The sequence below is a fragment of the Xyrauchen texanus genome, chromosome 34 (genome assembly GCF_025860055.1).
Source record: "Xyrauchen texanus isolate HMW12.3.18 chromosome 34, RBS_HiC_50CHRs, whole genome shotgun sequence".
In the NCBI taxonomy this organism is placed as follows: domain Eukaryota; kingdom Metazoa; phylum Chordata; class Actinopteri; order Cypriniformes; family Catostomidae; genus Xyrauchen; species Xyrauchen texanus.
Genome location: NC_068309.1, coordinates 27202501 through 27346679, shown reverse-complemented (window position 1 = coordinate 27346679; position 144179 = coordinate 27202501). Strand labels below are relative to the sequence as shown.

At 39.1% G+C, this 144179-nt stretch overlaps 7 protein-coding genes across 7 annotated transcripts in view; 2 read left to right on the top strand and 5 right to left on the bottom strand.

Annotated features, from left to right (window-relative positions):
• Nucleotides 1-9632, bottom strand: part of LOC127627569 (clustered mitochondria protein homolog) — a 24324-nt gene extending 14692 nt beyond the window's left edge. The window contains exons 1-10 of the mRNA XM_052104012.1: nucleotides 8916-9632; nucleotides 8558-8861; nucleotides 5409-5596; nucleotides 4859-5030; nucleotides 3678-3821; nucleotides 3444-3571; nucleotides 3150-3304; nucleotides 2943-3068; nucleotides 1318-1457; nucleotides 1136-1233 (exon numbers count right to left, since the gene is read on the bottom strand). Coding sequence (XP_051959972.1) covers nucleotides 1136-1233; nucleotides 1318-1457; nucleotides 2943-3068; nucleotides 3150-3304; nucleotides 3444-3571; nucleotides 3678-3821; nucleotides 4859-5030; nucleotides 5409-5596; nucleotides 8558-8861; nucleotides 8916-9632 — 2172 coding nt within the window. The remainder of the gene's footprint in view (nucleotides 1-1135; nucleotides 1234-1317; nucleotides 1458-2942; nucleotides 3069-3149; nucleotides 3305-3443; nucleotides 3572-3677; nucleotides 3822-4858; nucleotides 5031-5408; nucleotides 5597-8557; nucleotides 8862-8915) is intronic.
• Nucleotides 9633-13392: 3760 nt separating this feature from the next.
• LOC127627311 (coiled-coil domain-containing protein 92-like) lies at nucleotides 13393-18348 on the bottom strand. The gene is made up of 5 exons (XM_052103657.1): nucleotides 18102-18348; nucleotides 15319-15481; nucleotides 14670-14717; nucleotides 14233-14579; nucleotides 13393-13977 (listed from the first exon to the last, which is right to left on the bottom strand). The coding sequence occupies exons 2-5, from the start codon at nucleotides 15446-15448 to the stop codon at nucleotides 13657-13659; spliced, it is 846 nt and encodes a 281-aa protein (XP_051959617.1). The 5' UTR covers nucleotides 15449-15481; nucleotides 18102-18348; the 3' UTR covers nucleotides 13393-13656.
• A 16795-nt stretch (nucleotides 18349-35143) lies between these two features.
• c34h17orf97 (chromosome 34 C17orf97 homolog) lies at nucleotides 35144-42951 on the bottom strand. Its single transcript, XM_052103661.1, has 3 exons — nucleotides 42930-42951; nucleotides 38970-39142; nucleotides 35144-35977 (listed from the first exon to the last, which is right to left on the bottom strand). Exons 1-3 carry the CDS (start codon nucleotides 42932-42934, stop codon nucleotides 35652-35654), a joined length of 504 nt encoding a protein of 167 aa, XP_051959621.1. The 5' UTR covers nucleotides 42935-42951; the 3' UTR covers nucleotides 35144-35651.
• An 8389-nt stretch (nucleotides 42952-51340) lies between these two features.
• On the top strand, nucleotides 51341-53130 carry trarg1b (trafficking regulator of GLUT4 (SLC2A4) 1b). Its single transcript, XM_052103662.1, has 3 exons — nucleotides 51341-51694; nucleotides 51954-52077; nucleotides 52963-53130. Exons 1-3 carry the CDS (start codon nucleotides 51341-51343, stop codon nucleotides 52980-52982), a joined length of 498 nt encoding a protein of 165 aa, XP_051959622.1. The 3' UTR covers nucleotides 52983-53130.
• A 26656-nt stretch (nucleotides 53131-79786) lies between these two features.
• LOC127627314 (beta-crystallin A3-like) lies at nucleotides 79787-83837 on the bottom strand. The gene is made up of 6 exons (XM_052103660.1): nucleotides 83751-83837; nucleotides 83118-83190; nucleotides 81612-81730; nucleotides 81384-81525; nucleotides 80856-80998; nucleotides 79787-80355 (listed from the first exon to the last, which is right to left on the bottom strand). Exons 2-6 carry the CDS (start codon nucleotides 83160-83162, stop codon nucleotides 80208-80210), a joined length of 597 nt encoding a protein of 198 aa, XP_051959620.1. The 5' UTR covers nucleotides 83163-83190; nucleotides 83751-83837; the 3' UTR covers nucleotides 79787-80207.
• A 2044-nt stretch (nucleotides 83838-85881) lies between these two features.
• Nucleotides 85882-116263, top strand: LOC127627312 (protein unc-119 homolog A-like). Its single transcript, XM_052103658.1, has 5 exons — nucleotides 85882-87104; nucleotides 106349-106462; nucleotides 106984-107083; nucleotides 108110-108282; nucleotides 114345-116263. The coding sequence occupies exons 1-5, from the start codon at nucleotides 86813-86815 to the stop codon at nucleotides 114455-114457; spliced, it is 792 nt and encodes a 263-aa protein (XP_051959618.1). The 5' UTR covers nucleotides 85882-86812; the 3' UTR covers nucleotides 114458-116263.
• Nucleotides 116264-117054: 791 nt separating this feature from the next.
• LOC127627290 (solute carrier family 13 member 2-like) lies at nucleotides 117055-134491 on the bottom strand. Its single transcript, XM_052103627.1, has 12 exons — nucleotides 134334-134491; nucleotides 132356-132484; nucleotides 128457-128593; nucleotides 128012-128250; nucleotides 127391-127574; nucleotides 126527-126649; nucleotides 125497-125706; nucleotides 125237-125367; nucleotides 124965-125125; nucleotides 119393-119554; nucleotides 119078-119215; nucleotides 117055-117863 (listed from the first exon to the last, which is right to left on the bottom strand). The coding sequence occupies exons 1-12, from the start codon at nucleotides 134433-134435 to the stop codon at nucleotides 117732-117734; spliced, it is 1848 nt and encodes a 615-aa protein (XP_051959587.1). The 5' UTR covers nucleotides 134436-134491; the 3' UTR covers nucleotides 117055-117731.
• Between the last annotated feature and the right edge of the window lie 9688 nt (nucleotides 134492-144179).

The following is a 144179-nucleotide window of genomic DNA, read 5'->3' as shown; positions in this document are numbered from 1 at the left end:
CAGCAACAAGACAAAGATAATAATACATAAATAGAATAAAAATAAAAAGTGAATAGAAAATATAGTATGTATAGAAATATATATATATATATATATATATATATACATACGAAACTGTCTGGCACCAACAAATCAGACAATAAAAACTTTCAAAGTTCAGCCCTTTTATACCACAGAACAATCATTCAATATACATCACATGTTGTGATGCCTCAACGTGCAAAAAGAGAATAAACAATCAAACTTCGTACCTATATTATACCTATTGGTACTTTGGGTTTTGTTGGCTTTATATATGTACACAACTGTTCAAACGTTTGAGGTCACTTGCCTGAAATGTTTCTCATGATCTTAATAACCTTTTGATCTAAAGGCGTGTGCTGATCTGAAGTTTTTGAAATGGATGACTTGGACCGAATAATTAAGAAAAGCAGCCAATAAGTGCCCAACATAGATGGGAACTCCTTCAATACTGTTTAAAAAGCATCCCAGGATGATAACTCAAGATGTAGGTGGCCACTTTGAAGATGCTAAAATATAACATAGTTTTGATTTATTTTGGATTTATTTATTCACAAACTAATTCCCATATTTCCATTTGTATTATTGCATAGTTTTTACTATTTTTCTAAACTTTTACTATTATACTAAAATGTAAAAAAAATAAATAAATAAATTATGAGTAAGTGACCCTAAACTTTTGAATGGTTGTCTATGTGTCTGGGGTATAAAAGAGATGATCTTAGAATGTTTTTATTGTCTGATAAAGACGGTGGGCTCGAAAAGTCACCTTAGGTGAGAACACTATAATACATTTTTCTATTTATGGAGCTGTGGGGTGCTGACTTTTTTCTCTTTTTGTCTGACGCCTATTTGGTCGGGCACCCACACTGAGCTTTTTTGCCATTGGATGTACATGCTTGGCTGATTAGATAATCACTAATAAGTAAGTGTACAGGTGTTCCTAATAAAGTGCTACCTAAGTGTAATTCAAATATGTATCTCACATATATTAATATATACTGTATCAGATTTTTGTTTGGATTGGTGAAAGAGATGATACAATACAACAAGACAAGAATGATAAATGGAAACAAAACAGAGCGAGAAAGATGAGAGAGCACAAATTGTATACCTTAAACATGGCTCTGTCTCGCATCAGACGATCAGTCAGGTTGTTCCTAGGAAGCTCCCTTGTGGTTTGAAGCTCTTCATTCCAGTCACGGGCCTGTGCTTAACACAGAATATTAATCAAAATATGTTCACATAACTGGTTTGTGACTAGGGTTATGGCTAACCCCAACATGTTTACCTGACCAGGAATGTGCTCTTCATAACCCAGGCTGGAGCTGGCATCTTCTGCTCTAACACAGTCCATTGAATGGTCAAGTGCTGGAGCTGTCCAGCTGAACACCTGGAAAGGTGTGGCAATCCTTTCAAAAGGGTGTGTAGATTCTCTAAATATAAGAGTTAAGAGATACAGTAAATAAATGGTAGAAGTTACATTGTCTACCAGGGCTATACAGTATTCACTATAGATTATCCATCCACTCTCAAATATTCAGATTAGTGGGCAATCAATTAGGACTGATTCTCAAGATTTTACATTTGGTCCCCACCAATATTGTAAATTTGGTTACTCTCTTGGTTTTAAGTAAAAACTGCAACTAAACTGCAAATTACTGACTTTGAATTGTTTTCCTCAAAACAAAACAACCACTAGATATAGGCAAACTACACTGGCGGCCTACAGTTTGGAATAATGTACAGATTTTACTCATATGGAAGGAAATTTGTACTTTTATTCACCAAAGTGACATTCAACTGCTCACAATGTATAGTCAGAATATTAATAACGTGAAAAATTACTATAACAACTCGATAAATATATGTTCAGAACTTCTTAAACTACTTCAAAGAGTTCTCATCAAAACATCCTCCATGTACAGCAATGACAGCTTTGCAGATCCTTGGCATACCAGCTGTCAGTTTGTCCAGACACTCAAGTGACAGTTCATCCCACACTTCCTGTAGCACTTGCAATAGATGTGACTGTATTGCCTGGTACTTCTCACACATCTTATAGTCTAGCTGATCCCATAAAAGCTCAATGGGGTTAAGATCCATAACACTCCAATTATCTGTTGTCCAATGTTTGTGTTTCTTTGCCCACTCTAACCTTTTCTTTTGTTTTTCTTTGCAATTCTTCCCATAAGGCCTGCACCCCTGAGTCTTCTCTTTACTGTTGCACATGAAACTGGTGTTGAGCAGGTAGAATTCAATGAAGCTGTCAGCTGAGGACATGTGAGGTGTCTATTTCTCAAACTAGAGACTCTGATGTACTTATTCTCTTGTTTAGTTGTACATCTGGCCTTCCACATCTCTTTCTGTCCTTGTTAGAGCCAGTTGTCCTTTGTCTTTGATGACTGTAGTGTACAGCTTAGTATGAAATCTTCAGTTTTTGGCCATTTCAAGCATTGTGTAGCCTTCATTACTCAAAACAATGATTGACTGATGAGTTTCTAGAGAAAACTGTTTCTTTTTTGTGTGCCATTTTTGACCAAATATTGACCTTAAGACATGCCAGTCATACTGTGGCAACTCAAAAACACAAACACAACGTTAAGCTTCATTTAATGAACCAAATAGCTTTCAACTGTGTTTGATATAATAACAAGTGATTTTCTAGTACCAAATGATCAATTTAGCATGATTACTCAAGGATAATGAGTTGGAGTGATGGCTGCTGTCTAGATTTGATCAAAAATACTTTTTTCAAATAGTGATGCAGTTTTTTTACATCAGTAATGTTCTGACTGTACTTTGTGATCAGCTGAATGCCACTTTGGTGAATTAAAGTACCAATTTCCTTCCGAAACAGCAAAATCTGTACATTATTCCAAACTTTTGGCCACCAGTGAATCTAAATCTAAATGGATTACCTTCTTTTCAGCAAGGCACTAAAGTTCTTCTTAAAAATGGGACTGATCTGACTCAGGAGATCCAGCAGAGCATGACTGAGGGCACTGGGATTGGCTGGTTTTGGATTGAAGCTGTATGCTGTAGACCTAAGAAAAAAATATTTTTACCAATTGAATTTCTCTGTATTTGTCTGTCTAGTAGGGCTAGTTTTTAGAAACATAACATACTGATTTACGTAGAACCCACGAGTTGACGCTGTTATGCTGAAGTGTCTGTCTTCCATGGTGACCACATTAAGATACATGAGGTCTCCGTGCATCTTTCTGTTTCCAGGAGGTGGATTCCAGCTACTCATGCTCAGAACCTTCAAGCACTCTGTTAGCTGTTTGCAAAATGAAGAAGTATATATTATCCCCCTAAACTCAACACCAATACATTTTGGTTCAGTAGTACATTTTGAATGTAATTATTATTTTAACCCCATCATTTTCAAAATCTTTGCACATACCCTAAAGCCCTACCTTCCCAAAGTTAGTCTGAGGATGCAGGGGTACCAGTAGGTGCACCTTACAACCAGGAAGAATGTGATCTGGAGGGCTGCAGACAGCATGCTTCATCCCATCACCTCTTCTTTTAGGCTTGTAGTTCTCTGGAATATAATTCAGGATTATAAATAACACAATATCTAATTTTATCCAAACACAAACATAGGTATTTCTGTTTATGAAATTCATGATCTGTAAGTTGTTTGTTACCGTCCGTATGTTCTTCTGTGAAATAGCTGAGAAATGACAGTGAGCAGCCCTCCACTCCATTATAGCCATCAGTAAGGTCCAGGCTCTTTAAAAGATCTCTGACATGGCGTAGATGGATGCGCACTTCTCGAACTGTGTATGGGTCTGAGTTTTAGTTAAAAAGGATCGAGAAGACAAATTTATTAAAGATAACATCTTTTAGAATTTTGACAGTTTGATACTTGCATAAAATTTGGGTTTAAAATTTGAAATGTGATTTTAGAAAAAAAATTATATCAAAAGGTTTACCATTTGATTAAGTTTTAAAGGGATATTTCATTCAAAAATGATAATTGTGACATAATTTAATCAGTCTAACGTTCTTCCAAACCTATATTAAACCTGTCCAGTGGTTTAATCCATGTCTTCTGAAGTAATCTAATTGATTTTGGGTGATAACAGTCCAAAATGAAACTCCTTTTTAAATATAAATCTTAAAATCACCAGTCTCCTTGGCGATCATTATTTCAGGTTCAAATACACTTCCTGGCACCATCTTGTGCTCTGCGCATGTCAATCTCTAAGAGGTGTATTCATCAGGATTTTGCCCAGAAACTACAATACCAAGATGTTAGAAAAGAGACCCAGAGCATTGTACAGTTAAGGGGCCCAGATTACCTTGCTATGGCCCTGTCTATGAGTATCTTCCAAATGGACTACAGAACCCAACTTCTCTTTTTATAATGTCTGGTTAGTATAACACAAGGTACAGTGATATACTGTCTAAAATATTGCATGTAAGGAATATTTTTTGGGACATTTTTCTACAAGCTAGTGCAAACGAATTGCTGAAGCTCTGTGCTATTTTTAATCCCATGAGAATATACAGGGACATTGATCTACATATTAAATGATGTACATTAAAACAAAACACCATATGCAGACTTTCAAAAACAGAACGGGTTTATGTTTTCAGTACTCATGAACTGCAACAATTTATTTTTAAGTAAATAATTTTTGGGTGTGTATCAGCTTGGTATGAACAGCATCGGAATCCATTGTTACTGTACAAAAGCTCGTTCGGAACGAACATTCCTACCGAAAAAAAGGGTTTGGTGTGAACAGGCCTTTGCTTGATGAGGTCCATATTCCCTGACCAACTAATTTTGAATGAGATTTATCCTAGTAAATCTTGGGCTTACCCTCCACAACCCTCAGAACTGAGCCCTCTTGAAGGCCTGGAATGGATCTAAGGTGGGTAAAGTTGTCAAGCGTGACACCATTCAGCTGCATGGAGAAACAGGTACGCTGACAGGTCTCCTCCCGGTCCATCATTACTTGCTTGATCTCCTGTACCATCGCTAAAGGTGATACCTGAAAGGGATAATTCACCCAAAAATGAAATAATTTGATCATTTACTCACACTTACGCCATTACAAACAAGTTTAACTTACTTTTTTCCATGGAACACAAAAAGTGAAATGTAAAAAAGCTATTTTTTTCCATACAGCGAAAGTGAATGTGGACTGAGGCTGTAGTACCTAACTTTCTGCCCAATATCTAATTTTGTGTTCCACAGAATAAAATGAAAGTCATACAGTTTTGGAAAAGCATGAGGGTGAGTAAGTAATGACAGAATTATCTCTTTAAGTCCAGGATGAATCTAGAGTCCACCATATTGGCATGATTATTTATAAGCAGACATATAGAAAGCAGCTTATTTTGAGTTTCAACAAGTGACAAGCCCTTGCCTGGAAGTCAGTGGGTTCTGTGCCTGGAGCCTGGATCTTGATGGTGAACCCTGCATCGTCAGATGGGTCCATGTCAGGAACAGCAGCATGTAGCTCTTGTTGTTCGATGCCACAGTCGACCTGTTCTGTCATATTATTTGCTTGAGTGTCCAGCACATTGCCACTGAGAATGGTGTCAGGGTCAGGTTCTTGTATTTTGGAAACAAAAGAATACAAATCATAAGTGCTTTAATAAGAGGATACAAAAATGGCTTAAAAATAATATTTTAATAATTTCTTTTGACTTTAGTACAATAATGATATAAAAGCCAATTATTCAGTTTTGCAAACAATACTCTACATGCTTACTATTTTTCTCATAGAGTATAATTGGCTTTTTATACATGAAAATGTATATTTGCCTTAAAATTTAATGAAGGGCTCCATCGAAAGGGGCTCAACCAAACTGATCTTATACAATCGTGTTACCTATATTTTTGCAAAATTATTATTATGTGGCTCGTGGAACATATCACGTTAGCTTTCTGGTGAAATGAACACTAGGGGCACAAAAACAACAATGACTTTTATTCTTCTTTCACACAAATCAAGAGTTAGGATGCAACGATATAAATATTTTTTGACCGATACCGATTTTAACAACAACAACAACCAAAAAACAATATGCCAATTTTTTGCCACCAGATTTTACTTTTGAATTATGCTTTTAAAAATGTACAAAGAGGTGCAAAACCATTTTTATAATGCATTGAATATTGGATCTGTTGTATACATGAGACACAATGAAAGATAAATAGAAGATAAAAAATATATTCAAAAACTTTTGCACTTCTGTTGTTGCAGTTTAATTCAACAGGATATTACAACAGAAATAGAACATTACAAATTCATACTATGCATATGTTGGGTAATTCCACTGAAATTTCAAACACATGGAAAAATAAAAGTTTAAACCAAAGAAAAAAAACCCCTCTTAATGGACAATAGATAATGCCATCCAGACCGCTAGAGGGCGCCACTTGCACACGCTGCACTGACTGAAGCGCTGAATGCAGAAATGCAGTCTTTTGTAGTAATCTTGCAATTGTCCTTGCATCGCCCATATTGCGTTTTCAATCTTAATTCAATCAATCATGCAGCATCATACAGATGTCTCAAAGGTCAGTCTTCTGCATATTGTGGCTATTATTATTTTTGGATGGTGTATTTGAATTCACAGAGTTTATACACTTGTGTTGCTTATTAATTATAAATAAAGCATTTAACCACTAAACAATGCTGATGGTTTTATTTCACGAGTAAAACTGCAGATTTTCAGTTTAGAAACACTTTTTTCTCTACACACATCTACACATTTTACTGTAGTGCATGACTACATAACGAAGCTTGTTCAAGTGCAATTAAATTTTACTGCAGTTCAAGTTTGCAGATGCAAACTTGTTGCATTTGCAACACCAAGGAGTCCTGATGAGCACAAAAGTCAACGTTTGAGCCAAAAGCATCATAGAAACACCACAAAATGACAAGGTTGCTTCTTCAATTGCATATTCCATGTCACATTAGCGTTTTATGACACTATCGGTTTAGATTGTTTTATGTTTAGGCTGAAGGATCAAATTGGGAAGGTACACTGGCTGTTTCAGAAGGAAATTGGTACTTTAATTCACCAAAGTGGCATTTAACTGATCACAATGTACAGTCAGGACATTACTGATGCAAAAAAAAACAGCACCATCACTATTTGAAAAAAGTCATTTTTGATTAAATCTAGACAGGCCCCATTTCCATCAACCATCACTCCAACTCCTTATCCTTGAGTAATCATGCTAAATTGTTAATTTGGTACTAGAAAATCACTTGTCATTATATCAAACACAGTTGAAAGCTATTTGGTTCATTAAATGAAGCTTAACATTGTCTTTGTGTTTTTGAGTTCCCACAATATGCAATAGACTGGCATGTCTTAAGGTCAATATCAGGTCAAAAATTGCAAAAATGAAACGCTTTTTCTAGAAACTCATCAGTCAATCATTGTTTTGAGTAAGGAAGGCTACACGATGCTTGAAAAAAAAAACAATACAAAGGTGTACACTACAGTCTTCAAAGACAAAGGACAACTGGCTCTAACAAGGACAGAAAGAGATGTGGAAGGCCAGATGTACAACTAAACAAGAGAATAAGTACATCAGAGTCTCTAGTTTGAGAAATAGACACCTCACATGTCCTCAGCTGACAGCTTAATTGAATTCTACCTGCTAAACACCAGTTTCAGGTACAACAGTAAAGAGAAGACTCAGGGGTGCAGGTCTTAAAAGGAAGAATTGCAAAGAAAAACAAAAGAAAAGGTTAGAGTGGGCAAAGAAACACAAACATTGGACAACAGATAATTGGAGTGTTATGGATCTTAACCCCATTGAGCTTTTGTGGGATCAGCTAGACTATAAGATGTGTGAGAAGTACCAAACAATACAGTCACATCTATGGGAAGTGTTACAGGAAGTGTGGGGTGAAATGTCACCTGAGATTCTGAACAAACTGACAGCTAAAATGCCAAGGATCTGCAAAGCTGTTATTGGTGCACATGGAGGATTTTTCTAAGTAGTTTAAGAAGTTCTGAACATTCTTTTTTTCCAAATTGTAATAGTTATTTTTAATTTTATAAAATGTCCTGACTATAGATTGTGATCAGTTGAATGACACCTTGATGAATAAAAGTACCAATTTCTTCCCATAAGAGAAAAATCTGTCCATTATTCCAAACTTTAGGTTTTGTTGATTTTAAACTCGATTTAAAACTTCATCTGTTTAGGAGAAAATGTAACTTGCTTTTAGCTCCACAGTGGACATTTCACCTCGGAAATGCTACGATATGTGTAAGGAACCACATAATGCCATTTTGCTAAAATGTCGCCACAGTCACATACTTTTTTGAGATCATGCTGGGATCATCCTATTTGAGGGTCCTTGGCATCAAAAAGATTGAAAACCCCTGGTTTAGGATGAAGATAGTCCTTCAAATTGTACCCAAAAGGTATTTCTAAATCTGTATAAGCATATTCAGTATCTACAATAAGAAGCCTAATTTTATGTTAATGAACAAACAGGACTCTCAACACTGCAAAGGCACAAACACCTGACATAATACACACCTGTAAAGTTTGGAGTGGCCAGGAACTGCTTATCAACCATGCAAAGGGTCAAGCATTCTGTCTGGTCTGGTCTCTGTGCTAATTGGGTTAGTCCAGAATCCTGCAGTGATGGTCTTTGGCTCTGGTTTAGGGCATCCAGGTCCCACTGCTTCTGTTCTACATCCTTCTTTGTCCATATCGGATCTTGGTCCATCTGTGTTAGACTTTGCTCCAACTCCCCAAATTCATGCTCCACCATCCCACAGCTAGTGTCTGTCAGGTGTTCTTCCATTTCCATTGGCTGTTGCACCACATCAGATGTTTTCTTCTCAATACAATCCAAGTGAGTGGAAATGTTCTCTTCTGCATTAGTCACAGCTTGCTCATTAACATGCTCGGTCTTTATCATATTCATTTCTAGTCTCACGACAGACTGTGCATTATGCTGCTGCTCAGCCTGGTCCTCGGCGTCACCTGGTTGTGCTAATAATTCCCAGTTTTGTGCTTGTCTTTGCTTCTTGGGAAGTAAAGGACGTTCAGGACGTTGCCCAAGAAACGTTTTACAGCTGTCTATTCCCTGTACATGAGTGCATATTCGGTTTTGTTGCAGAACATCATTAGCAGCAGTTGTTTTTATAGGTACCAGGTATAGGGAAGTCAGCAAGGGCCATTCGTCCTCTGTGGAATATGATTGATTTGTGCCTGTATGTAAGAGCTCCTTATAACTGATTTTTGTGCTTGGCTGCCCCACCACCCCTCCTTCTCGCTCTCCTCCATTCCATAGATTGCTTTCACCCACTCTATCTTCTTTCCTGACATCTTGTGCTTGTTCCCTTTTTGCCAACAGGAGCTCGAATGGCTGAATTGAGTCCTCTCTGACCAGAGTTGTCCCAAGGTTGCTGCTTAGCACAATATCTGGGAAAAGGAGGTGATCTTGGTCCAAAACAGGAGAAGCAGAGGTCCTTGAAGAAGGGAGGCTTTCTATATCACTATTCTCTCTGTATAGAAGAGCAGAACACTCCTCGGTCTGGTCACCAAATTTCTTACCTTGAATAAAATCAGACACCTTGCGGCAGCAGTGAAATATGTTTCCCATGTTGCAAGTGCTACCATTTCATTCCAGTTCAACCACAGAGCAAAAGAACTGTAAGGAGTCCAAGAAAGTAAGACCTCTTGGAGCCAGTTGGTAAGAGCTGATTTGGGTTTAAAATGAGCAGACTTACACTAAATGACCTTGATGTTTAAGCAAGCCTTGCTTTATTGGTCGAAGCTCTGAGACAAGTCTAACAGATAGCTGACATACCTAATTACCAAGTCTGGCACAAGGCCTGTTGTGTACCCAAACATATTTTATGCATGTTAAGTTTGAATGACTGATAGATTGAATTGATGATAATATCCTCTATATACACTTTATATTATAAAGTCAAAAAGAAAAGTGAAAAGCAGAAAACCAGAAACATTGCATAGATTATAAAGATTGTTTTAAAAAATATATATTTTTCCACTCTTTCTATAGTTCTAACTAATGCAGCAATATTTTAAACATGCAAGTATCTCCTCACATTTCACTTTTCATAAATGTGCCTCTTGTCCATAATTGTCTGTAAGAAAGAGCTCGTCCCAAGCAGAGATCTCCCTTTCTCCGTCCAAACGCTTTACAGGTCTATAGTGTCTTCTCCTCTGCCCTTAATTCTGTGTCTCTTATGAACCCCTCCAGCTACCCCCACACAAATGCATTACCCGGGGGAGGATGCTCAGAGGAGCCTCCTTATTCTCTGCATCCCATTCTGAGAAATTCCAACTCATTTCTTCAGCTTAACAAAAAAAAAAAAAAAAAAAGCATAAGCACGTGGATTTAGTTCTTGAATAGATCTTATGCGTTCATGTAAATCAGCTTACATTCAGGAGTCTTATATATTAATAGCGTTGGCAAAAGCGTTTAAAGTGCAATTTGTTTTTCGGGTAGGAAAAAGGCAATGTGTCAGGCACTATATGTGCTGTCCCCTTTGATTCAGCTGCTGGCTCAGGCTCCACGCTGGTTGCAATAGGATGCTATAGGACCGGCAGAATGCAAACACGCTGCTCTGAAAAGCTCCTGCGTCTGAGTAGAATGGCGGAAGCGTTAAAGTTTATCGCTCACTATGTCTATTTACCTTATTCCATGAAGGCTGAAAGGGGGCGTTCACAACGAAGTGGTTTTTGCGTCCGTCCGCGCGGTTTTTCAATGGTTTTTCTATATAAGCACTCTCTTGATGGACGTCTTTACTCACTGTCTCACTGTTTAGACGCCTTGCCAAATAATTTCAACTGTTAAAACGCGCCTCGAGACACTTTCGTTCTGCTCGGTTCGTGGCGCTGCGTCTTCCTGTTTATCGCAATCACATTTCGGTGTGAACGGCCCCTTATTTGCGGGTAGAAACGAACCTTTGCGCATGCGCGCACGATAATAAATTTCACAGCCTTTTTAAGGACTTTTGTGGTCGCGTATGTTGTTATCATATCGTCTATGAAAAAATAGCCTATTATTATAATTAGGAAGAATCAATCTACATCAATTAAACAACATAAAGATTTTGAAGAATGTTGTTCGCACACTTCTAGCACTGGTTGCTTAGAGACAGACGAACGCTGAATCCAGAATATCCGTCCTGATTTTGATGAACCTCTCTGCAACATTTCACACAGTCAACCTTCAGATATTACTCTCCACCCTCTCTTCGCTGTCCATCACAGGAACTGTGTTTGACTGGTTCAAGTACTATCTCTCAGGTAGGTCCTCAAGGTAACCTGGAAAGGTGAGGAGACCAAACCACATCAGCTACATACTGGGGGACCTCAGGGTTCAGTGCTTGGGCCACTTCTCTTCTCTACATACACAACATCACTGAGGACCATCATTCAGGACACGGTTTCTCTTACCAGTGCTACACCGAAGACAAGCAACTCTACTTGTCTTTCCAACCCAACAACACCACAGTGACTTCTCAAATCCCTGCTTGTTTGGCAGATATCTCGGACTGGATGAAGGAACACCACCTGCAACTTAACTCAGCCAAAACTGAATTCTTTGTCTTTCCAGCTATCCCTGCTGTTGAACACATCATGCAGCTGGGTGCAACTACAGTAACACCTTCCAAAACATTCAAGGATGTAACCATCGATAACAAACAAACTTTTACAGACCACTTCTCAAAGACCGCAAGATCATGTAGCTTTACACTCTACAATATCAGGAATATAATACTCTTCCTCTCTGAACATGCCACACAACTGCTTGTTCAGTCACTTGTCATAGTTAGACTGGACTACTGTAATGCTCTCATTGCAGGGCTCCATACATGTCCAATTAGACCCCTGCAAATGATCCAGAATGCAGCAGCAGGTCTGATCTTTAATGAACCAAAGAGAGCACCACTCCTTGTCTCTCTTCACTGGCTGCCGGTTGATGCACGTATCAAATTCAAGACTCTGATGCTGGCATATAGAACATATTAGGTATACTGGAGCTGGGTCTGCTCCAGTATACCTAAAATCATTTCTGCAGAATCATTTCTATGCGCCCACTAGCGGTCGGCTAAGGAACGTCGCCTTGTTGTACAACACAATGAGGCACCAAAACACTTTCCCAGACTTTCGACTTTACCTTACCACGTTGGTGGAATGACCTTCCCCACTCCATCACTGAAGCTGACTCGCTCTGTGTCTTAAAAAAACAGCTTCTTTTTCAAGAAAAAAATATTTTCCTTGAGCACTTAACCAGTAAAAAAAAAGAAATAAATTCTTGTTGCACTTTTGAATACTATTCTGATGCTAGTGAAACTTTGTAGTATTGCACTTTTCATACCACTGTCTCCTCTTTTGTGAGTCGCTTTGGATAAAAGCATCTGCCAAATGAATGAATGTAAATGACAATATGTAACTGTAAGCTCAATAATACAGATAAACATAATCATACAGTGTTTATGCTAATATGACAATAATATAGATTTTTACAATATAATTTTAAAGGAATATTCCAGGTTCAATAGAAGTTAAGCTCAATTGACAACATTTGTGGCATAATGTTGATTACCCCATGCACACACACAAAAATTTTAGAATCGTCCCTCCTTTTCTTCATAAACAAAAGTTAGCAGGTTAAAGTGAGGCACTTACAATGAAAGTGAATGGGCCAAATCTTTGGAGGGTTTAAAGGTATAAATGCAAAGCTTATAATTTTAGAAAAGCACTTACATTAATTCTTCCATAAAATATATGTATAATAAATGTATTAATTCAGCTGTAAAGTTGTTTAAATCATCTTTTTTACAGTCGGTTTAGGGTTTTATGGTTTGTTACCATTACATCATCATTGCAAAGAAGTTGTAAAATTAGCTGTAACTTAAACAGGTTAGTAAGTGGTTTTACTACACTAAAATAATGTTAATACATATGGTGTATGTCGATACTTTTGAAACAGTGAGCATTTTAACATTTAATATGGATTGGCCCCATTTACTTCCATTGTAAGTGCCTCACTGTAACCCTGATTTTTGCTTCTTTTTTTTTTAAGAATAGGAAGTAGAAATAATTTTTTGTGGTAATAAATAATATGCCACAAATGCTGTCGATTGAGCTTAAATTGTATTAAATCCGGAATATTCCTTTAAGGATGTTTTAGGTTCTAAATGTGAGGAATAATTTCAAAAACAACTTTCAAGATATATTAGACCTCACTAAAAACTAATTTTGTCTATTACACTTAAAGGTGAATGACAAATACAGAAATACATAATGGACAAAATAACACAAATTTGGAGAATTTTTATGATATTTAATAAATAAACCTTAATTCATGATATATCATACACCTCATCGGTTAAAAATAAAGCGTTTTACAGTCAGACAGAGAAAGAGAAAACAAAAAAGAACTAAATGATACACCTGTTTACATCACACACCCTCCCTTGTCATTCAGAGTGTTGAATATGATCAAAATAATTTACTTTATTGACACAAATAATTACTCAATGGCAAGTGAAAACTTTTCTTTATATAGCATTATGGATTCAACAACATATTTGGCTGATCAGTATTTGTCAGCAAAATCTTCCAAAATAGCCAGCCTTGACATTAGCTTATAATTCTGTAGTTTCTGCTCCAATATCCTCTCTCAGTGGTCGGTCCCTGAATCTACCTATCTGAGTCTCCGAAAGGCCACCTTCCCGCCAGCGGCCTCCAAGTGACCTGTGCAAAGGGAGGAGCCTATGTCGGAAAGGGTAAAGGAAGAGAGCGGGGTCAGGCATGGGGCGAGGCTCCTCGGGTCCAAGCACCCTTTCACGGGGAATGCATTCTCTCACTTTCTCCGATCGCCTCATCCTTCCTGAAGCACGGCTTTGTCGTGAGCTTTCCGCTGCTACTGGAGATGCCCAAGGGGAGCTTGCAGTCCAATCTGATTCCTGTGAAAAGGTAAAAAGAGGAAACTCATTTATGTGTCAAATTATGAAGGTATAATATGAGAAAAGTGCTGCTCTTGAGAAGATATGGCAATCTATTCCATTTTCCCTGTCAGATGTTCATTAAAATTTAGAATGTCCTGTAGGTGAATCTGCTCTTTTTAACATGTTAATAATATTTTTGTACACTATATTTAGAACATGATGAATTCCAGATAGTATGCCCTTGGCCATGTATGTGTCCTTAATGGATCCTACCTGTATGGCTCCTCCTTCATCCTCCTCTTCTTCCTCCTCTTCTTCATTGTTCTCTGTCTGGTGGTAGAGACGAAATTGTGCAGAATGCAGTTGGAAGGAGAGTTGAGCGGCCACATCAGTCTGCTTGCGGAGGTCACGACTCAGTGTCATAATCTTATGACTGCGCCGCTTCAGCTCCTCCAGGAATCGCCGCTCCTCATCTCTAAGTCGAACCTGAAGTGCGCTCGCTAGAGCCCCCTTTTTCCGTAGCTCTCCCCGCAGCTCCACCAGTGCACTCTCTTGCTCAGCCAGATGCTGCTCTGTCTCCAATAATCGTTCCTGCAGCAACTCTTCCTCTAGCGCAATATCTGTAATAACATGTAGATGGAAAGCTTAACGTTTATATGTAACTAATATATTTTTTTTTTAAATGGACACTTCTGGAATTTGAAACTCACCTTCTCGGCTTCTTACAGGTGACCTTTCACTCAGATAACAACTCAGGTCTGTAGAGACATACAAACAGATTGCAACTTGTTACTGGGTATCGTTTGTTTTGCTTTTTCATGTGCTATCTGTTCTCTGTCTTGTATTTCTTTGATTTTGAAGTGCATCTACAGTAATGTCTTTCCTCATTGTGCCTCCCTTGATTGTTCCCAGGAGTTCCTGGTTCAATACAAATTAAGTTCAATCAACATTTGTGGAATTATTTTGATTACCACAAAAATTATTTGGACTCGCCCCTCATTCATTTAAAGAAACAAAAATTATGATTACATTAAGGCATTTACAATGGAAGTGAATGGGGCCAGTTCATAGGCACCAAAATACACACTGTTTCAAAGTATAGCCACAAGACGTAAACATTATAACACACTAAAATCACGTGTTAACATGATTTTAGTGTGAAATAATTGCTTACTAGCCTTATCTGAGTAAACCTATATCCAATACCGGGATTACTGGTACTACAGTTTTGATGAAATAACTACACATTCAGAGTGGTTGGCAAAGATAATATTGTATGAGTTGTATGATTATAATATATCATTGATTAACCATTCAATGAGATTGAGTGAGATTTGTAATATCTAAGCATCAACAGACCATTGCATCTTTTCTTCAAGCTGCGTATCTCAAGGCATAGACCGGTTAGAAGGATCCTGTGTTCCTGCTGCAAGAAAGATACGTTACGCTCCACATTCTCCACCTGTTCGGCTACTGTGGATCTATCCATGGAAAGATCTCAGATGTTTGCAGGTTACAGAACCTGTTTCAATTAGAGTGAAACTGGAATGTCAATACAAGGTAAACACACTTTCTTAAAGTTGCACTCAGTAACTTTGTCTTTGTGTCATTTTGGATTTACAGTGACATCTAGCAGCTTGGATGCAGCATCATTTAAAATAAATAGTTTTCAGTTTCAGATGCTATTGTTAATTTTCACAGTCAGCCATGATTACTTTAATCATTGAGTAAAAGTGTCCAACAACAGGATGGCTACTGAGATTAAGCGAGTTGTATTCGGCTGGTCATGTGATTCTAACATGGCAGCCCCCATGTGCAGACCCCCTCCATTTAGAATAAAAGAGCTGTAATAAGATCATTGATTTGACTGGAGTCTTCATTTCAATGTGAGTGCTTATGATTTCCTACATATATTGCAAAATTGCAATTCATGTCTTTAGGAGTTTAACTTTTTTTCATGAGGAAAAAATGACTGAGTGCAGCTTTAACTTAGGGCTAATCATTCATTTAAAATCTATGGCATATTAATTTCCATTAAAGCAGGCTTAAACAATATTGAAAATATTTAGAAGCTAAGTAAAAATAAAAATACAGATTGACTATTTGCACCCAGGTGTAAATAACACCTGCAACATAGCGTGCCTATTTGCTCTCCAATTGTCTATTAGAAACAGAAATTTACGATAAACTGCATTGTAAGTGTCACTTCAGTGGTGTGGGGCGTAACGCTGGTGACTGTAGAAGCACACTTCTGCACTATTCTACGCAACTTTGTAGTGTAAGTAGTGCGGTTACACTGAAAATGCAGCAAAAAGAATTGTACTACAAGTACCCAGATGATGCACTTAATTCTTCAAGTGGCAAAACGGAGTGTGGAATGTTGGACACTTCGTGCGCTCTGAGCTTTTTTGACCCAGGTTCGATTCGCCGTTTGTCCCCATTTTGTTTCCTGTCTCCTCTCTAAATAATTTCTTTAATACTACTTATAATAAAACATAGAAATGAATATAATGGTAGCTTTACTATAGTAATATTGAAGTAACCATGTTTTTTGGCAGAATCCATAGATTTGATGCAATTAACAATGTGTTACTTCTACAGAAATATGTTTTTTTTATATAGCAACCATGTTTATATTTTGGTTACTATGATTTTAAAACAAAGTACCATAGTGATACTATGGTTACTGTAGTAAAACCATGGTTAATTTTTGTAAAGGAAGATTAGGGTTAGGTTTAGTGTAATGTGTCTGTGGGACTCTGAATAAACACAATAAAACACGCTGCATTGATGCGATACTGTTTGTATTTAATCAAGGGTGCAGGGGCCTGGGTAGCTCGGCGAGTAAAGACACTGACTACCACATCTGGAGTCGTGAGTTCGACTACAGGGCTAGCTGAGTGACTCCAGCCAGGTCTCCTAAGCAACCAAATTGGACCGGTTGCTAGAGGGGGTAGAGTCACATGGGGTAACCTGCTCGTGGTCACCATAATGTGGTTCTCACTCTTGGTAGGGTGTATGGTGAGTTGTGCGTGGATGTTTCGGAGAATAGCATGAATCTCCACACGCGCTAGGTCTCCTCGTATCGCGCTCAACAAGCCACGTGATAAGATGCACGGACTGACTGCCTCAGACGCAGAGGCAACTGAGGTCACTATATCACCAGGAGGCAGGGGCGAAAATGTCATCAAAATGTTGGGGGGGACAATAAACATAACAATTCTCAAGAGCAATGTTTGAAGGGGACACCAGGGTTTTTTTTGTTGTTGCCCCGTTTGCATTTGTATTATTTTATTTCTTAAACAATTATTTTAAGAATATATCATTATATTATTTACAATACACATATTTTAATGATATTTTAGGGAGGGACAACCCTCACGATTTCCGCCTTTGCCACGAGGAGAGAAAATACAAATTGTTTTTAAATCAGGCATGCAAATTTGTACCAGGTTTGAGGTGCAAATAATATTTGCCACTATTTGCACTGGTGTGTAAATAGCATCTTCCTTTATTTGCACCAGGGTGCAAAAAGCATTTGCCATTAAAATATTGGATACCCAAATGTGACCACCACGTTATAACAGGCTGTAGTCAACATTAATGATTCCCTTTGTTCATACTTCAGCACGTTAAGGTAAAAGTGAGCATTATGTCATTGGTGCAGCCGGGACATTCTGACCAGGAACTGCGTAACAACGGCAGTCACTTGTAAACACCGCAATCTATCGTCTTTGAGGCGAACAGATATTCGCAATCTATAAAGTGTTTGTTTACATGATCACACAATTGTCATGACAATGTCAGTTGCTGTTTAACATCACCCCGATTTCAACATTAGCACACCTGAATCAACCGTCAGGTATTAGAATATGTAAACAAACGATGAATAAATGAATGTGATGCACTTTGCACGCATTGCCAACTGAACACGCTTCAACTTCCTATTGTAATGATTATTTTGTCTTCAGTATGTTCTTACTTTGGTGACATGCTTCTCTGAGGAAAAAAACTACACCTCCTTCCGATGTATTGAAATCAGTGCGCCGCTTAAGATTTAAGGGGGTTTAGTTTTCCAAGGTCAATATCTCAATGACATGCAATTTGCCGATGTCACAGCATGCACGGTCTATGTTACTTACGATTCGACTGAACAGACGAATGATGCAGGACACCTCCAGTGCGTCAGGACAGGAAAGGGTTAGCCATCTGCCATGCCGCCCGAATCTGATTCACTGAGCCAATGAAGTGGACTAAAGTGACGATGAAGCCCTTCTGATTTTATCTTCTGACGTTTAACAAATGGGACAGATTTTATTTGGTAAACTGTATCCTATATTTTAAACGTGTAGAGACTTCTATTGTTTGCAATCCTGCAAGGTTATACTCTACAACATTCTCCGCACTTTGTAATTTCATCTCGCAAAAGTTTCCATTTCAGCACCTTGGATAGCGACGTCATGACTTAGGTTTCTATTTTTAGCTATGGAAGAACCTCACCTTATTATCTCGAAATGTAAACGTAGCATATGCACATAAGCTCTTCTGACATCTATATACCGCGTGTGTGATCAAGTGTTTTTGCAGAAGAGGACACTGTAAATGAATAATAGTGTGGTCAATTTGGATTAGTGTCTGCTCAATATACACCCTGACTATATTTCAGAGTGAGCTCCAGCCTTCCTGGTCTGTCATAAAACATGAACTGATTCTGTTAAAAGTTTTCCTGATTTTAAAAGGTAAACACCCTGATTAAACTACAAGAAGGAAGAGTGGAGGACAAAAGCCATTTCCAAAACCAAAGGCCTGTTGATTCATCATAAATCACCAGAATTGATGTGAGCTAATGACGATTAGTGTTAGTTGACTTATTCAGATGTCAGTTAGATTATTTATATTATACTTTGATTGCCATTATTCATTGTTTATTAAGGATGTTATTCATTATTTTATTAACAAATTATTGACATTTGATTTTGTTTGTATTGTTTTGATTTACTTGGATTGTAGTGTAATTATTATTTAATCTCTGTTTTGTACAGACCATACACACCCCCAAACCCTTATATCCATCATATCTGTACATCCAAGACGTCTATGAGTCAGTAAAGTCACTAAAGTCATTAAAAGTTTGTTATTGGGCTCTGACCGGCCTGCCAGGGTGAGTACTCCCTATTGAACGGTCCTTAATGAGCTAAAGCTAGAATTTGATATTCCATCCCAACAATATCCTGTGACAAATTTCCATATATAGATTACATTTTTGGGGGGTAATCTAATTTGATTACTATTAGATTATTTTGGATTACTTTAAACATAATTTCATTTTATTTGATGTCACATGCATTTTATTAGGATAATAATTTTAACGAAAGTACAAAGAGGAAAAGAATTTGCTCCATTCTTTATTACTAACAAAAGAGCCTCATAAAAATAACTTTTTATGACATTTTTAAAAAGTGTTTTAAACATTACATTAATGAAATAAACATTAAATCAAACAGCAATGACAGTGCATGGCCAAAGTTTATCATTTAAAACACTGAGACATCAAGTTCATTTTAAGAGCATAAAACAATAGCAGCATTACAAACATTAATTACCATAAAATTAACATAAAACATTACGTGAAGAAACAGTAATTAACCTGAAATTAACAGCAATTACGTTGCTAGGTCAAAGCTAACAGCTCAAAACTCTGACACGCTTAATTTTAACCCTTACTACTTAGTAATAGTCCATCACCTATTCCTTAGCTGAGGTGCATATCTTACTGTTGTAACATAAAAGGACCACATGCTCAAAAAGTTAATCTGTGAGGCTATTGTTCAGTGTGAGAATATGATGAGATATATATAAACAGTACATACTGTATATGAAAGTTATCTTTGCAAGTGTATATATTGCTTGATTATGTACAGGAATTTCGTTTAAACTCTCCTATTGTGTTTGGGACATTTGAATTTTTAAATACCACATAGGTTCAGCAGATCATGCAAGTAAATAGAATAGATTTAGCTTTAAAACATTGTGAAGAAGTATTAGTGTTGTATTATTAAGTTGTGCAATTGTTTTGTTGATTTTAGTTGAAAAATAACAGGTTTCACAATTTTTGACCATCAAGTTGTAATGAGCAATTATTTGTAATAGGTCATTAATTCAAATTACTAGTAATTCTCACATTAGATGTTAATAAACATTTATATTATTTTACATTGGATGTTGAAAAACTTCACATGTATCACTCTGGTTTTGCTGTAGTTAATGTATATTTAAAAATGTCAAATATTGTTATACATTTTAGTATTTCTAAAATAAATGGCATATTAATTAAAAACTTTAAGATTTGTTAGTTATCATGCCAAAAATATCAATCTTTTTATATGTATGAATAGTTAAGAACCAATTAATGACTTACAATATAGATTTAGATGAAAACATTTGGGTTATTAATGATTTAAAAGCTTGAATTTTAAGCTCGGGTCAAAATTGACCATCAAATGCAAAACGTGTATGCAGATTCTGAACCCAGTAGGAGGGTTAAATGACCCAAAATATCTGACCTCATTAAATGATTTATTACTATGTGACAGGGCGGAGGGCGGGGCCGGGTTGTGATTATACACACGGTCCCTTATCAGGATAATTAAACCTCCAAGAGGGATAAAGGCCAATCCGTGTGTATAATCACAACCCTGCCCCGCCCTCCGCCCTGTCACATTCTAAAAAAAAAAACTATTATATTGCTATTGTAACAGTGCATAACTACTTTTCCCATTATACATGTTGAATAAAAACATGTGGAAGCAGATGTGATATTTGAGACAAGTCTATCGACTTTGACCCCATTACTGCAGCTTAAGAACTTTAAAAATATCTTCTTTTTTTTTAACTTATTATCAGTCAAATACTGTAAAGGCTCCCTGAAAATGTACTGTTTCCCCCTAGTGGGCGGGACTCTAAGCCACAGCTTGTCAAAGAATTGTCTTTTTACTTACAGCAGTTCCAACCAGGACAACCTATAAGCATACAGTGAATCATAAATGCAAAAGGATGATCAGAGTCTAAACAAACAAACATTAACATGTTAAAACCCCCTGTCAAGTGTTAAAAGGCTTTCTCACAATATTAATAAGGTCCATTCAGGCCAACAAAGGGTTTGACCTCTGAAGAGAAAAGTTGATGATGCGGCATGTAGAAAAAGCACAGATAGAAAACGGTCTATAAAACAGATGGATTCTCATGAATCATCAACAGAACTGTAAGAAAGTGCTTGTTTACTGATTACACATACAGAACTGAATATTTTTAGCATCCAAAATGACCCAATTTGAGCTGATTGGGCAACATCAAACTGGCAACATTTGTACCTGTTATATGACAGGTTAATTTTTATACATTTTATTACATTTTCTTACATCTGCTATTATGCAGTGGATTAAGACCCATTAAGCAAGGCAAAACACAAACAAACAAACTACAAGACAAATAAAATGTTTTTTTCAACTGCATTTTAATATGTGCTTGGCATTTAGGCTTTTACATTTAGTCATTTAGCAGAAGATTTCTGGACGGGAAAAGTTCTTGAGAGAGTTCTGTAATGTACTGATAAGTGATCCATTTTTAATGATCACTTTTAAGTTTAATAGTACAGTATTTGTTATCCAATTAAGACCTGTATCAAAGGTATGTTAAGTGAATGAAACATACTGTAAATACAGCAAGAATTTGAAAGTTTTTACATACAAGTTTCATTCTTAATGCAGAGAAATTAATATAAAAATGTGGTGATGAACACAAAGGTTGATATTAGTCCCGCTGGAAGGTGTTGTCTGCCATCTGAGGAAGGTGCCGAGGTCCTGTTAAAAACATGACACAACTCTTTCTCAGGAAATTTCCTGGCAGAAGGTATGGGCCTATTTGTACCTTCATTGATTAATCATCAGTCTAGGCTGAAGTCGATTAAAAATACAGAGACTTTTGCTGATGCTGACCACTCAAGTTTTATAAGTAGAAACTCAGCCTCAAAAGATCAGCCTGTTTGGTTTTGCTGATCTTTTATTAGTCGATGTGGCATCTTTGTCTGTTTAAGTGTCAGTTGACTTATTAGTTATTTGACCAGTCAGCAATACAAATTCAGGTGCCAAATCTTTGATATTGCTTACTGCCTCCCCTGTTCTTTCACTCAATGCTCTGTCTCCATCAATGGTTCTGCTCCCTCATCAGAACAGTGCAGGCTTCACATTTGTGCCACTGCCAAAAAGATTCAGAAATCAGTCACTCTGAAGTCTGTCAGGCAACTTCCAATCTGAAGGTAGGTACTGTTGTGTGTGACTAGTCCTGTTAACACAAATGCCAGTCCATATTAGGGCTTCTCTGGCAGCATTCCAGGTACATCGGCACTTCTGGATAAAGGCGTGGGTGGACGGAACGTGTACACCAGGTTCATGTGCAGGGAACAGAGGAGGCTGATAACTGAGGCTGCACTGGAAGGGTGATAACCCCGTAGATGACGACTGCAAGCAGCTGTTGGTGTACCTGACCCAGACAAAATGATCACTCCAAGAAGACGGATTACAGGAGGCCACACAGTGCAGGGCCTTTTCCAGCTCCTGATTTGCGCACTCCACTTGCCCATTCGTCTGAGGAAAAATTCACTTTAGCCCCCAGCTGTCGACAGAATTCTGCCCAAAAATGTGAAACAAATTGGGGGCCATGAATGCGGAAGATGTGGTTAATGACTGCTACCGCTGTCTCCCTCGCTGAAGGTAATTTGGGGAGTGGAATGAAATGAGCCGCCTTCGAGAACAATCCACTACAGCCAAAATGACTGTGTTGCCAAGGGAGGGGGGAGACCAGTTACGAAATCCATGGCTATGAACAACCAGGTTCTCGAAGGGACAGGCAGCAGTTGAAGGAGCCCAGCTGGGGGTTCACATGATGTCTTATTAGTCACACAAAGTGGCTATGAATCGACGTACATCCTTGGAAAGGGATAAAAGGGAAAGGAGAAGGCGAGAACCGGCTTGACAATATAAATAATTTTTTCATGAAAAACTTAAACAAAAGACACAAACACACACATGATTGACACCTGCCCGTAAACGATCTGTCTCTCTATTGCACCACCATCCGCAGTCATCCTTTATCCCTCTAGGATGCTTAATTAGCCTGATAAGGAACCAGGCGTGTAAAACCCGGCCCAGCCCTCCACCCTGTCACAGTCCTGCTCTAGTGATGGCCACCAGAATCGCTGTCTAATCAACATCTGGGTGCGAGTCGCCCCTGGATGACAAGTGATGTTGGGTGAGTGACCCCACTGTAGGACGTGCATCTGAACAGATCACGGAAAAAATAACCGGCCTGCTGGTCACGGGGTGTGGTGTTTTGTACCGCAGCACAGACTTAAGCCTCCACCTCCCAGGACACCATGCGAGTGGCAGGTAGATTGGTATCCGGTGGGGGTCTCAACCTCAAAACATCTAGACAGGGAGTTGGACTTTATATATTTAGAGCCTGGATGATAAGACAGGATGAAATTAAATTGTGTGAAAAATAGTGCTCAGCGAGCCTGTGTAGAGTTGAGGCATTTGGCACTACAAATATAATCTAGGTTCTTATGATCTGTCCAGACAACAAAAGTACCCCCGAGCCATCTAACCAATGACGCCACTCGCCCAAGGCCAACGGGACAGCCAATAATTCTTGGTTTCCGACATCGTAATTCCATTCAGCTTGTGCTAAGCTGTGCGAAAAAAAAGGCACGTGGATGCATCTTTTCTTCCGAGGAACAGTGCTATGACAGAACCACTCCTACACCAACCTCAGATGCATTCACCTCAACTATGAACTGACTTGCAGGGCCTGGAGTTACAAGAATGGGTGCAGTAGAAAACCGCTCCTTTAATTTAGAAAAAGAGGCCTCAGCTTTTGGAGACCAATAAAAGTCATTGCGCATGGAGATGAGATCCATCAGAGGTGCAACGAGTTGGCTGTAGTTCCTAATAAACCTCTGATAAAAATGAGCGAACCCCAGAAACCTCTGCAATGCTTTGCAAATCTGGGGTTGGCCAATCGGAAACAGCTCTAATCTTAGATGGGTTGTAAATTGACTGCAGGTGTGAGGTCAATTTTGTCAAAGTTTGTCTGCACCACCAACACCGTGATCTTAATGATAAGCGGGTATAGGAAAATAGATGTGTAGCCTGAATACATTAGGCCATGCCAAAGAAAATAATTTTTTTAATCAAGTAGAAATAGATCTTCAATTGCATGTTACCACTTTCTTTCAGAGAAGGTGAAATTGTTTTTAAACAGTTACAATGATGACCTTCAATATGCATTGTTGACAAATCCTTGGTTGTTAAATTTAGTGGCTGCTTAGGGTCAAGACGAAGAGGTGACAGATGTCATCTGTGTGGAATCACACCTCAAAGATGGAGAGTAGGTTACTCTTTTTGTGTACTCCAAAATGCCTGAGAGTGTTATCTAGAATGATGGAGGTGGAAGTGGGTGACCACAATGTTTTGCTGGTATGCAGTGATGGGTCTAGAGTGCCATCAGCAACCAAAGCACTCACAATGGTGCTCCACTGAGTAAAGGCAACACTTGGAGACATTATGAAATGATTGTATCAGTCTCAATATAGCTTACTGTATTGAGAAAGCAATACCAAAATCAGGTTGGACAATTCTAACAGTAGTTCTGTCTTTAAATTGGGCCAGTCAATAAAAGTATATAACCTCCTGCTGAACGCAGATTTAAAGTCAGCCTAAGCAAATAAAGTGGATGGGAGCCAAAGATCAAGGAATGTATCACACTGTGATGCTCTTAGGAGTAGGTGAGAGAGAAACATGTTACTTTATTTAATTTAGAAAGTGTTAATGTTGTTTGTAATATTAATGCTGTGTTTTGTTGCATTATTACAGAATTATTATGGTATCTAGAGATGACCTTATTCCATATGACAAAACCAGACTCAGTTAAGTAAGGTGTGTGTATTTTAAACGTCACTCTTGCGGCATATTTTAACGTCACTCTGGCGGCATATTTTAAACGTCACTCTGGTGGCATATTTTAAACGTCACTCTGGCGGCATATTTGAAACGGCACTCTGGCGGCATATTTTAAACAGCACTCTGGTGGCGTATTTTAAATGTCATCTGGTGGCGTATTTTAAATGTCATCTGGCGGCATTTTTTAAATGTCATCTGGCGGCGTATTTTAAATGTCATCTGGCGGCGTATTTTAAATGTCACTCTGGTGGCGTATTTTAAACGGCACTCTGGTGGCGTATTTTAAATGTCATCTGGCGGCGTATTTTAAATGTCATCTGGCGGCGTATTTTAAATGTCACTCTGGCGGCATATTTTAAACGTCACTCTGGCGGCATATTTGAAACGGCACTCTGGCGGCATATTTTAAACGTCGCTCTGGTGCGTATTTTAAATGTCACTCTGGCGGCATATTTTAAATGTCACTCTGGCGGCCTATTTTAAACGTCATCTGGCAGCATATTTTATATGTCATCTGGCCGCATATTTTAAACGTCACTCTGGTGCGTATTTTAAATGTCACTCTGGCAGCATAATTTAAACGTCACTCTGGCGGCATATTTTAAATGTCACTCTGGCGGTATATTTTAAACGTCACTCTGGCGGCCTATTTTAAACGTCATCTGGCAGCATATTTTATATGTCATCTGGCGGCATATTTTAAACGTCACTCTGGCAGCATATTTTAAATGTCATTCTGGCGGCATATTTTAAACGTCACTCTGGCGACCTATTTCAAACGTCATCTGGCGGCATATTTTAAATGTCATCTGGCTGCATAATTTAAATGTCACTCTGGCGGCGTATTTTAAACGTCACTCTGGCCGGATATTTTAAACGTCACTCTGGCAGCGTATTTTAAACGTCACTCTGGCAGCACATTTTAAACGTCACTCTGGCGACCTATTTCAAACGTCATCTGGCAGAATATTTTAAATGTCACTCTGGCGGCGTATATTAAATGTCATCTGGCTGCATATTTTAAATGTCACTCTGGCGGCGTATATTAAATGTCATCTGGCTGCATATTTTAAATGTCACTCTGGCGGCATATTTTATCCGTCACTCTGGTGGTGTATTTTAAACGTCACTCTGATGGCGTATTTTATCCGTCATTCTGGTGGTGTATTTTAAACGTCACTCTGATGGCGTATTTTATCCGTCATTCTGGTGGTGTATTTTAAACGTCACTCTGATGGCGTATTTTATCCGTCATTCTGGTGGTGTATTTTAAACGTCACTCTGATGGCGTATTTGAAACATCATCCTGGCATGTATTTTAAACATCACTGTGGCACATATTTTAAACATCATCCAAGCAAGTATTTTAATGGCATGTATTTTAAACATCACTGCTGTGAGAGATCAGCCAAGCTTGGTTCCACTCTCCACTCAACGATCACTCTCCCCGGATGACTAATCACACACACCTGTTCACTATTAGCAACCTCATCAACACGCACTATAAATCACTCACCATAACCCCAGTTCAGGGTCAAGCCTCCAACAGGAACAGACCTCTCTTCTTCGTCTTCTGAGCCCCTGAAACATCCCGATTGCTGAAAAATGTAACGTTTACTCACCTGAAAACCTCTAACCCCTGTGTCCTCATTCTGTTGTTCTCCAGGACTCCTGTTCGTACCCCCTACCTTCTGCTCTCCAGTATCCCTCCAATTCGCCAGTTAGTCTTCCGAACCTGTTTGCTAAGACTGCTTCTGAAAGAGAGGATTGATATCACTAAGCTGTTACTACCCGATGCCCATATTCCCGAAGTGTTTGTGCTTACCTGTTGCCTGCCCTGCACCGAGTGATCTTCACAGTATCTGCACCTGAGCTTACTATATACTCACCTAACACTTTTGCCACTGAAAATAAAGCTGTGTTTGGATTCACTTACCTCTGCCTCCGTGCTTATATCCTGACAACTGCCATATTTTAAATGTCCAGCAGGTAGTAGTGGAACATGAGGAAGGCCTACTTAATCGCCAGACAATCCTTCTCAAAGGTACTGTACTTAGTTTCACGAAGTACAAGAGTTTACGACTAATGTACAGCACCGGCCACTCCACACAATTATTTCTCGGGAGATTGGAGTTAAGAGGATCTGCCAATTACCCTTTGTTAAATCCAGTGTTGAATAAAATACAGCCGCACCCAACCGATCCAGCAATTTGTCAATCCGGGGCATTATGTATGCGTTAAATTTGGACACCGCGTTCACTTTCACTGGCCCAAACGCTGTGCAACTCCTCTATTATGCCCATCTCGAGCATGGCCACTAATTCTTCCTGAACTACCTTTTTTTGTGCTCAGGATTGCGATAGGGGCGGCTATGAACCACCATCAGGTTTGTACTACCGGGGAGAGGCAAGAGAGGCTTTCAACTTGACCACATCTGTGAGCTGCGATGGAGAGAGTTGGTCTCCAGACTGGACCGGGGTGAATGGATTAGGTTTGAGAATCATCTCTGGCCTGAACTCTACCCTCTCTGGAACTACCGTCGCCAAGGCCACAGGGACCGCCTCCCAAGATTTTAGGGGGTTGGGGTAGTAAATTTGATGAGCTCCGCCTCTTTCCATTTGCTTAACCTCATAATCGAGATCTCCGACCCACCGTTTAACCTCAAAGGGCCCTTGCCACTTGGCTAGTAATTTAGAGCTTGAGGTGGGCAGTAAAAAATGTACTTTATCTCCCGGTGCAAATTCTTGTAATTGGGTTCCACTATTACATTGTCGGCTTTGCCGTTTTTGAGCTTCAAAATTATTTTGTGTCAACTGCACCAGTGTGTGTAGTTTTGCTCTAAGATCAAGAACATACTGAATTTAGTTTTTGCTCTGTGAAGGCCCCTCCTCCCAGGTCTCCCATATGATGTCAAGTAGGCCACGTGGCCTACGCCCATACAGGAGCTTGAAGGGGGGAACCCAAATAATTGGGATTCCAACCACTTATCCCAATCCCTTGAAAAACGAAACTGAAAAAATTCATCCTGTTTGCGGTTAATCAATATAATGCCCAATAATTCATACAGCTCCAGGAGTGTACATGACATAAAGGTAGTGCCTTGATTGGTGAGGATTTCTTTTCGGAATCCTCACCTGGGAGATGATTTTGAAGAGAGCCTCCACAACACTATGTGCTGAGATGTTGCGCAGGGACACTGCTTCTGGACATCATGTTGCATAATCCACCAGGACTAATATGAAGCGATATCCGCAAACCGACTTTTCTAAAGACCCGACGAGGTCCATACCAATTCTCTTCAAGGGGACCTCGATTAGCGGTAGAGGGCGCAATGGAACTTTTGGGGTGGCCGGTGGATTCTCCAACTGACATTCACTGCATGCCGCACACCACCTGCAAACGTCTCCATGAATTCCCGGCCCAAAAAAATGGGGCATCTTTTTTTTTCTTGTCCTAAGTGGCCAGCCATCAGATTATGGTGAGCCAACTGGAATAGCATTTCCCGATGGCTCTTCGGTACTAATAACTGGGTTGTATTTTCTTTTGTTTGAGTGTCATGCGTCACTCAATACAACCGACCTTTAATAACTGAAAAATATGGGTATGCGAGCGCAATGTTAGGATGGAGATTAATCTCACTGTTTGAGGGACTCATTACATGACTGCTCTAGAGTGAAATCCCCCTGAGGGCGGGGCCTTCCTCCCTTGCATCGTCTTGATGCAGACCAGAAGTATATGGCTCTGGCACTGCCTCTCTTGTGACATTATTTTACAGGACCAATCCACACATATTTCCCTTAATATATCCTTAAAATCAGGCCAATTTGTCCCCAGAATCAGTGAATGGGTGTGGTGGGAATTATCCGTGGCCTCTACGCTATGCTTTCTCCCCCTGAATAGTGTTTAGAGACAACTTTCTTGCCAAGCATGAAGCACTAGGTATGACAGGTGAAGCTGAACATGGCAAAAGTGAGGAGCTAGTGTAGACTAGCAAATAAACTGCAGATAGCTAGCTTAACCTTTAAATAACGTTAGCACGTTCACTTAACTAGATAAGATATCAATATAATTGATAGATATAAATGCCCTTATATGTAGGGATGGGTACCAAAACCTGATTAAACAGGCCCCGGTGCTAAATTATTAAAGACCATAGTATTGATAAGCGCCGACATTACGATTCTTTTTAACAGTTTGGTGTAATTTATAATCCCGCTGCTGCAGCCTCTCTACTCTGGGAGCAGCGACACATGCACATGCACACACACACACACACTAAGGGTGACCAGATCCCAACAAATCAAATGTGGTACAAAGAGTAGCTATGTTAATGTGGGACATGTTACCAATGCTGAGAAGCATCTATCTAGAGTATGACGTCTATATAAAAATTAAAAAATAAACATCGCAATTTTCCCCGGCGCTATGTAGGCAGAAAATACGGTTACAGGTCCACCTGCACTTGACCCATATGTGTGCAGTTTGATTGAAATCAAACACAGCCCCTTGATGACAGCCTTCACTGCTTTCTTTACACCCATTGGATACAATTATTTTATTGACATTTTAGATTTGGTTCCAGTGAGATATTGAGTTTATATAGTGACTTTGCTGTTGTAAACATTACTGTTGCTACTCTAGAAACAACATTCTTTAAAAAAATTATGTATTTTTTATAAATTATTAAAGATTTATGAAAATATTGTCCCCCTGTCCATAAATCCTGATGGCCTGATTTGTGCCCAATGCTCCATCTTGTACCAAGCGTTGGTGAATAGAGGTTTGGGAACAGCCAGAATCAACAAAAGCTTGATATGTATCCCCCTGGGCACTCACCGCTATCCGATATCCCCCAGCTCGATCAGGGCGGCCTGTGGAGTGTTGGGGATCCGGACCAGAGTGCCCACCTCCATTACTGGACATGGGTCCTGGAAATGTCCTGGCTCCCCACAGCTCCAACAGACTGGCCCAGGCCCCGCTACCACACCCAAGAGACTGGGCTCTCCAACCTGGAAGAGATAACAGCGAGACGGGGTTAGCAGGAGACACAGGCAGGGGGGAAGACCCCCCCCCAACCAGGGAAGAACTTTGGGCATAGGACCACCCTGTTTCCTGGGGACAGTGATGGTTTAGAATGAGAATGGGTGGGGTGGGGTTTGGGGTTAGGAGAGAGAGACAGAGAAGAGAGAGAGAGAAAGACTCCAGTTCACTGCTTCCCAGAAACGGCATCATGAAATCTTTAGCCAGCTGAACCGCTTCCTCCAGCGACACCGGACAGTGGCACTGGACCCACTCGGCCATACCTTGGCACAGCTGGGAGATGAACTGTTCCCGTACCACCTGGTCCACGATGTCCTGGGTGGCGCGGGGTTCAGCAACCACTTCCTGCAGGCGTCCCAGAGCTGCTGCGTGAACGTGAATGGGCTGACAGCTCTGTTCGGGGCTCTGGCCGACCCGCTGCATGATGGCCTTTTCAGGTCAGCATAGACGAGAAGATTGGCTGCGGGAAGCTGTTGGGCTGCTTCCCCGGAGAGTAGTGGCATTCTGGCCACCCAATGGTCAGGCAGCCATTCTCACACCTCGGCCGTCTTCTCAAAGATGTCGAGGTAGGCTTCAGGATCGTCGGCCGGTCCCATTTTGACTAGGGTGACCAATGGGATGGTCGAAGTGGGCTCCGGGGCCACAACTGCAAACCCCTCGTGTCTGATCAGGCTACGGAACGCCTGTTGGTCCTCTGCTCAGGCTTGGAGCAGGAGTTGGAAACGCTGTTCCTGTTCCAGCCGCAGATCGACGAGGACTTGGTGCTTGTTCTGCTGGATGCCAGTGAGGGTTTTGATCACTTCACCCACCAGTGACGATTCCATGACGACGTGTCCTCGATCTTCTCACAGGTTTTGGTATCAGTGTAACACAGTCAATGTTCAGGGATGAGAAGGAGGAGACGGGGAGCAGTGATACAACCAGGTACTCTTTATATCTCCCTGTACAGCTATTGCACTCTTCTCAGTGCTTTCCACTTGCTCAGTTCAGTTCAACTCACTTCCAAAATAAACATAAACTTCTCAATAACACAAAGGAAATCAAAACACTCAATAGATAAAACAGACGCCAACACTGCACAGTCGTGCCATTCTCTCTTCTGTAGGTGTGATGACCTCAGCTGGCTGAAGCTGAAGCCCCTGTGACCTCTAAAAAAAAGTGTGAACTCAGAATTCCATTCTCGAACTTTTGATGAGCCATTCGGTCCTCAGTGCATCCCATCGAATTGTGCCTATACTCATACTCAGATAATTGTCTTTCTTGAAACGTTGATACAGGCCGCTATATTACAGTATGTCTCATCAAAAACTTTGTTCACAGTTGTCATTTTTATACTCTTATTTGGAAAGAAGACCCACGACCACATGCAACTAAGAAAAGCTTTTATTATGTTCTTGTATTCTTTTCCAACTCTGCTGAAAGTTTTCTGAGCTCCTAATGAACATTTGAGACTTTGTGACTTGGAACTTGGAGTCATGGGATCTATTTTTCTCAAAATGAATATGAACTTTACACACATAATGTTTCAAACATAATTATTCTAATCAACATAATTGTTTAAGCATAATAATCTAATGGTACTAAAAGGGAAAGTTGTGACTGACAATATTTTACCATCTCTAAAACAAATAGTCTTTTCTGACTGTAGTAGGAGGCATTTTCTCTGAGACCCAGTTTACTAAAAACACACACTGTATTTTAAGACCTCGTGGAATTCAAATGGGCAATCTAGTTTAATAAAATTAACATTACTATAACAAAATGTTTGCAAACTGACTTTTACATGCCAAATTATAAATTTTTCTGCAGTTCCCTGGTGAAATTAACACTACAGGCACTACAAGATCTGTGCGTTTTATCCACTTTTACACAAATCAAGAGTACAATGGCTGATTATGTCTTTATAAACACTTATTTTTTTGCACTATTACTCTCACATTTTTTATATCGAAAGACTTACTATAACACATCGTTTGAAAAACGATACATTTTAATGCTTGCATTATACATTCACCAACGTTCAAGGTGCTGTAAGTGATTTTTTTTCATGGAAAGGTATGCAAAATATTTTACTACTCCCTTAAAGTTATGAATGAAATAAGTGTCCTGAGATATCTCACTGGTCTCTGTGATAGCTCTAGACTCTGTAAAAAAAATGTGTACGCAGTCTCCTATGCTTTCTGTCTGTCAATCATTTTGCGCATTCTCATAGTACTGTATAGTTGTACCAAATTATTGCGGCATAATGCAATTTTTATGTCATGTAGTTCAAAACAGTTGTCAGTTGAGGGCGCCTTTTTGCTGCTGTCGTTTTTGACAACCATTTCTGCTCGTGACAGTCTTAATAAAGCTCATTTGCTATCTTTGGGAGCGAGGTGTTTTGAAAAAAGGGGGCATGGCTAATTTAACGGCTCAGCTTCTGGAATTCCTAGAATGGCTTTAATCACTAACAGCACCTTTAATCCAATGTGATTAGCTTCATTGGTAGCTCAATTCATAAACTGTTGAACTTTAGACTTGGAAGATTGAGGCTCAAGTCCAGTCAATAACGCAAGCTGACACATGAGCCGGAAGTGTCATTGAAACAACACGAAATGACATGGTTGCTTCAGAAAATGTGCTTTTCATGTCACATTTTCTTTTAGGACACTATCAGTTAAGTTTAGGTGTTTGTTTAGGGTAAGAAAATCTGTTTTATTATTTAAAACACTATTGGTTAGGTTTAGGATAAGGTTTTAGGTAAGGGAGGTACGTTTTACTCATTAAAACCACAGACAAATATTCACTTGAAAAACATAGTCTTATTACGACACCATTTCACTCTCTTTTGGCACCCCCTGCTAGACATTTCACTAAGAAACTGCAGTTAAATGCATAATGAAGCATGTAATTTCATCGTGCCAAACATTTTCATGAGACCAGGCTGAAAATGGGAGTTTTGTGAATTTTTTGTCAATGTGTGTTAACTTTGAGGCCATATATGCTAGTGTACTCCTAAAAGTCATCAAAATAAACATTTAAAATTAGCAGTCTTTCAATTTCTCTTTTGTCTGCAACACAAATGCTAGACTGATCGAAATGTAAATTTGTTAACAGGAGATTGAAATTTCTGCTTCTGAAATCAGTCTGCATTTACCAAATTTCGAAACACTGCCCCCAGTGGCCGAAGCTGGAAGTGTTGTTGAAGTGAAATGTCCATAGAATGCTGCCAAAAGTGAATTTTTAGTTGTAAATGGTGTAATACAGTCAACAAGAATGCACATTTGATTAACCATATTCCAGAACCCAAACTCTAAACCTAACCTAATGGATTAAAATTTAGTGTGAAATTACAATGTCCAAACCTAACCATTTTTTATGTTTACATTTACATTTATGCATTTGGCAGACGCTTTTATCCAAAGCGACTTACAGAGCCCTTATTACAGGGACATTCCCCCCGGAGCAACCTGGAGTTAAGTGCCTTGCTCAAGGACACAATGGTGGTGGCTGTGGGATCGAACCGACAACCTTCTGCTTAACAGTTAAGTGCTTTAGCCCACTACGTCACCACCACTCCATGACGCTACCACCACTCCATTATGTAAATGCTCTTACTTCCTGGTTTCCATGGGACTAGAACACGTCACAGAGATTGCTTAGGCAAAGTGCTAACAGTAGCGCTAGAAAAGTGCAATAGAGTTCATTAAAATATATAGTCTCTCTGGAATACAGTGTGCTTGATGTATCTAGTGGGCGTTGATGGCCATCAGGCTGTGAAATAGAACAGTGGTTCTAAATCAGGGGGCCGGGACCCACTAGGAGGCCTCAGCACACTTCCAAGGGGGCCTCAAGATGACTTAAAATTCATTTAAAATAAGAAATATTAAAATAATTGAAATAATCCTACTTAATTAAAAGGCTAAAAAATACTTTATGTATGCCTACAAATTATCAACAGACTCTTTCTGAAACTTCTAAAATTTAAAATGATCCATGATTAATTATTTTAATCAAACACGTCTAGTTTCGGGCGAGGGGGCCTTCAAATATTGTCTTGGACAGGGGGGGTCTTGGAGTCAAAAAGGCTGAGAACCACTGAAATACAGCATGGGTAATATTGGAAAGCATATTGGAAAAATGTAACAGATGTCCAATCACAAGGCTTAGGAGGATTAGATGAACACTGACCGATGGATGGAAAGGGATGCTAAATGTGAGTGGTCACAAAATGAGGAGGACATATGATAAAGCTGGACAAACATGTTACAAAAGGGCATATTAAAAAATAAATGCTGTGCTGTTCTCTTATATCACCTCTCGACACTCTTTTGCCACACAACCCAGTTTTTTCTCCCAGATCCTCATATTTCACTTCTGTCCTCATCAACAAGAATGTGTGCAGAGAAATATAGGTCATATACAACAGTCCAAATTGGGAGGTGATGAAGTATGTGGGCCATGAACTAGAGCCTAAATCTCGAAACAGTAACTGTCACAAGTGAGACGAGATCCAGGCACGGAGGTGCATTTCACAGAAATTATTAAAGCAAACTTAAACAATGCTGAAGAGCAAGTAAGATTCAAACAGGGCTGGTGGGCAGACAGGAACCCGGCACCGACTGCAGCGTGGAGATAGAGAGTGTGTTCGTAGGCGTGTGTGCATCATGGCATTGTGGAACGTAGATCCATGAGGATCCTCTGGAGGAGAGTGTGTTTGTTGGCGTGTGTGTGTCATGGCAGTGTAGAGGGAAAACCAGTGAGGAATCCTCAGGTGAAGTGTCAAGGCGAGCAAAGAGGTAGATAGGAAAATAACTGCAATCAGTCAGGCGGCAATTGGCACCCAACACAGAGTACGCGTAACAGGACCAACTAAGGCAGAGAGAGTGAGGTGAGTTAAATAACACGCCCAAAAACAATCTAGCAAGGAGACAGAGTGGGGTTTAAGTTAGCGGGAAACCAATAAGAGACAAGTGCCGTCAGCCTACAGAAGGCTGGCATGATCAGCGTTCCCATGGATTCAATCAGGGTTTCCACATTACACATGCCAGCAGCACCTCAAACACATGAGAAAGAGAACACCAAAACTAACAGAACAAACCGGCGGACTCACCGAGACAGTAACTGCAGAAACTGAACTGTGAGGGATCCCTTTATTAAGATACATTATAACCTCTATATTGCCTAAATTAAAATTAGACATTGAGATCTCATAATCTTGATTGAACGTAAAAAAACGATAATGATCAAAAATAATTACATCTGAAAAAAGGTAATGCTCCTATTGAGATACTGAACATGCTTCTTGTACTAAGAGATGACAGGAATGCTCAGTGCATTGATTAAATGGAGTGCAGACTGCATCAGTAGAAACATTCGATATGGTTGACTAGCTTATTGCAAATACAGAAGAGAATACAGAACTGAAATGGCAACAATGGATCAACCAATGGATTGACATATATACAGTAGGTACATTGGCATGGAGAACTGACTTAATAAAAATGCATTCGATTATCACTAAGTGATGAAAGTCATCCTGATATACATACCAATCACTGCACAAATATAACTACTAACACTAGAAAAAAAGCTGTTAAAATGTAGGTTCTGCACTTGATAATAGATTCATTATGCAGTGTGAAAACATTCTTTAGGCTAATTTCGTGCATTTAATTTAGAAGAACTAACGTTTTGTAGAAAAATCTGTTTTGATGCCATATAACGTTTACGGCGGTTGGCTCTATAGACCTCCAACCGTTGTGCCTCTGCAACAGGATCCTCAAGAACTCCTTCCCACCTCAAGCTATCCTGTCCTTGGTTGGTTTCGTCTGATTTGTCATCCTCTGTTGGAGCTGGGGCTTCTTCAGATACGACCTTGGGATTTTTGGATTTGCCGTCTTTTCGATCTTTGGCTTTGGCACAACCTTTGGTCAGAACATCACTCACCTCTCCACTGGTCAACTGTTTAATCTGGAGTTTCTCTAGAGAGATGTCAAACAGGTGGGTGGATTACAACTTAGTCTCCAGCACATAGAAGCTATAGAAGGGTTAACATATCATAATGGCACACTGCATCAAACACCATTATTTTGTCATATGGTCTGAGACTGTCAGAATTAACAGGTGGTGGACTACAGATTCAGTTCATGAAATTTCCAGGCCTTGATTTGCCTGATGTGACATTAAAACTGTCAATCTTATTGAAGCTTAATGTGAACCCGACTTCCAAAGATGCTTCATGCTTCATGCTTCAATACACTGCCAAAGACAAAGAACTTTGCAGTTTTGAGGTTGAATCAGGTAAACTGGGCCACTTTTGACATTGAGGTGCCTGTAAATAAAATGATCCAATTTACCAGAATTCACCCAGTAGTTTTAATAACATTCAAATAGTTAACTTGGTATATAAACAAAATAACGAAAAAGTTATTTTGAAGGCATAGTTCACCCAAAAATGAAAATTCTCTCATCATTTACTCACCCTCATGCCATCTAAGATGTGTGACTTTCTTTATTCTGCTGAACACAATCGAAGGATTTTAGAAGAATATTTCAGCTCTGTTGGTCCATACATTGCAAGTTAATGGTGATCAGGCCTTTGAAGCTCCAAAAAGTACATAAGGTCAACATAAACGTAATCCTTTAGACTCCAGTAATTTAATCAATGTCTTCTAAAGCGATCCAGTTGGTTTTGCGTGAGAACAGACCAAAATATATCCCCTTTTCCACTATAAATAGCAATAGTCTTCTTGGTGATCATGATTTGTAAAGTGTAATCATGCTTGAAATCGTGCCTAGAGACTGCAATAACAAGATGTACTGTGAAAAATTAGGTATAATTTGGTCTGTTCTCACCCAAAACCGAATAGATCACTTCAGAAGACATTGCTTAATCCACTACAGTGGTGGGCCGTGCATTTAAAGTCTAGGCCTTCAGAGTGATTCATGACATTAAGAAAACATAGTTTCACAATGAATAAGACACCCTATGCCTTTGGGCATCATACATTATGTTGCAGCTAACTAATAATATCAATTGACATTTTAAAAACACGTCCACACACGAAAGACAAAACTTGAAACGACACTTAATGCTCAAGCAAGCCTAATTTTAACTGCAGCATGACTGTTTTGTGAAATGAACGTCTCCTGAACAGACATTCAAAAATCATAATTTTTCATATGAATCTATCAAGGAGGTCTATATAATACCTGGAAGAATCTATCTAATAATATTTGTGATTAAAATGATGCTTGCTTGAAAAATTTATTTAGTTTCGTCAGGGTACACTGTTATGTTGCGTTCCATTAAAGTTGGGTGTGGGATATTCAAACTTGATATCTCCGACCATAAATGCATTCCATTCCCCGATATTTGGAAGATGACATTTACTGAAACAAAACTGCAATGCTCCTGTTAGCTTAGCAGGGGTTTGTAGAGATGTCTCCAAGCAACACATCTAATAAACTATGCTGCAGCGCTCCCTTTAGCTTAGCAGGGCTTTGACTCTCATTAGAGATGTCTCCAAGCAACACATCTAATAAACAATGCTGCAGCGCTAGCATTTGTGCTTCAGGTGTACGATTATCAAAATAGATCATAATTTGTTTCTGCAGACGTTTGTTAAACAAACTTTAATATCATGTAATGTGGAAAGGACCTCATTTATCAATATTACTTAATAAAGTGAATGTTTCACTTACTTTGTATATCTCCCCGAGTGTCGACATGTTTGTGTGACATCATGCCCCTGCATCTCTGTGAAATCAGATTTGAGAATTTCTGCAAAAGCCTACAAATTGTAATTGTGACTTCAAGATGCATTCTATTGCACTTTTCCTAGTAGGAAGTTGTAAAATTTGACTTTTCGAGTTGAATGGAACGCAGCACTACAATTCAAAACTTGATCCGACACTGAATTCTCAAGCAGCCTAATAAGAATCACTTATCAATTTACTTGAAGTGAAAATCAGCCCTCCTTTCCTGTTTAATAAATTAAGCAATCAAATGGTCATGCAGAACATCTCGTGTTTTTAAATCCATAAGAATCTCTTTCTCAATGGTGATGTGGCAGTAACAGTCGACTCGTCAGCAAGATCTCATGCTCTTCACTTTCAAATGAGCGTCACTTAAAGCACGATTGCGTCACTCAAGGCCAGCTAGAAGGCCTTGACTGGGACATATCCTAAAGATACACCCACCAAGAACAAATAAATCAATCTGATTGGCTGATGAATCAGACAATCTGACTTTAGTTGCTCATTCATTTGCACTGTTTGAGGGATTTTGTGGAAATTCTGAAGGCCTGAGGGGGTAAAGCTCAGACTCACGTGCTGCTTCTGCTTCAGGCTTCTGATATTTGTAACACTTCGCTTGTAAGCATCAAGGAATAAATTCTGACTGGATAAACTTTTATTTTTTCTCTATTTGTTTGTAGATTAATTAAGAAAGTGATTAAAACACATAGGCAAAAAGGTGATTGAGAATGAAAGGATGAAAAATATTTATTTATTTGGCATGTTATAGGCCAGTAAAGAAAGTTTTGCTGGTCCTGAGAATTCGCCACTGCTCCACTGGAGGATTATGGATTACTTTTATGCAGCCTTTACATGATTTTTGGAGCTTGAAAGTTCTGGCCACCATATATGCTCATTTTATGAAACTACAGTGTAACATGTCTTAGATGGTATGAGGGTAACTAAATGATGAGAGAATTTTCATTTTTGGGTGAACTATCTCTTTAAGTACATTTCAAGATCCACATTAGATATAAAAGACTGTTCATGTGATGATAGATAGATAGATAGATAGATAGATAGATAGATAGATAGATAGATAGATAGATAGATAGATAGATAGATAGATAGATAGATAGATAGATAGATAGATAGATAGATAGATAGATAGATAGATAGATAGATAGATACAATACATACATACATACATACATACATACATACATACTCACTCACCTCGATCCTTTGATTGGTTGATCCCATTACTTGATTTCCTTTTCTCCTTCCTCTTCTTTTTGCTCTCTTTCGCTGTGGCACCAGTCAAAGGTGGGACATGAAATCCCTTTTTAACTGAAATCTCCTCCATAATACAAGGCTTTAAATTAAATGTGCCAACATGATTCTGCAGACTGGAATACACAAGTGAGTGAGTAGCTTAACGATGTCACAACCACAACGAAGTCAGTTGCTTTTTGCAGTAACATCCAATCCATCTCTCTCTCTCTCTCTCTCTCTCTCTCTCTCTCTCTCTCTCTCTCTCTCTCTCTCGCTCAATCTCGACTAAATAAATGTTAAAATAGCAATGATTAAGATATTGCATATGATTAAAACAACATTGTATCGCTAAACAACTATCCTATAGATATCGTCGCTTAGTAGCACGAGAAACTAAATGGTTTGATGACGCTTCTCCATGGAAACAGAACTCCTCCCATGTCCCCACCAGATTTAAACAGACAGGAGTTATGAAACAGTCTGGCATTCATACGTTTCTGATTGAACCAGTGATATTTATCTACTTTTAGAGCCAAAGAAAAGAGGGAGGGGTAAGTTTATACAACAACGCCTAATATGTAACTCTTGTAACCTGATTACCCACCTTGTCCAAATCTGCAAAAAGTTATGTACTGTATAACACTCATTTGCTAGATATCCTTTACGTATATACTTTTGTAAACATCTTTCTGTTTCATTATTAAAGGTTTCATAAATCTTACCAGTCAAGTTAAATGACTTACAAAATTCAGATAATGATTATGTTCAGATTACATAAATGTTCCATATTCCCATAACAGGCTGGACATCTTATGCTTAACCACAAATGGCTAACATCACACAATAAAGGAAAACATAAATAAAAGAAAAGACTTACACACTTCAAATGACTCAAAATAATTTTGCTGAATGGGTGATGTCCACCTCCAGTGTGTGATGACATTTCATAACATATATCTTCAATTAAAGGTCATATTATCATGACATAACAGGGTGGACAATAAAACAACGATCACACAAAAATCCACTAATTTAGCATATATTTTTTTTGGCAGAGATGATTGAATTGCAGTTGGGTCAGTGCACAGACACTGACCCAAAAACAAGACTATCAGTTAGAGACAAACTTTTTTATAAATATTTTTACAGATGCTGTGAAGACCTTTTCTGATGGGGGTTGTTTGAAATGTTGGTGTAATGTGGTAATGATTCTAGCGGCCCAAAGGTCCAGGGGGCCCACTACAAATTTGAAACTGTATTATTTTAAGAGGAAAGGGCCCCAGAATTATTTGCTACGACCCTGTTTGTAGCCAGCAAATAGGTTTAAGGAAATAAGTTCTTTATGGATGGAATTGGCTAGCCTTCCTCTTCAACATGTTTGAATGGGGATATCCTCAATTCATAAGTCCATTACATTGGCGAAGCAAAACATGATGTCAAGAGAGAGCTAAATGGTCAAAGAAGATTATTATTATTTTATTCTTCTTTTATTTGGAAATTATTTTATTTGGAAATGAAAACTGAGATGTATCCATTTGTCAGCTGGAAAAATTCTAAAACTATTTTTTGGATTCACTATCGCACCTCTGCAGGGAAAAGCCAAAAGAAAATGTGCATAAACGCATTTGGATCTTTAAATAGTTTACACAAAAACTTTTTTGGGGCGTTCAGAAAACTTTCACAAGGTCAAATGATTGGCTTAAAATGAATTGTTCCTGAGTAGGAGACGTTTTAATAGGTTGGCAGCCTTTCGCCCCGCCCCCTTTCTTGGGAGTCGAGGCTTGAGGTTGGATGAAGTTGAAGCCATTTACGCGCTACGGAAGATAATCGTCACAGCGAACCCTTGACGTCGGCGATCCAATGGCCAGCTGTTACAAATCGCGTCACTCTTTTCGCCAGCTGATAGCAGACGCCGGTAAATGTGAGGGCGAAAACGATGGAATGACTTTACTTGTGAGGTAAGCGTTTGTGCTGATGAAGTTTGCAGACACGATATAGCTTCATAGTTTATCTTATGCGTCGCCTGTTTCTGTTGGGTTTTCAAATTATTGCTTTTTAGCTCCAGGGAAAGGCGAGGCAGATCAGATCACCTACTCTGTATGAGGCAAATGCATGACTTGAGGTGGGGCGGAAAAAAATAGGCTCTTAATTTAAGGGGTCGTTCACACCGAACACGTATTTTCGTCAGTCCGCGTTGTTATAATTTTATAATGTTAATGTAAAGTATTTTAATGTTACGCCGTGTCTCGTCAAGTTAAAAATAACTTCAACTGTTTAAAAACACGTTTGAGACACTCGCGTTCTGCTCGTGGCGCTACGTCCATTTTTATAGTGCAGGCTACGTGTTCGGGCTGAATGCCCCCTGAGAACATGTCTGTTCGAAATGGAGTTGTAGATTGTTATTTTGAATCAGGCCCTCATCGAATGTGTAAAATAGGTCGGGCGTAGGTCATTGTTACACAAGTTCTTTTCCATTATACTGGCCAAACTTCCAGACTTCAAAAGCCGTTTTCAAGGGCGCGAGCCGGCCTGCGAGTCAGTCATCTGTAGATTTAAATTATGTCGGGATATTTTTAAGTAGTTGTGTTTTCTTACTTTCAAGAAACATCTAACGTACCAGTTCAGTAAATACAATGTTATTCAGTACAAACACGTCAGTCCTCCTTTATTGTTACATAGATGCCAACGTGTCTGCTAAACTGTGTTTCCTGCTTTGGTTGGGTAAGCACATCATTATGTAATTCATTCAGTACTGAGGAAATCTCAGTAGCTTTTGCACTTACCAATGTAACAACAGGCTGTGACATAAACTTTCTATTTGAAACTTCAAAAACAATAATGTTAATGCCACTGAATGTACTTGCATCAGGGCTGTAACTAATGGGGGTGGAAGTTGTTAACGATTCTAGGGGTCCACAACAAATTTGAAACCCTTTCATATAAATAAAAGGGGCCCAGACCGCTAATAGACAGTCAGGGGCCCCAGAATTCCTTGCTGTGGCCATTACTGGCATGGTATATTTTGCCTGGAAAAAAGAAATGACAAAAATATGAACTTGATGTCTGATGTCACAAATGTTTAATTCTATTGTGCATCTGTGAAAAATGTGCATTGAAAGTTGTGATTTTAACTATAACCGTTTATACAGAGCAGGACTCAAAGGGCCAGATAATTCATAAATATGGCACTCTGCTACACCTATAGAAAGTGTGCATTACTAAAATTCTTGGAAGGTGCACTTATTAATATTATATGTTATAGGATCTGTATTATTACTTTTACGAAATCAAACCCTTTTGACCTTGCATCCTAATAATAGACCGAATTGGCTTTCAAATCACAGTATCATATATTTTCTGTCAGAAACAGAAAACATTCTGTTTTTTTTCACTCAGGGCACCATATTCTGAGGAAGCAGAAGACTATTGTGTGATCCTTAAGATTGGTAAGTGTAATTCACAATTCATTATTTTGTTTTCAAGATTTCAAAAGTAATTTTATTTTTTATCCTTAAACTGTTTGTCTTCTATGAAAAGGAATACATCTGTTTTTAACATAGAATGCCATATTTCTGCATTGGTGACCGTGCATTAAAATAGCCAAAGAATCCATGGCATCAAATTTCTGTAGGTTGATGTGAACTTTTAACTGAAGCTTCTGACCCGTATCTGCATGATTTTATGCATGGCACTGCTGCCACACAATTGGCTGATTAGATAATAGCATGAATAAGTAGGTGTACAGGTGTTCCTAATAAAGTGCTCAATGATTAGTGTGTATATGTCTTTATAGACATTGTGTCAACTGCTGCTACATATGTTACTATTAAATGATTTTGGAATCACATGCATTTTAATAGCTGACTTTGTGGTTCATGTTAAATATTAAAGCAGTTTATTGTGGTCTCAATTGTTCTATACCTCATACTCGACGTAGTGTCTGAATTCTGCTCCGACGCGATGATCTCAAGGCCTTCCCTTCCTCTGGCCTCCTACACTCCCTCCCCTCCTCCTGCTGATTCATGTCTGCGTGCGTGTCTGTGCCAGCTTGCTGGATGGGGGAGGGTGGAATGAATGAGGGACACAGAGAAAGAATGGCAGCATGGGCAGGGAAGTAAGATGCAAGTTGCGAGTGACCTGACTCAGTGTAATAGATCTAGCATGATTCAGCATGTGTGATTTATTTGTCTCATGGAAAAAAAGATTCTTGGAGACAAAATGCATAAGTGGAATGTTCTGCATTGTCAAGGATACAGCTGCTTCAGCAGTCTCTCCTGAATCAAAATAAGTTTTAATTTTGAAAGGCAGGAGATAAATTAGGTATGGGAATTCTAACAGATTAAACCTGCCCTGACTCATACTTCATATTGAGGACTTACATTCTCATATGAATGAAAATAGGGTTGTTCGCTTAAGTAATTCATCTGTTTAAAGGGGTTGTTCACCCAAAAATGAAAATTCTGTCAGCCTTCACTCACTCTCGTTATTCCAAAACCTGTATGACCGTTATTATTGTGTCCGTATCGTTTATAACAAAAGGTTATGTTTCACTGCATCTTTCTTCCATATAATGAAAGTGGATGCGGACTGAAGCTAACATTCTGCCTAACATCTTTATGTTCCACCAAAGAAAGGAAGTCATACAGGTTTGATTGGGGAAGGTGAGGGTGAGTAAATGAGAGAAATTTCAATTATGGGTGAACTATCCCTTTAAATGAGAACTTCAGAGGTTTCAGGTTTAAATATTGCAGATTTCCTGAATTCCTGCATCAAGTTGTTTGGAGCTGCAGCAAGCATATCTGGCATTGTTTTGCCTATCTCTTGTGACTTAAACTTGTATCATAAATGCAAAATGTAATATAAATGATTTAATTTGAATATTTACCACATTTGCTTACACACTCCAGGGCTAGCATTTTGTTAATGTATTACAGATTGCATGTCTTTTTGAAAACACCACAAAATATATAAAGGGATAGCGAAGCTTAAAGAAATAGTTCATCTAAAAATAAAATTATCATCAGTTACTCAACCTCTTGACATCCCAGATGTGTTTAATTTTCTTTCTTCTGAACAGAAACAAAGATTTTTTTGAAGAATATTTTAGCTTTGTAGGTCCATACAATGCAAGTGAATGATGGCCAGAACTTTGAAGGTCCAAAAGAAATGTAAAGGCAGCATAAAATTAATCCATAAGACTCCAGGAGTTAAATCCATATCTTCAGAAGCAATATAAGTGTGGGTGAGAAACAGATCAACATTTAAGTCTTTTCTTTTACTGTAAACTTTCCTCCCTGCCCAGTAGGTGGCAAGATGCACAAAGAATACCAAAAACAAAAGAAGAATGTGAAAGTGGAGATTTAGAGTAAAAAAAGACTTCAATATTTATCTGTTTCTCACCCACACCTATAATATCACTTCTGAAGATATGTGCTGTGTTTGAAATTGCCCCCGATCCACTTTATAGTGCATTATATTGGGTGTCGGCCATTTTGATGACTCATTCAAATTCTGAGTGAACTACACTCTGTTTAATGGCCATAATCCACCACGTGGAGGACTGATAATCTGGGATACAGCTTCCTTTTTATTCCTGCAGTTTTTTGATTTCATGCTTACTGTATTGTTTTACTTTTTGAAAAATATTCTTGATAAAAATAAATTATAGTGAGCCAAAATCATACAGATGTATTTATTTGTATAGATGTTCCCTGCCTTCGGCCCGAGACAGCTGGGATAGGCTCCAGCACTACTCGTGACCCTACATAGGACAAGTTATAGAAAATGGATGGATGGATGTTATGATGTGGAGTTTTATTTTGCCATTTTAGCTAAAGGTGATGGCTTAATGAGGTGACATTATTGTAAGTCAGGAGACTGCACACACTGGCAATAATAATTTAGAGGATGATTCAAACATTGAAGTTTTCATAACCTATTTGTGAAAACCAAGTGCTGCTTTATGGTCAGATGAGGGCGCTATGCTCCCATTGTTTTCTCATCTCTGTGCCCAGAAACGCAACCTAGGGTGGAACGGTTATTATTGTATGCATTATTTAGTTTAATAAACTTGTGTTTTAATTCAATAATTATGAATGTGTATATAAAAATGACAAACCAAATTAAGATTTATTTTATTAATGTACCATCTTAAGAAAATCAAGTTGTGGAGGCCTGGTAGCTCAGCGAGTATTGAATGTGACTACCACTCCTGGAGTCTTAAGTTTGAATCCAGGGTTTGCTGGATTCAGAAACCGATCAACACCGTATAATCAATATAATAATATTGAGTTACTCCAGCCAGGTCTCCTAAGCAACCAATTTGGCCCGGTTGTTAGGGAGGGTAGAGTCACATGGGGTAAACTCCTTGTGGTTGCGATTTAGTGGTTCTCGCTCTCAGTTGGGTGTGCGGTAAGTTGTGTGTGGATCACGGAAAGTAGCATGAGTCTCCTCTGTGTCCCGCACAATGAGCCACGTGATAAGATGCACAAATTGTCCCGGAAGCAACTGAGACTCGTCCTCTGCCACCCAGATTGAGGTGAGTAACCACGCCACTACGAGGACCTACTAAGTAGTGGGAATTGGGCATTCCAAATTGAGAGAAAAGGGGATTAAAAAAAGAATAAGTTGTAACTGTTAAAGGACGGGCAAGGAGGTGGCGGGAACCGGCTGAAGAGTCAACATAAAGCAAACACATGCAGCACAGCCACATGTCTTTCTCTCCCGAACTGGCGTCTCTGGCCCCCCCTTTATCTCGCGCTACCGCTGATCATCTGATTCAAGGCTGGCCGTGCACCCTCAAGGCCTGGCCACACCTTTCTCATTGTCACACTCCTCCCCTGCCCGAATCAGGCTGGGACGCCACCGGACTGACATCTCTGGAGGGGAGACACTGCCCTTCCAGCTGTTCTGTGAACCAGTGGTCCACCCCGCCTCCTGGGAACCAGGGGAGAGATGAGTGGAGGCGTGGTAGAAGGAAAGAGCAGGAGACGCACAGAGAGATGGAGAGAGAGAGAGCGTAAACTTGCTCGCTTGCCCCAGACATGCTGTCGGCATTTCCTCAACTGCTCCTCTGCTGGATGACAGCGAGCCTTCTGACCCCTGATGGACAGAACCACTCCTCCCCTTCTTGGCGGATGGCAGCGGTTCCTCCCAGCTCTTGTTGCCTTGCAGCGGCGACTCCGTCCCCAGGAAGACAGTCGCGGCTGCTGCTCTGGCGGACTGCAGTGGTGAGGACTCTGCAACAGTGTATCCCTTCTGCCTCCCTGGTTTTGGCACCACTGAAATCATTAAAGGCAGGTGAGGCGGGGAACTGGCTGAACGGTCAATGTAAAGTTTAATCAAACTCGACATTAAACACACACACATGCAGCTCGGCCGTGTGCGTTTCCCTTTCTCCTGAACTGGCGTCTCCAGCCCCCCTTTAACTAGCTCTCCCAATGATCATCTGATTCAGCGCTGGCTGTGCACCCTTAAGGCCCGGCCACATCCCCCTCCTCATCACACAAGTACTGTTGTTATTATTACTATTTTGCAAAGTAATGTACATGTAATATAAAATATACATATGCAATGAAGTCATTTCTGTGACTGCTCCATCAATCTCTCTGAAGCTTGGTGGATACGTCAGTGTCTGAATTCACTCACTTATTTAATTCATTCCTTGCTGACATAGAGCACTCACTGCCATTCACTATATAAGAAGTGGTGAATGAATAAACGAGAGTGATTTTGGACGCCATGGATTTAACCACTATAATTTTATGGATTATTTATGCTGCCTTTTATATGCTTTTTGGAGCTTCAAATTCTGGTCACCATTCACTTGCATTGAATTAATCTATAGATTTGAGTTATTCATCTAAACTTTTTGTTCAGAAGAATTAAGAAAGTCATACACATCTGGGATGGCATGAGAGTAAATGATATTGGGTGAGCTATCCCTTTGAATAGAATAACAGATTACTGAACGGTGGATCTAAATATGTACTTTTATACAGTTTTATACAGTCATTTGTGGTTTCCATTTGCTTATCAACTTGTGCTGTTATTGCAGCTGGTCTTGGCCTGATACTTTGAGGAATATTTTCTTATTAAATGTGAGATGTAGTTATGTAAAAAAAATCTGAAATTTTCTAAATGTAATCTACATGTAAAAAAACAAGGACATGTTACGATGGCAATACGTAAATCCTAAAAGTAAATTTGGACATAACTTTTGTTTTGTTGAACATACCATGCAATATGTATGAATGAACATTACATTTATAAAGTGCTTTTCTGACACTACACTCCAAGCTCTTTACACAGGGCTCTCTCTCTCTCTGCAAACAGCAAATTTACACTGTTATACAAGCTGTACACTCACTACATTGTAGCAAAGTGTCATTTCTTCAGTGTTGTCACATAAAAAGATATAATCAAATATTTACAAAAATGTGAGGGGTGTACTTACTTTTGTGAGATACTGTATGTATGTGTTTACTAGTAATCCTTTATCTTGTCTTTCTCTCCAAGGTTTGGAGTGGATGCAGATGTTGTGTGACTTTCAGTGAATATTGGCTGGCCTACAATAGTTCTTCTCTGGCAAACTTTATGAATCTGTCCTGATGCTAAAGCTGCCAGCTGAAGAACTGTTGTGGGCAGCTCTGCCCAGCATGTACCAAAATGGACCTTGTTTGCTCTGGATCATCTCTGTTGTGAATCTTTCAATAATTATGTTACATATATATGTGTATATATATGTTTTTTTTTTTTTACATTATCTTTAATTTCCATTTGAAAAGGTTCCATACCTAAAAAAAAAAAAAAAAAGACAATAAAATAAAAATGTGAAACTGTGGTCTTTGGTTTGGAAAAGAGCTGATATCAAACCAAAAGGTAAATGAATATTTTATCATATTTCTGTGAAGTTCATGAGTAGAGAAAGATTTTCATTAAAGAGAGGTCTTTCCAAATACTTCTATATATTTACCTTTTTATAACAATTGTGTTCAAGCTTTAAAACTAAAGGCCAAATATCTATAGTGAATCTATATAGAAGAATATTTCAGCTCTGTAGGTCCTTACAATGCAAATGAATGGGGTCCAAAACTTTGAAGCTCAAAAATGCACAAAGTCTCGAGTGGGTTAATTAATTCATGTCTTAAAGTGATTCAGTTGGTTTTAGGTGAGAACAGACCAAAATATAACACATTTTTCACTATCTTGCTATTAGTGGTCTCCTTGGCAATCATGACTTCAAGCTTGATTACACTTCCTAGCACATGTGTCAAGCACTAGGAAGTGTTATTGATCTTGAAAAAATTATCAAGACCGCAATGGAATGATGTACACCTTATAATACATTTAAATGATTTGTGGTTAAGACAACAGTTTATGGAATGCATTATGACCAACAGTCAAAAATGTAAACTTTGATACAAGTAGACTGAATGCCATTGTTTGGGATTCTAGGAGAATTTAGATTGTACTAGAACCCCACTTTCCCTCTGAGTGCCAGGTCTGTGTTAATCCATGTGAAGCCTCCAGACAATTACATTCCAATCTTATTTTGAACAGATTTCACAGGCAGGTCAGCTTCCATTCAATGGAATTTGACATAACATTTGTATCCCTTAAAAAGTGGTTTGATCATGAACACTTTTGGTCATGATCACGTTTGGAATATATTAATATGGAGAATTATTGTAATACTTGATTTTGACAATTTAATTCTTGATGACACTTAAAATGTGTTTCCACCCTTTGCCCAGATTTGTACACTTGGCACTCACTATACCGACTGTAAGGTGCCACTTTGGATGCTTTTCCAACAGTCTTGATGGAGTTCCCACGTACATGTTGGCTCCGTTTCCTTTCATTGGGTTGAGAGAAAAAAAAAAGTGTTTCATTGTAAACGGTCTAAATTTCAGGAAATAATGTGTAATACAAGAATATAACCTACAGAGGACAACAGTGGTTGGTAGGTTGAACATTGCATGTTCATGAGCTTCAAGGTGTGGCATCGTCTATGAGCACATCAGAGATTTCCGAGTTTGATCCATTTTTAATGAACTGATAAGGTATTGATTTTTGATTTAAACTTATTTTTGTTATGTTAAATGTTGCATGCCTTCATTTATTTTTGTTTGTTTTCAAATCAATTTTATTTGTAGGCTATATTGTATTGTTTTCCCTTGTCCCAGACTCTTAACCCATAAACACATGCCTCAGGTTTTTAGTGACCCGGGACCTCGTTCTATAATTACCAAAAGTGTATAGGGTCATTTTTTACACTTCAATAAATCATAATTTAATGATTATTTATAGAAAGTTAACTATCACAGGAAAGCTATTTATATGTTCATTACAAAATAAATGATTACTATATTCATGCTGTACTTACAAATAAATAATACATCAAGTTGATTTTCTTTGTGTGATAATAGTGAGTTATCAGCATCCAATATGAGTGTGCACCTGCTATGTGTTACTCAAGGTTGTGCAGTTGATTCAGTGATTGACTTGATTTATATCTGACATTGCTATTTAATGAAGAAGAAACGTGGATGTAAAGTACAACACATGAAGAGCATGATATGACTATTCTGCATCTACAAAGTCTGAATATTGACTTACATCCAGACTTGGAGTTAACAAGGTTGAGAATCTCTTATGTAAACAACTTCAAAATGATTAAAATGGTTAAACAATTATGACTGTACCACAATTGTAAAGAGTTTTTTTTATTTTCAAAAGTTAGCACTTATTTAACATGGAGACAACAGTGTCAGTGAAGAGAATACACACGCTATATATTCACTAATACCAATAAAGCTGTAGCTAATTCTGTAAAATTATATGCAAGTGTGAACAAATTATTTGTGTGTATTTATGATACATAAAATGTTAGCTGTGAAATTACCCTAAGACTATTGTCATTCCCAATGCAGAAAGCCATTAAACACAATCACACTGAAACTTTTATTTTGTGAAGTAAATTTAGCAGAAAATATGAAGTAATTTCTACATTGAATAAGTTAAAGTGTGAACTTGAACTATTAAGAAAATTCTATTTGTACTCAATTCAAACATGTAAAAATGTAAGCTCTAGCTTGTAAATATTATTTATGATTGTTTATCTTTACAATGCGTCATCATGTTTCAATCCTTAAGTAGAAACTCTTCATATTTATTTGCTAATTTTAGTAAATTTAATAGGTAAATTAAATGAGTACATTTTAATGAACTTTCCGAAGCTTGTGTTCCCAGCATGCACTAGGCTTGAATAACTTGCATGGTTTCACTGTTTGCAAGATTTTTAATGTAATGTTTTTGTTGTTGTTCATTTTGTTGTTACATTTAGGAACTTCTTGTTTTGTGAATCTGGAGTTCATTTTCTACAGACAATTACCCATTTATGATCAAACAAATGATCAACTGATTGTTACTGTCATCAATGTTTGTGCAACAAGTGTTCAGGTCTGCGTGTGCAGCTCTTGATCTTGTTCTATTATCAATAAAGCAAGGTGATGTTGTCTAATAGACCACAGCATTCATTAAGCTACTATATGGAAGGCGTATGTGTGTCATGTGGTACACAACTAATATGTTAAAGCATTGAAATGTTAGTACACTTTAAAAGCATGGCTTAATTCATTGCTACGTTGCTTAAGTAAAATGTTCAAAGTAAACCCCACTTCAAAATGTTTTTTTTTTTTTTTTTTTGCTGTTCAATTTTGAGTCGGGATGGAGACCAAAAGTGTTTACCAAAAAAGGTTTCTCAGAAATTATTCATATAGTTGAAGAACAAATGTAATAATAAAACTAGACACAATTAGTAATAAACTAAAATTGCATGCGCTTAAATTGTAATGCTAAGAGATGATAGATAATTATGAGGAGAAAGAAAATTAGTAAAATCATGAAAAAAAAAGAATGCGTTCTCTGAAAAGGATATGTTAAAAACACATAAATGCATAAGAGTGTGCATAAACGGACAGTGCGTAAAACAGTAAGAGTGTATGAGAAGTCAGTAATCGAATTTAGAATCCGCTCTTCAGGAAATCCGCGCTGCGTCAATTAACGCGTCTGAATCCACCAATCAGACTTTGAGCCGCAAAGCGTTTGAGCAAGATAGCTCAGTAGATTTAACTGAAAATATCCGCTGGAAGCTCTTCACTCTACAATATTGATGAAGTGCATGGACGTCCAATAACTGATCCACTGCTCCATCTCCACTGCAATTAATTGGAGTGTAGTTGAACAGAAGATCAGATTGCTGACAGAAAGAACCTCATAAATAAGAATTGATATTATATGGTTTTACATAAAGGCATATTCTTAAAGAGATGGCTATAAATACGGACGCGCCTCACTCAACAGGTTCTCTGGGCGTCGCGGTGCAGTCCACCGATTTTGGAGACACTGATAAACTTCTGGACATCTCGACCAAAGAGCTGGAGAGGGAACTCAACAAACAAGCGTCTGATACAAGTGTTAGCACAGTTGGAACGGAACAGAATGAACCGAATTCGGACAGCACAATCCCGGTCCACCGCTCTCCATCTCGGATCAGTTTCAGTCGCTCCTCATCGCCGACAACCGAAGAACGGAAGGCCCGTAGTTTCATGTGGTTGGCCGTGTTCTCGTGCTTCTTCCCTGCGATTCCAATCAACTTGTTTGCGATTTATTTTGCGCATTTGGTGAGTACTGTCACTGGTGCTATAGCTTTAATTGGAATTTGCATGCAAAACAACACCTCAGGTTTGCAGAACAGGTTAAAAACAGAAGAATAAATAAAAGTAATCGTTCAGCTTTTCGGTTGTGGGGCTCTGGTCCATGGGGCCCCAATAGGAAACAATGTGACTCAGAGCCTGCTTTTCATTAGCATATGTCCACGCTATCTCAAGGCTGAAATATAAAATGCTGATTTTGTGTTGGTGTGCTTTTGCTCCATTTTAGTCCCTTTCCTTGAAGCAAGAAAGAAATTATGTTGGGGCCAGAAAACTTGGACATCTAGCTCTGTTGCTTGCTGTTGTTTCCATCGTTGTGGGTCTGGCTATAATCCTTTATGTGGTGATGACAGGTAAACTTACTCTCTACACACACAGGGGGGGAGATCTTGGGGCACACGTCCCTCCTAACACTGGGAAAACCTAAAATTGTCAATCAATATCGTAAAGAACATGTATACTGCCTGGCCAAAAAAAACAAAACAAGTGTTGCCATTTGGATTTAAATAAGCAGATACTAAAGAGCCTATGGTATCATATTGCAGTGATTAATATGTTTCAGCTGGCAACAGTTCTTTTAAGAACTGGGTTAAGGACTCTCCAATACATTATTAAAACCTGGAAGGATAGTGGTGAACCATCAGTTTCGCAGAAGAAATGTAGATCTGAGATCATTAAAACGCTTCAAGTCACATTGTAAAAAATCGACAGTAGAACTCACGGCTGTTTAATAGTGAAAGTAAGAGCATTTCCACAAGCACAATGCAACAAGAACTTACAGGATTGGGACTAAACAGCTGTGGGGCCACAAGAAACCCACTTGTTAGTGAGTGTAATCAGCAAAAAATGACTTCAATTTGCTAGGGAGCATAAAGATTGGACTGTGGAGCAATGGAAAAAGGTCATATGGTCTGATGAGTCCAGATTTACCCTATTCCAAAGCGATGTGTGCGTCAGGGTAAGAAGGAATGCACAAGAAGTGATGCACCCATCATGCATAGTGCCCAATTTGGATGGAAATAAATGTTGTGATGTTGCTTAAGGTTGTTGAATGAATGCACTCAAACGAATTGCCATGATGAATGCGTGCCATAATCAAAGCTAAAGTCGGCCCAATTAAATATTAGTGTATGCAACCTTTTTTTATTTGGGCCAGGCAGTGTATTTGAATTGGTATCTATGCCTCTGCACATCACATACACTAAATGTATCTTTCTTTTTGTTTCTCTTTCTTCCAGAGACTCAATTATTTAAATAGAAGGATAATTAGAGCTGAGACCAAAGAAGATGGACAACAAATGCCACATGAAATCCTTGGGGGAAAAAAAGTGTTAAAATCCATTTATAATAAAAACAGTATTTAATACGTTTGAACTTCTTATATGGAGTCAGGTTTGAAAATCTTGTAGGCTTCCAACTATATTCAACTGTCTCGAGTTTCTGGTGCTCTCTTGGCAAACTGATCAGTCTATCCTGAAAACCTACAATTAAATTGTTTTTCCAAACCTTGCCCTACAAGGCCTTAGTTTCAAAATCGATTTTACACTAACTGAAGTCAAATTTATTCCATTCCATACATTTCAACATTTAATTAAAGTTCCTATGCAAATCTAAATCTATGGTATTTTTATTTCTTCATTTTAATCTAAAGCACATTGTAATATGCTGTCTTGCACATTACTGTAAATTAAATTAAAGAATGTTACATATGAGACTTTGTAATTTTATTTACTAAGACCTAATAAACTGGTATGAAAAAAACGAATGTACAACATAATAGCTAAAAAGATAAAAAGACAAAAAGAGGATGCACTCAAAGAGCATATAGTTTGTAGACTTTTGTGCAACCTGTTGTTACTGGCTACATTTGTTATAGGTTAAAGGAATAGTTAAAAATAGTCATCATTTACTCGCCCTACATTTTTTAATGACTTCCTTTCTTCCGTGGAACACAAAAAGAGATGTTAGGCAGAATGTTAGCCACAGTCACCATTCATTTTCATTCATGGTCATCAGTTTGTTTAATAAAGTGGTGAAGACATCCATCATTAGTGAATGTACTGTATATCATGAGTGCATCTGTTTTCATTTTGCTTAGCAATTTAACTTGAAAGAAGTGCAAGGTGTGGCGCAAGTAGAGCGCACGTCTGGATGCAAGAGAACATCACAACCCACTGTCACAATGAGCACTCATCATAACATAAAAAATAAACTCCAGCGCTGGATTGAAACAAATGAAATAGAAACTCCTGCTCAAGAACAGATGTTTCAGGGGCCTGGGTAGCTCAGCAAGAATTGACGCTTACTACCACACCTGGAGTCTCGAGTTCAAATCCAGGGCATGCTGAGTGACTCCAGCCAGGTCTCCTAAGCAACCAAATTGGCCCAGTTGCTAGGGACGGTAGAGTCACATGGGGTAACCTCCTCGTGGTTGCTATAATGTGGTTCACTCTTGGTGGGGCATGTGGTGAGTTGTGTGTGGATGCCGCAGAGAACAGCGTGAAGCCTCCACACGTGCTATGTCTCCATGGTAATGCACTCAACGAGCCATGTGATAAGATGCGTGGATTGACGGTCTCATACGCAGAGGCAACTGAGATTCCTCCTCCGCCACCCAGATTGAGGCGAGTCACTATGCCACCACGAGGATTTAGAGCATATTGGGATATGGGCATTCCAAATTGGGGAGAAAAATAATTTTATTCGAAGAATATTTGAAGCAATTCAGGAGGGACATTTCAAAGTCTGTTAAACGTGCCACACTTCCTTCTGCCAGTTGGTGGTACCTCGAACGTGACTCACAAAAGCCACATCAATGTGATCAGCCCACAAGGCCAAACATTTGGCTTAATTTTGTTGTAAATCATATGATGCACGCAGAAGATGTGACACTTCCCTTTTCCCATTTTTTTATGTTAATTTATCGCATCGCCATGGCAACACCGTTCGATATATCAAAAATCAGTTCGCAATTTAAAATCGACAGTGTCTTGGCATGATGTCGCCCACATTTGGTACCTGTAATATGAAAGGAGTTTTTCAAATTCCAGAGCATGCATTTTTCAAACAATCCAAAATGGCAGACTTTCTGTTGGGTGGCGTTTATGACTGTCAGCGCGAACGTTGTCTGGTTTGATGAGATCTATATGTGTACAAAGTTTGGTGACGATAGCTCAAAAGAAATGTGCTACAGAGCCCCCTGAACATGCCCATCTTCTAAGTGGTGCTACAGAAACTATGCTTCAAACTTTTCAGTCCTGCTGTGGCCAGGTGTAACCTACTTCCCTAAAGATCAAAGTTTTATGACAAACTCTCCTTGGGCTGGCATTTTTTTGTTCTTGTCACATAATATTTAGTGTGGATAATATGTGATTAAAGACTCAGGGCTTGTTTCTCCCCTCACCTGGGTTCATGCTCACTGTATTTTCTGCCTTTTTTGCCATTGGCATGCAAGTGCCAGCTTTACAGGTCACATACAGAGGTTGCTCTACAAATATTTGTTTGTTTTGTTCATGTCCAAAAAAAGTGGACGGATGGTTATCCTATATCAGGGGTCGGGAACCTATGGGTCGCGAGCCACAAGTGGCTCTTTGTTAAAAATCAAGTGGCTCGCCAGGTGTCTCATCATTCACCAACACATGATCGTTTAAAACTTTCTAGAGATCATTTTCCAGCAGAAAGCGTGGGTGCGATTGCAAAGCTTGAAGTCAATGACACTGTTTTGATTTCCTTTCTCCCAAATTTGTTGTACAGCCTACTCCTGGAGAACAAGGTTTGAAATGAACACCTGCCAAATGCAGATTTTTCATGAGGAGTATTTTGCTGATGTACCAGCCACTATGGAAGGTGACTTGTGAGACTTCTCGGAGTGATATATTACAAGAAATTAGACACAAAGATGCATGTTTGATGAAACGTGATTATATTTTGAAGAACAGATGAAAGAAAAGATGCCGATGCGTTTCTGATTTGTTATGTGTGCATTGAGTGCAATGAAAGTTTTTCTCTAAGACACGCACATTCATAGTTCTGGGACTCGTTTCTTAATAACTATTGGTCTTAGCTGTTAAGAGCATTTTCTAAGAGCAAATGATCAGTGTTCGTTATTTTTTAAGTTCACCCAGGGTGTGAAATAGCACCCGCCACCCGCAAAATACAACGAGGCTCAATCCAGTTCGCGAGCTCCTTGTCCAAATGTATTTCATGCATGGGTCCGTTTGCTCATCTACCTGCAACAGGCGTGCAACCTGTTCCCCTTCTGTCACTCATTCGACGTTGTGTTGAATGAAGTGTCACAAGGGGTCTTCCTGGGACGCCAAACGTACCTCTGAACCTGAGAAAAGGCCAATGTCAAGTTGGCAGACAGAATTTGCATGCCCCGCCCCGGACATACGGGTATAAAAGGAAGCGGGGCAGTGAGTGCCAGTCAGAATTTTTCTTCGGAGCCGAACGGTTGTGCAAAAGCAAGCTGAGTTCACCACTGTTCCACTCACCTCTACTGGCGATAAGCACTGCTGTTGGATCTATGGCGCGTTTCCAGCTGGCGTTCTCTCTCTCTGCACGCTGTGCATTCTAAGCCCCTGGGCGCTTCGACAGTGCTTTCATTGCCTGAAAGAGTGTTTCTCCTCCTAAAAAGAGTTTGAGTTTCCACTCATAAAAGAGCAATATACAGCAGGCTTTGAACGTCCTTTTCAGGACGCGTCTTTTTAAAGCTGTCTTTCCACCTCTGTGTAGTTCCTGGATGCGGTTGATTTCTCTCCTCTTCTGATGGTCATAAAAGTTTAGGTTTATGTTCTCAGTGCGAGTCTTTTCTCACGAGATAAAGCCACTTCAGCCGCCCCCCGCGTCGTTCCTTCTTCCCACGGCATTGAGGTAAATCTCCTCAAACCACCCACCCCACGAACCTCCCTCCAGCCGAGATGGAGAAGGGTTTCTACAGCCCTTACTTCATCGTACCCAAAAAAAGCAGCAGGTTGCGACCAATCTTGGACCTGCGAGTTCTCAACCGGGCCTTACACAGATTCCCGTTCAAATGCTCACGCAGAAACAGATTCTTACCTGCGTTCGACAGCTAGATTGGTTTGCGGCGGTAGACCTGAAGGACGCGTACTTCCACATCTCCATTCTGCCTCGACACCGACCCTTCTTACGGTTCACGTTCGACGGCCAGGCGTATCAGTACAAGTTCCTCCCCTTCGGCCTGTCCCTTTCCCCTCGCGTCTTCACGAAGATCGATGACTGGCTCATCCTGGCTCACTCTCGAGAGTTACTGTGCACTCACAGGGACCATATTGCAACATGTTAACTATTAATGTTTGCATATTTGTTTGTTTTTGAGTAGTCTATGGGCAATATAAACATTCTATTTTATTGAAAAACTTTGTTTTTGAAAATAGTAAATTATTAGTTTGTGGTATGGCTATTTAAAAACAAATGCATAAACCAAAAATGGAAAAATTGGCACCTTTGTAAGAAAAAGTTGAAAAATTGTTGCATAATAATACATGCCATAAATGATTTCTTTTACCATTCATTTTATTTATTTTACATTAAATATAATTGTTAATTTAATGCTAAGAAATTGAGAAATTAGACAGTTCTGCATGATAGTAATTATTTAAGCAAAATCACATGAGCAAGAGTGCGATATGGCCCTACATCAGCACTGCTGTGATTTGGCCACAGGCTGAGTGCCGTAGGTAATCACAGCAGTGCAGATTTAGGGCCATATAGCATGATTGCGAATGCGATATTGCTTATATACAACAGTTCAATGAACAAGTACATTTAAAGAAATTAGGAAAAACTGCGTATGGTAATAAAAAGAGCATTTGCTCATGGAACTACTATCTTACGCGGTGGATCAGAATCTGTCATTGCTGGTTCAAAACAAATGATGCGTCCAAGCCTCCGTTAGTAATTACATTTTTTTTATTTCAGAAATAGTATCACGGCTTGTGCTGTTTCGAACAACTTATTGGACAAAAAAGGATGAATGTGAGTGAGAGAGAGAGTGTGTGTGAGAGAGAGAGAGAGAGAGAGATGGAGCGTGTGCAATCACTGGTTGCCACACCCAATCAGAGATGCTGTCAGCTTTCTGGAGATCAGCTTTCTCAGTGGAAAAAAAGCGGGGGTAATTCTCTCTATTTCGCGGCAGCCGGAGTCATTCACTATAGAAACCGTAATGTCCTCTGCCATTTTGAACAGTACTTTTTCTCTTATGTGGAAACACCAGTAAGAGGTAAGTAATGAGTTGTGTAATGAATCTGTCTGATGAGTCTCAGCTGTGATGAGCAATAATGCTCAAGTGGTTTGTTTAAAGCTATTTTCTAGCTGTAGCTGTGTAGCAGTAATATGAGTGATCATGGAGTGCTGTTGTATGTAAACAATGATGAATTCACTTCACGTCACCAACTGCTCATATTACACACAAAAATTATCTTTTGCCACCACCTGCTGGCTAACATATGTTATGTAAAAAAAAAAGAGAAACTTATACAGTAACTCGCAGTAACACATATGAACTACATGTACACTTTGGTTTAGAACAGCACGAACACAAGCGGAGTGATACACACAGTGAAGCGTCCGAGTGCTGATGGTGTCAGAACATCAGTTCTCATGGAACATCTCTCGTCCAATCAGATTCGAGGACCGGAACTGTTGTATATTATAATAATATATACTGTATATTTATAAATATTGTAATAATAATAATTCACTCTCTGCTCCCAATAACGCACAGATGATGAGAACCAAAATAAACATATTAAGAACAGAAACAAAATCCCTTAAAAGGAAATAATAACTTTTAGAATTATTTTATTTAAAATAGTAAATATGCTGTTGTGTGATCTATTAAGAGCTAAGTGTCTGAAATATTTTTGTTACACAGAAGAATAAAATGGTGTTCATTTATTAACCATCAGACAATCTCTTCTTATCCAAGTGAGCTGTAATAAGCTCTCAGTAGATGGTGATCATTTTTGTTTGTGATCTGCCATTACAAAAGAAGAAGACCACACTGCCTGATTCTGATTAGCAGACAGATATATGCTGCCAGATCGTCCGACATTTTGCTGGTAAAAGTTTGGCATCTACACTATAAAGATGGCTATTAGTTATAATCTGACTAACATGATGTAGCGTTTGGTCATGCTACACTGCTACTTGCTGGAAAAAGTAGTTTGCTACTGTAAAAGCTACTCGGTTTTAAAAGCCGCTGAGCTACTATCAAGCTAATTAAAAATATTGTTTAGTAGCGTCACTACATGGCTACTCCCCAACAATGGAAATACTCAAACCAGCCCACCTGGCACCAACAATCATCAATGCGATTTTCTTATCAGCCAATCATGTGCCAGCAGTGCAGTGCTTAGCATCATACAGATACAGGTCAGGAGCTTCAGTTAATGTTCACATCAACCATCAGAATGGGGAAAAATATGATCTCAGTGATTTGGACAGTGGCATGATTGTTGGTGTCAGACGGGCTGGTTTGAGTATTTCTGTAACTGCTAATCTCCTGGGAATTTCACACAAAACAGTCTCTAGAATTTACTCAGAATGGTGCCAAAAACAAAAAATATCGATTGAGTTGAGAGAATGGCCAGACTGTTTCAAACTGACAAAGTCTATGGTGACTCAGATAACCGCTTTGTACAATTGTGGTGAGAAGAAAATCCTCTCAGAATGCTACAAATAAAATGTTAATTGATTAATGAATATTAACTGTAAAGTATACAGTAAAATATTATAATATATATTTTAAAAGACAATACAATAGTTTTTACAATAAAATTTTATAAAAAGTAAGATTTTCCTGTATAATTAATGGTAAAAATGTACATTGTTTAACAAGAGAATACATGTAATTTTTACAGTAAATTATTGTTAAAATTACAGTAAAAAAAAAAACATAATCGGGCGTTCCCAGAATTCCCTGTGTGACCCATTACATTTCATTATATTTTATGGGAATAGTTATGTTTCATCTTATTTTGAATATCAGTTACATACTTCGAGGTATTCTGTGTTATATTTGATATAGTTTAGTTAATGTTATTGCATTATTTTAATATCACATGTGTTACTCTGATGGTGTTTAGTGTTTGTGTGAGTGACACTGAGTGCTCTCTCTTCAGGATTATTGGTCATTGTCTCTGGAAGAGTCACTATTGATGACCTTCATGTCATCATGTGCTCTTCTGTAATTACTATGGTGATTAACAAATACCTTATAAAGTAAAAAGTAGATTTGTACAGTTTTAGAAGGCTAATATCAAGTTTATAATTTTTTTTACTATATATTTAACAGATTTTTTTTTAAAAGTGTACAATTTTTAAACTTTAAACTGTACAGGTTGTTCTGTAAAGTTGTTTACATTTTTACTGTGTTTTTTAAATAATTATTCTAGCAACCATAGCTGGCAGTTTTTATTTTTTAAACTTACCTTTCTTGCACCAAAGTACCAATGCCTAATTTTTTTCTTTTTGTATAAGAGACATGTACATACAAAAGCACCTTAAAAGAGGCTATTACAGTGAGTTTTAGCAATGATTCATACATAAGATTCTGATGTCAATCAATATTGATGCAGGGTCTTCACAACACAAAGACATTTGTAATGAGCATCTGTTCTCCAAAACCGCAGAACTTTTTTCTCTCCTTTGCATAAATGTTCTTAGCTTCCACTAATGCTTGAGTGTTCAGTAGGGATTGTAAGAATTATAAAAACCATTTATCATTTATTTATCATAAATGGATATAATGAAGCAATATCAGAGACCAATACCACACCCTAAGTTTAGTATTTCTTGTTTTGTCAAATTGGATCCAATTACATATTAACTCACTGTGCACTTTATTAGGAACACTATGGATGTTATAAAGTGCACAACGTGGCTTTCTGCTGTTGTAGTCACATTTGCCTAAAGTTTCAACATTTTGTGCATTCTGAGTTGCTATTTTGCTATTTACAATTGTACAGAGTGGTTATCTGAGTTACCATAGCCTTTCTGTTCTCTTTCAGAGCATTGTTCACTCAAACTCCATTCATCACCATTATTTCCTCTTTAACTCTTTATCATTTTATAATCTTTTTTTAACCTAACTTCCACAGCATTGGGCTCTGGATCTTTGCAGAAAATGTTTAAGCAGATTACAGATCCTGCCATGCTCAAATGAAGTGTAGAAAATCAATGGCACTTATCTGCCATATACAGTACTGTGACAGACAGAATGCCCCAGTTGTCCCAACAGTAGGAGTAATGCACATTCGTCCATTGTGCTACACGTGAACATAAACGAAGAGTGGATTTCTCACCTCGCATATCCTGTGAACACTGCATGAAAGCTTTATGGATTTATTAAGAACTGAAATGTGGGGGCCTGGGTAGCTCAGCGAGTATTGACGCCGACTACCACCCCTGAAGTTGCAAGTTTGAATCCAGGGCATGCTGAGTGACTCCAGCCAGGTATCCTAAGTAACCAAATTGGCTCGGTTGCTAGGGTGGGTAGAGTCACATGGGGTAACCTCCTCGTGTTCGCTATAATGTGTTGTTCTCGCTCTCGTTGGGGCACGTGGTGAGTTGTGTGTGGATGCCGTGGAGAATAGCGTGAAGCCTCCACATGCCCTACGTCTCCGTGGTAACGTGCTCAACAAGTCACGGATAAGATGTGTGGATTGACTGTCTCAGACGTGGAGGCAACTGAGATTCATCCTCCGTCACCCGGATTGAGTCACTATGCCACCACGAGGACTTAAGAGCACATTGGGAATTCCAAGTTGGGGAGAAAAATAAAGAAAAAAGAACTGAAATGTGATTTATGGATGCAACGGAACAAGAAGAATCAGTAGAGGCATGTAATAAGAGTCATGTGATGTTCTAATGAGTTGAAACAAAGTTTAATTTCCTTCTACATTTATAGAAGGAAATCCTCAAAGCTGTGTATAATTTGCGGAGAGCTGTTTGCTTTAGTTCTGCTGAATGTGGACAGAGAGTGGTTCAACCACAATTTATGACCAATTCCAGGAAACTTCTAATGGACTTACCCACTCAGAGCTCTCGGAGGGTGGGAGCTGATATCATGGCAGTTTTCCAGAACATAGTGAACTTGCCTTCTATGCGTCAATGAATATGACATTATCTTAAATGTACAGTAAAAGATGTGGGCAATTAAGTGTTAGAGCTGAGGTTTATTCATGTTCCTAATGCATTTACTAATGTTTACAACAGAACCTTAAAATTTCACCAAATTTAACTTAATTAAAATTGAAGTTTGTTTTGTAAACTCATACATATAGGCACAACTTATATTTGTCTACTATAATAGCCAGGGTGTTTAATAATGTCTCAGCTTATTTCAGGAGGGCACTGGTAAGAGAGCACAGACCCAAATGGCACAGGGCCAAATTTAGAGTCCACCAAATTAAGGCTCTCAATCCTGTGCAGCAATTTACATATCCACGGTTGTGGACGGATGTCTTTAAGTTTCTCCCAGCTGGCCATGACGTGAGTCTGGAAGAGGCCCTGACATAAAAGTGAGATATTTCAAGTTTCATTTAGATTTCATAATAATGTCACCTGACCTTTCACATTATAGCAGACACCCACACTTTTCACCTCCCTGTACATGCTTGTAATGCAAACTGTTTGAAATACAGGAACTCTCCCTTTAAAAGTGTTTGTCAAGCTGCCCTAAACCTTGATATTAAGAATTCATCATAAATTGCCAAAGATAATATCAACTGAAGGCCTCCATAAAAAGCAATACATACTAATCACTGTTATGTTTGTTATGTTGGAAATGAAATAAAATGTTTGTACAGGTGGGGTCTCATTCGGACTCCCCACCATCAGTGTGAAATTCACACTAGTCCTGACACTTTTCTTTGTCTTTGCCACTGGTTTACACACCACCATGTCGATTGTTGCCTTGGTGCAATTCCCTGTAATATAATAATGATGAACAATTAATTGACAAAAGTCATTACAAACTGCTAGTCCGACAACATTAAGTGTAACAAATATTAATATTTGACCTGTGTCCTAGGCTGCTGCCAGGTCTGCAGTGAGCTGGTGCATGACAGAGGCAATGGCATCATCTTGAAGCCCATGGTACCGTAGTGAGTAGTTTGAAACAGAAATGCCACTATGTGATTGCATAGTGTTTTCCCATTAGAACAGGAACATGACATGCACTTCAGTACCACGGGAACGTCTTCAGAATCAAGTTTAACCTGATAATAGAGACAAAACAACACAACATTTCTTAAATTTCATTATATCTACAAAGATAAATGGAATAAAAACTTAAGGATTACAGTGTTTATAAGCTTTGAGCATTATTTTTATTTTGACTTATCATTCTTTATTGTCCTCAAACAACCACTCCTGTAAGGGATCGGCTCTTTGGGGTGCAGTTCCCCTCCAGACCAGCAGAGGGCGTTCGCCTTAGTCCTCCCGTGCTATGCTCCTCTCCACTCCTGTAGATGGCACCAGCCCCTAACCTGATTCAACTCTGCTCGTTAACCTTCATTCCCTTCACTCTGTTTGGAGAGAGAAAAAAAAAGTCTGTTTGTCTCTATTATCGGGTAGTAAGCTCAGTGGTAAGACGTCTGACACTAGAGCACTGCAGACCCGGGTTCGATCTCCACCTAAGGCAGCCACTCTGTGCATCTTTTCACGTGGCATTGTTGAACGCATTACCGTGGAGACATAATGCTATTCTCCGCGGCATTAACACACGCACCCCACTGAGATCGAACTACATTATAGCGACCATGAGGAGGTTACCACATGTGACTCTACCCTGCCTAACAACTGGGCCAATTTTGTTGCTTAGGAGATCTGGCTGGAGCATAAATATATATTTTTTTTAAATAAAGTAATGTGTTGCTTTTGTATACCTCTGCTTTCCCTGTATTGTGATAAACCAGGAGTAAAAGTGTGCAAACTTCAGGGAGGAGACGTAGTGCATTATGGGCATTGTAGTTCTATTGAACATTGAATCTATATATTAATGCATAGTTTTTATCTGCTTACTATATCTGTATGTGTTTCTTGTTATTCTTAATGAAGCTTGAATTTTTTTGACATGCTTTATTAAATCAAATATTTTTCTGGGGACATTTTGATACCCTTTGGATTGTGTTTTGTAAATAGGCATTCCGATAAAGTCACTGAAACATATTTTTTATATATTTCTAAATATAAATAGGTTGGTCCCTTTTGTTTTGTTTAATTTCAGACTATGGTTTGAGTTTGGTAGCCTACTAATAATACTCTTGATTGCTGTAAGTATTTTGTTGCATTTGTCAAAGTTAACGAAATAGAGCAATGCATGTGGTGCATTTTTTCCCTTGTAGAGACATATTATGATTTGGCGAGGTCAGACATTACCTCAGTTGCAGTAATGCAAACACTGTTGCTGCAATTTACACTGCCCTTTTTGCATGGCAAGTGTGTTTAAGCCGACAAGACTGGACAAATTAAAATTGCATTCCAAAGCCACTCCAACAATGGAATTGTCCATGATGATATAAACACCTTGGGTTGTTAGTCAATATATGTCTCCTATTTTTTTAGATTTACTTTGATTTTCACAGATGTGGTTTGGGCTGTAGAGCATAACTCCATTTCCACTGTCTGTACTGAACAACTACATCTTTAAGGAGAGACAATTTTGAAAATCATTCACATGTTTGAAAACATGAACAGCATCCCACTTCAGCCAAAATGCCACCAACCACCACTGCAACAGTGCCCACACCTTCGGCCAGAGACACACCATCAACCACCAGTGCAACCTTGCCCAGGCCAGCAGTCAGAATCACACCACCAACCACCAGTGCAACAGAGCCCACACCAGCGGTCAGAGACACACCTCCATTGCAACAGTGCTCACGTCAATGTTAGAGACACACCATTAACCACCAGTGCAACAGTACAGACACACCACCAGTGCAACAGTGCCCATGTCAGCGGTCAGAGACACACCATCAGTGCAATAGTGCCCATGTCAGCAGGCAGAGATACACCACCAACCACCAGTGAAACAGTGCCCATGTCAGCGGTCAGAGACACATCATCAACCACAAGTGCAACAGTGACCACACCAATGGTTAGAGACACACCACCAACCAACAGTGCCCATGCCAATGGTCAATCTATTGACTTATAAGTTTTTGCAATTTCTGAAAACCCAAAACATTGTTGTTACTATCATCCTTGCTCTATCTCTGCCTGTTGAAATGCAGGAGCTCTGTAGCTCAACTGATAGAGCGTGGATCATGCTTAACCTGGCAAATACGATTTTAATACTGTAAACACGGATTTGCATAGTAATTTTTGTGCAGTTTGAACTGTTCTTGAAATTGTTTTTGTTGTTTTTCTGTATGCTCTGCACATTGTATTGTGTGCACCCTTTAATTGTAGCTCTGTAAGTAATTTATTACCACTTCAAGAAATTAAATTGGACTTCATGTTGTTGTTGCAGTTGATATTTAAAATGGCCTTTTTTTCTGTCTTCAAGTGTGACCTTCCCAGTTTAAGGAAATGGAGGATTCTTGGAGAACTTTGGAATTATCTCCGAAAGGTATCTCCCTATTTCCCTCCAGACCACACAAACTACCCCCTGAAAGACCATTATAAACCAACAAAAAATGTGTTACAAGACAGAAGCCATTGTTCAGGAGTCGCTTCCAAGAGGAGAACGTCTCGGGTTATGACTATAACCCTTGTTCCCTGAGAAGGGAACAAGACACTGCGTCGTTGAAAACGACTCTTTGGGGAACGCTCCTTAGCGTGCGCCTCTGAAGTATGAATGAAACTATTCCAATCTTGATTGGTGTTGCGTCATGACGTAACATGTGACGGCATAACCGGATGCATAAAAGTGACGCCGGCACACACACACATTAGCCTAGCGATGAAGCAAGCCGCTCTCAGGCCTTGAGGGGCGTGGCAGGACGACGCAGTGTCTCGTTCCCTTCTCAGGGAACAAGGGTTATAGTCATAACCCGAGGCGTTCCCTTCGAAGGAACTCGCACTGCGTCGTTGAAAACGACTCTTTGGGGAACGAATGCCCACTAGGCCACGCACCGAAAAAAGGCCTGCCCTAGGGTGAAACTGAACTCAGGCACTCAGCTAGGACGAGAGCACACGTGCGCCAGGCGTACTAGGGAGGTGCAGAAAACCTGATGAAAGTGTGTGGGGTAGCCCAACCGGCTGCCTCACAGATCTCCTGGAGGGGTACTCCCGATAAGAGAGCCCTAGAGGACGCCATGCCTCTAGTTGAATGAGCCCTTACAGCCAAAGGTGAAGGCAAATTGTGCACCTTGTAGGCCGAGATAATAGCCTGAACAATCCAATTACTAATGGTTTGTTTCGAGGCAGGGAGCCCCTTCCTAGGTGACCCAAAACACACTAACAGTTGGTCCGACCTCCTCCAGGAAGAGGACCTCTCGAGGTAAACGCTCAAAGCTCTGACAGGGCAGAGCAAATGGAGCCTCTCTTCTTCTGCCGATACATGAGGTGGAGGATGAAATGCCTGCAGGACCGTAGACCGTGCCGTGTTAGACGGCACCTTAGGCACATAGCCAGGTCTCGGGTGCAAAATGGCTTTAACTCCGCCAGGGGCAAACTCCAAGCAAGCTGGCGTCACTGCCAGGGCTTGAAGATCACCCACCCTCTTTAGAGAGGTAATAGCTAAGAGAAAAGCCATCTTGAACGTCAGGTCCTTGGGCGAAGCCGACTGAAGGGGTTTGAAGGGGGCCAGGGATAACCCTTCGAGAACCACCGCCAGGTCCCAGGCAGGAACCCTGGACCTGGTTGCCGGTCTCATCCTCCATGTACCACGGAGAAAATGAATGACCAGCTGGTGCCTCCCCAGAGGCCCATCACTCAGTGGTGCATGGAGCGCCGAAATGGCAGCCACGTACACCTTAAGTGTGGAAGGGAGAGACCACGAGAAAGCGATCTTGAAGAAACTCCAGAACTGAAGCCACCGGGCAGTTAACTGGATCTAATTCATGTTCTCTACACCAAGTGGAGAACACATTCCACTTGAGGCCATATAATCTCCTAGTATACGGAGCCCTAGAGCTAAGTATGGTTTCAACCACCCCCGCTGATAGACCAGCATTTAGGTACTGAACCCCCTCAGGGGCCAGACCCACAGTTCCCACAGCTCTGGACGAGGGTGGAAGACTGTGCCCCCTGCCTGAGACAACAGATCCCTCCTCAGAGGAATCTGCCATGGCGGAGCTATCAGGAATGAAATTATGTCCGAGAACCATACTCGGGCCGGCCACATCGGGGCAACCAGAAGAAGACTGATGCCCTCTTGGCGGACCCTTTCCAGGACTCCCGGGAGCAGAGCGATCGGGGGAAATGCGTACAGGCAAAGCCTCGGCCAAGCCTGTACCATGGCGTCCAACCCCAGTGGGGCTGGATGTGAGAGGGAGAACCAAAGTGGACAGTGGGATGTCTCTCGAGACGCGAATAGATCCACTTCCGATGGTCCAAATTTGTCCCACATCAATTTCACCACCTCTGGATGAAGTCTCCATTCCCCGGGCCTCAGCCCCTGCCTCGACAGGATGTCTGCTCCCTGATTCTGAACCCCCAGAATATATATTGCTCTGATAGACAGTATTTTCCCTTGGGACCAAAGAATTATCTGATGCGCCAGTCTGCACAGAGGCGCGATCTGAGTCCTCCTTGTCGGTTCAGATAAGCTACCACTGATGTATTGTCCGAGCGTACTAGGACATGGTAACCTTTGATGTCTGGAAGGAAGCTCCTCAGAGCCCTGAACACAGCCAACATCTCTAGACAGTTTATGTGCCAAGAATGATGGTGGTCCTGCCACAGACCCCTGGCAAAGCGGCCGTCCATGACCGCGCCCCAGCCAGTGAGGAGGCGTCTGTCGAAGCGGTTTTCTGGCGACATGGCGCTCCCAACACTGGCCCTTGGGACAGGAACCAAGGTTTCTTCCATATTAGCAGAGAACGAAGGCACCTGCGCATTACTCTGATTATCACGAAATGGATTCCCCTTGGGGAAAACCCCTTGGTTTTCAGCCACCACTGGAGGGGCCTCATGTGTAGAAGGCCCAAAGGTACAATGTTGGATGCAGCTGCCATGAGGCCCAGCAGTCTTTGAAATTGCTTTACAGTGATGGCCTGGCCTAGCTTTAACCCGGCCACCATCGCCATAAGGGACTCGATACGTGCAGGAGACATGCGTGCCTGCATCGTAACCGAGTTCCACACAACGCCAGAAGCGTTGTGCACTGGGATGGTTGTAACACACTCTTTTTTGTGTTGAGTCTCAACCCCAAACTTCGAATGTGGCCAAGAGCGACATCTTGATGCCGAACTGCCATTTCTCGAGACTGGGCCAGAATGAGCCAGTCGTCGATATAATTCAGTATCACGGATGCCCTGAAGTCTCAGTGGAGCAAGAGCTGCATCCATACATTTGGTGAATGTGCGGGGAGATAGTGCTACGCCGAGCGGAAGAACCCGATATTGGTAAGCTTAGCCCCAGCGAACTTCAGGAACCTCCTGTGACATGGAAGGATGGATACATGAAAATAGGCGTCTTTTAGATCTATCGTGACAAACCAGTCCTCGGATCTGATCTGACTCACGATGACAGGAATAGTAAGCATTTTGAACCTGAACCTCCTCAGAGACCGGTTCAAAACTCTGAGATCTAAAATCGGCCTCAACCCCCCATCCTTTTTTGGAACTATAAAGTACCGGCTGTAAAAACCGGACTCCCTGTCTGAATGAGGAACACGTTCTATGGCCTCCTTCAGCAGCAGAGATTGCACTTCTTGTTCCATCACCTGAGCCTGCCCCGGAACCACTGTAGTCTGCACCACCCCAGAGAATTTGGGGAGCGGTGCCCGAACTGCAGTCTGTACCCTGATTTTATTATATGCAGGACCCATGCAGATATGTTGGGAAGATGATTCCACGCCTCTACAAAATCTACTAAGGGAACCAGCCTCTCGAGGCTGGTCTCGAGTGTTTTCAAGCACTGTTCTCGACCTCCTGAAGCGGGATACCGGCAGGATTTGGTCGATACAGTTCTTGTGACCACAATTGATGTGTGTTTTTTATCTTTTGGCCTGAGCGGCACGGTGTGCGTTCAGCTGGAAATTGGTGTGGCCCGAGCGTCAGAGACGGCGGGAAACCGACACCGATTTCCTGAGGGCTCCGCTGTGAGAACAACCTCGGTTGCTCTGCAGCGGAGCGGGGGCAGCCCTCCGAGGTTCTACCACCCGGTTAGGTCCTCTTCCCGAAGCCCTCCTAGCCTTAAGTACGTCCCTCAGGTCGGCCCCTGGCTGGAGGGCTTCAGCTGGGAGCATTTCCTCTGTTGCCAAGCTCCTGGAGGAGGGGCTCTAGAGGAACGCTCTCCTTTTGCTCTCTTGCGGTGCGAGGAGCTGACTGAAGGCTGGGGCTGATCTGTTTGCCCCACCCTACTTGATTTAGACTTGGATTTACGGGGAGAAACTGCTTGAGCGCCGCAGATTGTTTCCTTGCCTCCTGAAACCTGTCGGCGACCGATGTAACGGCGTCGCCGAACAGGCCAGAGGGCGAGAGCGGGGCATCAAGCAAAAAAGCTCTGTCTTTTTCTTTTATTCCTGACAAATTTAGCCACAGATGCCTCTCCGTGGTCACCATAGCTGCCATAGAGCGGCCAATAGCGCGGGCCGTCTCTTTAGTGGCCCGGAGAGACAGATCTGCGGCTCTGCGCAACTCTGCGATATCTTCGGGAGTTGGCCCCTCCCCCTCGTCTAAATCTTTCAGGAGATCGGCCTGGTACGCCTGCAAAATCGCCATTGAGTGCAGGCATGAACCAGCCCGACCTGCCGCCATGTAAGCCCTGCTTATTAATGCAAATGTATCTCTGCAGGGCTTACTAGGCAGCGCCAGGGTTTTAAGGGAAGATGCCGACTCAGGAGAGAGGTAACCGGCTAAAGCCTCCTCCACACCAGGCATCTTCCCATAGCCCATATCCCGTGCCCCTAAAACATAGCTGTAATCAACCACACTGGGGGTGGAGACACGGGACGAATGTGGTTTATCCCACGATCTCGAGATCTCTTTGTGGAGATCGGGAAAAAGCGGCAAACCCGGCGCTGGGGTTGTGGCGTGTGCTGCAGGAAGCGCTCGTCTAATTTGCTTCCGGCGTGCGTTCCTGCTCATTTTGTGGCCAGCTAATGTTAAGTCTGGCCACAGCACGCGTCACAACCTGAACCAGCTCCTCATAAGCCTGGCCGAAACCCGCCGTGCTTGGCTCACGGTCGTCCACATCAATGCTGAGCATTTCCACTTCCTCGGAAGCGGAGAGCTCGAGCATTGGGACCTGATCATGGGCAGAAGAAGCCGCGACGCGGGCTTCTGCACCACACACAGTAGGCTCGGGATCCTCAAACGAAGAATGAGAAAGTGCCGGAGCAGTCTCATTCTCATCTGCAAGATCCCGCTGCGAACCCCATGATCTCAATTGCCGCGCTGCCTCAACAGACGCGGGACCAGAACCGTGGGGAACGCGAGCCTGACCGTGCTCATCAAAGCACGCCAACCGGGAGCGCAGCACTTTCAGGGGTAGTGCTTCACAGCTTTCACAGGCAGATCCCTTGAGAAAAGAAGAGGTTCAGGTGGGAACATACAACAGCCCATGTACATAGTGATCTCAGGGCAGACACCCACATCAAAGCTGAAGTCCTGAAAGAGCATCATTAGTATTTGTAAAAATCATTAGTTGTGAAACACTACAGCACATTTTATGATATGTAAACAACTTTGCATGTGTTGCAGATGATAGCACGTGAAAGGATCATAAGGTCAAAATGGCTGTTATTTTTTATCCCATGATAGTTATTTGAACTGCATTATGTCAAACACCCAGGTAAGTCACAACAAGCAAGTCATAAGCCACATCCGCCATCAAAAGAACAACATTTGCATGCTACGAGAAACAGCAAATATGCCATTCAAATGTTTAACACAGATCTCAAATGACTCCACCAAAAGGCATGTCATCATATATCACAATTAAATGGTTTACTTACTGATTTGCATTGGGTCCAAGAGTTTTTAACTGCCCCATACTTCAATAATAGATGCTTTTCAAAGCTTGAATCTTATTATGTTCGCAAGCAATCCAAGATGACATGAGCTGGAAAAAATCCCTGACACCCATAGTCCAAAGGACAGTGCGTTAATGCACTCATATACTGTAGGCACTCTGAGGTGCGCATTGCCGGAAACACATTGAAATGGTCAAAGACGTCCATCTTTATTGTTTACATACACCAACAATTAAAAATAGTGCAGGCATGCAAAAGCACTCATCCATGATGCGTTTGAGCTCAAATAACAAGAGGAAGCAGCTGAATGAAAGAATTGCTTCTCCCTTTCAGAGTTGTAATTTGTAACCGCATCTTTTATATATGGCATCAGTCAAAGAATCTGTGTAGTTCATGCTTATATACAAAATAATACAAAATAGTCCATATGGGTCCCCTTAGGTCTTATGTTAGGAATAGTTAGCCACACAAGGCCTGCTCTCTTGACTTGAGTTCTGAAATGTAGAGTATGATTCTATAGTACAGTTTCCTCTTATAGTATGTCTAAATCCATCCATCCATCTTCAACCGCTTATCCGAAGTCGGGTCGCGGGGGCAGCTGCTCCAGCAGGGGGCCCCAAACTTCCGTATCCCGAGCCACATTAACCAGCTCTGACTGGGGGACCCCGAGGCGTTCCCAGGCCAGTGTGGAGATGTAATCTCGCCACCTAATCCTGGGTCTTCCCCGAAGCCTCCTCCCAGCTGGACGTGCCTGAAACACCTCCCTAGGGACGCGGCCAGGGGGCATCCTTACCAGATGCCCAAACCACCTCAACTGATTTATGTCTAAATATCAAGGAAAATTTGATTCTCCATGACCCTTTTTAGAGTTAGGGGGTTGATGTGCGGTTGGTTACCACGATGATTGGTCTATCATAAGGATATGTAGCCAACAGAGCAACCATATCCAGTGCTATAGAGATAGAGAAACTTGATACATTGCCCGAGTACAAGTACAAACTTCTTATTAAATGCATCCAAATCCATTAACAAGATCTGAAGGAAATGAACAGTGATCAATGACATAGTTCAACTTCAGTGTGGTGACTTGCCATAAAAGAAATCAGTGTCCATTAGCTTTGGTGAAACTATCACCAGAGGAGCATTGTCCTTCCTGTGCAAGCTCTCTGCAATCAGGGTTCATATATGTGATAATCAGTATCCTGCTTGGTCATAAACTAAGAGAGAAAATAATCTTAAATCCAGGGGCAGACTGGCCATAGGGAGAATCAAGACTTTTCCCGGTGGGCCGTATGGGCCACGATAAGCTGAAATGGGCTGCCGTGTTATGCAGAACGGGCCACAAAACGGTTCGAGTGGCTACATTTTTTCCAAAGATCACAACTGGAGAATTGCAGAAATGAGTTGGGTCTTAAGGTCAGAAAGTCTCCAAAACAACAATCAGAAGTCACATACATCATCACAAGTTGTTTGGGAGGGTTTCAAGAAAAAAGCATCTGCTCTCATCCAACAACAAACACAAGAGTCCTCGGTTTGCCAGACACTACTGGAACTACAAATTGGATGGGTTCTATGGGCAGATAAAACAAAAATAGAGCTCCTTGGCAGCAAACACCAGAGATGAGTCGCACACAGAGGTACCTATATGGAAAAGTACCTCATGGTTAATTATGGTGGTGGATTTTTAATGTTGTGGGTGCCAATATTTTTGGCCACAACTGTATTTATAGAGCATTGTAACAGAGCAAAGTTTTCGTCATTTCAAAATAAGAGTTGTATTTCGGGATTATTATTGTTAAAAGTCCCGAGTTATGCAAAAAATCGTAATTTTTCCTAGTTATTATTGGGATTAGGATTGGTTGCACAAACTGCATCTGGTGTTTTATTATATTTTTAACTCTTTTAGCCTCTATGTCTGTGCCTGTCATAGTGAGGAAAGACTAAGAAAATCTTTTTAACATTCTATAAATCGATTTTATAAAACTATTGTCAGATGAATCAGTTATTGGCCTTTTCCACCACCTATGTTATTGGTTGACCTGTAAAAAAAGTTCCAGGTTATTAACAAGTTAACCTCTATCAGCAGCACCTGTGACATGCTGTTGATTCTCACAGACAATCATTCTGACTCGTCCTTCAGTTTGTAAAAAGCAAAAATGGTATTGACAGATATGCACTTACAATGGAAGCCAGTGGGGCAAGACATTCCAGAGGGTTTAAAAATGTATACTTTGTTTAAAGTGCTTATATGAATTCTTCTGTTCAAAATCTGTGTTACAGTATTTGAGCTGTGAAGTCGTCCTACTATTCACATCCATTATGTGAAAGTTTCCTAGATTTCCATGGTCAAGACAGGAGTTTAAATATTGTATATAACTCCCCACAGAAAAGGTTTAAAAGCAAAGCTTCCCTACATTTTACCAAAAATGCAGCAATGAAAAGTAATCTATACATTGATTGCATATCACTCTTTGTGCAGTTCAATATATTAGTGAACAAAGTGTAAAATATCAAAGCTATAGCACATTTCGCTCAAGTTCTCTATAGTTTTTTATTCCATTTATGTGTTTATAGAAATCAGTTGAGGAACAGCCCACAGAGGACTTTTAATGGGAGTCTATAGCAGATAGCTGAACCATTCAAATCAATGGTGCAAAAGATTGATATTGATTAAATGAGAGGTTCTAGACATGTAATTTTGGGTCCTGTCTGGACACCATGCTTATAGTGTTGGGGTACTCAAGGTTGGACTCTGATTGCAGTCCGAGACACAAGTAAAATTTTAATGGACTTGGACCATGCATTTTTACTCTGACTTGACTCGGACTCGAGCCTTTGGGACTCTGGATTTTTTTCAGAGTCCCGCCGAATTCATGACATTTGTGATGCAATGCAAAAAAATAAAAATAATAAACACATCTCTGTCTGCATGTAGCTGTATTAGCCTCTGAAGTCATAGACATAGCAAGAGGTGTTTCACTGTTTAAGTAAACACATACACACACACATACACACGTGCACAGGCACACTCATCAGTCAAACAAAAGGCTTTGAATGTTACTACAAAGAATACTGTATAACATCGACTATCACGGTGGCTGGCACGACAAAAACATAAAGATGATTATGTATCCAATGTAATAGAAACTAAACAAGGCAGTTTCACATGACACGGGACCTGCCAACTGGGAAAATGGCATGTGGTGTTTGTGCAGCCAAGACGGTGCTCACATTGTGGTTTCATTGTAGTTAAAAACTTGAAATCAAGAACTTCATTAAGTCAAGTCACCCACATCACCAGTTTACTATAAACAGCATATTGAAATAAAAATAGTATTAATTTTGGATAGTAAGTCTTTTTCGGTGTAATGTATCTACACATGTAGGCTTCTATAGTCTATTGTGGTCCACACAGTATTCAGCTTGAACTGGTCCATAATAGCTTGATGAATTAACTGAGCACTTTTTTCACCCGGCTATTTAAAAAGTTACAATTGCTAAAGCAGACAGCAACTCTAAACAGATAAACAGCAACTATTTATTATAGATGCTATTTTCAAAGCATTGACGAGCTGCTTAAAATATATTCTTTTACAGCATTTTTCCACCATTCAACCATGCACAATAAAATATTAGGGTATTTTGAGCAGTGAAATGTTTTGCTTATAATTTAATTATAGACTATAAAATAAATGTTTTATTTGATGACAGAGTTTTTGTATGAAGCTGTTACAAGTCATGTTACAAGATGAATTTAGTTGGTTATTATGACATTTTTATTTTAAATGTTTGTTTTATTTTATTTTTATTGCAAACCATGGGGTAATTTATATATGTCTTTTAGCCTATATCTCTGACATTTCTGAAGGACAATTCTGTTAAATTTATGACTCAAAATTATTATTCTCCATGTATACTTGCAGACAGCACAAATAAGTGGGCCTCAGTGGGATCCATCCCATCACTGCTGAGTTTCTACTTCAATAATATTCCTTGATCTTGACCATTCAAGAATATTTGTGCAGAAGAGAAATCATGGTGAATACAGAAAACAACAATGAATCAATTTGCCACATGTTTTTACTCATACCTTTCATTGCCAATTCACAACCATCTGGGTTCATGGAGGGCATGATGTGAATTCTTGTGCTGTTGACCAGTTGTGTGACTAAAGGATCTTTGCCATAATTGCGGCACAAGTATTAAACCAGGTTAATGAGAATCTCATGACCGATAACCTAATTTACATGCAGGTTACCCAAAGAAAATACCACTGGATCCCCTGGTTAAAAATAAGAGGGAAAGCAAAATGATAAGAGAAAAATCAACACTACAATAATTAGTCTTTACTTTCCCTAAATGTATTAAAAGTAAAACTACATTTTGCAGTGGATCCTTTTAAAACACTGCAATTATGCATTTTTTGCCTTAATCTAGCAGCATAAATCTAGCAACCTTATATTTTATATATAACCATTGAATTATTTATTTGACAGTACATTTTCTATCTTTCTTGGCTGGAGTCAACCTCTCTCTCTCTCTCTTTCTTTTCTCTTTTGGAAAGATGTGGAAACCTAATAGTGTGTTTAGCACCTTAGCTCAACATCTTGAAGTCAATTTAATACAATGTAAAACTGCCTTGCTGATCAACACCAGGATTAGTTGATATCTCCATCACATAAAGATTCATGCTTTGATCTTCCAGCAGAGTACAGGTGTGTAATGAATGGCTAGACAACACTGAACAGATGCAAGAACATCTCCATTTTTTCATACCCATGATGTCGCAAGTCCAATGCCGGGATTTGAGACATCGGGGTGGATAGCCCATGTGTGCTCGGAACTACTGTGGGTTGTTTAGTAAATATGGACTCTGGCATTAAGATCTCCTCAATAGATTCCTCAAGATTCAAGTTCAGAAGTGAAGATCTGCCTTCGATGACAGGAACATTCTTCTCAGTATTTGAAAAGTATCTGCAATGCAACCATAAAAATGAAAGACTTTCTAAATTGTTTAAAAGCACCCATTGCATCTCATGTGTATAGTGCCTTTATATATAATCACCCAGAAGAACTAGCAGTGATGTCATATTTTCCAAGCAGCAGGAAGTGGTAATAATCACCAAACTTCCAGGTTGTGATGTTGTGATCAATAGCAGAAACAGAGATTGTTGCATCTGGGAGAGCAAGGCCTGACAAAACATCTCACACCTGTATGAGCCTTGAAATAAAACAATTAAAACAATGTAAAGAATTGAATTAAGATTGCTGTTTAAAGTCCAGTTAAATTCCTAAATGTGAACGTAATTTGAATTGAGGTAGCAAACAAGAAGACGAATTCTCATTTGAATTTGAACAAGGCAGTACAATTGTTGAAATGCAACTGCTGTGGTAACGTTTCAGTATAAATTACCCATAAACATGCTTTTACACACATCAAATGGTTTTTTCCATGAATATCATATGATATTTATATCTTAATGTTTAAAATGACACCTAAGAAATGTGCATCTAGTTCCAGAATGCTCTAATTTCCATAAGTCTTCAAAGTGAAGCCAGACAACATAAAATAGGAAAATGTTCCTTAAACAGAATACCTAAGCTATATGTTCTTGCCTATTTTCTTAAACCAATTCAATTAGTAAATATTTTTTTTTAATTGCCAGACATTAAAACGTGCACTTAGTAATTTCTTTTCTCATTTAAAAAGTTTTACTCCTGAAATTAATAGTAATTTTTACATTTTAAAGGTCAAGTATGTATTTTTTTTTTTTTTTACAAAATCCATTCTCCTATTCCAGTTTATTGTTCATTGACAACTATAAGTAAGCCATTCATGGGTTTACCTCCCCAAAAGTATAAACACTGAGCCTCCCAGACACATCAAATCTATTTTAAGTGGCTTGCTCAACTCCACCCATCCCTTTCTAGCTCAATCTATAGCATGGGGCATGGCTTCTTGTTCAGCCGGAAGAATATGAACATCAATGGCAGACGTAATAATGATTTGAAGACTGGCTAAACGATGCAGAGACAGAGAAGGAGTAAAACCAGCGTGAATATTGGCATTGCATTTACAAAGTGGAGGACAGACGGATGAGTGGAAGACTGCATTTAACACCCATAAGGGGCACTATGTATATTTGGTCATGCCTTTCAGATTGGTCAACGGCCACGCCATCTTCAAGGGCCTTGTGAATGATGTGCTTAGAGACATGGTTGATTGTTTTGTATAGCTTGATGATATTCTGATTTTCTCACAGAATATTTAGGACCATGTGTGGCATGTCAGGCAGGTGCTTCAGCGGCTGTTGGAGAATTGGCTGTTTGTCAAGGCTTAGAAGTGCGCTATTCATGCACAGTCGGTTCCGTTTTTGGGGTTCATCATTTAATCCGAGAGAACTTGGCCAAGGTGAAAGCCGTCTCCGAGTGGACAACCCCAGATTTCCGCAAGGCATTGCAGAGGTTTCTGGGGGTCGCCAATATTACCAGAGGTAAAATCACTTCACCCCTGATGGATCTCACCTCCACGCGCACTGACTTTGGTTGGGCCCTGCGGACTGAAGCCACGTTTGCTAAACTCAAGGAGCAGTTTTCCACCAAACCCATTTTAATTACCCCGACCCTGCTAGTCAGTTCGTGATGGAGGTGGATGCGTCCAAGGTCGGTGCTGGAGCAGTCCTCTCACAGCGTTCTCTCTCGGATGGGAGGATGCATCCGTGTGCATTCTTTTCGCACCGACTGACTTCAGCAGAACGGAATTATGATGTCGGTAACCGGGAATTACTGGCTATCCGATTGGCCTTGAGCATGTGGTATCATTGGTTAGAGGGTTCTGGAATACCTTTCATGGTTTGGACTGATCACAAGAACCTAGAGTACATCCGTAGTAGCAAACATCTTAAGTCTAGGCAGGCTCGCTGGCTGTTGTTTTGCACTCTTTTTGATTTTACCCTCTCATATCGACCATGCTCCAAGAACATCAAGCCTGATTCCTTATCTTGATGTTTTGAAATTGAGAACCCCCACACACACAACACACACACACACACACTTTTATTGCTAGTTTACTTTTTGTTGTGCCATGATCAACTCGCCCCAGAGCAGCTTAAACCCTCTGAGTAACAATTAGAGACACTAATAGTTTCCTCTTTGGCATAATTAGTATAAAATTGGTTTGCACCTGGGGTGGGTCAATCCAACATGCAGGATTCAACCAATGCCATTTGCTTGTTGGGTGCTTGCCAAAATTATGTGCCTAAAAAGTTTTCAAAACCAATTTCAACATAATTATTTAACTGTATGTGTCTGTATTTTAGGTGCTTAACTGAGTTTAAGAGTTTCAACTTTTTAATCACCCTTTAGCTTTTGTTGCAGTTTGCTGTTTAGTCATGCTGTATGACATGTTATTATTTTTACAAATATTGATGTAGTCTCTCAATTATGTCATAAAATCTGCATGTCTAACTATACCAAAGCCAAATTAGAAAATAGATTTGTATATGACTCCAATTAGTCATAAATAATATTGGATGTATTTCTAATCTTAAGATTAACAGAAAGTTCTTGTTACTGTCCTAACTTTGTAAGCAAAATCCAGATCTGAAATGTAGGTGGCGCTCCAACACATTTAAGCCCTCTCATATGTGCTCATCCATAGACATTTAGTCTACATTTTCAGTTCATGCACCACCCTCATTGTTTCATTGAATTTCTCTGAGTGGACTAGAAGCTTAATCTATCTAAAATGTTTTCTAATTTCTAATCAGTCATTAGAAATCTGAGATCCTCCACTTTACGATGATCTATAACATTTTATCATCAATATTCGAAAGCATATTTTTTTAGTATGCTTTACCTGCTGGATGGTATATTTGTTGCTGGACACCTAAGAAAAACATTGGATTATTCAGCCAAGCAAGCTCACTGATAAGTAAAAAATGATTATGATTTTTTAGAAAACTGGCTAAGGTAAGAGCAGACATAATGTTTTTGACTACTTGGGGCTTACAGCAGCAATGACAGTCACTTATAAGAGACACTTGTATTTGATGACAGAAATCATGATTCATTTTTAAATATTTTGTGCTGTGGTATTAGGACAACAAAATAAACCATATAATCACATTCCTGCAAATGAGAGCTTTCATTTGTTATATGACTTGTCCATTTAAGTATTAGGCAAAAGAAGACAACATTTTCATATAAATATTTATATCCCATTACCTCTAGGTGGCGCTTATTTGCGACGCAAATGTTTTCAGCCCTAATTTTGTTATATTATGTAACATAAATGCAAAAGTGATGGTATTTTCTGAAAGGTTCAGATTCTAAGTTTTCAAATGATTCCTCATATGGCTGACTTGTGTATAAAGGGACTTTACAATTTTAAGCGTAAACCTTTTTCGCAATAATGCGCATCCCTTTGGACCTGCCAGCGGAGTTTAAGGGGTTTTAAGTTAAATGTAAACATTTTTTAATCAATTTTCAATTTTCTTTAAAAATGTTTTAAAAATTAACTTTTATATATTGTCAAATGGTTGGAGTTATTTTTGGATTTTGTTCCCCCACATTTCTTACTTGTACTCTTCGTTACAGTCACTTATATCTTGATAATGCAGCTTTGGAACTCATGAGGTGTACAATTTAAATTACATTATTTTAATTGTTTTAATTTTCAAAAAATACGTTGACTTAGCCAAACTGACAATTACACTTGCAGGCTCATCCATGTGTTGATATAGTTGGTACTAAATGCTGCTGATTCATACTAGGCATCCTCCCCATTTTACATGAGTGTTAATGTAAATTTAAAATAAAAATTTTTTGTCTTCAATTTTATGCCCATTGTTCTAAAACATGTTTGACCATGACTTCTGTGAATATCCCTTTTCTCTTGGAGAGTTCATTGCTGGGAAAATCCACACACAACAGTAAGTTGATATAAATTATTCTGTTAGTATTTTTTGTCTTTGGTTTTATGCTCATTTTCTTTATTCATCAAACATTGTACAGAAGTTGACCATGAAAACTGCAATGGCTACGATCATGATGATAGTCATGACGGAAGAAGAGCAACTTTGCAGCTTCTCACCACACCATGTCCATTCAGTTGTAACCATTCAGGACTTTTTCTTCTTTTTTTCAGTCATTGTTCCTGCTGTCAATAGTTTGCCTCTCATTCCTCATGTAGTGGGTAAAAAAGTGCTGTGGACTTGTTACACTGGTGTAGCACCAGTAAACCAGCCGTCCTTGTCAACAAACCATCTTGTATGGCTGGAAACGGAGGGATAGGGGAAGTGGAGAAAATAAGGGGTCAGAAGGAGGAAGAGGTGAAGGAAAGGAAGAAGGACACAGCAAGGATTCGTCTCAATGCTGGACCCTGCGGATTGACTGGATCTGGGGGGTCTGAGCGTGGCAACCGTACTCCCTGTAGTGCCTGTACTCTCCTCCGTGGCAGTCACACTCCATAATGTACTGGTAACCACGGTATCCGGGATACTGGTAGCATACAAATCTAGTGAAAATGGAAGGCAACACAGAGGCAGCATGTAACCATGGAGGCCAAGTGGAGTATTTGATATCTTAAAGATTGACATTGTCTCTGCCTTTTCAGAAATAAAGCCACCCTCTAGCCACCCTTTAAAGGAGCCTTAAATATCCCATTTATGTTCTCCATGAACTTCAGAAATTATTTCAAGAGCTTTGAAAACCTCTTCTCTTGTGTTGTAATATAAATACCTATCTCTTATGATGGGATTACTGAAGGAACCATTGACAGTCTTTAGAGTACTTACAGAAGCTAAGAGTAAGTTTCTCATTGAACTGAAAGGGCATCTAAAGGTTCTACAGAGGGTTCCTCCAGTGTAGTATCTGAGGAACCCCAAATGGTGCCTCGAGGAGCAGAAAGATACAAATCTAACTCGGCCTAAGAACCACAAATGCTATTTTTTACATTTTGAATTTGAAGGAAGGGTCAAATAATGAGATTTCAGGCATTTGAGCAATCATACTTACGCGCCACTCATGACTTTGATGGAGCCAATCTCATTGTTGCACCATCCCATGGCCTGCAGAGAGGGGTAGTCATTACACACCTCCCACTGTCTTCCAGACATGTTCTCACACTCGAAAAGAGTCATGCGGGAATCCTTTTGCATCTGTTTCAGAATGAAGAAAGAAAGAAAAACTTGAGGCATTGCCATGCTAAATGGATGGTAACAATCAGTACCTCTATCACACAGTGGATCCTGTTACTTTCATGTCAATGATTAACAAGAGGGTGAACAAAGAGATGGTTCACCCAAAAATGAATATTCTGTCATCATTTACTTATGCTGTTGGTGTTCCAACCCTTCTTAGGTGTTCCTGTGTGAAAGTTTTAAATAAAGAGTATATGATGACAAAATTATAATTTTTGGGTGAACTGTTCCTTTTAACTATGACAAACCAATGTAAAAAGCATTTAGAAAAGTACAGAAACATTATTTTGAATGTTTATTGGTGGGTGTATTTTATGTCTCTAGTGCAGATGGTATTACTCACAGCAGAACAGATGGGGCGGAAGGACATCAGCCTCTCAATGCGATAAGAATTGCTGCCACTCCAGGCCTCCCAGCAAGGGTAATCTCCCTTCTCCAGGATGAACTGCTGGCCATTGAAGGTAGTGTGCTCAAAACCCACCCAGCTACAGACAGAAGAAACAATTAGGGAATGGAACGAGAAAGAAAGAGAGATCTTCTCAGGCAAAAAAAGATGCTTGTTTGTACTCACGCCCCACACTCAACCTTCAGGGAGCGGACAGTCTCCATGCCAAACTCCATGATGTTCTGGCAACAAGCGGTGAATTCGCAACGCCTGCCCTGGAAATGCTCCTGGTCATAAACGGTAATCTGGAAAACACATTTGTAAGGAAGCACATTTGTAACTGTGTCGCAAGATTGACATAACATTTTTAAACATGGTCGTGAAAGTAGATGTTGCTACTGCAAAAAGCAGCTTAAACCCATTTAAGGAGCTTTGTTGGTCTTAGATGACAACCAAGCTGGTCTATTTTGATGGTTTTAGAGTGGTTTTAAGCATTTGTGAGATTGTCAGACTGGTAGCCCAGCTGACTGACTAGATAAACCAGCTGAAAAACCCAACATAATCAAATGGCATCCCCAATCAGATATTTCTGCATCTCAAATCAGGTGTGAACACATTTTCGTCAACGGATAGCGTGTTACGCGAGCAACCACAGAGACATAGGCGGAAGTCGCGGGAGTGTCTATCCGAGGGTTGTCCCCCCCTAAAATATCATTAAAATATGTGTATTTTTTTTTTTTTTTTTTTGAGAAAAATGCTCTTGAGAATTTGTATGTTTATTGTCCCCCCCAACATTTTGATGAAATTTTCGCCCCTGCACAGAGACTGGGAGTTTTTCTCCCATAAGAACAAGGAAGAAATCGTGTTCACATAAACAATGTTAAGCTCGATTTGGAGGTTGCATTTTCTTCCTAAAATTAAATGTATTTCTCCACTCACAGTTAGGTTTAGGGTTGGGGTTTGGGTTAGGAAGTAGGGTTAATAAAAATATGCATTCCTGCATGGTTGACTATATCACACCATTTAAGACTAAAAACTCACATTTGTGGACATTTCACCTAAAAACTGAGAGGATATAGCTGCAGGCAGTGCTCCAAAGGGGCGGGAGCTCCAAACAACCAGCAATGATATAAGGAGCCCCTTACTTACCTAATCTTACTTACCTAGACCTTTCACTAATCTTAACCATCAGTGGAAGTGACACCCCCTTTTGAAGTTGGTGCACCCCTTTTGGTGTAAGCCCACATCCTTCTAGATAGGCCCGCCCTCTTTCTGAGATTCTACTCCCAATTGGGAGGTCTCCAGCCTGCAGCTATAACTACTTGGAGAAACTGGAGCTCAATACTTCCAGCTTTGACCACTGGGGGAAGTGGCTCAAATTTTGGTACACAATTAAAATTTGGAAATTTGGTAGACCGATTTCTGCAGCAAAACGTTCGGAAAAGTCTGGAAAACCAGCTTGGTTAGGCTGGGAGACCAATAAAGATTTTTTTTCCTTCCCCAGCAGGATAGTCTAGAACACATAAAGAATTTCTGCTTCTGCTAATCTATCAGTTGCTCTTTGTTGCAAAGAAAATTATAAAATAGTTTTACGTTTTGAGTTCTCCAGGATGAACTGCTGTAAAAATAGTTTTACGTTTTGAGGTATGTCTAGCCCAAATATAAAATTAGAAGAGTTATAAACCACTGTACCTTCCATGGTCCCATGGGCATGGACATAGGGTTTGTCAGAGCCATTGTTTCAGATATCTCAGCGCTGACTGACCTGTATGAAAAGAATCAGACATCAAGTCAGAAGAATTCATACACACGCAGTGCACATATCATACTCTGCCATGTCCACAGACCAATGACCTCTGTTAAATATCTGTACCACTACCACAAGAATGCTATACATGATAATGATCAAGCCTATTAAATCTTTTTTTCAAGCATTTCTACTCTTCCTGTCTTATCCTACATTGATAATAAACAGTAGAATTGCAAAACTGTCAAAGACAATAACATGTAAAGCACTACTGCTGCCTGTCTTAAACCGATAGTCTATGTATGACAAGCCTGAAAGTGTTTGAAAAATTAAAGTGAGTGTTGAAGAATCCTGTCAAATGCATATCAGTTCCACTAATGAAAGCCATCTTGTTCGAGTCCCTTTGTTGAAGCATAAATATCTTCTATTAATTAGCCTTGTCATAATTATATTTAGCATGTCTCATTGTATCAGTGGATCTGTGTTCACTTTTTCATTTGTATTGTAATGCAATTTGTTGGTTTTTAGCTTGTTTAATCACTATCTGTCTTAAATTTGGCAAAGGCACAGTGACTTACCCAATGAGAGAATGAGCTACGTGCGTTGAAGGGAATCCACCACGCGGTCTCCCGTTCAGTCAAATGTGGGGCTATTTATACAGGCGCCGCATCAATGGGGCTCCCTAACTCGCAGACCCAGGCTGCTGTCAGCACTTTGCTTTGGGCACCTTTTGTTTCTGACCTGATCTGTAGTCCTTTCTTTCCTCATTGCACTCTTCACATTGAAGTGATCTCCACCAATGAGCAGCCAGGTAGGCCTGTGGCAAACCTCACAGCCATGTCTCATGTCACACTACTTGATGATCAGTCCACTTTTTAAAAATCAAACATCAAGGTCTGAGTGAGGCCTGAATCAACCTGGGACAAAGGCAGACTTAAAACATCTCTTATCAAATCTTTTGCATACAATACTGAACATAATACAACAATAATGATTATTTATGATTCCAATCTCTATAGCATGGAAAAACAAATACTGTTTTTAATCAGTGTATATTCCAAAAGAGATGAAGCTCATACTGCTTGATTAAAATCCAGAACAAATAATTAATGACATTACATGTCTTAAATGTACCGTATTGTGGTGCAACATATTGCAAGTGAAAATAATGAATGAGTGGGAAAATATGTGGAATTTTAAAAAGAATATGAACCAACAAACTATATTTACATTGAAAGATGCACTAATAGATCTAAACAACATTTAGGCTTGTGACATGCATTTTTTTTTTTTTTTGTATCTTCAGTATTTGAATAGGAAATGTCTTAAAAGTATGTAAAAATGACTTCTCATACTCCACTCAAACCTCAACCAGGTCTCTTTTCAAAACAATGGCTGTACACCGACTGCAGTCAGCACACTGTTTTGCCGACAAAATGTCCAGTGTGTGTGTGTGTAAATTGTGTGTAACGTGTGTCTCTGTTAAGCTCTGTGTGTGTTTGTCCAATGTAGCTCTGGTCGTGTGTAAAAATGTCTGCATGCGCATCTGTGTGTGTGTGTGTGTGTGTGTGTGTGTGTGTGTGTGTGTGTGTGTGTGTGTGTGTGTGGATTTCTGCTGATGAGAGCAGCCACACAATGATGACAAAGAGATGAGCCAGCTCAGCAGGCCTGTGAGATGAGCATGCCCTCTTTACACACACATGCACTCTCTCTTTCTTAATTTTTTGAATCAACTCAACCTTAAACTACTTCTACATGAACATTGCTATCTTAATAATTTTTGCTGCTTGTACAGATAACATTTGGGTCAAGGACATAAAACAATTTTTGTGTCTAGATCTATTATTAATTTATGAGATTGTGAGGGAAACATATTCAAAATGCAATTCATAGAGACTCTTTCTGAATTCAAATATATTTTAATGTTTATTTTCTGTGGCCTTGTGACAGTGGTTGTAAATGTCATTGCAGCACTATACCGACATTAAATTATTAGCTTTTATTAAACCAAACCAAACCCAAAATCTCTTAAAAGAAAAAACACTTACAGTAGCTTGTTTGCGTGGAGTATAAAGTAAAATACGGTTGTGAAACCGTCCTGAGATCACACCGAAACCAATCTTAAATCTAAATGAAAAGTTTGGAGTTTCCTTTTAAAGTACTACAAATATCCAATCTACCAAATTAATTTCCTCAAAAGTGAATGGTGTAGATTGCAGAAAGTCATTTTCAAAATTCTCATTTCGTTTGTCATCAGAAAATACCATTTTAACAAATATTTGAAATTATTGAATAAGAATTTAAAAAAAGATTATAATTATATATATATATAAGATTGCACTCATGACTTTTTACAAAAAATTCTACCTAATCAAATATTTTTGAGCTAAGCATAACTAAACAAAATCTTGCATTCACAATAGAAATTTCAATAATGTTTTAAGGATTTTTCCTTTGTTTATTTGTTTTGTTTGGATTTCGAATTCCCCTTATATTTCAAGGTTTTGCCATTTATTAATGTACATTATCTTTTTTCTTCCTCTCTCTTGGTATGTTGGATATTCAATGATAGTAGGCACATTAATTAAAGATGAATTAGTACATCAAGTAATAAAGAAAACTTTTGCTTAAGTGTGGGGAATCTGATTACATGGTTTGCATGCAAGTGTCTTTATAATAATTGGCTGGTATGCACTCATAGTTGTATGATGAGTTAATGGTTGAATTAAAATCGGCTATTTTATCAAGCTGAGAAGTCACGTACTATAAATTTGACCCATTTGCTCATTGCCTAATATAAAGGAAATGCTGTTTATAAGTACCTTAATAAATATGAGTCATGGGGAATAAAGGCCATATACAGCACACCTAACAACACAACTAAACCCAACCTTTTCACTGCGGTCAAAAGTTTTCAACCTGTCGCGTGGCGTCCTCTCGTGGACTGTCAAACTTCAACGCCTCAGTTTCCTGTGGACTTGTGGCAGTGGTTGTAATATCAATGCAGCAATGCTGCAGTTTATGCTGGAATTAAATTATAAGGTATTGCGAAACAAACAAAAACATTCTTCGAAGAAAAAAATTATACTTACAATAGGCTATTATTTTTCTAATGTTTTAAATAAATACTGTTGCTAATGTTTACATCACAAACCTTTTTCTGTATACACTACATCAACTTGCCGGAGTTCATCCAGTTTATTTGTTTGGATTTTTCCGAGTTCCTTTGATGCACGTTTGCATCAATTTGGGCTGTACCACAGGACAAAAAGGGGAGACTACAAAACAGATAAACAAAATAGCCCTGCCACACACTGTTCGCTAGAATGGTCAATTCAGTGCAAGCTCGAAGACATAATCTAAAAATGTCCCCAATAATACAAATTTACTCCACTGACAACAGCCTTTGCTTGTTGCACCCCTATTGCACCCCTGACGTATAGTAGTAGCCTACATCCCGCACCTGGATCGCGAGATAGATTCAGATCGAGTGTGTAGAATCGACGCTGAGCGGAGAACAGGAGGATTCAAATACCTCTAAAGCGGGCGACCTGCTCAGCCCTTCGGGTGTGGGGAGGGTGACTGTTTCGTGTCTTTGCTGGACCGGGGGAGCAGGGAGGAGAAGGAGGAGGAACGGATAATGAGCTATTCTTGTACCAGCACAGGCAACAGCCAGGACCCATCTAGCGCTAAGAAGTCCGGCGGCGTTAATCCCGGTAGTTGCAGCGGCGGAGACTCCGGTAACGGCAACAACAGCTACAGCATCCGCGGCAGCCAAGCGAACCCGAAGCCCGAAATAACCGAGGCCATGAAAGTCAAGAAGGGCTGCAACACGACAGACGTTGGGGTCCCCGTCACCACTGAGGACGAATTGCTCGCGAACAAAACAATCAGCCCCGAAGATGTGCTGGGATTGCAGAAGATCACTGAAAGTAAGTGACCGACTGGGTCGGAACACACTCTGAGTATTTCGGATTATATCAGATAATTAGCAAACCCGCTGCGCAAAGCTATTGAATTGATTGCGGTTTGTATCAACGTAGGAGGCTGATTCACGTTTCCGTTCACTGAGTAATCGATCATCTTGTTTATGAACATCAAGACCGTGCTTGATAAAACGCGCCATATTGTAGATCTTAATAACACCACGAAGGACATGTTCAAGAAATAGATTCAGCCAGTGTGTTTCTCAAGCAGCAGGCGTTAAACCAACAGTCACATCTCAGTCTGTTGCCATCTCCGTGCACACAATATATCTTTAGTAGGTTTATTAATCCTTACTGATCACACTGCTGAAATTTAAGTAATCAGAGATAATAGTTGATTTAGGTATTTGAATGAAATACATGGCATGCACCTTGACAGTCCTCAAGGATCAACTAAAATTAACCTCTTCAGTTTGTTCATCCTAAGTATGTTTAGGTAACAGGTGGCAAATAAGCCCAATCCATTACTGTTTTTACAGGCCTGCCTTATGGCTTATACAACATCAACACCTCAAGGATTGTCTTGAAGAGACTACACATAAACCTCTCGTAACTGCCACCAATAAGTTCATGATTGGATAATTTTATTAACTTGTGTAGCATGCTCAATTAGAGCGAGATTGAACTTGAGCATTGTTGGGTGTTTCTCACAAAACCTGTAAAGAAAATGTTGTGGTCCTATTTTACTTTAAAATCAAAAGAAACAAATTATAATAATATTTAGCAAATGGACATTTTTAATTATTGTCAACAGTTATTTACCCTTTATATATTTATGCATTCTCATTACTGCATAACAAAAAAAGATGGAAAAGTGATATTGTCATCTCTGAATATTCTCAACCCTGATATATTATTTCACTTGTGAAGGTTTTATATGCAAAAACTTTGTACAACAGCATCTGTTTTTAAAGAGATAGTTCAACCATAAAATGAAAATTCTGTCATCACTTCTTCACCCTCATGCCATCCAAGATGTGTATGACTTTATTCTGCTGAACACAAAGATTTTTAGAAGAATATCTCAGCTCTGTTGGTCCATTCAATCCAAGTGAATGGTGACCAAATCTGTGAAGTTCCAAAAAGCAAATAAAGGCAGCATAAAAGTAATCCATAATCCTCTAGTGGTTAAATCCATGCCTTCTGAAACCACCCAATCAGTTTTGGATGAGAACAGACCAAAATAATAACTCCTTTTTCAACATAACCCTTGGCATCGGTAGTCTCCTTGGTGATCAAGTTCAATTACAATTCTTAGCATCATCTCTGCGCCTACGTCAAGCTCTAGGAAGTGTAATCGAGCTTGAAATCATGATCGTGCCTGAATGCAATAACAAGATGTTCAGTGAAGAATGATTTGAATTTTGGTCTGTTCTCACCCAAAGCCAGTTAGATTGCTTAAGAAGGCATTGATTAAACCACTGCAGTCTTTATGCTGCCTTTATGTGCTTTTTGGGGCTTCAAAGTTTTGATCACCAATCACTTGCATTATATGGACCTACAGATTTGAAATATTCTTTTAAACATCTTTGTGTTCTGCAGAAGAAAGAAAGTGATACACATCTTGGATGGCATGACAGTACATTTTGGCATGATTATCTTTTTGTATTAATATTTAAAAATGTAAAAAAGTTTTTGACAGGCTTCATAAGAATCACCCCATTTCTATTACCAGCCAAGTCTTGATCTGGTTAATGTGAAATTGATTGGTCTGAACTTGCAGCCTCTGTATCACTTATGGCCATATATGACATATTTTGCATTAGTCACCACAGTTCCTTCCTTTGTTTCTGCCTCGCTCTCTCAATTTCCTTCTTATTCATGCAAATGGTGTTTATCAAATTGTTCTTGCTTCCACTTCCTCACCCACTCACTCATATAGTTACACTTCCTAGGCATTTATCCTTCTCTTCGCAGCTGTCTTGCTTGGTTTATGGTTAATGTTCAAGTATGTCATCCCTTTTCCCATATGACCATAAAAAGATCTACAACATATTGGCATGACTCAGTCCCTCTGAAGAATCTTGTTAACCACAGCTTGTTAAATACCTGTTTTAAAGACCCTTTGAATTTGCATGAAAAGCAATGTGGAAGTTTGAGTGGGACATATCGAAGGGCACCCCATGGGTATGAGCTGTGATTTATTTGCTAGTCTGTTGCAGGTGGTATTAGCAGGAGGGGCAGTCTCATTAAGGCTGTCAAATTTTAAATGAGAAAATTCATAAAGAATTCACATTCTTTTTAGAATATTTATGTAATGTGCTGATACCTCCCATTTTATATTAAATCTAGTGTTTTGTCTTCATGTACATTAATATGTTTATTACTGTGCCTGTTATTCTACCCTGGCATTAAAAGCAGCAGTAATGTTCAGCAATTTGTTTGGACTAAGCTCATAGTAAAATAAAATGTGAAAAGACTTACATGCAATATTTTACTACAAGTGACTCTGAATTCAATACAATTACGCAATAATTAAATACAGAAAAAAACACGAACCAGTGTTTTCTTGTATATTATTTTTAATATTAATATGCATAATATTTTATATATACCTTTTACATATGCTATACCTGTTAGTCTTCAAGTATATTGTTCCACGTGTAGTTATATCACTGTATCTTGTGTTATATTATTCAGGCATTAATCCAGGCATTATAAAAAGGGAAGTTTGGATTCATAGCAAAATGTTAAAACATATATTTAAGACCTATATTTATGCAACAGCACACTTTACTCATCTCACTCGCATAAAAAGACCGATTCTGTGTTCCTCAAAAACATGGAAAGAACAATCAAACAATTATGCCAAATTAGGTAAATAAATGCTTTTAGAGTGTTCATTATATGAATCTCTAGCATTGACAGCTGAATACTGAAGAGTCTGGGCAGTAATCTAGTATAAATATGGTTGTAGAACCGCAAGAGTTCCACCTAGTGCACAGGGCTGTGTACTGTGTCAGAAGTTAATCTTGCAAATTCGTCGTGGATTTGGTGTGAATTTATGGGCCGTTTAGACTGATCAACTTCTTGGGCTGAAACAGACACAGTGCAACAAATAATTTCCTTTGAAACTGACACTGCATCAAAAAAAGGCATCGCTCTTGCACAAGACACTAAAAAAAAAACAACCATTGTACTGGGATGCTCTGGGGGTGAGGGTCTTGTTTCTTGCAGAATGGAACATTTCTATGTGCCCTAACAAATGCAGTAATGTGCAGTTCATCTTTGTTTCCAACCCACTCAATCAGCATGTTCATTTGCTCAAAGCAGTTACATAATTTCACCTGTTTGCAGTGTTTTACTTATTAAGTCTTTGTGATGAGGAGGATGGCGTGGCTGGTGCTGAATCAGATTCAGCGGGAGAGCGAGATAAAGGGGAGCCGGAGACGCTGGTCGAGAGAGGGAGAGCGAGAGCGAGAGATGCACGTGGCCACGTTGTGTGTCTGTGTTCATGTTTGTTTTATGTTGTTTTAAGTTTGAATTTCTCATTAAACTTTATGTTGACTGTTCCTGCCTGCTCCTTGCCTGTCCTTTAACTGTTACTGTCTTCCTGTTGGGCCTCAGTGAACATCTGAAAAATCCTGCCCACACAAATCAACAAAACTGTGCTTTGATCACAGTATACATAAGATGTTTTTTTCTTTTTGGTGGGTTGCTATGATTCATCAAGGGACTCTAACCTCAGCTCTGATGAATGCTGTGAAATCTTGTCAGTTTTCATCTTGGTTCTTTTCTTGATTTGTCGACATTTGAAATATTTTTGCTGTTCACTGTCAATTATCTGGCTCAAAGACAAAGCACGACTTGCACTTTATGGATTTAGAAGGGCTAAACAATGAGCTTTTCACATCAGTTGATCTTATATAGAAAGGATAGTTTACCTTATATATTAAAAATTGATCATAAACTTGAATTTATTTACTAAGCTGTTAACACAAATGTTATGTAGAACAATTGATAGAAGGATGTAAAAATAGCTGTTGGCACCTAATTATTCTCAAAGGGACCAATATTGTCACCCTGAGCTAATTCATTGCTTACCCATATAAATACTAAAGCATATTTTGAGATTTTAACCATGACACCAGACTGCTCTATTTCTGCAGGTGGGACTCCTCCAAAAAGGAAATTTGTACTTTAATTCACCAAAGTGGCATTCAACTGATTACAAAATATAGTCAGGACACTATTTGAAAAAAGTCATTTTTGATCAAATCTAGACAGGCCCCATTTCCAGCAGCCATCACTCCAACATCTTATCTTTGAGTAATCATGCTAAATTGTTAATTTGGTACTAGAAAAATCACTTGCCATTATTTCAATCATAGTTGAAAGCTATTTGGTTCGTTAAATGAAGCTTGATGTTGTCTTTGTGTTTTTGAGTTGCCACAGTATGAGTCTTAAGGTCAATATTAGGTCAAAAATGGCAAAAAAGAAACTGCTTTCTCTAGAAACTCATCAGTTTAGCTTCATTCCCAAAGGGTTTGGAAAATTAACACCAGCAGAGTTGCACCATTTTTGAGATGCCAGTGAGGCTGGTATTGGTGCTATGTCATACCTGCGAGTATCTAACAGCAACAATGAACATCACGCTACATTCCTCATGGGAAAGTCCAAGGTAGCACAGCTGACACCATCAACAGTACCTAGGCTGGAACTCGCTGCTGCCATCTTAGCCGTCCGTCTGGACAAAGTGCTGAAAACTGAACTACAGTTTCAGTTGAAGAAATCTACCTTCTGGTCAGACAGCACCATAGTTTTAAGGTATATTGGAAATACTACAAAGAGATTCAAAACATTTGTGGCAAACAGTGTCTTTCATTAATTTCCATTTACTCACAATTACTGGCGTCTCTTTAGTGCATGTCGGTTCAATTTTACAGTCCCCAAAGTCCTTTGTTCCATTATCCGTTGTAGTATATAAATCTATAGGAATCCATACTATCCATACGATTTTGGATTTAATGTATTGGCCATCCAATTTTGGCTGTGGAAGCTTGGCTGTGAGTTGATGAACGCACTTCAATTCCACTTAGAGGTTGTTTTACATGTGCTTCTTTTATTAAATCTAGCAAAAAGTTATGACTGATACATTGATGTAAATAAAGATAAAATCAAATCTTTACATATTGGCTACAACAATCATTGTTTTGAGTAATGAAGGCTATACAATGTTTGAAATTGCCAAAAAAAAACTGAAGATTTCATACAAAGCTGTACACTACAGTCATCAAAGACAAAGGACAACTGCCTCTAACAAGGACAGAAAGAGATATGGAAGGCCAGATGTACAACTAAACAAGAGGATAAGTACATCAGAGTCTCTCTAGTGTGAGAAATGGATGCCTCACATGTCCTCCGCTGACAGCTTCATTGAACTCTACCTGCTAAACACCAGTTTCATGTACAACAGGAAAGAGAAGACTCAGGGGTGCAGGCCTTATGTGAAGAATTGCAAAGAAAAACAAAAAGAAAAGGTTAGAGTGGGCAAAGAAACACAGACATTGGAAACAGATAATTGGAACAGAGTGTTCTGGATCTTAACCCCATTGAGCTTTTGTGGGATCAGCTAGACTGTAAGGTGTGTGAGAAGTGCCCGACAAGACTACATCTGCAAAGCTGTCATTGCTGCAGGTGGAGGAAGAAGTTTAAGAAGTTCTGATTTATTTTTAAAAATTGTAATAATAATTTTTCACGTTATTAATGTCCTGACTGTACATTGTGATCATTTGAATGCCACTTTGGTGAATAAAAGTACCAATTTCTTTCCATAAGAGCAAAATGTGTACATTATTCCAAACTTTTAGCTGCCAGTATAAATGTTGTTTACAAAAATTTGACTGAATTTTGTTATGAAGTTGAAAAATGGACTATATATAAAAAAATTTTTTGTGTAAAAGACTACTTTAGAATAAAAGTTCTGTAGTAAAACTTATATACTAACTATGTTAAAGTAATGATTCACCAAAAATGTACTTTTTTAAAATTGTAGTCGTCTTGTCATTCCAAGCCTGTGTGTTGCTATTTTTCAATAAAACTCAACAGGAGAAATTTTAAATAACCTCTATGAAGCTCTTTTCCATATAAGGACAGTTCATTGTGACCGTAGCTGTCAAGTTTTCTTTTTAATAATGGGCTTGATTTAATTAGATCTAATCAATTAGATGTTATAAAAATTTGAAAAAGTAAACCGTTGATACATAATTTCTAACAGTTCAGTTTGGTTTATCAAATAGTCCTCTTAATTATTACTTTGCTAAAGGGGAAATTACGTCATTTCCAAGTAGCAATGTATCAAGTGACATTTCCTGTCAATGCAAAGGCCTTGACTCATGAAAATGAGTTGATACACAGCACCAGGAAAAGGAAGTATTAGAAGGTCAGAGGATGTTCAGTGAGATCATTGTTGTTTTCAATCACTGCAAATGTCTTTCCTGAGCCTGATAGTCTTAAAATTGCAGTATGATACCATTAGCTCAAGATTTTTGGTTTACAAAATGTTAAACCAGTACCATTTTTCTGTTCTCACTGCATGTGGTTTGGGCTTCCTGCTTTGATGATACTAAATAGGTCATACAATGGCTTTCCCTAAGGTTGATTCTCTGAATTCAGAACTTGGCTTTAAGGCAAAATGGAGGGAGTACGGTGAATAGGGCCACTTAAAAAAAATAAATAAATAAATTGGCCTAATTTACCTGAATTCACCCTTGTTCATAATCTTCTTGAACAATCAGGTTTGCTTGTATTTTTGTCTGTATGTTTTCATTAGGGTTTGGCCTCTAGTTGACTCTAGTTGTAACCTTAGACACCAGTAGAAAGTCAACCCCTATTCACCAAATATTAGCCATCCAGCAGAGGGTTTCTACTGTATTTCACTTCCTGTTTTGCATTGTTAACCATATTTCAGTCTGTTGAAGTTCAGTTCTTGTAAAACTCTTGAGTATGATGCCTAAATGAATCCAGTGGTCTTAATGGATTGTAAAGTGGATATGGAAATCTAAAATACTTTATTACAAATTGGGTATCTTAATTTTTTAATTTGATTTATTTTGTAATATTATTTGACTAATTTAGGCAATATTTGAGAACACACTTCAACTAAAATTAAGAGATCTTGACAAGAAAATACCCTCCATCTATTTGTCTGCTGTCTGTATTTAATAATAAAATACAGGCAGTATAACTTTGATTCTTGAAAAGTCTATTGGTAATGGTATCTATATTAATGTTTCCTTATTGTCGATTCTCCTAGACAATCTTAAGCAAATCAGATTCTCCAATGCCCTCCTTATGCTTTGGATGAATCCTTTGAAAATCACTGTGGACAGTTGTGCTTCATGGGGCTCTCTCTTGGTCTCTACTGTTTTAAACAGACTCTATTATATACAGTTGTCTGCATCGGTATTCTGTTGCTAGAAACTTCTCATTCAGTAAATTTATGTTTCATCAAAATTTAGCTTTTTGTAGGCGCTTACATTGATCAAGTACTCAAAATGGGTGTACGTGAATTTATAATCCACATCTAATGAAACATGAATACAAATGAATGTTTATTTTACTTGGAATGGAGGAGGAACCCATTTCTTTCCATTATACATTTCTAATTTAAACCTAAAATCCTGTTCCAAGGCTATGCACACAATAATCACAAAGCAATTTATACAAAGCTGTACTACAGCAGACAAGCAAATCAGGAAAAAGTTAATTATTTTTCTATATTCATCAATTGTGGGTTTGTTCTTCATGACTGCACTCAGTATGCACAATGCGTAAAATCATGCTTGAGATGTTTTCTGCGAGGTAGCTCTTTTTACTTCAGATGTCTTTCATCAGATCCTTTCCATAATTTAGCATTGTTTATGTCTCACTTGACTCCGGGTTGGACATGCCTGTTTCTGATGCCTGAATGATATTGTTATTTTTTGTAATAGCCCAGTAGCAATTCTGCGCTTAATTTGAAGCATGACCTGGCATCAGTGTTGAATTAATGAGATCAAAATGACTGTGATTCAAAAGCCTCCGTAACCTCGTCGTCTTCAGTAAAAATAAACACACTCCTAAAAATACAAAGACCCCATCTACTAGAGAATCGATTCTCTCACCTCCCAGTCTATAGCAGAAAGGTGAACTTTACAATATGAGCTTGTTTATGTCAAGAATAAATGGAAATGTATTAAAGGTGATTTAGTAAGTTTTTATGATAATTGTTGAAGGTTATTTTGTGTCGCAAAACACAATCTGTCTTTCAGATACTGATGTTAGTGGTGGTGGCGTAATGGGCTAAAGCACTGCACTGCTAAGCAGAAGGTTGTCGGTTCGATCCCCACATCCACCACCATTGTGTCCTTGAGCAACGCACTTAACTCCAGGTTGCTCCGGGGAGGATTGTCCTTGTAGTAAGGGCACTGTAAGTCGCTTTGGATAAAAGCGTCTGCCAAATGCATAAAAATAAAAAAATTTAAATGTAGTGGAATTGATTATTATCAATGAATATTTAGCATTTTAATTTAAATCTACAAATCTCTATTAAAAGAATATTCCGGGTTCATTATAAGTTAAGTTCAATGAACACAATTTGTGGCATTATATTGATTACCACAAAAAGTTTATTCAACTCGCCCCTCATATTCATAAACATTAAAATACTCACTGTTTCAAAAGTATAGCCACAAGACATAAAATATTTGTTAATATTATTTTGGTGTAATAAAATCACTTACTAACCTTTTCTGTATATCCACTTTTACAACTTCATTGCCATGATGACGAAACACTGTATACTCTAAAATGACTGTAAAAACAATGATTTATACAACTTTACAGCTCCAATAATACACAAGTTTTAACAGAAGAATTGTCATTTAACAGAAGAAGTGCTTTTATAAAATTATAAGCTTCACATTTCTGCCTTTTAAACCATCCAAAAAATGTCCACATTCACTTCCATTGTAAGAGCCTCAATGTAACCTCGATTTGTACTTTTTTAAGAATGGAGGGATGAGTTGAAATTATTTTTTGTGGAAATCAACATTATACCACAAATGCTGTCGATTGAGCTTAACTTGCATTTAACGCAGAATATTCCTTTAAGCTTATTGTGATCGTCTACGTTTTATGACCCTTATGTCAACGTTTTCAATTTCTTTGCTTTTATTTAAAGAAACGAGTGAGATTCAACTTCTGTAACTCTGTGCTCTCCAGTGTCTATATCTGCACCTTTAAACTCCAGATGGCTAATCTGCCAAATTTAATGTGCTAAAAATGGACATCACTCCTTTGCAACAATTTGTCCTTAGCTTAGCCCGACACCTGTAAAGCATGATAATCTACTATGTAAACACCAGACTGTTCTCTGTTAATCACAATAGAGCACAACATTCTGGTTCTGGAAGTAAAAATCCCATTAATTTATCCTATAGACTAAATGATTTTCAATGATAACTTGCTACTGTGATAAAGACCTACTGTGAGCAACAAGGTTGTTCATCAGTAGTATATGATTGCGTTGAACCATCCGTCTACGTTACCTCAACTTCATTGTTTAAAAATCGTATTTGTTACCGGAATTTATGGTAAACATTACCCATGGTACAGCAGAGAAAGATTCACCAATCAGAGAACCACGTCGAACGAAGCTCACGAAACGTGCCTCAGAGCGACTGTGCTCCCATGACGCACTGTGAATGAAGTAATCGAGTCGGTTTTCATTCACCTATAACAAGTATATCTGTACCTATCAGAATATTTTGCAATAAACGGAACGTATATTGTTTCTATACTTATAATCAATAACCTAAATCAGTGGTTTTATAAATTCCCAGAATTTGGTTTTAATTACATAATTTTGCAATTATTCATGGGATTGTAGTCTGTGCCCTCATGAAAGGATGTAATTACACAGCCTTGTACCTTTGTTTTTACAGACCGATTTAATGGGCCTATTGTTTATCGATGAGGCTCTTAGTTTACAGAGCAAGTTTTAAGGCCACCATAAATTGTCAGTATAGATGTCACATGTCAGTAGGGAACAGGTTTTCTGGACCAGTGTTTGTCCTGGGTTTACATTGACTGTTTACAGATAATGAGGCACATATTAATGTGAGAGTTTGGAGACTGACAGTATTAAAGCTAATCTGAGCAGTTCTTTGTAGAGCAATACATCTAGACTGAAACAAACTGGAGATACTAATGCAAGTTGTCACATGAGTAATTTACATACATTTACATATTTGTATACAGCCACAGTCTGGGACCATAGAAAGTTTAATCAGACAGATTCATTCAGTTTGGAGGCAGTGAAAAGACACAAAGAGAGAGAGAGTGCACACAACACACACGCCCCATTCACAATGGCTGCACTTTAATCGCTGGATGTTGCAAGGTCACGTAGGTTACTAGTTGGTTACTAGTAGGCATTCCTATTGCTGGATGCTCTAACGTTATTATATATATATATTTAGAAAATCTGTTCGCATTATATTTTGACATACGTGTTCTTGCTGCTAAAACGTAACATTGTGTCGCAATGAGCAAAGGCATCCAATGATGTTTTTTTTAAACCGCATATTCGGATGCAAAACGTAATCGCTGTGAACAGACCTGTAGAACATGCATGGCTAGTGTGCATTCAGTGACTTCCAGTATCCCATTTGTTTTTCATGATCCACATAGACTAATTTTTTCCAATTCATTTTCTACTATTTTGTTTTAATTCATCAGTAGGCTGCTGGGTTTGTCTCCATGGTTTGTTCTCAGTGGCCTAGCTTCTCACACCAGCACATTTGCAGAGCTGATGCAGTGCGATCCAGGGTCATGTAAAAACTGCCAAAGGCACAACGATCATGTCTGTGCTGCCCGTGAAGTGCGTTTCGTAGCTGTGCATTTATTATGCTGAGCCTAAATCTACCAGACATGCTTGTGATTTTGTGACCTCTATCAGGTTTTCTTTCTCTCGCTATGTGCGTGCGTGCGTGTTTGAGTGATGTGATAAGAACATCTAGTACCTTGAGGTTTTTACCTCTGGTATATCTACATCCTGTTAAGATGCTTGTGCAATAGGCTTTAGCAAGACGTTGCAAAACAGTTAATATCCTCTAAGCTTTCAAAATCACAATATTCTTGTGTTTAGGTATTATCAAAATGGTGTGTGATTTATTTCCAATGACAGGAAGTGATGGTTAATAAGGGATTTTTTGTACATTAGGGGTATTCAATATGACAAATCCTATCACGATATTAATAATTTTACATATACACTACCGTTCAAAGGTTTAGGGTCACTTACTCCATCTTTATTTGTATTTTTCACATTTTAGAATAAATAGTAAAGTCACAACTATGGAATAATATAAATGGAAATATGGGAATTATGTTGTGATTAAAAAAAACTCCACCCTTTGCCTTGATTTTGAGTAGCGCGAGTGATCCCACTCTGCACTCTTCTATATCTGGAGCACAAATATCAGGATACCTGCTTGACCAGAGATAGCGTGCACATGAAACACAGATGCGCATTTCAGATGAGAAGCATATTTAGAGCGTATGAAGTGCCGAACATAAGATGAAAGTCATTGAATTTGATGAATTTCATTGAAATGTTTTAATGCAGGAAAAAACGTTTCCATGTCTCTTGAATCGTCAGACTCACGTGAAGGCCTGCCCATGGATAGATACGCACTGCATACTGATATTTACATATCGTGATGTATACTATACAGCAAATCTCTATCGATTGACACTTCATATCATTGCCACAATATATATATTCATATCGCTCAGCCCTATTGCACAAATTAGTGCATGTTGTTGCTGCACACATTGGACTGGGATTATATGTCTACATTAATGATACAGATTACTGTGCTTTTAAGATGAATGGTTGTTAGTTTATTTTAGGCTTATGTGGTCTTGTGTTGGCATTTGTTTTGCTAATGATACATGGTTAATTAGCTAGCTGTTTTTCAGTTCTTATGAGAGAGCAAGTGTTTTGATATGGCAAATGTGTTGTGGTTGTTATTGTGGCTGGGTGAGTATGGTAATGATTATCCCCATAGCGCATGTTAAACAGCAGGTTACATTGTACCTAGAGGTCTGTAGAGTTCGGATGTTCTTTTTTTAAATCAGTCATGTTTCACAAATCTTTTTTGTGCTTTATGGGTATATATTAATACCATTTTCAATTTCCACAATTCCTTGATTTCCCAGGTCCAGAATTAACTTTTCAATTTAGGTTTTTAGCTAGCTAGGTTGGTTGGTTGTTTAGTAGGATGGTTGGTTTGTTAGTTAGTAGGATGGATAGTTGGTTGGTTGGTTTGTTGTTTGGTTAGTCACTTGGTTATTTGACTGGTTATATTGTTGGTTGGTTTGTTTATTATTTGTTTTGTTTGAGGGTTAGTTATTTAGTAGGTTTGGTTGGTTGGTAAAAATGGATTGGTTGGCTGGTAGGTTGGTTAGTTTTTAAATAAAGTTAGTTGGATGGGTTGGTTAATTAGTTGGTACATTTTTTAATTGGTTGGCTGATTGATTGGTTAGTTTGTTGGTTTAGTTTGTTTTGCTGTTGTAGTTTTTGTAATTAGTTGTCTGGTTAGTTTAATGGTTTGTTTGGTTGGTTGTTATTTATTTTTTTTTGGCTGGTTGGTTGGTTGTTTTTGTTTTTTTTGCTGGTTGGTAAGTTTTTTTTTTTTTTTTGGTTTGTTGGTCAGTTGGATATATGGTTGGTTGGTTTGTACAGTAGTTAGTTGGTTATTTGGTTGGTCAGTTTGTTGCTTGGTTTGTTGTTTTCTCACTACTGGCATGAGATTTTTATAGTATCTGTGTTATGGCAATTACAATTTTTTGACTTATGTAATTACTAATTTAATAATTAGTAATGGTCTTTTTGTTCACGGATTAACAGTACAGTAGAGAGAGGAGAGTGATTGCGAAGAGGGTGTAATGGAAGGAATCGGGAGATTCAAACTTGTATTGCTTGCATGAGCACCATGGTTCAGCTAGACAGCATCCACTAGGCCATGGCCCTGAAAAAATGTTGGCTACATTTGTAAAAAAAAAAATAGGAAATTGTAGGGTAGCATACAGGAGCTGTTGAGTGAAACTCTTCCGGAACGCTCTGCCTCTACCAGCAACCGTGTGACATGCTAGTGTGACACTGGCTCATTCCCAACTCATTGACACCCACCTGCTACTCTGTGCATTACTACTCTTCTGGGCCATCTGCCCAAGAGCGGATTACACTCCACCTCTTATTAATGTACTGCTTCACATATTCGTAAATGCACTCAAACACAGGCACTTTTTTTTTTTATCGCTCTGTCTCTATCGTACAAAATGTTGTCATAGTTGAATAACCAGATGGAATGATGGTGTGCATGGGGAGTTTATTTATATAATGTTTTATTTGTGGTCAGGGAACAGCAGTTGATTTTGTTCACAAATTACATCACAGCAATAATCCTTGTTAGTATCACTGTCATTCACAGCACAGAATATTTAAATATATAATACCTATCTTTGTGTGTGTCTGTATATTCACTCCCGGTATGTATGGCATTTAATTTTGCCGTTCTTCTGAAAAGCGGTAAAACAGTACCTTATCTTAGAAATCAACCAATTCGATATGGATTTCATTGCTGACAGTTCTGGCTGCTAAATGCAACCGGTATAAAAAAACACATGCAGTCTTGCAAAAGTTAATCTAATTGCTTTTAAAGCATATAATGCTTAATGGCCTCGGGTGGTATGTTTGACCTTTGACCTCCTTGCAAACGGCTGTGTGCACAGTTGTAACAAACCATGAGGGACCAAGGGCTGTCAACCTCCAAAATGTACAATAAAAGCACCATAACAGTCCATATTGTTACACTATATTCCAAGTCTTCAGAATCCATATGATGTTAGAAACAAGTTATTTATTTAAAGTAAGCCATAGCTCTCAAATAATTACTAATGATATATAGATGTCCAAATCCAAAACCCAACATATTCAGATAGAGAGCTGTCATATGCATTATGGATCAGTCGGCTTACTATTCAGTCTCATTGCAGATTCATAGCCTGTTTTTGTGTGCTGTGTGAGAGTGATGACATTACAAAACCAGCTTTGGGTGGAAAAGGTCTGATTGTGTGTTGTGTTTTGTTCAGAGTTGAGGTTACATCACATAGAGAGAGGTACACTGAACCTACCTTCACTTTAAAATCCCCTGATCCCCTACCAATCCACCACTGCCATGCTGAGATGCCTTAAGCTGCTTAGGACCTAATCTGGAACCTGCACTCCAAGAGGAGCACATGTACCAGTAGTCCAGGGAGAAGGGGCTAAATTGCAGCATGTGACTATGGAAATGGTCCATCTCTCTGACTGTTACCAGAGACATTGTAAGGATGAGACGGGTATACATATGAATGGGGTAAATTGTAACACTTAAAATGTCAGTTTACTTGAGAATGTGCATGTGCATTAGCTGGATCAGTCTGAAAAAAAAAAATGGTCGGTTAATGGCCGATGCAGATATTCAGAGAGCAGGGTTGCCGATATATCAAACAATTTAATATAGTAAATAAACATAAAATTGCTAAAAATAATAACGATAAACTCCTATTTAGCACTGTTTTTACTCAATTTCTCACAAAACAAAAAAATAATGTTGTATTTTAAATGGTAGCTATCAGATTTTGTTTAGTCATCAAATTGTAGTAAATTATTAACACATGAAGAAATTATTAGTATATTAGGAAGAAGGAAATAATAGTACACACAGTAGTCCAGCAGCCATGAATGGCATGTTCATGTTAGCAATCGCATTTTTTCCAAAAATACAGAATCAATCTAATTATACATACGGTGCACAATGAATAAGACATTTACTTATAGAACACGTGAAGCGCTTTTACCTTGGGTTGCATCCGAAAATGTTGCTGCCTAATCAGTTAATGGCTTAACTGACAGCTGTTTTGAATGAATCGAACTCTTAAGAAAACTGGTCTCCAAACAGTTTGAAAAAGCACCTTATTTTCATCTTACCTCCATATACAGCCTCTGGAGGCAGCATCTTCCTGGTTTCAGACGCAGCCTTGAAGTTGCAGTCACGTGCGTACGTCCACCGCGAGCAGCAGCAATCTCCTGACAGTTTAAACGGCCTGCATCATTTGCTTGGATTGTTACGGAGTGACCGACATGATTTGTGAATGAGAGGAACTTTTGATCCTGATACTGAAGTTTTTGATTCTGACTGATAGAATACACGTTTCAGAGGAAGATATTAGATGAGCACTCGACAGGAAGAAAATGCTGGATTTTCGTGAGGTTTGTGAATGACATCGGTTTAAACTAGATATCTGCATATTTGCAAACGTAATAGAAGTTTTATTGATATTTGCCTTTTATCATTAGAAAGTTCCAGGGAACTGTTGAGGATACGCTGTTAGAATATGTGCTTTAGAGGTAAATAAATGAGCACTCCACAGGATGCTGGATCTTCTGAAGTTATGTGAGGTTGGTTTATTACATCTGTTTAAACGAGATATGCCCATATTTGCAGACGGTATATAATAGAAGTTTTATTGATATTTGCCTTTTTATCATTAGACAAGACAGTTAAAAGTTACAGGGAACTGTTGAGGAGTGAGAGGGAGAATGAACCAGGCGAGCACTTTAACATTATGAGCGATATATCGATCGACCACTAATGATAATATTAGCTGTTCTGAAGATCAAGACCTATTAACTTGTATGATTCTTTAAAGCTGAAGTGTGTAATTGTGTTACTAAAAAGAATTGCAAAAACAATCATTGTTTTCAAACATATTAGAAGAAACTCCCCCATCTTACATTGGTTGAACAAACAGATAGTCCTACCCCAAACTCACACCATTGGTTGAGCCAGAGTTTCTGTGTCGGTCTGGACAGGTCACTCAAACAAACTTAAATCAAAATTAAATAATTAGTACCTTATAGTTGCCTTCAAATATTAAACTGGAATTGAGAAATAATTGTAACATCTTTGACAGCTTTAATTGACACACCTCCAACTTGGTAAATCAGGGTAAAAATGTTTAATACTGGTTATGACATTGTGGTGGCGTTCACGCGTGATAAACTTTTAAGTATAATTTCCCTTTTGTAGAGCTAAATGCGTTCAGCGGGAGACGCAGTTATAAACACTGAGATAGCCCCCAACCACGAAAGCTGTCCGGGTAGCACATGTAGATGGGATAATCATATACTGGAGTGGGGCCCAATGAACATTTTGTATTGGGCCCAAGAATTCCTAACTGCAACCCTGCTTCTAGTTGTAGCTTAAACTGGGACATGAGAAAATTACATTGAAAAACATCACTGAATTACATCACTTTTAACTACGTCATTGAAGTTTTAGTAAACGATTATCAGTTGTATGTGATAAAGGTGTTTTCGTGCAATGATGTGTGATCACAATGTGAGACAAAATTAGAATTGTAGCTAAAAGGGGCTTTATTTTAAGCCTAAAATAACATTATTCAGCCCTAAATTCACAGATCGCTCCCCATAGTGTCTGTTCAGGAAATCAGACAAGAAAACAACTCTGAATATAAAGTGCCAACGACTGTGCATATTAATAAAGAGCTTGTTTGCAATTTAAATGGCACTGTTGTGTAAGCCCTGATTAATTTCATTTGATGTTTTTATTCATCTATGTTGTTTGTGCTTGTATTTTACTGTTAAGATAAATGGTGTGTGTTAAAGTTTTGGATAAATATTTGTCACTATATTCAAGACGGAGCTGAATACAGCCTAAAATACACAAGTTTTTTTTTAACAATCAATTATGAATCACAGTTCTTGCCCTAAAATAATAATTACTGTTGCTCTGTGTTTATCAATTTGGAATGTGATGACTCATAGAATTTAAGGGCTAATATTTAATGGTGTCTGTTTGCATCAAATTCTCTAAGCAAGATCTAATTTATTTGTCAAATAACAACTCACGGGAACAGGCACGCTGGCATCTGTAATAAACTGCCTAAGGATGAGTCAGAAATCTGATCTGTACAATTTAAGGGTACATCTCATAAAATATACCCACAATGACTACCTAGAGAACAGCAAACAAAAAAAAAAAAAGCAGGATTACTGAAAAAAAATAGTGCGCACTGTGAGTGCATACACATTTATAGTGTATGCTTTCATCCCTGCTGAAAGAGACACATCCTGACTTATTGTTATTTAGTTGACCTATAGGATAGTTCACCCAAAAATGAAAATTCTCTCATCATTTACTCACTCTCATGCCATCCAAGATGTGTATAACCTTATTTATTCTGGAGAACACAAAGGTTTTTAGAAGAAAATTTCCACTCTGTAAGTCCATTCAGTGCAAATGAATGGTGTCCAGAACTGTAAAAGTCCAAAAAATCACATCAAGGCAGCATTAAAGGAATCCTTATGATTCTGGTGGTTTAATCCATGTGTTCTGAAGTGATTTAATCCTTTTTGGTGAGAAACAGATCAATATTTCTAAATCCTATTTACTATAAATCACTATTAACCACTGGAGTCATATGGATTACTTTTATGCTGCCTTAATGTGATTTTTGGAACTTGAAAGGTCATTAGCAGCCATTTGTGCTGCAGACTATAACTATACCTCAATTGCTGCTTGTTCTTTTTTTCCCCCAAGCACTGACATAGACTTGCACTGGAGGGACCTGACTGTATCTTAATGCCAGAATATCATAGAGCCTTCAGTTAGGCTCTTTTGACTTTGGCCAACACCTAGTAAAAATAACAACCAAGTAACCACCTATCAACACTCTTAAAACCTCTCAGGACACCTTTGCAACCACTTGCCCTGGCAACCACCCAGCAAGTTTTGCACAGGCTAGCACAACTCGCATTTTCTTCAGAAAATGTAAAAATCTTGTTTTGTAGTATCCTAAGGAGTGTTGCTGTTTGTTAGACTGTGATGAAAGCACATATTTGGTTGTAGAGACAACAGTTGCTATAAGGAAAGGAAATGATTGCTTGGATGTTTAGTAGCAGTGCATGCTTGCTTAGGAATCATGTACTCTCATCTCTGAGGCAATATTGGTAACAATCACTAAAATGATGTCATCATCATTGTAAAAGAGTATTGAATAAGAGGTTGAGCAAGTGCATGTTTACTCAGAGGCTAATTGGAAGGATTTGATGGAAAACAAAAACAGCATTGATCTATTATGAAATTCTGTCTAGGTCTTAATGGTAAGACCTGAGGTGAAAAGTTCATATGTAAGGACATGTGTAATCACCTGGATAAGTCTTGTGTGACCAGCTGGAATTGTTCTGTAGCTTTATGTTAGGGCTGCACAATTAATTGTAGGATTGAAAATGCAATGTGCTGATGACGAAATTTGCATTATGTGTGTGTGACATACCAGCACTTTACTTTTTGAAGACATCCTCACTATGCAAAATGCGTGACTTCTGTGTGCATTTTCCATTTCCCTTTTTGATTTGTAACTAGTAGCACCAAATAAACGTGAAGAAAAATGTACACATATGTGGACAACAGGACTAAGTTGTGAAATATGAAATATTACCAAGCTATAGAAATCATATTTTTTAAACCAAATTGTTAATGTATCCAGGGGTGTGTTATTTATGTTTTTGAGACGTTACAGGCATTAATTACATCAGTAGTTAGCATAATTAATTCTGATTCCGTATGAGTGAATGCCCTTAGCCGCATAGAGTATAGGATGCTCCTTTGCTCCCTATTTAGTGATTGACTTAACCTCCAGTGTCTGTCTGCACTGGTTTCATAACAGTTTGAAATGCACCTTATTTTTATCCTAACTCATATACAGCCTCTGAAAGCAACATTTTCCAGCTTTTGAATGAACCCATTGATTCTCAATGTGATAATGCACAGCGAATATAGAATATTTTAAATGAAGCTGAGCATACAGTCCATGTATGTGGTCATTGTGTTTAAAAGCATGCCATTTTAATGGCCTTAAAAGCAGGCTTAATTATAATATAATAGGCAAAACATAATTTATTTTGATTTTGGAGTAAAATAGACCAGGACATTTTCTTGACTGGTTTAGTGAGTATTACCCAGATATGCAAACCACTGTTGAAAGTTATCATCACAAACATACTTTGCTGTAAAAAAGCAACAACATAATTTGTACATGTAGCTAAATTAGTTTCCTTTTTTTCCCCACAGACTATCTATGTAGTCAAGAAGACAATGTGTACAATATTGACTTCACAAGGTTCAAGATCAGGGACATGGAGACAGGGACAGTGCTGTTTGAGATCACTAAACCTCCAGCCACAGGTGAGTGTGAGCGCTAGTTGTGACCCAGATACACAGTCTTTCATCCATCTCAACTTCCTAAAGTTGAGGTGGTATATTACAGTCAATGATGTGTGAACAATGAAGTTTGGGAAGAGTACTTTTAAGCTTAGTACCAATAGACCATATCTATTCCCTAACTTGCCCATTCAGTAAACAGAGTGGATCGCATTTGACCCTACAATGAAAAATAATCAATTTATGAGTGTTGGGTCACAAATAAGATAAATTAGTAATGTGGTGTAGTAGTGTCATGTGACATGCTAATATATCAAATGTCTTTGTTCCTTACAAAGGTGTATTGGCTTGAACTTGCCAAAAGGAATTTGGCATTTGACTTGCAAAATGTTTCAGGCTAACTTCCCTTTCAGAGACAGTGGTCATTTGTTCTTGATTTTGCATGATGAAACGTATGTATGAAAATGTCCTCTTCAAATGTGATCATAATTTTGATCTACAGTGATGTAATCAGTATGATTCTTGTGATGTTTATCTTTTTTTAGATATAGGTGGGGATAAAAGAGATGTTGATCCAAACGCTGGCCGATTTGTACGTTATCAGTTTACGCCGGCTTTCTTACGGCTACGTCAAGTAGGAGCCACGTAAGTGCAATCATAAAATCAGTGAGTGAATGCGTTTCCTTTTAATGTATCTATAAAGCCAAGTTTGGCAAATCTATTTTAGTTTGATTTGTCTTTCATTTAAAATGATTACGATTTCTAACAGTAGAGTGAAGTTGCTAAAATGAGCCCTTATAGATACGACTCCATCTCAAAGAGATTAGCAAGAGTAATGAATATAAGGGCAGACAGCTGATACTCATTAGTGGAGCAGTATTACGTTCCATTAGAATAGTTTCTTGCTTATTGAGGTCAGATAATATAATCACAATAAATCAGCATAAAACATTTCTTGAAATTAGTTAATATAATAATCATGCTAAAGGGCAGAACATAGAGGTATATACAGTAATTTTCTCATTATACATAAATTGCAGTTCACATGTTACTTGGAGGAATAAAATGCTCAACAGGAATAAAAAAAATATATAGCTCACCTAGAAATTACATTATTTCTGGAATATAAAAAGTGAGTTTCTGCTCTTCCATATTATGAAAATTAATGGGGACTGTGTCTGTCAAGCTTCAAAATTGATTTTTATTTTAAATGTTTTTTTACCATAAAAGTAGTACATATGATGTGTGTGCTATATTCCATCATTGATGTTAATGCCACGATTTTAGAGCTACATCAGAGGGGAATATTTTTAGTGAATGATGACAAACATTTTGGTCCGTTCCTTACACAAATATGCCTTCAGAAGATGGCACACAAGTATTGTGGACTACTTTAATGATACTTTTATGGTGCTTTTTTTTTTGTCATTTTGGAGCTCTGTCGCCTTTAGCTTTCATTTTATGGAAAGAACGTCCAGTTAGAAAATGGTAATAGAGTTTTCATTTTTGTGTGAACTATACCTTTAGTGTAAGCTTTGGTAGATATGGCTGCCAAACAACTATTTAAACTTCCCAAGAAAAAGGATACATTTGTAGTGTGTTATTTGTGCTTAAATGGAAGAGCCAAATTCCAAAATTCATATTTTCTATTCCTTGGTGTTCCCTCTGTAGCGTTGAATTCACAGTGGGAGACATCCCTATCAATAACTTCCGGATGATTGAGAGGCACTATTTCCATGAACAGCTGCTGAAGAGCTTTGACTTTGAGTTCGGCTTCTGCATTCCCAGCAGTAAGAACACCTGCGAGCACATCTACGAGTTCCCTCCACTCTCAGATGATCTCGGTAAGGGTCATTAACTTTATTGGGCTGCGAATTCCAACAATGAACCCTGAACTTGTATATATAAATGGTGCCAGGTGTAACCCCTTGATAGTCTGCATGTTTGTCAGCTCATTTGCTATTTCCATTTATTTTCAGCAGAATAATACAAAGGGAAATTAAATCTATGAATACACATGGATTGCACATATTAGTTAACATGGAGGGTTCAATTTGGATCTATAGTGCAACAGTCAATGTGCTGTGGCATGGTAGGAATGGGTCTTGATGGTTGACTTGGGTTACGTTCACATTATTACGATACATTTGAAAATGACGTTTTCGAAACCCTCTCCGACCACACTGGTGTTTTCCAAATGTTTCTTGTCCACACTAAAACATTTGAAAACTCTTAAATCCCCTTAATGTGCATGCGAAAAAATTGTTGTTCCCTGTAGGGTTTGAAACGCACATGTCGTCGTGTTCTGTTGCTAGACAGCAATTCAAAGTAAAAATGTTTCGCCTTTTGAAGAAATGCAATGTGAAGGTTGTAAGTTTGTGTGTGTATTTTTATGTTAAAATACATTGGGGAAAAATAACCACACACTAAAATAACACAATTATAATACACACAAAATACAATACATCAGAAAAAATTATTAAAAAGTGGTCAGACATTTCAAACCAATACCTAAACTGTAATTATTTTTTAAAGATTGTGATTGTGGGACGCTCGACGTATTTGGTGGTTAATCTGGAGTTGACAAAGAGAATGTAATGGAATAATGTTTCGGGACAGCCTCTCGTTTAACAATAGATGGGTTTCCATCGAAACGTTTAGGAATTTTAAGTGCATTTCTAAAAATGAAACAGGAAAATACGAATCCTTGCTCGTTTCTATCCAATATCTTGATCTATTCATCGCATTATCTTGAGGGAGCCACCTTGCCATGATGGAGCAACTCAATGAAATGTTTTATTTGCAGGATGGAGCAATTGTACCTTTCTTTGTTAAATGCTGCCAGGAGATGCCATAGAAAAAGTGTAATATCAGATATAATGAGGGCTGAAATGGGCTGCGATGCCCACACACCGTCAGCCTCCGCATGCCTGGGACTGCCTGCTCTAAAAAAAAAAATTCTGGCGGATTGTGAGGAGCCACTTTGGGTTAAACATTTCCAAATGCCAAGGTCAGACCTGTAGTAGGGCCAGTCACATCAAGCTATCGCACACTCATAACACATGCAAATGGTCAAAACACTGCAACTGTTTCAGTCACCTTAATGTGTATTTTAACTAATGCGAAACTCCTCTGCCTAGCACACTAATTTAAAGCTAATTTTTTAATTCACAGGTCAAGAATTTCTATTCCGGATTTCTTATGCAGAATTTCAAAATTTGTATATGAATAGTTTGATGGAAACCCAATTAGTGTTTAAAAAAATAATAGAAGCAAGGAAAGTACCATTTCTGAACTTTTTGTGCACATAAATCTTACATATTTAAGGAACTGCAAGACAGAGATGTGCTTCACAGGCTTGACATTAATGAACATTCACAAAGTGTTTGGAATAAACAGAGAAAGTACAGAATGAATTTGACGCATCAGTGACCAGGAGGTTGAACTTGAAGGTAATCGGTGGTTTCTTACTTAATCAGAAATGTAAGCCTATTCCTTTGTTAGTAATGTAATCGTTACTGTGATGACAAGACAATTGACAGATCTTGCACATACAAATTATTTTGCAAATTAACTGTCAATTTCATTAAATGCAAGTTTAAAATAATTTAAATTAAGACTAAATTAGAATATTTAAAATAAATTTAAATTAAAACGTTTGAATTAAGAAAGCATAATGTAAACAAAAAACTGCTGTGGTCAAATACGATTAATGCTAAAATATATATATATATATATATAATTATTTTGTTATTTATGTCTTCTGCGTTCCATTGATCAGAATACTGCGGTTGCCCCTGTACAACGTAACATTTATCTTTAGCAATGCTATCAAAGTGAATATCAGGCACAACAATGGCACTACTACATGGGCCACCATCTTGATAGTTTTGGGTTGAATGGATCACATGACTGTGTCACATGACAACCAATGTGTTGTTGTTGTCATATTTCTCCACTTCCCCTGTCCACACTACAACGTGAAGACGGTGTTTTGAAATGTATTGACTTCAGAGAGCGTTTTCGATAACCTCAGTTTTCGCTATCAAAAACGGCATCTCGGTGTTAATGGAAGGCTATAACGTAGAGAAAAATATATGTTTTCAATTGAAAGTCTTAAAGTAGATTAAGATGCTTTTGTGTTTTTTGTTATGTTTTTAGGTGGCCAAGCAGCAAAACTGATTTTCTTCCTTTTTTTCTGCCATAAAAGTGTGTAGGCGTCAGAGACTGTAAGTCGTGGAGATGCCAAACTTGGCAGGATGATCCTAAATCCCCCTCACTATTCAGGCGCACAAACACACCAATCTGAATCTATGTAGCGCTATAATAAACACATTTCTATTTTGGCTCCTATCTCTGCAACCATAAGGTCTAGAATCGAAATTCTTTGTTCCTCTGAGTCAAGCCCTACAAAATGTATATCTCAGTCTATAATTTTTTTCCCCACCATTCTAAATTGTTTGAAAAAACTACTTTTTCGAACTCCTAGACCGTTAGTCAGATCGGCATGCAATTTGGTATAAATCACAGGGATTAAAGTTCTCCGTCACTATGATGGATTTCTGTCAACCGAGGGTATGCACTGGGTGGGTGTAACTGCAGTGACTTCCACCTAATTTGACGTCATGTGCATACCCTCTATTGCAAGGTTCTTCAACAGTTTTTCAGAATTTCCATACGTCAAATCGTTCCTTCGGTTTAATGCGATTTGAGTAATTGATCAATATCTACTCATCAGAAACTCCAAATGTAACCAAACTGATGCACATAGTCAACAGGACGTTTAGATGATGTCAGCAAAGTTTTGCACAATTCCACCTCTAGGGGGCGCTACAACTAAAAAACTGTCATAACTTTGCAGCTGTTTGAGTGACAGTTCAAATTAAATATGCATCTTCTTTGGTTCAAATTAGGGTTGGGCGATGTCCCCTAAATTGGCAGTTGACGATGTTGACAGTAAAACATCGCGATGGACGATGATATCGTCGGGGTGGGGGGGTTATATAATTTCCAAAAATTATATGACAAATTATAATTTCGTTATTTTACTAACCCAACTAATGACTCGTCGGCGCTTTATCAGTAGGTTGCACGACACGTGAAGCATTTTTTATTTGTTTTTATTTCAATTAAGAAGAGTTGTGCACTATTTATTTTAATATATCTCTTTACATAAATACTATTTTCCACTTAAAAACTATAATTTCGTTATTTTACTATCCCAACTGACTCATCCGCGCTTTCCAATAGGTTGCACGCAAGGGGGAAAAATATTTCTTCCACTTAAGAAGAGTTGTGCACTTTTAAGCACTTTTTATTTTAATATATCTCTTTACATAGATATTTTTTTTCTACTGAAAAACTATAATTTCGTTATTTTACTAGCCCAACTAATTAGTAGCCTACTCATCCGGGCTTTGTAATATATTGCACGTAAGAAAAAAAAAAGCTTCCTTCCACGTAGAGTTGATACAATGGCGTTGGTGTTGGTTGCTAAAAAGGGTACTACTTCGCCTATATGGCAATTTTTTGGATTTAGACCTGATGAGAGTGGACAGCCAAGGGACCCGTCCGAAGTTTTGTGCAAGATCTGCTCATGTGTGATCCGCGCAAAAGATGGGCAGACGACCAATCTTCATGACCACTTGCGTATGCGCCATCCAGCAGAATATGCCACCTTGACTGCACGTGCTGGATATGTTGGTATTTCTGGCCAGAAACATCGAAATTTAAACATGGTCTTTGGTGAAAGATATTAGACTTCTTTACGCATGTTTCCGTCCGTTGCGGAGCTATTCGATTTTGCATATTATTTTTTAAACGTTCATTTGTGTAGTTCATATGACCACTTTACAATATTTCAATAACATAATTTATTTTGTAGCCTGTGCTGAAGTTAATTGTGCTGCTAATTATAAGTGAAATTTTATGTTAATGCCGAGTTTCGGTCTGAGTGTTGTTCCCGTTTTCTTGTTCTTTATTTGTTGTTCTTCTATGTTTTAATAAATGCGTGTTATTCATATTCACCTTGTTTCTTTCATTTGATTTGACATTATGGATTTATGGCCAAGGAAATTTTTCTTTAAAAGTATTAACCAGACAAAAGTTATTTGACGTTCGCTGGTCTGGGTTTATCTTAAACTGCCGCTTCAGTGTATACAAGAGCTATGTGACAATGAGCAGATGTTCTGAGACACTACAACTACTAATAATTAATTAATAAAGGCTATTTTCTTGTAGCCTACAACATAAAATATTTTATAAAAATAATTTTGATATGGTAAATCATACAGAAGATAGGTTTTTCAGTATGGCCTATTATGACTAATTGACCCATATCTTATGAGCACACATTTTAAAATATGCGTACATGCACAAAAGAACATTCTGAGGTAACATGGAAAATTTCATCAGTTTGGCATGGCTGTAACATAAGAAATACCTCATTTCTGAACTGTGTTTAAGGCCTTCATAGGCATAAAAGGCAGTACTGTTTGTCCACCAGAGAGAGCCATATAACTATACATCATTCAAAGAGCCTTAAAAGAGTAATTAAAAGTAGACTAAGGTTGGGTTGCACCAACCAGGATTAATCTTACATTTAGATTAAATCAAGGTTTTATTTGATAATTCTGTTGCACCAAAATTTAAACTGATTAAAAATAATCAGGGTTAAATAATCGTTTTGATCCTGATTTAAATTCCACAGTAAATCAGATTTTACTTTAATCCTGTTGCTCCATTACTTTAAACTCTGATTACAATCTCAGTTATGGATTAACTTTAAGCTTGCAGGTGGTTTAAATATTAAGTTTACATACAATAAAACATGAATGTTGTAACCGTGAATATGCCATCAGCCCTCTGAAGGCAGTTAGGGTTTGAGTTAGTGTTTTAGTTAGGGTTCCACAGGATCTTGACTGTCAAATCAGATTATTTTTGTCATTTTTCCATATGTGCTTGCCCCGATAATTGCCGCTTGTGGCTATAGTGTTTTTGGTTGTTTGTTTGTTTTTTTTTTTTTGTTGATTTTTGTTTTTTGTTTGGTTTTTCGTTTTGTTTTTATATTGTTTTGGGGTTTGTTTAACTTTAAGTTTTGATATTTTAGCTAGAGTTTTTTTTATTATTAGCATGCTGTACTTTAGCTGTTAGACCGTTTGCATGGTAAAACCCTGTCGTAGAAGATGTGTCATTAAATTCATGGCCATTCATGGAATTTATGGTCTTGCATCATGTGAGTTAATAAACATGCCTCAGGACCCCAGTATTCTGTTTCATTCCATTTAGCTCCATCCAGCTGTTTTAAAAAACAAGAATAACTTTTATTTAAAGGCCCTCTAAGAAATGAGTCCAATCAGGGTCAAGTGAACACAAATGATAATTTATCATACTTTGAGTTGGATTAGTTGACTAGTCATTTAGGCAACCTACAGACAAGTTGCTTTTGAAAATATGTAGTTTTACAGCTCTCTATCACTATTATATCAATCCAGCAACCCTCCCAATTCAATATAATTCCATTCATTTTTATTTGTATAGTATTGTAAACAACACCTTGTTCTAAAGCATCTTTACAATGGATAGTGACCAAAAAACTACATACATTTCCTGTCACTTATCCCTGTAGCTCTAATAAAAGCAAAAACCCCAAAATAAAGTAAAAAGAACTTTGCAGGTTCATTCTAATTCTCTTCTCACTCTATGGACTCGTGTTGACAATCAAACACATTTTTAGAAGACATGTAAAAGGGTCATAAACCAAAGGGCTACACTTAGAATAAAGCTTCATTATTTGAATGTGTAGCTCAGTAGAGAACATTATCCCTTGGATATTTATACAAACATAAAGGGATAGTTCACCCCAAAATTTTAATCAATCATTTACCCTCTTTTCTCTTTATTTTAGTACGTGAGATGATCCTACATCCCTACGAGACACAGTCTGACAGTTTCTACTTTGTGGACAACAAGCTGGTCATGCACAACAAAGCAGATTACTCTTACAGCGGAGGCCCTTAAAACACCAGTGGCAGGAGCAAAAAGCAGAGAGTTTGACTGAAAGACCTAAGAACCAATCACACGTCTTTGTCCTCCAATCATGCCCTCCTTAAATCGATGTCATAAACCACTGCCTACAGTGCTCATTGCCAGAGTCATACTTTCATAAGGTGTTGTCTGATACATACATTTTGTATTCTCATCAGCATTAAATGTTGTTTTTTCACGCCCTAAACACAAGCAAATTAAAATATGGTTCCATGTTTTGTATGGACAAAGCACTGTGATGTGAATGGTACTTAGGTTTTGCATTTTCTCAAGTGTGTGTGTGGGGGGTTTGATTTCAGTGATTTTGTGTGTTTGTAGACAGTGCTCACAATTTAAGACTGATAAGATCATTATATATTGCTGATGTGAAATATTTATTTTCCCATCTGAATAAGCTACATATCTTGATATCATATTTCACACTTGTGAACTTTTCAACCTGAATAGAACATATAATTTTATGATGAGACCTTGACACAATAATCGATAGATTTGTGTTGCATTAGATATATTTTGATACGTGAACTAAGTTGAAACTTGCTTAATTTTGAGATGTTGATATTTGTGTGGATACAAACATAAACCAGCAGAAAAAAAGTGAATTAAAACCATTTAAGATCTCTTATGTGTGAACAGCTGACATGGATCTACAGTGCTGTGCAGTTTGGTCAACAGTATTCACTTGGTAACATAATAAAAACCTTTGCTTTCAAAGGTCTGCATAAAGTTCCTGATGGCATGTGAAAAGATGCCGTTTACATCTAACAGAACAGAAAAGGGATTATAGCACATTACAAGCCTCGACATTTTAGATGTCTGGTTTGTGTGTTTTCTTTTGTATTTGTAAAAATCACAAGGAAATAAATTTCTGTTTTCAACTTTCTAATGTACATCAGTGATCAAGAGATAGCTTCTCCTTGTATGTGCAACTTGCTTGCTCTTTCTCACACATTTCAGTGAGTTAGGCCCCTCATGGATGTTTAGTGCATTTAGCAGAGGTTAGATTTAATGTTTTATCCAAGGATGTGTTCTATGTGTATCTATGATATTTATATTCATAGTGCAAAAAGTGCATTTAGGAAAATGATTAAAGAAATGCTCTCTGCCTTTGGTTAAAGAGACACTTTCAGGAGTCTACTCAGAGTGTAAGAACTAAAATGGATTAACTTGAATAATGTTTCTAGTCAAAGATGGAATGGATTTATTTATGATTTTGATTTATTGTAAATGATTTTGAGGAAGGAAAAAATGTTTTGGACAGTTCAAATTCCAATCTGGAATAAAAGAAGTATAAATGTATATGTTGATTATTTTGTGATTATTGTTATTATTATTATTATTGAAGGTTTATTTTAGCTGTTTATGTTGTTTTGTAAATTATAGTATTTTTTTAAACGTTTAATTTTAGTGTTTAACTTGACGTTAAGGCAGGAACTTTTTCTACCTGCTGGTGGATACAGGAACTGCACCCTCCGTTGCTTAAGAGCATGTTTCCCCATTGAATAGAAGAGTATAGCTGCAGGCAGAGCTCCAAAAAGGGGGCGGGAGTTCCAAGCCACCAACAAAGATATGGGGAGACCCTAACCCTTTTTCTTACCTTAAACATGAGTGGAAGTGACTCCCCTTTTGGAGTTGGCTCAACACCCTTTTGGTGTAGCCCCACCCTCTTTTTTTAGATCCCACCCCCATTCGGAGGTCTCCGGCCTGCAGCTATACCTACTTGGCATTGACGGCCATTCAAAACCAACCATGGATTTTTACAAGAAAAAAATAAACTTTTTGATCACAAAAATTTGATTACTTTGCACTACATCTTTTTTTTTTCATTAGAGATGTAGATTTTATTATCATCTCTTCAATACAACACAAACCAACAAGTGAATGATCTATTTACTCTTCTATAAATACTGATGTTAGAATATGATCCAACATAATATTCTGTTGTACATCCTGAGGTTGCGTGATAAGCCTACACTACTAAATTAAGGTATTATTCTACTAGTTATTTACATTGTGGCTTATTAAAAAGGAACTATCACACTTGCTGGAAATTCAATCACTTGCTTCGGCATTGCAAAATAAGGTGGACGAAGGTGAGACAGAACGAGAAGGTTATAGCTGCAGGCTGAGCTCCAAACAGGGGAAGGAGCTCTAAACTACCAGCAAAGATAAACAGATCCCCTAACCCTTTACCTAATCTTAACCTTTTGTGGAAATATCACCACCTTTTGGAGTTGGCCAACCCCCTCCTGAACTAACCCCACCCTCTTTTGGAGATGTTCGGGCTGCAACTTACTTGGAAGGAACGGAAAAACTTATAAGTGTACCCAAGCCATAATTCCATGAATCTCATAATCAGTTTTTTATTTTGATATTCAGAAAAAGTTACTGAGGCCCATTGGAGATTCAAAACTCCCATTCTTATAAAAAACTTCATGTAAAGTTTAACAATTTTCCCCAAAGACAAATTAACTCCCATTAATCAACCACCGTTGCTGTGGATATACTGTAAAACAAATGAATTTTCACAAAGTTTCAACACAATTTATTTTTATTTCAGAAAAGGCACTTATTGTGAAAACTGCTGTAAAGTTTACAATTCAAATATATGCTATTAACAATAATTATGGGGCATTAAAAAAAACCATTAAGATTAATCAAATGTGAATTAACACACAGTATTAAACTGTATTAAAAAGTTCATATAGACTGAATGATCCAAAAAGGGATATCATATAAAACATCTGAACATGAACATATCAATTAAATACATTTTCGTGAACCAGCACAAATAGAAGACCAGAAAAGCTACTGGGAAAAAAAGAAAGCTCTTAAGGCTGCTTTCTGATGAACTTATTCTGCTTCCACCACTTCGGGGCAGCAAAAGCGCTACATGGAGCCGACTCACATTAACAAACTCCTCTGCTTGCACTATGTTGTTGAGAGTGACATTTTAAATAACGAAATATGGGATACAAAATTCCAGAGGCCATAAAATCTTACTGATCTCCTCGGACAGTAACCAAGAGTTCTTGAGAAGACACAGTGAAAAGCAGAGGACTGAGACAAAACTGAACATTTGCTCCAGAGGGCATTGATGAGGGGAGAAGTGAAGCAACTACACTTGCATACTGTGCATACAGTATACAGTGACTCTTTTTTGCTTTTCATGGTATTTTTTGGATCTTATTCCCCTCTCTGTCCCTTCAGTACACTCGCTATACCAAAGCGTTGGTTGGAATGTTGTTCATGGATTTTCATGTGTGACATTGGCCCATGAGGGAAAAGTGTCTAGCTTGAACATGGCCGATCCCCACGTGTTGATGCCGAGGTTGATGCACAGGATCCCAATTATGTTGAGCATAAATCCTGCCTTTGCCTTCAGAGAGAACATAAAAATGCATGTTAACGTCAACTTCTAGATCATTGGATCTCAAAAGGTTTAGCTTCAGGACCCAGACTGCACATTGTGCATCACCTGGCAACACAATGCAGTACCAAAAGGGTTTATCATACAAAAAAATATCCTTACAATTAAACACTGAAATTATTAATATTATTTGACTTCAGGAGAAGAAAAAGTCATACACATCTGGGATGTCATGTGGGTGAGTAATTGTTACATTTTTGGGTGAACTATCACTTTAAGTTTAATCTTTATCGAGTTCTAATCAGTAAAACCTACCTGTACCTCCCTACACTAATCCTAAATCTAACCGATAGTGTCAAAAAAAGTTACTGTGAAATTAAAAACAATTTCTGAAGTGACCACATAATTTTGTGGCACTTTTATGATCATTTCGGTTCACATGTCGTCTCGCACATGTCTGGTTCTTTGCAGCGCAACTAATCAGTTATTGAGCAATTTGATTGCCTTTGCACAAGCTTAAAATGGTTGGTTATGTAATCCAGTTGTTTAAATGTGTGGCCTTATAAGTATGCACTATAGTAAAAGTGTTTTGATGTGATAAGATAGCATTGTGTGTGGAACAGAGTGATAAGTAAGTATAGATTAACTGTTAATCTGCATAAATTCTCATTTATCTAGTTTTTTGTGTAAAAGAGAATACAAGTCATTGTTGTTTTAGTGCCTCTAGTGTTCATTTCACTAGAAAACTGCTGCAGTATGTATGAATGAGCCACATATCAATCATTTTGCAAAAATGTAGGCATAGCAATATTTTTCTATGAGACTAGCACAACCATGTTTATCCTCGTGGCAAGTGAAGCCGTATTTATTATAGTCTGGGTTGTATTTTCTTTTAACTTTTTAACTGTCCATGTTGGCCTTTACCAAATTTGGGTAGTTTATACCAAGCGACAGATGTGTTTTCAGCTAAATTCAACATAATCTGATTAGACGCACGGCCTATGATGTCAACAACATCAAAAGATAAGAGATTTCTCTTCCCTTTTAAAAGTATCCCAACCATGCAACTAATTGCATATTATTATTTGCATCCAGCATTGTTTTCCCCAGCTGTCCAAAAAAGCTCTGCAAACTACCAATTCTAGTTTGTCAAATCATCATGTAGGACAATAATGCCAGGAAATTTAACAGGAAGAGCTCATTTAAAATGTGTTAAACCATACCATGTCCAGGACTTTGAGGTTGCCATAAGAGAAGGCAATGGCGTTGGGTGGAGTGGCTACAGGAAGCATGAACGCCAGTGATGCGCTGATTGTGCAGGGCAGCATGACATAGAGAGGATGGAGCTCGATCGTTGTGGCCTGAAGATGAAGACAACACATTCTTAGAGCTTCATGTTGTGACATGTTGTGCAATATAGTTGAGGCATTCTTTATCGTTTTTTGTCTCTGGTTGTATTTGAACTATTCAACAGCAAATAGCATAGGCTAAATCAAGCAACACTAGTTATGTTGGTTGTTTAGTTGATGTGTACTGACCATAGAGGCAAGAATGGGCAGGAATAAAGTGGTGGTGGCTGTGTTGCTGGAGCATTCAGTGAACGTTCCCACCAGCAGACAGAGGATCAGGGAGATGGCGAAGGGTGGGATATTCTTCAAAGGGGCCAGACTTTCACCCAACCAAAGGGACAATCCAGATACCTTTACACAAAGATTAAGAAGGACTGATTAATATCATAATCCCAGAGTCAAAGTTAGTTAGTGGTGCTTGCTAATTATTTGCTAAATGATACTTCAGATCCTGTGGTTTGTTAAAGAGGTACACTTTTATTTATTTTTTATAAATTGATCACACAATTTCATCAGGCAGACAATAAAAATGTGCAACAAAAGACCATAGACTTACACTGACCCAAGCTATATCAGAATATTATAGAGACTTGGGCCAGTAAGCAACACCTTAGCAACGAACCAGTAACAACCCATTGTAACCCCTGTTAATTGGTTAAATTGTTACCTTACAATGCACAGTGAAAATTAAAATTTTACTTAAAACAGTACGAGTAATTTTATGGTAAATGATTGTAAAAAATGTATAAATAATATATATATATATATATATATTAAGGCTGTCAATCGATTACAAATTTTAATCGAATTAATTACATGGTGTCCCGATTAATTAATCGTGATTAATCGCACATACAAATATTTGCGATTATAATACGTTTGAAGAAAATTTCTTTGATTTTATTCGTGATTAAATATTTATGGGTAACTTCCAAATTTTGGAAGTCCAGCCACACCCTGCATCAGACATGCTTGTGTAGCATATCGGGTGCGTTGCATCATAAACATAAGCATGTTTAGGTCACTGTTTCAAGTTAAATATAATTTAATACTCAATCTTTAAACACATCTTGAGATCCCTTAGTTCGCATTTGCACACTGTTTTGAATGCAAGAACGTAACGCATGTTTGTGTTGTTCTACCTACTGAAGTGTTTTCTTCACTCTATAAACGGCACGTTGCTTATATAGCTGAAATTTCACTTACTGCCCTCTGGAGTAAACAGGTGGTACTACAAGCTTGCATTTCTCAGGAATCTTCCTTTTTATGGTCATAGGGCATTGCGATTAATTGCGTAAATTTTTTTAACGCATTATTTTTTGTAAAATTAATCGCACTGAATTAACGTGTTAAATCGACAGCCCTAATATATATATATATATATATATATATATATATATATATATTTGTTTTTAGAAGTAAAAGGTATTATTTAACTTATAGTTAATGGTGAATTTTTTTATTATAACAAGACAAAACAAGTACTTTTATAGTAAACAATGTAATTTATGTTGTAAAATTATAGTTTTTTTACTTCCTAAAATGTAAATAATATTTTTCCAAATTCCTATGTATAAAATTAGCATATATACATTTCCATCAGGTTCACACTCGACTCGACTGCACATCCTAGCACAGTAACTGATTGTTTGCAGCAGTGCACATTTATTCATTATTACTATGGTGACTAACAGCCCATTTAAAGGTGCAAAGGAGATTTTTGTTGTTCCAGTGGGTTGGTATAATATTAATATGATATTATTCAATGATATACTGTATATGGTAGTTTAAAGTAAAATATATAGGCATTAAAATGACACCGTAATGGCTGAAATATTTCACAGTTTTTTAACAGGGAGTTTCTTTTTTATGTTAATTTAACAGGATTTGTAAGAGGGCGTAGCAATGAGAAGTACAGCTCAGAACATCCTAGCAGCTACATAACAGCATGTTTAACCCTTTAAACTCTCGTGAATTCTTGGGCAGCCACCTGCAATTTTTCAAACTCAAATTTAAAAGCTCACCATTCATACATACTATGGACAAAAAATTGCAATAAAGTGTCAAATTTTTCCAAAAAAAAAACAAATAAAAAAAAAAGACAAAAAAATTTCAGAAATAATATAGTACAATATATGTTTACAATCTTAAGATAAACAGAATGTTTAATATATACATACAGTATATACATATATATATATATATATATATATATATATATATATATATATATAAAATAACAGATCTAAAATGGTGCCTCTCCGGGAACCAGCACCTTATCGTGGTGGAGAGGTTTGTGTGCCCTTATGATCCTGAGGGTTGTGTTGTCTGGAGCCATGTGCTCCTGGTAGGGTCTCCCAAGGCAAAGTGGTCTCAGGTGAGGGGCCAGACTAAGAATGGTTCAAAAATGACTCATGGAAAAAACGGCAAGAGGAGGAGTTACCCTGCCCGGAGGAAGCCCGGGGCCCCTGTCTGGAGCCAGGCCCAGATGGAGGGCTCGTCGGCGGCGCCTGGTGGCCGGGTTTGTCACGGAGCCCGGCCGGGCACAGCCCGAAGAAGCAACGTGGAACCCCCTCTACATCCCTTGGGCCCACCACCCATTGGAGGAACCGCAGGAGTCGGGTGCGCTGCCATATGGGCGGCAGTGAAGGCCGTGGGCCTCGACGGACCAGACCCGGGCAGCAAAGGCTTGCTCTGGGGACGTGGAATGTCACCTCACTGGGGGAAGGAGCCGGAACTAGTGAGGGAGGTGGAGCGTTACCAGTTGGATCTGGTGGGGCTTACATCGACGCACAGTTTTGGCTCTGGATCCGTACTCCTGGATAGGGGATGGACTCTATTCTTCTCTGGAGTTTCCCAGGGTGTGAGGCGACGGGCGGTGTGGGGATACTCACGAGTCCCCGGCTGAGCGCCACTACGTTGGAGTTTACCCGGTGGATGAGAGGGTCACCTCCCTACGCCTACGGGTTGTGGGGAAAACTCTGACTGTTGTCTGTGCATATGCACCGAACAGCAGTTCAGAGTATTCGGCCTTCTTGGAGACCCTGAATGGAGTCCTGAATAGGGCCCCAGTAGGGGACTCCATAGTGATGCTGGGTGACTTCAACGCACACGTGGGAAATGACAGGGACACCTGGAAAGGCGTGATTGGGAGGAACGGCCTCCCTGATCTGAACTCAAGTGGATGTTTGTTATTAGATTTCTGTGCTAGTCATGGATTATCTATAACAAACACCATGTTCGAACATAAGGATGCTCATAAGTGTGCGTGGTACCAGAGCACCCTAGGCCGAAGGTCGATGATCGATTTTGTAATCGTGTCGTCGGATCTGAGGCCATATGTTTTGGACACTCGGGTAAAGAGAGGGGCAGAGCTGTCAACCGATCACCATCTGGTGGTGAGTTGGGTCAGGGGTGGGGAAAGACTCTGGACAGACCTGGGAAGCCCAAGCGAGTAGTGCGGGTGAACTGGGAACGTTTGGAGGAGGTCCCTGTCCGTGAGATCTTCAACTCACACCTCCGGCGGAGCTTTTCAGGCATCCCTGCGGAGGTTGGGGACATTGAACCGAGTGGGCAATGTTCAAAGCTTCCATTGCCGGCCGCGGTAGAGAGCTGCGGCCTCAAGGTTTTAGGTGCCGCAAGGGGTGGTAACCCTCGAACACCGTGGTGGACACTGGTGGTCAGGGAAGCCGTCCGACTGAAGAAAGAGGCCTTCCGGGATTTGTTGTCCCGGAGGTCTCCGGAGGCAGTTGCAAGGTACCGAAGGGCCCGAAGTGCTGCGGCCTCGGCCGTGAGGGAGGCAAAGCAGTGGGTGTGGGAAAAGTTCGGAGAAGCCATGGAGAAGGACTTTCGGTCCGCACCAAAGTGCTTCTGGAAAACCGTCCGCCACCTTAGGAGGGGAAACGGGGAACCATTCAAGCTGTATACAGCAAAGATGGGACGCTGTTGACCTCAACCGAGGAGGTTATTGGGCGGTGGAAGGAACACTTTGAAGAACTCCTAAATCCCAACACGCCCTCTATGGTAGAGGCAGAGCCGGAGGATGATGGGGGATCAGATTCTATTTCCCTGGGGAGGTCACTGAGGTAGTCAAACAACTCCGCAGTGGCAAAGCCCCGGAATTGATGAGATCCGACCAGAAATGCTGAAAGCTCTGGATGTGGAGGGGGTGTCATGGATGACACGCCTCTTCAACATTGGCGTGGAAATCTGGGACAGTACCTAAGGAGTGGCAGAACGGGGTGGTGGTTCCCTCTTCAAAAGGGGGATCAGAGAGTGTGTGCCAACTACAGGGGTATCACACTTCTCAGCCTCCCTGGTAAAGTTTACTCCAAGGTGCTGGAGAGGAGGGTTCGGCCGATTGTCGAACCTCAGATTGAAGAGGAACAATGCGGTTTTCGGTCCTGGTCGGTGGAACGACGGACCAGATCTTTACTCTGCAAGGATCCTGGAGGGGGCCTGGGAGTATGCCCATCCGGTCTACATGTGTTTTGTGGATCTGGAGAAGGCGTATGACCGGGTCCCCCGGAGAGACTGTGGGAGGTGCTGCGGGAGTACGGGGTGGGGGGTCCCTTCTTAGGGCTGATCCAATCCCTGTACGTCCAAAGCGAGGGCTGTGTCCGGGTCCTCGGCACAAAGTCTAGTTCATTCCATGTAGGGGTTGGTCTCCGCCAAGGCTGCGCTTTGTCACCAATCCTGTTTGTGATATTCATGGACAGGATATCGAGGCGTAGTCGGGTGGGGAAGGTGTGCGGTTCGGTGGACTGGGGATCTCATCGCTGCTTTTTGCAGATGATGTTGTCTTCATGTCATCATCGGTCCGTGACCTTCAGCTCTCACTGGATCAGCTTGGCAGTCGAGTGTGAAGCAGCTGGGATGAGGATTAGCACCTCTAAATCTGAGGCCATGGTTCTCAGCAGGAAACCGATGGAGTGCGTACTCCAGGTAGGGAATGAGGTTTTGCCCCAAGTGAAGGAGTTCAAGTACCTCGGGGTCTTGTTCACGAGTGAGGGACAATGGAGCGGGAGGTTGGCCGGAGAATCGGGGCAGCAGGGGCGGTATTGCACTCGCTCTATCGCACCGTTGTCACGAAAAGAGAGCTGAGCCGAAGGCAAAGCTCTTGATCTACCGGTCAATTTTCGTTCCTACCCTCACCTATGGTCATGAAGGTTGGGTCATGACCGAAAGAACTAGGTCGCGAGTACAAGCGGCCGAAATGGGCTTCCTCAGAAGGGTGGCGGGCTTCTCCCTTAGAGATAGGGTGAGGAGCTCAGTCATCCGTGAGGAGCTCGGAGTAGAGCCGCTGCTCCTTTGCGTTGAAAGGAGTCAGTTGAGGTGGTTTGGGCATCTGGTAAGGATGCCCCTGGCCGCCTCCCTAGGGAGGTGTTTCAGGCACGTCCAGCTGGGAGGAGGCCTCGGGAAGACCCAGGACTAGGTGGAGAGATTACATCTCCACACTGGCCTGGGAACGCCTCGGGGTCGCCCAGTCAGAGCTGGTTAATGTGGCTCGGGATAGGGAAGTTTGGGGCCCCCTGCTGGAGCAGCTGCCCCCGCGACCCGACTTCGGATAAGCGGTTGAAGATGGATGGATGGATGAGATCTAAAATGTAGGTGGTGCTCTAATGTATTTATCACAGGTGTGCTCGTCCATAGACATTGTCTAATTTTCAGTTCTTGCACCACCCCTATTGTTTCATCAAATATCTCAGCTTCTAATTAATTGTAATTAATCTGATTTTAATGTGTTATCGAGTCATCCTACCTCACTGCCGCTTGCCAAGGCAAATCCTCCCCCCAGCAGCAGGACAATGTTCCAGGGCATATTTTCATGCACCACCTTCCAGTTCAGAAGAGTTGGAGGAGCCTTTAGCTTATTGTTGTGCACCTTCTTCTCCTTTTTGTCTTCTTTATTCTGATTTTCTCCTATTTTGTAAAACAGAAGACCCAGCACATTTGGTTTAAAACCTGCTTTTTAACTGATTGCACAATGATCTTTCCAAAAAAATAAAAAATATATATGTAGACTGCTCTTACCTTCTTGCTCTACTCCAGCTTCATCATTATCATAATTTTCCTCTTTGAATGAAGAGCAACAATCTAGCCGAGATGGAATAACGAAGAACAGCGATGACATTAAAATGGCCACTGTGCCATCAGTGACGAACCTTTGAACAGACAAGTAAGAGGAAATGATTCACATGCAAAGCTTGTTGAGTGACTCATGATTTTGAGTAGTGATTTTTAATTTTTTGTGATTTTAAAAATTGATAAAGGGATATTTGAAGCAGACTCACTGTCCTTTTTTGTTGAAAAGCTCGCTGCCCCAGCCTGGCATGAAACCTGGTTCTCGTGTGAACCACAGTATCACCAGCATGACAAAGATGGCCAACACTGCACCCTCGGCAAAAGAAATCCGACCCAACTTCTTATATTCATTCTTCATCACTCTGTAAGCATCTTTGTCTCCCTCATTATTCGTACCGCAGCCAAAAGATCTTTTAAAGCTGTTCAAAATAATAGTTAGAAGATGAAGAATGTGTTAAAATAATTTCAGTTTCCACCTTTAACTTTACATTAACAACCATATAATCCAAATATTTCAAAGGAATATTCCGGGTTCAATACAAGAAAAGTTTCATCGACAGAATTTGTGTACTGTGAGGCACTTACAATGGCCAATTTTTGGAGGGTTTAAATGAAGAAATGTGAAGATTATAATTCTATAAAAGCACTTACATTAATTCTTCTGTTAAAACTTGTGTATTATTTGACCTGTAAAGTTGTTTAAATCATATTCTTACTGTAATTCTAGGCTTTGTTGACATTATGTTGTCATGGCACAGAAGTTGTAAAACTGCCTATAACTTTACACAGAAAAGTTTAGTAAGCCATTTTATCACAATAAAATCATGTTAACACGCATATTGTTTGTCTTGTTGTTATACCTTTAAATAAGTGACTATTTTAACATTTCTGGATTGGCCCCATTCACTTCCATTGTAAGTGCCTCACTGTAACCCAAATTGTAGCTTATTTTTTCTTGTAAGAAAATGAGGGGCAAGTCAAAATATGTTTGTGGTAATCAATACTATGCCACAAATGCTGTCGATTGAGCTTAACTTGTATTGGACCCGGAATATTCTTTTAATGTAACTTCAATTATCTTCCCTTAACATTTCAGGATTAGCCCTTTCATTGATGTATATGGCTTCATGACTGGCATCACAATCCAGATTCAAATTATAGCTGTCTAAACTAACTATTTAATAACTCTTGCTGCCTTTAGACACACTGTATTTTTTGTAAAGAGGGGAAGCTACTTACTTAAAACCCAAATAAATGCACTGCAGCCAAAGCCAGGAGAACACCAACATCAGCACCATGTTCGGGAAGGCAAAACCAAACCAGCTTGCAAAGTTGATCACATCACCGTTATCTGGAAAAATACTGTAAAAAAGAAAGTGCAACATGAGACAAGACCAGATCAGTATATCATTTGGCTCCAGTTCTGTATATGCATATCTTTATGCTGTAGGCCTGTGCATCATTTACATTCACCTTTTGCCTTAACCTAAAATAAACTGAAATTTTAATTTGTATTGTGTTGTGTTGCAAACTATGTCCATACAATTCCACATTTCAGATGTATGTTTTTTTTATAAATAATTATTAATCTAATAATATAATCAAATGCATTACTCCTATGAAGAGTAGGCAATAGAATACAATTTTAAAATAATAATATTTTTTTCAATATACCAAAGCTTTAAATTCAATTTACAATTTAACCACATATATTTTAATATCAGTTTTTATTTTTGCTCAAAATTAATTGATTGTTTATTGATTGTTGATTATGTATATATAATAATATACTGTATATTATATATCTAATTTAATAATAATACTTTATAAAATTGTAGCAATATCATTTTACATATAATATTATATATAATATTTATATTATTTATTATATATAATAATACATATTTTATTAAATATTAATATTAAATATATTCATATATTTGTATATATTTTTTACAATATGAAAATTCAAATTCAATGTCTGTGATCCGTCTTGTCTGTGACATTACCCAATAGATCATGGACATTATGACATTTTTTTACATGTTGCTGTTATTTTCGAAGGTGTGGTGGGAGACATAATAGGATATATGACAAACTTACTTGTCCATCTGGCCCTGGAGAATGAGATTTGGTGTGGTCCCCGTTAGGGTGGCAGTTCCTCCAATGCTGGCGGAGTAACACACAGAAAGATTCATTCCTTTAGAAAGACGAAGATACTTCTCCACACGCTCCTTCCTTCTGTGTTCAGACGGTGTATTGATTCCTGCCTCTGGATCTGAATTGACTGTGAAGACAAAAAGGATGTTTATTGAACAGCATGTATTGAACAACATGCATTTTTATAAGCAGTTCAATGTGTTTTATTTTAAAATTGATTTATTTAAATTATTATTAATATTATAAAAAATATATAATATTTATAATAAACCTAATAATAATATTTTCTAATAATAATGTGATGAAATAATTCTTCCACAAAGTAATATTGATAATCATCTTGATTGTAGGTTATTTGCGGTTGCAAGGCAACATTTGCACTTGGCGCATTATAATGGAATGTTATACAACAGCTTAAAATGTGGTTTGTCTAATCAGACTTCAAGGTTGGAACTATCTGTTTAGGATGTTTAGATATTATTTAATGGAAAAAGACACAAATTAAGATAAAAAAAAAATAACTTTTTTCCATTGTAACCAACAATGTTTAGATGTTAGACATACTATTGGGTTTGTCTCCAGTGATATCATCGTACAAAGGAGGTTTGGTGCCGGAGACCTCGGCCAACTCAAAAGATTGGTTGTCCTGCCCTTCCCTCAGCTCCTTTTCATCAGACTCTGCCTCTGTAGCACTGAGCTGCTCGAGAACAGCCTGAGAAATGGGCAGCATCATGGCTGTGCTGGCGGTATTGCTGATCCACATGGAGAGGAAGGCTGTTACAATCATGAATCCCAGCATCAGCCTGCAGAAAATGACAAAAAAGGACATAATTTAAAGGGATGATTCACCCAATAATGAACATCTCCTTTTGTATTCCACTGAAGAAAGAAATTGCCATAACTGTCATTTCCTGGGTCAACTATACCTTTAAATATTGTGTCAGTGAGATAGTTAAAGAGATAATGGAAAGAAATAAGGTACTTTGATTGTGTGTGATTGTGGTCTTACAAAGCAGGTCGAACTCCCACTATTAGGAGAACTCGAAGGGCGATGCGCTTATGGAGATTCCAGAATTCAACTGCTATAGCCACCAGCAACCCCCCAATGAACAGCATATTTGTGTCCTTTAAATACTGCACACATACCTGAGAAACAAATAAACACATTCAATCCCATGTGTAATTGTGGTCAACATGAGCGGTGGGCTACCAGGGTTTAAGCCTCAAATGTTTTCAGTAAAGCCCCAAATGTTTTTACGTGATGTCAAAATTACTAGTGCTTCGGTACAAAATTATAATAAATAAGAATATATTTTATTATTAAGTTGTATATTGTAGTATTTATATTAATGATACAGTTCTTATTACAGTATCATACATAATACAAAATTCAGACTCAATTTAGTACCTACACACTGCAAGAGCAGTGCTCACGACATCCAATTGCGGCTGTGTGCACGGTCAAATTGTCAGTGAGATATGTCAATAAGTTTCATTCTGTGCCATTTAAGTCATCATTGAGTCTGTATCATGTACTTGGCGCCATCTCCTGGTGACCACATGTAATTGTAGTGATTAATCAGATGACTCTGCCTATATATCTAGGACTATCATCACTGGTTGAAGTAATCTGAACCCAATCTGTTTAGCGGTCCATGATGCTACAGCATTTCCGATGACGTAATCTGATCCTGGAAACCTAGCGCGTTTGTAGCCAGACGGCATGATGCCATATAGCCAGATACTGTGTGCACGCAACACATTCTCACACCCAACCGCTCGGGCAGTTGCGTCGCTTATTGACGCGCTGGGTACACCTTTGGCGTCATTTTTCAACTTGCAGGGTAGTCACACCCCAACTCGTCACATATTGACGCTTGGGCCAGGACCCCTTGGCGTCACTTATTATTGACGCGCTGGGTATACCTTTCGCGTCATTTTACTACGGGTCCTTGCTGAGAGGGCACTTTGATATCAGATTGTGAGGGTTTTTAAACATAAAAAAAAACAGTCGGAGGGCCATTGTAGCCTATTCCTTTTTATTTTTATATTGCAGTCTCGACTCGCGGCGAGCTTACCCAAGACGTGAAATTTCAACGCTACAGGCTCCGGTTCAGAGATATATAGAAGTCTATCGGACTACCCTGCGCGTTGAAAAATGACGCCAAAGGTGTACCCAGCGCGTCAATAAGTGACGCAACTGCCCAAGCGTCCATATGTGACGAGTTGGGTGTGAGAATGTGTTGGTGCACATTGTCGTTTGTGTGGCTTATCTAAAGATTTATGCATTTGATTACTTTGTTTGTGGACTCATTGTAAAGATAATCAACTCCTCCAAGTAATGGTATGTGATATTTTATGTTCTGTTTATTTTTCGTGAATTTATAACCAAATACGCGGTATAAGAGCGCACCTGTTCACAGAAAATATGTCAAAGACATATATTTAGCTATGACTATTTAGCTATATTTGTATCAGCATATGACAAATGGCTATTTGATGAGTTTGTTGTTTTTACCAATTACAATAGCATGTACATTTCAAAATGATCAAATTATTAATAATCATCGGAACACTTCTGATTTGTCTGCAAATTTCAATGTAGATGTTCAGTTTTGGTCATAATGCTGTTGAAAAGTAGCCTACAGTTTCTAAGCTTTAAAAATATACCTATTTTGTGTTGGTCAAGATTGTAGTTATTACTATTTTGATGTAAAAACTAAATAAAAAAAGAATTGTCCCAGGCCTCTCGGTGGGCTTAAAGCGTTAAGAAACAATGCCATAAACCTTGCAAACTTTGCTAATCTTTTTTCATAATCACCTATTTTCACCTTTTTACAGCCTGCTCCCTTTTAAAACAACTTAAATCAATAAATGATAATACTACGGAAAACTACAGAAAGCCGAAAGGGACACAATTAGTGTTAAAAGCATCAGTAATTTCGGATGTTTGAGCGTATCTGAGGCGTAGACACATGTTAGTGGGAATAATATCTAAAGATGTAAATATTCTAAATATAATTTAGAAATGACTGCCCATCGATTGTAACACACTTTTATTAATATATTAAAGTGTTTTATATTCAAATATTTTATCAAAGTATGGTCCCATATGTAAACACAGAGGTCTGAGCTAACCCCTAAATATCCATTCATCCTAGAACCGCCCTGGTGGTCACTGAATCTGACATTATTGACTTGAGTCTTATAGACATATTGCAGATGAGCAAACAAAAAATACGTCTTCCATGTAGACACACACATCAAGGCATCTGGGTAATGTACGTGTGCTATGATGGAATCGGAATAAAATAGTTACATCGCTAGCTTTCATAAACAGTATATAGCCTACTTTTGCTATAAATACTGTAAACCATAAGTATAACAAAATTCTCTAATGTTAAATAAATAGTTATGTTTATGAACAAAAAAAAATTGGCAAGTAATAAAGTTAATTATTCAAACTAGTCGTAGAAATATAGTAGCCTATTAGAATCACATTACTATACGATCCGCTGCATCCGAACATCCATACTTCCCTACTATATAGTATGCTAAAAACAGTATGCCGATGGATTAGTATGTCTGAATCCTCAGTATTCATAAACAGTAAGCGAGAAATAACCGGATTACTTACTATTTCAGGTGAGATTCTGATTTGCGGTTCGACTGGACACTTTACGATCCCATAATCCTTCAGGAGCTGAGGAGATGTCATATTCAAAACGCCGGATTTAAAAGCGGCGGAGAACCTCGAGTCGGACTGCTCTTCTCAACTGTAAGTGCTATATATAACAGGAAAATTGTATCTTGTGCTTAAATGTTGCTTGTTAATCTAAACCAGAGTAGATTATTTTAGCCTTTTTTGACGCCTTATTACACGGGTCTCTAAAATACTTGATTCTGATTGGTCAATGGTGCCATCTAGCGGTCTGATATTTAACGATAACTATCGCACATCCAGGGATTAAGACATGTCTGACCGGTCATCCTGGTATTGCGAGTCATCTTTCCTACTTCTTGTATCACTGTGCGATCTCAGCAAGAAAGCTTATAAAATAATTTTAGTTCATATCAGTGTTTACAAAATAAACCCAAACTGACCTCTGACGCAGTTGAAATTCAGCTGTTTAGTGAATTTATTTCTTCTCACATAAGTTCATAAATTCCACGGAAATCAATATTTTATGTCCATTTATTTTTTTAGTTCGTTAGTAGCCATGTAATAAGCAGGATAATGTACACTCAGCTTGTGGTTAGTGCAAATAAACACTAAAGGGGTTAACTGTACGTTATCCCTTACATATATTCAGATCATGAGTCAATACCCACGTTCCCTGATGAAGTATATCCGGAATCTGTTTATACGACTCGCATGCACACTTGAAGAACCGACTGTTTCACCGACCAGGAAGTGTGTCCTTCATGAAATACAGTACATTTTTGACAATACGCAATCTCAGATGTAGCTATTGTGTTTTATCAGCATAACAGCTTCAAACACAGCTCATCCAATCAGACTTTAAAGTCGGAACTATCAGTTTTATGAACTTCTGACTGAAATCAGACTACAGAGCATTGATAAGCATATTTTGATCTCATTTAAAGGGAAAGAAAGATATGAACAGTAGATTAAGATCTGTTTGGTGTCATAATGTGAGGTGTTCATAAAACCGTGTTTATGGTGTATATAAAGATTACACAGATAGAGAACTTCTGCTGAAGCAGGTAAATCTCAGTTGTTACTTTTAAATAGTTTTCTGTATGTCTAAAGTTCCTGTTTCATGACCATTTACCCTCTCATCTGACTCATACTATCCTATAGCCAACAAATTAGCTGTAAAACAACTGATATGTGAATAGTTTCCTTGTTAAGGAGTTGTTGGGGTGCAGATTTTTAAACCATACCTCTCCAGACGTCATGATGCCCATCATGGGGAAGAGAATAACAGGCAGTAGGGCAGTGATGGCCAGTGGCATGCACTCTGTGCACCAGTACAGTGCCATCAAGATGATAGCAAAGCCACATTTCGCTTGCTAAAGAGCAGAACAGGAATTGTCACATTACAAACAAGTGTCACTAGATCAGTCAGCTAAACTCTCTGTATACAGTACATCACCCATTCAAGTACAGTATAAAATGATTATTAGGGGAGAGAATTGGATGTGAATTAGAAATCACAGGGCATATCTCTCATCTTATGTTGTCTAAGGGGAGGAAAGGGCAGGATTAAATGTGGTTATTTATACCTATATTATTTATTTTATCTCTCTAAGGTACCAATATCTTATGTTCTCTAATCTCTTCAAGGCCTAATAAGACACATCTATCACTCTCAGAACACTGATAAAAGCAACCTTGACCATAAACGACCACAAACAACCTTTTTAATGTATGGCGGCACTATTGGGTTTTATGACAAGAGGACCAGCATTGCAATCTTTTTTAACTTTTCAAAATGTTGTTTTGTAATTAACTTTTACATTTCACTTTTGTAAGAGCTTGAAATGTAGGTCTGTGGTATCTGGCAGCAGATCCGTCAAGTCCTGTTAGTTGTGAGGTGGAGCTGACGTGGATCAAACATGTTGGATTAGCACATCCCACAGATACTCAATCAGATTGAGATCTGGGGAATTTGGAGGCCAGGGCAACACCTTGAACTCTTCATGTTCGTCAAACAATTCCCGAACAATGTGTGCAGTGTGGCAGGGCACGTGCCAAATTGACATCCACATGAAACGCCGAACCCAGGGTTTCCCAGCAGAACATTGCACAGAGCATCACACTCCCTCCAGATGACCTTCTTCCACTGCTTCTTCTTCTGACACCCGCATTACCTTTGTAGGTGCTTTCGGCTGTGGGCAGGGGTCATCATGGAAACTATGACCAGTCTGCAGCTATGCAGCCTCATACACAGCAGGGTGCAGTACACTGTGTGTTGTGACACATTCCATCATTAAAAATTTCTGTGACTTGCGCTACAGTAGACCTTCTGTCGGTTTGGACCAGACGGAATAGCCTTCGTTCCCCTTGTGCATCCATGATCCTTGGGCACCCAACATCCTGTCGCCGGTTTGTGGTTTGTCCCTCCTCAGACCACTGTCAGTAGGTACTCACCACTGCTGACCGGGAGCACCCCACAAGCTTTGCCGTTTCAGAGATGCTCTGACCCATTCGTCTGGCTGTATTTGGCCCTTGTCAAAATTACTCAGGTCTTTACTCCTGCCCGTTTCTCCTGCATTCAACATGTTGACTACGAGAACTGATTGTTCGCTTACCATCTAATCTACCCAGACCTTAACATGTGGCCTTGTTATGAGATGGTCAATGTTATTCACTTGACCTGTGGGGGGCTCATCAGTGTAGTGTCCCCAGTGTTCCACAGATCATAAATAAATATAGTTTGTATTTCAGCTATTATTGCTGCATATTCAGCTGCTCATCAGGCTTATTTTTAGTAAAAACATGTTCACCTGCACTATAGGGATATTTTATTGATCTGAAATCTGAACTACACCACCATATTCACATTCTTTCTTTGTCACTTTTTTAATCGTTGACAATGTGGGCAAAAAGAGTGTTGTGGCACACACATTTTGGTTAACTTGAAACTAAAGTGATAATCACACATAAAAGAGAGTTATTAACCTCATGTTTTTCCAAAATGACTGGCAGAATGACAGCCTCAGTCATCCCAATTATCTTTAATTGTATTGAAAATTATGTAATATCTCCTTTTGTGTTCTACGGAAGAATGAAAGTATAATGGATTTGGAACAACATGAAGTGCATAACTCATTGTTGGGTAAACTATTCCTCTAAGGTCTCTGCGGATAATTTTTCTTAAAAAACTTCAACACAAAAATAAAACACATTTTTACTCACCGGAGTTGGGATAACCAGAGGCAGGGGTAGTATCAGAAAGGGGGCGATGAAGATGATCAGATAGTTTCTATGAACCCACATCCATCTGAGAACTCCTTTCATGTCTTCTGACCCTAGGCTGCAGATGTCAGGTGTGATTTGGATGGTGTGAAAGTGCTGATTATGTGAGCTGAGCAAAAGAGGCTGAGAATGATCAATGTGTTTATAGGCTTCGGCACATTAAATATTAACTGTGAACAAGGGGAGGGTAAACAGGGAAATGAAAGGGAGGTTAAAAAAGACAGCAACAAAAATGAATTATTCTTTGGTCAAAAGGTTAACCATTTTGTAATCTTTTTTTATCTTTTTCTTGGGCCAAGTGTTGTTCCTAATGGAATTATTAAAAGCATATGTGGACTTTTCACACTGTCAATGTCATAATGGAAAGGCAACTGATAAGTGTCTTTTTTTTCCACTGGTATTGTTATCCAAAGAACGTTTCCCAATTACTGTAAATGTTATCAGATATCTAAGGTAAAGCAATGTATGAAAATAGTTCATTCTAGGTCATTAACTCCTTGAGTCTTCTGTTTTTTGGAGAAAACATATCGATGAGTTTAAAGGATATTTAATGAAAGACAAACAGCAATAATGGGAAATGGCAAAATGAGAGGTTGCGGACACCAACAAAACTATATCTCCAGGCATACATTGATATCTCTATTAATGTTTAATATATTGTTAGTTCTAAATTTGAATGGAATCCCAAGAAGTTCCTGCAGGATTTGCACCAAAACGGGTTATTATTGATGGGAAAAAAATTGATAATGTGTTAGAAATATGTGACATAAAAAGCAGGACATAGACAGATGAAAAAAAAAAAAGACAAATCCAGCTAAGGCACACCTTGTTCCAGTTCTTGTGGAAAGGTTCTTTGCATTCAAGAGTATTGTAGGGCTTGTTCAGTTTGAAGAAGTGGATAAACACTGTGTTGTCATCTTCTTTAGCACAACCCTTAATAACTACAACTAAGAGATGTGTGAATAAAGTTAATAAATGAAAATTATTGAATGAAATGGATGCGAGTTTATCAGAAAAGACAGGTACAGCGACAAAGAACCATCCATTCACTGTTGGGCCCGCGGTCGTTTTTATGGTTAAATTTGGTTGACCTTCGCGGGCTCCCTCTCTCCCTAGGGTGGCTGTCCACCCTGCCCTCCCTGTAGTTCAGCCCCTGGCCAGGTGTTGAATGATTCATTTTGTAAATGATTTAACCTGTTCATAATTATGAACCGATTATGGTTAGTCACAAACTATACCTGATTTAACAAGTGAAATGTTATTGAAGTTCTCACGACTTTCTTTCTTTCTTTTTCTTCCTTCATCTTTTTAATTTGTCGTACTTTTCATTCTTTCTTTCTCTTTCTTTCTTTTTCTTTTCTTTTCTTCTTTGTTTATTTTTATTTTTCATTCTTTCTTTTTTGTTCTTTCTTTCTTTTTCTTTCTTTTCCATTCTTTTCTTCCACTTTTCTTTTTTCTTCTTTCTTTCAGTTCTTCTTTCTTTCACTATTCATCTTTGTTTCTTTCTTTTTTATTTTTTATTTCTTTCTTTCTTTTTTCCATTCATTTTCTCTTTCTTTCGTTCTTTGTTTCTTTTCTTTCTTTCTCTATCTTTATTTATTTCTTTCCATCTTTCTTTCTCTTTCTTTTGTTCTTTCTCTTTCATTTGTTCGTTCTTTCTGTTCTTTTTTCTGTCTTTCTTTCTCTTTTCTTCTTTCTATCTTTTGTTTCTTCTTTCTTTCTCTATTTCTTCTTTCTTTTTCTTATCTTCTTTTTTGTTCATTTTTATTTTCCTTTCTTTCTTTCTTTCTTTCTTTCAGTTCTTCTTTCACTATTCATCTTCGTTTCTCTCTTTTTATTTTTGTATTTCCTTCTTTCTTTCTTTCTTTCTTTCTTTCGTTCTTTCTTTTTTCCATTCATTATTTCTCTTTCTTTCTTTTGTCTTTCGTTCTTTGTTTCTTTCTTTCTTTCTTTTTTCTTTCTTTCTTTATTTCTTTCTCTTTTCATTGTTTGTTTCTTTTTCTTTTTTCTTTCTTTACTTACTACTTTCTTTAATTATTTACTTCTCTTTCTTTTGTTCTTTCTCTTTCATTTATTCTTTCTTTCCGTTCTTTTATTATCTCATTATTTCTCTTTCTTTCTCTCTTTCTCATTCTTTTGTTTTTCATTCTTTGTTTCTTTTCTTTCTTTATATCTCTTTTCATTGTTTCCATTTCTTTTTCTTTTTTCTTTATTGATTTACTTCTTTCTTTAATTATTTCTTTCTTTCTGTCTTCCTTTCCGTTCTTTCTTTTCTTCTTTATTTCATTTCTTCTTTCTTTCATTTCTTCTTTCTTTTCTTCTTCTACTTTCCTTTCTTTCTTTTTTCTTCTTTTTTATTTATTTTCTTTTCTTTCTTTCTTTTCTTCTACTTTAATTTCTTTCTTTTTTCTTCTTTCTTTCATTTCTTCTTTTTTCTCTTTTCTTAAATTTTTTTTATTCATTTTTTATTTTCTTTCTTTTTCTTTTCGTCTTTGTTTGTTTCTTTCTTTATTTATATTTTTTCTTCTTTCATTCATTCTTTTCTTTCTTTCGGCTTAGAAAATGCTTTGTTTTTTGTTTCTTTTTATTTTTACCTTCTTTCTTTCTTTCTTACAGACTAGTAAATGCTTTGTGCCTTTGCAGTTAAACCTTTACAGTTCTATAACTTCTCTTTAAAAAAAATCCTAGTTTTATGTTGCCTTGTGTAAAAGATTGTGGCCATTATTTTACTTTTCACAAAACTAAGATAAGGGTTAATATTTAGTCAAAGACAGCATGAGCTGTAAGCAGTATTGAGGTCCAATTAAATCATAAAATTCTGACTTTTCATAATACCCCCAAATTAATAAAACTTTAATTATTAATCTTTAGAGACTCTGAACCCTTAATTTTTCTCAAGTAACTTAGAAAACATTATCTTCTCTGTTTAAACCAAAGTAAACATTTTTTTGGTTTGTATTTTTTTTTTGGATCATGTGAGCTAAGACAAAGTACTATCAGTCAGGGAGGAAAAAAATAGGTCTATTATTGTATTGTTGACAGGCAGCACGTGACTCTACTTGGGTCTCTTTTTTCACTACATGAGTTCAGCACATTAAGAAGAAGGAGCAATGTGTTATTTTTTAAGTCCCTTGTCCATTGCGATGAAAAATATTTATTTTAACATTTTCTTACAGGCTTATTTGTTTTCTTTGAACTATTATGGCCATAATTGCCCAAATGTGTTAAAGGTCCAACATAATGTACATAACATTTTTACAAAGCTTGTTCTTCCTTTACCACTCTATAGAGTCTGTTCCTTAGAGATAAAGTTCCTTGCACATTGCATAATCCCACCAAACTACCTTTGGATTGTTGCGGTATGTACAGTAAGGACAAGTTTCCATAAAACACTGACTGCAACTTTAGTTTAAATCTTAAGGTTAAAAACAAAGTAACAACATTTAAAAGTCCTTCACAAAGATCTGGTTCTAATCTGAGGGAATTATGTAATACCCGTTCCCCATCTGTTGCTCACTTCGACATTGTGTCGAAGAAGCAACACTAAGGGTCTATCTTGAGCGCCGAATATGCCTCTGATCTATGAAAAAAGGCCAATGGGAATTAGGCAGACAGTATTTTCATACCCCAACCCTGGACATACGGGTATAAAAGCAGGCAAATACATCAAGTTCATTCAGAAATTTTCTTCCGTGCTATGCAAGGTCTGGGAGGATGAGGAACAAGTCACCCTAGTGGCTCCTTACTGGCCCACCCGGGCCTGGTTCTCGGACCTCGTACTCCTCGCGACAGCCCCTCCCTGGCGAATTCCCCTGAGGAAAGACCTTCTTTCTCAGGGACGGGGCACACTCTGGCATCCGCACCCAGACATCTGGAACCTCCACGTCTGGCCCCTGGATGGGATGCGGAAGATCTAGCTGGTCTACCACCTGCCGTCATAAACACGATCAGTCCAGCCAGAGCCCCCTCTACCAGGCAACTTCACGCCCTGAAGTGGCGCTTGTTCACCAATTGGTGTTCTTCCCGGGCTGAAGACCCACAGAGGGCAGTGCTCCTATTCCTGCAGGAGAGGTTGGAGGGGAGGCTGTCCCCTTCCACCTTGAAGGTGTATGTTGCTGCTATCACGGCCCACCACGATGCAGAAGTCTTTGGGTAAGCACGACTTAATCATCAGGTTCCTAAGAGGCGCCCGGAAGTTAAATCCTTCCCAGCCAAGCCTGTTCCCCTCCTTGGATCTCTCAGTGGTCCTCACTGGCCTTCAGACACCCCCCTTTGAGCCACTAGAATCAGTTGGTCTCAGGGCCCTCTCTAAAGACTGCCCTGCTGATCGCGCTCACCTCAATCAAGAGGGTCGGGGACCTGCGTTCTCTGTTAACGACACTTGCCTAGAATTCGTTCCGGCAGACACGCATGTGATCCTAAGACCACGACCGGTCTATGTGCCCAAGGTTCCTACCACGCCCTTCAGAGACCAGGTAGTGAACCTGCAAGCGGTGCCCCGGGAGGAGGCAGACCCAGCCCCTTCATTGCTGTGTCCGGTACGTGCTTTGCATACCTACTTGGAGCACACGCAGAGCTTTAGACGTTCTAAGCAGCTCTTTGTCTGCTTTGGTGGACAGCGGAAAGGGAACACTGTCTCCAAACAGAGGCTTTCCCACTGGGTAGTGGACGCCATTTCATTGGCTTATCACACCCAGGCCGAGCACACTCAACAAGGAGTGATGCGTCCTCATGGGCACTGGCCAGGGGCACCTCCCTGGCAGACATATGTAGAGCAGCGGGTTTGGCAACACCTAATACCTTTGCGAGATTTTACACTCTCAGGGTTGAGTCAGTATCGTCCCGTGTTTTCGCAGGTCCGAGCCGGTAGAACTCGGTAACAGGCTGATGGACTGGCCGGGTGGATCACTTGCACCTAGCGCCCTTTCCCTCGGTCGAGGTAAAACTGTGCGCTTTTTCTCCCAGGAGATTCCGTACATCCGGATCCCTGGACGATTCCTCCCTAGCCCTGTGGGTCCTCAATTCGGCAGAGAAATTCGCTGACCCAATCCACTGCGGGTACTCAATCTACCCTGTATTGGAATAGGTGCTCCACAGGTCGGGACTCCTGCTTGGACTCCTCCTGTGTGTATTTTACACGGTACGGTCCCCTTGCTAGTGGACCCGCGTCTCCCTTAGGCAATTCCAACTGCCCCCCGGTCGCCATGCTGGTGCAACTCCCCCTTCCTTGAGGCTGGATCTACCACCGCGCCATGTTTCCACATGTGACCTGAATGGCCATGTGATGTATTCGCCACTTTACCTCACCCTCTCTGGGCAGGTGTGGTCTCCGCAGGGTCTTTTCTCCCTGAAAGAATAGGAAACTGGGTAAGACCCCCTTCCCACGATGCGTGTAAGGGCCCCAGCCGCTTTGGCTCTATGCGAGAAACATAGAGAGAAAAGAGGCCCGGCTAGGCTCGGCACGTTCCCAGGTTGGCAAGCATCGCCTTGTTCCCCTGCTTAGGGTAATCGAAAGGATTCCTCTGACTTTTTATGGAGCATTGGGAAAGGGTACGTGCAGTCTGACACAACTGGTCGCCTTTGCACGTAAAATACCTGCCCGCTCTTGTGTCAGCAGTAAACGTACATGGCTCAGCGCATGGCGTGATTTGAATTGGACCCCTAGTGTCGCTTCTTTGACACGATGTTGAAGTGAGCGACAGACGGGGAACGTCTAGGTTACGGATGTAACCTCCGTTCTCTGATGGAGGGAACGAGATGTTGTGTCCTCCTGGCCACGTCGCTAAGCCGAGCCACTGTAGTGGCTGGACCATTTCCGGCTCCTCAGAAAATTCCTAAATAAACTCAACGTATTTGCCTGCTTTTATACCGTATGTCCGGGGGTGGGGTATGCAAATACTATCTGCCTAATTCCCATTGGCCTTTTTTCATAGATCAGAGGCATATTCGGCGCTCAAGAGAGACCCTTAGTGTTGCTTCTTCGACACAACGTTTCGTTCCCTCCATCAGGGAACGGAGGTTATATCCGTAACCTAGACGTTTGTGTTACTGTTTCAAATTGAATTGCCTGCAATACCATAGTATTTACTTTCCTTGGTGAATGAATAGATATTTCACTTTACAGGGCCATAATGGCAGTAGCTTTATGGAGCTGTTCAGTCATAGACAGCATGAGCTATAAGCATTATTATAGATGCTGTATTATTACAGGAGCAAGACAAGTTTACACTATCTGTACTCCACATTGTGTGGCTGTTGTCCCAATATGATCGATTGGGAAAAAATCACAAGCTCACACACTATAGTTTCTGAACTGTTAAAGGGGTGGTTCTGCCCAAATTAAAATTCTGTCATCATTTACTCACCCACATATTGTTCAAAACCCTTATGAAGTTCCTCTATGAAACATTCACATATTTTTTCGATATAATAAAAGTCATGAGGGTGACCAATTTCTTTAAACATCCATGACTTCCTGAAAAAAAAAACATAAGGGACATATTACAAGGAGGATAATATTCAACATGTTTGGGGTTTAAGAAAATGCCAGAACGTCAGTCTAGTAATATAGGTAAAATAACATTATTTCCTCATATAAGTTACATAACAAGGCACATTTCCCATTTCTTTGGCCCATCACATGTTTTTTTCTTTTCTTTTTTTTTAATAAACAGATTTATTCTACTTTTCTTGAGAAAGATATTATTTCTGGGTGGTAATTCATGTCTTTGCCATGTTGCTTTCTCAGATCTTCCTTGTTTTTGACTTTTTATCTTTTTCTCATTGACCCAATAATGGTTTTTGACCTCAATAAAAGACAAAGTCCATTGATTCTGCAGATTATAATCTAATTTTTATAGCTTCTGGCAGGACATCGAGTTACTGGCTTAAAAAAGTATATGAGTGTTATCTAAATACAGAGCTGGGAAAAAATAATGTACTATTACAAATGGCTAATCACCTACTGAAAATATTTTTTAATTAATTAGTAAACTACTTCGATTGTATTTCACAAAAAAGGAGATCTTATTAATAGCTACTTTTTAATAAATATTCTCCCAATTATTAACTTTTTTTCCAAGTCATTATTTTAGTTCAGATGGTTCAGCAATATACAGTTAATGAAGCTTGTACAAATATGGAAAGATACTGTACAAATAAAAGAGAGAGAGATAGAGAGAGAATGAAAGAAAACACATTTCTTTCTTTTTTTATTTTATAACATGCATATTAACCTGTACAAGGCTCAATATAAACAGAATACACACAAAAAAATGTTTATTTATGAAGTAAATATAGCAGAAAAGATTTACTAGTCTTTTTTTCAGTGTACACATAAAAACAATATTCAGGGGTATCAGAAGAAAATAAAAAAGTTATGCATCTTGTCAATTATTCAAATTGAACATATTAACAATTCAATCATTACTGTTTTTACATAATTGTACCATCTTTTTGTAATATTGCTATTCTATGAGAAATAATAAAAAAACGTTTTTTCTTCGACCATTATATTTTATGTATAAAGAATCTTCCATAAATAATTATGAAAGGTATTACAAAAGAATTGCTGAAATGTTATGGGGCAAAAGAAGTAATAAAAGACATTTCAACAAAAGAAATCAAAGTCTGATTTACTGTTCCCCTTCTGTCGCTCTCTCCACGTTGTGTCAGAGAAGCGACAATAGGGGTCTCTCTTGAGTGCCGATATTCACCTCTGGACTATGAAAAAAGGCCAATGAGAGTTGGCAACCAGTATTTGCATGTCCCGCCCCCGGACATACGGGTATTTAAGCGGCGCAAATACGGGAGTTCATTCAGAAAATTTATTCGGAGCCGATAGTCGTGGATGAACTCTGCTGCGAGTTACACACCAAGTTCCTGGTTAATCCTCTGACGCTCTGCATGCTGTTGGATCTGACGGTGCATAACAGCGGCTTTCTCCTTCGTGCACGGCTGTGCATTCTTGCCCCTGGGCACTTCGACAGCGCAGACAACTCGAAAGAGTTATTCTAAAAGAGTAATTTCACTCTAAAGAGCAAAACACAGCGGCGTTGAACGTCCTTCTCAGGTCGTGTCTTTTTAAAGACGATATTTCCACCCCTGTGTAGTTTCTGGATGTGGTTGATGTCTCCCCACCTCTGACGGTCATAAAAACTGCCTTGCATTCCTGGGTTGCGATCACACGCAGGCAGCGTTTTTATGAATTGTCTATGTTTTCAGTGCGAGAACATAGCCATAACAGCATTGCGGTCGTAGGCTTTCTCTTGTAGTGAGAGAAAGCCGCTTCAGCTGCCCCCCGCGCCTCGCGTCCTTCCCACGGGATTGAGGCAGGCGCCGCGGGCGATGAAAACGATCTGGGGACAATGACGGGCTCCGTTTCGCCGGGTGAACCCCCTCGAAACCCCCCGCCTCCCCGGCACGCTTGCTTGTTTCTGTCCGAGCTCGGGATGAGCATTCTCTCCAATGGGTTATGTTTTCAGTGTGAGAACATAGCCGCGGCAGCTTTGCGATCTCTGCTTTCTCTTGTAGTGAGAGAGAGCCATCTCAGCCACCCCTCGCGGGCTCGCCTCCTTCCTACGGGATTGAGGCAGGCGCCGCGGGCGATGGAGAACGATCTGGGGAGAATAACGGGACGCTTTCGCCGGGTAAATCCCCCCGAAAACCTCCCACCTCCCCGGCACGCTTGCCTGCTTCCCTCGAGCTCAGGATTAGTGCGGTCCACTTAACAGCCTACCGTCCGGTCCCTCGAGCTCCCCAGCATTGGATGATGACATCACCGCTGCATCGGAGAGCGTAACAGCGGTGTCGGATGCGGATAACTTGCCTGGGCCGCCACCTTCGGGTCTCCGCCCAGTCTGAGCCTGACGCAAGAAGGTCCGCTATGCTACCCCGGGCTTAATTGGTTCTGCGGGCATGTGCGCCGCTCACAGCCGCGCCCCCCCCCCGGATTCCTTCCCGGACGTGCATGACGAGCTGAGCAAGCCCAGCTTCCTCGCTCCTCCGCTCTCGCTACCCTCGGTGGTAGAACGGTCCCAGACTGCTCCCCCCTGCACACCATGGCCCCCTCCTGCAAGTCCACCGGGCCAGGGCACTTCAAAATCTGCACTTGGGTAGTCCTGTTCTTGACGTGCTGCAGGAACTGCACTCGAACAGGCGATGGCCACTCCGTGGTCCAGAAACGCAACGATGGACAGGCAGTACGGGAGGCAGACAAAGCACGCTTTCTCAAACGCCCCCGTCTCCCAGCTCCGTCCATTCGGCGACACCACTTGACGACTTCGCCCAGCAGTCCTCAGTGGTGAAGAAACAGACGAAGGCTATTTTCAAGCAAAAAAAGCATCCTGCCCTGCCGCAAACCTGCCGCCAGGGGCCATGCCCTGTCTGCTCGCCGAGGGCGTCCTCCTGCGGCTTTCAAGAAAGAAAGAAAGTGGTGCTCTGCCTCAACTAACAAGTGAGTGGGCCCAGCTCTCAGCCCCAGCGTTGAGCCCCCCGCAGAAGTTGGACGCCCATCGTCTCACGGACCCCCTTGAGGACCCAGAAGGCTCCCAGGCGCTCCTGAGATGACAGACCCAGAGACCGAGACGTTAGCTCCGGAGCTGGTAAGACCACTCCGTTCCCCGGTGGAGGGCCGGGAGGAGAATTTTTTGTTAAATTCGTTACACTCTATAGAGCCTTGTTGTCTCTGGGGTCACCTGGCCCGCAAATGCCGTTCTCACGGCACTCTGCTTTCAGGCCTCAACAGTCCCGGCTCCATGGACGCGGTGTCCCCGCCTTCAGCCTCAC

Bases quoted from the DNA above. Each gene is read 5' to 3' on its own strand.
- LOC127627314 (XM_052103660.1), bottom strand. From the start codon at position 83,162: ATGGCTCTGACAAACCCTATGTCCATGCCCATGGGACCATGGAAG. The intron at 80,999-81,383 runs GTGAGTAATACC...ATTCTGAAACAG, and splicing joins TCCGCCCCATCTGTTCTGCT to ATGCAAAAGGATTCCCGCAT. The intron at 80,356-80,855 runs GTAAGTATGATT...CATTTTCACTAG, and splicing joins ATCAAAGTCATGAGTGGCGC to ATTTGTATGCTACCAGTATC.
- LOC127627311 (XM_052103657.1), bottom strand. From the start codon at position 15,448: ATGGATAGATCCACAGTAGCCGAACAGGTGGAGAATGTGGAGCGTAAC. The intron at 14,580-14,669 runs GTGAGTTTCAAA...ATGTTATTACAG, and splicing joins ACCTGTAAGAAGCCGAGAAG to ATATTGCGCTAGAGGAAGAG. The intron at 13,978-14,232 runs GTAGGATCCATT...ACCTTTTCACAG, and splicing joins ATGAAGGAGGAGCCATACAG to GAATCAGATTGGACTGCAAG.
- LOC127627312 (XM_052103658.1), top strand. From the start codon at position 86,813: ATGAGCTATTCTTGTACCAGCACAGGCAACAGCCAGGACCCATCTAGC. The intron at 87,105-106,348 runs GTAAGTGACCGA...TTTTCCCCACAG, and splicing joins ATTGCAGAAGATCACTGAAA to ACTATCTATGTAGTCAAGAA. The intron at 107,084-108,109 runs GTAAGTGCAATC...TTCCCTCTGTAG, and splicing joins CTACGTCAAGTAGGAGCCAC to CGTTGAATTCACAGTGGGAG.
- c34h17orf97 (XM_052103661.1), bottom strand. The intron at 35,978-38,969 runs GTGAGTGAGTAT...ACATCTCTCTAG, and splicing joins CAACCAATCAAAGGATCGAG to AGAAACTCCAGATTAAACAG.
- trarg1b (XM_052103662.1), top strand. From the start codon at position 51,341: ATGGCTATAAATACGGACGCGCCTCACTCAACAGGTTCTCTGGGCGTC. The intron at 51,695-51,953 runs GTGAGTACTGTC...GCTCCATTTTAG, and splicing joins CGATTTATTTTGCGCATTTG to TCCCTTTCCTTGAAGCAAGA. The intron at 52,078-52,962 runs GTAAACTTACTC...TCTTTCTTCCAG, and splicing joins CCTTTATGTGGTGATGACAG to AGACTCAATTATTTAAATAG.
- LOC127627290 (XM_052103627.1), bottom strand. From the start codon at position 134,435: ATGAAAGGAGTTCTCAGATGGATGTGGGTTCATAGAAACTATCTGATC. The intron at 128,594-132,355 runs GTATGGTTTAAA...TTTGTTTCTCAG, and splicing joins GCATCATGACGTCTGGAGAG to GTATGTGTGCAGTATTTAAA. The intron at 125,368-125,496 runs GTGAGTCTGCTT...GTCTGTTCAAAG, and splicing joins CTTTTCAACAAAAAAGGACA to GTTCGTCACTGATGGCACAG.